Here is a 131,083-nt window from a genome sequence, read left to right on the forward strand (position 1 = left end):
ACTGGTGAAGTGGATTCCTGGTCACAGAAAACCCTAGGAGAGAGACCTGTGTTTTCGGGCTTACATACTGTGGTAATTAGCTGAATCTGCTAATGAGACTAATTTAAAAATGATTGCCAAGGCACCAACCAAGCACAGTTTACTACAGTTCTAAAATATGAATCTACAACAGCAACAAAAACTTGTGCTTAAAAATGTTTTAGGTCATATACGTACATGGTATATATTATTTCACTATTTCACATACAGTCAAACATGTCTATAGCGGCCACCCAAGGGAGACAAAAAGAGTGGCTGTTACAGACAGGTGGCCGCTATAGACAGGTCATCAAACTTTTGTGTGCATTGCCTACATGAACATGTATCATCGATGTATACATCTGTAAGTACGTACTTTCATCTACTAGATGTACATGTATGGTATATGCACACACATGTTTCATGCATTGAACAATGCCGGTGTTGATCAAATTGTTGCACAGTAGCATGTTTACGTATTTGTGAAGAAAGCTTAACACTAGTATTATGACTGAATGAGTGATGAAAGCAGCAGTGGCGATCACTGAATATTGCCAATGAATGGCTGGCATGGCTACAAAGCAGAAAAACATGCAGAATTATTGGCTCGACTATGGCTCCATTGGGCCTGTGGCTGCTATAGACAGGTTAAAATCAATTGTGGGGAAACAAAACTTGTGACACAGGGTCTTTAATGGGGCTTTTCTCTCAGGGGGATTTTTCAGTGGCCACTATAGACAGGTGGCTGCTATAGACAGGTGGCTGCTATGGACAGTGGCCACTAAAGGCAGGTTTGACTGTATGTAAATTAGCTCATAATGGTAATTCAATATATGAGACACTTGCATCATTCAAAATGAAAATTGCTGTTTTGAATGGATTCCTAGTTACAGAAAACCCATAAAAAGTTGTATTTCCACTGTTTTCAGGCTTCCTGTATTAAAATCAGCAATATATTACATATTTTACATATATGCTAATTACATAAATATGCTAATGAGGCTAATAAAAAAAGTTGCCAAAGGTTGCCAAGGTGGCAACCAAGCTAAATTTACTTCAAAACCCTTATAGAACATGAATCAACAACAAAAAAACCTTTTACTTAACAAGAGACCTGGGGGTCTCACGCTCACCTGAGTATCGCAAGTTCACCTTCAATGCATTTCAGCAGAAACTTGTGGTGGGGTTAGCTTTGAGAGCTAGGGGCATGGTGTCCATTTGCATATTCTATCACACTGGTAAAAATACAGGTCTGCCAAGTACATTCTGATTCTGCCATGAACAAACTTGAAACAACAGTCATCAATATACCGACTCATTGTATTAACTTAGCTCAATCACTTCTGGTTCTAGAGAAAATCTTTAAAGATTCCTTACTGGGGGTTGGTTGGGCCCTCCTGGGGGCCCCCAGGGTGGGGCATGGCGCCCATTTGATGGAATTGAGATTCTATCCCCCTAGGGATGCTACCTGTCAAGCTTGGTGAAAATTCATCACAGGGTTTTCAAGAAAAAGATGAAAATTTAAAATCTAGGCCCCAATTTAGGCCCCCCTGGGACCGCCAGGTAGGGCACGGTGCCCATATGATGGGAATGAGATTCTATACCCCTAGGGATGCTACCCGCCAAGTTTGGTGAAAATTCATCATGGAATTTTCAAGAAAAAGATGAAAATGTACAATTTGGGCCCCATTAGGACCCCTCCCCACCCCCTCCCCTGGGTCCCAAGGGGGGACACCCCTGATTCTGCGATGAACAATTTTGAAACAACAGTCATCAATATACTGACCCATTGTATTAACTTAGCTCAATCACTTCTGGTTCTAGAGAAAATCTTTAAAGATTCCTTAGTGGAGGGGGAGTTGGTTGGGCCCTCCTGGGGGCCCACAGGGTAGGGCATGGTGCCCATTTGATGGAATTGAGATTCTATCCCCCTAGGGATGCTACCTGCCACGCTTGGTGAAAATTCATCACGGGGTTTTCAAGAAAAAGATGAAAATGTACAATTTGGGCCCCATTAGGACCCCTCCCTACCCCCTCCCCTGGGTCCCAAGGGGGGCACCCCTGATTCTGCCATGAAGAACTCGAAACTACAGTCATCAAGGTACCAACTCATAGCATTAACTTCTGGATCTAGAGAAAAATATTTTTTAAGATTCCTTCATTTTGGGGGTTTGGGCCCGTCTGGGGCCCCCCAGGTGGGCTATGGTGCCCATTTTAAAAACATTGAGATCCTAACCCCCTAAGGATGCTACCTGCCAAGTTTGGTGAAATTCGGTCTTGGGGTTTTCAAGAAGATGAAAATGTAAAGAGTTTACGCACGCCGGACGACGCACGCCGCACGAAGAGCGATCGCAATAGCTAAAAACTTTTCCAGGTCTGAACAAGGAAAAGTAGAAATTATGCGGTGCGTAATATATGTCCCCGCCGGAAGTAGCATTTAGTAGCAAAATGTACAATATAGGTAAAAAGATCAAGGTCAAAGGAGTCAAAGGTCAAAATTCTACGTAGAAGTTTTGAAGCCCTCACCTAGTGCCATCACATAAAGCAAACGGAATCGAAATCGGGTTAGAAATGGCGAAGGAGTAGCATTTTGTAGCCAATGTACAATATAGGTAAAAAATCAAGGTCAAAGGTCAAAGAAGTCAAAGGTCAAAATTCTGTTTAGAGGTTTTGAAGCCCTCACCTAGTGCCATCACATAAAGCAAACGGAATCGAAATCGGGTTAGAAATGGCGAAGGAGTAGCATTTGGTAGCAAAATGTACAATACAGGTCAAAAATCAAGGTCAGAGGTCAAAGAAGTCCAAGGTCAAAATTCTGTGCAGAAGTTTTGAAGCCCTCACCTAGTGCCATCACTTAAAGCAAACGGAATTGAAATCGGGTTACAAATGGCGAAGGAGTAGCATTTTGTAGCAAAATGTACAATATAGGTCAAAAATCAAGGTCAAAGGTCAAAGAAGTCAAAGGTCAAAATTCTGTGTAGAAGTTTTGAAGCCCTCACCTAGTGCCATCACATAAAGCAAACGGAATCAAAATCGGGTTAGAAATGGCGAAGGAGTAGCATTTTGTAGGCAATGTACAATATAGGTCAAAAATCAAGGTCAAAGGTCAAAGAAGTCAAAGGTCAAAATTCTGTGTAGAAGTTTTGAAGCCCTCACCTAGTGCCATCATATAAAGCAAACGGAATCAAAATCGGGTTAGAAATGGCGAAGGAGTAGCATTTTGAAGCAAAATGTACAATATAGGTCAAAGGTCAAGGTCAAAGGTCACAACTGAAATTCTGTGTAGAAGTTTCAAAGCTCCCATGTAGTGCTATCATATAAAGCAAACAGAATCAAAATCGGGTTAGAAATGGCGAAGGAGTAGCATTTTGAAGCAAAATGTACAATATAGGTCAAAGGTCAAGGTCAAAGGTCACAACTGAAATTCTGTGAAGAAGTTTCAAAGCTCCCATGTAGTGCTATCATATAAAGCAAACAGAATCAAAATCGGGTTAGAAATGGCGAAGGAGTAGCATTTTGAACATTTTGATCACACACGGACGCACAGACGGACGCACAGACGGACAGACAGACGGACAGACGGACACACGGACACACACACGTACAGGGCCCGTTTCATAGTCCCCTGCTCGAACTCGTTCGGCGGGGACAAAAATTTCTACTCGACTAATATGCATTATTATAAAATGGGTTCAAGAATGTAGCCAATAGGAAGCGCTAAAATGAGACACACCTCCTTCCTTTACTTCAGTACAATTGCACTGCCTGTAATCCTATGGTAAATTGCCGATCGTCTGTGCGCGCGGCTCCTTTGAATTGCAGTGCCTGCAATGCTAAATATGCGAAGTCCAGAGGTTAGATATCGCGATATCGATAGCCCAGCGAAACGAACGAAAAATGGCTGCCTCCAGCTCGGATCCGTTGCAGGCGCAATTTGAACTATTAAATGACGAGGAATTGGATGAATTAATCAATGGAACTGATTCGGCGAGCACGAAGCGGTCTCTGAAATTCGGATGGCAAAGATTTGAGGCCTTTGTGAAATTTACCAAGACTTCATTGACTGATATTTCCTGTGAAAATTTGGATCACTAGCTACTGTCAAAATTTTACGCTGGGGCAAGGAAGGAGGATGGCACATCGTACAGCAAACGTAGTATTCAGTCAATCAGGTATGCAGTACAGTGTCACTATCTAGACGAACAAGATTTTGACATTTGTGACAAAAGCACATTTCCGAAAAGCAATAGGTCTAGAGTGTACAAGGCAGTTCTTGTAAAGCACAGTCCAAGAAGAGCGTAGAACTTCAAAGACATGATCTTTCTGATGCCAGTGTTACTACTGTTAGATCTACTACTGTTACTGGTGAAGAACATAATCGTCATGATCATGGAACAGAGTCAGAGGAAATGTCAATTTCTATTCAGAGTTCTCAGACGCAGAGTCAGGTTCAGGAGTATCGGTATCGAAGTGTCTCCATTTTACAAAACTCACCTCAAGTTCGCACTTCTAGTGCACCTCACTTCCATTTCCAGAACTGCGAGGTGCACTTCCACCATAAGTAAGGCAATTGGAACTTGTACATGAGTTGATGTTTGTATTAGTCTTCATTTCACTGTTCATCTTCAATTTGGTTGACGTTTACTTCACTTCGACGTTCACTTCACTTCGACGTTCACTTCACTTCGACGTCTTCACTTCACTACTTCTTCATCTTGAATTTGGTTGACGTTTACTTCACTTCGACGTTTACAGGTAAGTAAATAACTCATAGACCTATTTCATAAAACAAATGATGCACAGGATTATTTCGTGGTGTAAGTGAAGGTGTGGCGCACTCGAGAGTATTGACAATGGTGCAACATGCACAAGGCGCATTCACTAACGCACTCTTTCCTGTGCATCATTAGTATAATAGGGTACTAGGCATTGTGATTTTTGCATGTACTTTGAACACTAAAACAGGGTTATATTGTGGATCAAATGAAGGTTTGTTTTGATGATGGATTTGCCGGAATCATGAGACTACATGCTGTGTGTCTTTTCTTATTGCTGTTTTGTGTCTACACACGTGACGTAGCGTATGTGTAATTGTTGCCGTTGATTATCTGCGGGTTTGATTAACTGTGCATGATTTAGTGTAATGCCCATTATATTGGGCTTCATGTTGAGTGCTTTGCACGGGCCAATATCAGCCACCGCTTAAATGGGAGAAAAACTTGTCTCCCGACCCCTCCCGATTAGGGGTGAGCACTGTACTATTATTTTCCTGTGTTACGTGAAGTCATGTCTGGGATTATTAGAAAAGTTCTGGTGTACAGTACACTGAGCTGGTGTGTTGAAAATTTCATGCTATGTTCTGCCAGATCATCAACTGGCTTACATGTATGTTAATGCAAGTCAGATTTTCAGTTTTACATCCAGACACAAGTAACAGGAAAAGAGAAAGAAAATAGACACAAATTTATGTGGGTAGGTCACCTGCGCGTATCATCAAGTCATCAAACTGAAATCAGGTTCATTTTTTGTCAAATGGCACATTGTGCCTATAGAGGATTTACAACATTTGACCTTATGTCAGAGTGATTTCAAGATTTTGTTAATGATATGACTCCTCCACCATCAGAAAACGAGCTGCCTCGTAAGAGCTACAATGGGCCGCATGCATAAATGCTAGCAATTGCTTGTGCTGGCCTTTTGCTTGAATCTGTATGCATAAAATAAGCAAATGCTTGCGAGCAAAAGCTTTTGCTAGCAAGCACAAGCATTTGCTTGCTGCCAGTAAGATATTGCTTAGAGACCAAGGATTTGCTTATAAAGGTATGCATAAAAAGGACCTTTTGCTTGTTCTTGCTAGCAATAGCTAGTTTTATGCATTCAGCCCAGTGTAGTTTTAAAACTCTCTGTTTGACGCATAGAGAGAGAGAGGTAAAGTAGCAGCATGTGAGGCTTTCTGGCACATGGTTCTTGCCTTTCATTGTATGACATGCATCTACTTTGAACAGCACCATTTTTCATCATTTATGTTTGTCCATGGATGAATGCACTACCACAGGGATGCTGAATGCCATTACAAGATGAATCATTATGAATATTTAGAGGACACAAACTTTACCAAAGCTCCTTTCCATTTGTTAATTATTACCTAATGTATAATACACTGTACTTCAAAAGTGCAGTACATTGTAGGACTTTGGGAAAACCTGTATATAATGAAATACTGTCCTAAATGATGTAGAAATATTTCCACTTGACTGTGTTCACATGTCATATGCTGCTAACCACATCTCATGCCATCACTTACGCCATCATATCCGTAGAGGGTGGATGAGGGCCATCCATGCCATGACGGTGAAATGTTAACGTTGTCCGATTAATTCCAGGGCCGTGCATCATTGTAAATGACCTATTACTATCAGCTGCTCCAGGACTCCTCCGTGATGTAGCATTAGACGATGACATATTTGATGAAGAATTTGATGAACCCGATGCGCTCGATATACTTGATGTATGATGAGAAGAGTTCTGAGAGCTAGATGAGTTTGAAGCTGAGGATGGGCCACCACTGAGGGGTGATTGCGATGTTGATGAAGAAGACGATGATGGTGAACTGTGATTGCTTCTCCCCGAGGATCTATTCCCAGTGTCACTTAATTCATTCAGTAGCTATAATGCAAAAAAAAAAAAAGAAAGAAAGAAAAAGAAAAGAAAATCAGAAAATCAGATGTGGCAATTGAGTAAATGAAATCAAAGAAGCTCTGGTGTATTCTGTCTCTCACAGATATAGATTTTAGCCAGATGTTATGTTACAATGTACATGGTTTCGGTCCTGAACAATACAATTTCCAGGAAAACTGCTTGATTTACTCATGGTAATAGATTACATAAAATCTTACACATTCCTGATCATGCACACAAGCCAATTTGAAGGAAAATCAAATCCCTAATAAGGATATCAATTTATCAGTCCTATGTATGGTTAGTACAGAGCAGTAACAACACAATCAGGATATCTAGGTGGCAGACTAATCTAATAATCTTTTCCACTGAAAGTGAAATTTGTCAATAGTTAATTGACTGTCATAGTTTTGTTCTCCCTGTGCTGTTCTTGGTTAAACTTTACTTGCGCATAGTAAAGCTATAGAGTAATCTTCTCAGGTGATTTCCTTTCTAAAGTGTGCTCAAGACCTAAAAAATCCCAAACTACTGAGTCTGCTGCATTTATTGTACAGTTGTGTGAGCATACTGCCAAAATGCAGTATCTTTTCAATCTCATCCATCTCCAATATGAACTCTTGCAGCTTAAAACTTTACATAATTGGCTTATAATCACTACAGGGAAATTTCTGTATGTAAATCCTTGTCCAGTGTCTCTTGAATTACTCTCCTTCACAGGGGATGCTACTGTAACAGTCACAGCGGACAACTATAATTAACTCCCCCGAAACCCACAAAACGTTTTGAATTTTCAACCGTCATCGAGGCAGTGCGAATCGGGCGTTCTCATTTTCATCAAAATTTCACCTTCTCATATCTCCGCTATACATTGACCATAATCGCTCAAACTTTCAGTATCAATGCAAACTCATGATTTCTATCTACATATGAAAAATCACAAGAAACCATTGAGAACTTTTTAAGATATTCAACATTTCATGTTTCGCTGTCTCGCAAAACTACCGTCTGATTATTTCCAGACACATCTGGACGCACCACTTAATATTCATGAAATTTGACATACATATTCATAAGACATGTGCGGACGTTAATGTAGCCCTGTTCGCTTTGCCGAAGACCTATTTTTGAAGTTACAAGTGAAAATAAATGAGGTATCTTGTCAGAAATCTCGGAGCAGCAAACGAGAATAATGACGTCATATTCTAAGAAAAACTGATTTGCGCTTGCGCAATGAATGGACTTTCCCATGGTGCTTCGATCCAGCGAGCTGATTGGTCGATGCAATGCAGCGTACTGTTACTGTGCGATACGAGGTGGCTGCTGCGGATGCCTAGTACACTGCACATGCATGCTATGAAAGTGGGACGCGGGGTGTCGATAAGCAGTGTGCTGCATGCAGGAGACTCCGCCACCTCAAAAACAAGCACTTACGTTATCAGAACTGGCCTATTAAAAAGAATGTAGCAAATATTTGAATATCTATAAGCTATGATACCAGTTGCAAATTCATAACATTGGATTATTCGGACTTTACGCAGATTTTACTGCACTAGTAAGTAACATATTACAACTACGAATTCCCGGTATGAGTTACAATCAGAGTACAGCAGTGCCGTACGGCACTGAAGTACAGGTGACGTGAGAGCGACAAAGATGTGGGTACGTGGGACTGTACCATGTCTTCCCGTGTGCGAATGACTGTGAAATTTCGTGCTCGGAACGAAGGTAGAAAAAGTGCACCACTTTCGATTATTTCCAGACATATCCGGATGCATGACTTCTCGAATGTGATATTTTAGAGTTCCGGAAAGAAATACATACTTAGTAACATAGTTGAAAGTTTTTTGTTGTTCACGAAGTCGAAATGTGAAATTTTAGCAACGATTTCTGACAATTATTTTCCGTTTTAAGAGTGAAGTTATGCTCCATTTGGAATATTTTATCGTCGTTATTTAAAAAAGGTAACATAATGGCAGGTTAAAATGAGGTTTTTACTTTTCATAACCGTTTGGATTATCAAAAAATATGAATAAATAGTAAAGTTACAGCAGTTTTGCTGCAACATTTTCCTAGCGGTATTCGTGCGAAACGTGTTCATTCAAGAGGAAAGCGAGGTCAGGTCATAATGAAAACTGTGAGTTAATTGCACCCGTCCGCTGCGACTGTAAAAGTGGATATTTTTGCGGGGGTAATTTTTCGCTCTCGCTTAGGTAAGATGGATTTCGTGTGTTTTTCATTCGGCGGAATCAGGCCAGTTGCTAACTACTGGAATATCATGGCATGCAAAAATATTCGCGTGCTCTAATTATCACGCTAGCTTCTAGTTGCGCGAAATGCGCAAAAATTTCCACTTTTACAGTACTTCTTTACAAATAATCGCTTATTAGTCACAATAGTATAAGCACACAACCAAACATGCACACACAAGGAAGCAAAAATTACAAGAAAACTGGAATTATTGAAATTTTCATGTTGTATTACAGCTTAATGTAGTAACATGAGGAAGCTTGGCCTGCACAAAAAAAATCTACTTACTGGTAATTTTTGTTAGTGCTCTCGCATGTTCCCTCTTTTACACTGTTAAACAAAAATGTTGATTTTTCCCCCGAGGGCCTGTTTGAACTGATTTCATCAAAGTTTTAAACAGAGGTTTTCCACAGTCACATCAGAACTCCTGTTTGGTGATGCTTTTGGTGATGCTGCCCCTAATGTTCCACCTTTTACTGCATCAAAGGCAGCCACTTAAGTATGTTAAATGCAAATTTTTAGATTTATTTTTTTCAAAACTTGTATGGAGGTGCATCATAATGAAACTTCATAGACCCCTCATCGTTTTAATCAATGCTGCTCCATTGTTCCAACTTTTACTGGGTCAAAGGTCATATTTTGTTCAGTGTCTTGTGTGTGGTCTAAAGGCTGCATTTCTTGAAGGACTTTATTCAAATTAGATTTGGAGGTGTATTGTTTAAAAATCTAGCCACCTGCAACTTTTGGTGGTGACGCCCTGGCTTGTTCCATCTTTATATTAAAAAATGGCTAATTTATCTTTTTTCCTTAGGGTCTCCTTGTCTGCACTCTACTGGTCACAGTTCTAGACATATTTCGTTCAAATTTTGTGCAGTGTATCTTCATCAAATCTTGACTGCACTGGTTTTAGTTTTTTTTTTGTTGGTTATGCTGCCCCCAATGTTCTGCCTTTTATAGAGGCAGAGGCTGCCACCGTGTTAAATTTCTTGTGAGAATTCACACATCCACATTTCTTGATGAATTGCTTCAAAACTCATATGGACCTGCTTACCTGTTGAGGATCTTATGGACTGATTTTGCAACAACACGCATTTCCCATAGACACCTGCCCGAGTCTACTCGGGACTCATCCTCAATGGGTTGAAATTTAGACCCCCATAGTTTTTGAGCATGCTGTTCCCAATGTTCTTCCATTTATAGCAACAACATCAAGTCATATTTTGATGGGTGTATTGTGTGTGTCATACAGGTGGCTTTTCATGATGTATATCGTTGATAATTTGTACTTGGATGCATGATGGTCAAATCAATACTCCTTTTCATTTTTGTGATGCTGCTCTCACTGTTTTGTTTTTTGTTTTTTTCATAGGGTCAAAGGTCACAGTTAGGTTGCTGACTTGTGCACACTCTACTGGCAACACTTTTTTGACTTGTTTTTTTTTTTCTCTGGTATGTAGGTTTCTCATGGTATTCCCTAAGAGGAAACCAAAACCCAAATATGAATGTGGCTTGAGTGAAAGCAGCAATATTAAGCCCAATGCCCACTGTGCAACCTGAGCCTACAAGCTCCTGAGAGCTGAGGTGAGGGCGACCACAGCTCACACCTGATCACAACAGCTCGCCGCTGCAAAGGTGAGGTTGCTTGAGCTCTTAAAGTCTGGGACATCTTCAAAAAAAATGTTGCAACCTGCAGTTGTCTCACACCAACTCCCAATCAGGTCACACAGTGAGTAACCCCAGCTCGGCTTAGATCGCAAGCTGGGCAAGCTTGCAAGCATTCAATCCTACCTGTTTGTCCTTCCAGAAGGGTAGAAAACTGAGAGAATTTGTGGGAAAGTTGAGTTTCAAAGACAAATTCAAGTCCAGTTTACTTAAGTTAGTCAGATAAGAAAGAATTAAAATCTTACGAGTTGGCCTGTTACAGTGAATATCTGACCAAAATCAGAAGAAAAAAAATTAGGGAAATTATGACATCTTGAAGTTTCACTAATTTCTGCACAACAGTTCTCATAAAGTTGACATTTGGGTCATTCCATGGGGTTGGGTCTGCTCTAGATTTTCATGTTGTGCAGGGAATAAAAGTCATATTCTGAAAATTTTATCAAATAATTGCTTGTGGTTTGTGATTATTCTTGGAGAGAGATGTGTGAAGAATCATTTGATGAATAAAAAACAAGCCTGTGTACAAATTTATTTCGTCTGTGACTGTTTCACTGTTGATGTCTCATGTTTTTTTTGTGGTACCAGTTATGACAAAAATATATGCCATTTTCATGGCAATGTAATACAGAAATATACAACCTTTCAGCATTATGCCTATCATACTTAAGAGAGGCAAGATGACTTCTTCAAAGACTATAAGGCAAATAAACATGTGTCACAAAATAAGAACACCAGAGCATCTTGAAGCAACCTCATACCGATGTTACAAACGAAGTCCGCGGCGATTTGTCTTGTAACATCGGTATTGCATGGTTTTACATACACTTCTAATCATAATATCATCATGAACTTGATTTCTATACTTAGACTCATATTTTAGGAGTATTATTGTCCAAAAAATTAGCATCAAAATCTTCCAAATAAAAGAGAAAACACAGAACATATTACTGTACTTCCGTCTGAAGTCCGGCCTCTTCGTGTAACATCGGATAAGAAAGTCGCGTCTCGCGACAAAAAGAAGAGCTACTAACTTCAGCAATCGTATTTACGTCACTGGCAGTACTTCCCCAACGGCGGGAAGACCACTTACAGCCCGTTCACACCTACCTGGACGGCGCAAGACCCATTTTTCTGCTGATGTCCGTGTAGCATCGGTACGTGAATTTCGATGTTTCCGATCGGGAATTTCAATGTTTCCGATATCAATCAGTAAGCTTGTACGCTATTTTACGAAGTAAATGACTTTTGTCACATTTTGTAAACTGTATTGGAGGAAAAAAACGATATTGAAACCACTGTACTGGCCAAATATACGGTGGACGATGATGCTGTTAACACGCTGTAGTCCCACATACTGAGATATTTGTTACTTGTTCATGTTCGTAATTTTGATTGCCAAATTTCCCCTTTCATGCCCGTCTCTGCAAAAGGAGCATGTGTCCCTCTCTTACAAAACCGTACAAAAGTATGTCCAGTGTATCTTCAAGGCAATATAACATTATTTTACCTCCCGATTATTGTGAATTTTGGACCTTACTTTTGTCATTGGTATCTACCAAGTAGACGTGCTGAACGTTTGGAAGTTGGAATACGTAGACGTCCAGACTGCGTCTGAGCTAAAGAAAGAGTTTGCCCAATTTTGTTGTTGATATTTTGGGAATTAAGAACTGTTAAATTCTTTCTCTTGAACAGATTTACGATGTCAGTGTTTTCCTTTCAAGATTTCACTGACCTGTTAATAGTGTTAGATGGCTTTACGGTGCTCTGATGAAGCAGTCACATGCGTTCACTGTTTCCATTCCATGTTCACCCACTGTAAGTGTAAAGTCTCAGAAGCTATAATGCAGTTTCGTATTTATTTTGGGTAGGTAATTGGTAGGAAATAGTTCCATATGTACCCCAATCAAAATTGGCATATTATTGGTCTATCCTATCATCCTAAAAGAGGGCAACAATTTTGAATTTGATGGGGATTGAGGAAAAAAAAGGGGGCCTAGTATTTTGATTGAGGTCTATTTAGGACCGTAACCGTAAACCTAACCCTATCCCTAACCCTAGCTATGACACTGGGGGTAGCGCCCTGCCCTTGGCCTTGCTAGCTTACATCTGAAAACAATTTTTTTTTTAGCGTAGAATATGAAAATGATATTTTCCCATGTTTTACATGCTATATTATTATTATTATAAACATTACAGCTGTACATCATTGTAAGCGTAACCCATATTTTTTTTTTTTAATTTTGGTGGATGGTACACATGGAACTCTAGCCAATTGGTATGCAAGAGGTAGAAAGGTAAGCAAAATTGTCCAAATTATTTGTGACCCGCTACAACAAAATGGTCCTAAAGTCGGGCACGATCGAAGCCGTGAAAATCGAGTTTGAAGTCAGAGCATCAAATTTGGTCAAAACTTACGATTTTCTGAATTTGACATATTATTGGAGTCTGACATGTCTTCTATCATCTGTCAATATTTGAAGCAAAATGATGAAAGGAAAGACCAAAAAATAGCGTTTTTCTGGGCCATGTTTTTTGGCGTTTCAACGAAGCAGAAACTGGTTCGAACATTTGGATTGAGCGCCACACATAGGCTCCACCTCTAACAACGACCAGAGTGATCTCATTGGTCAGTTTGCTGCTTGCCGCTTACCGAAGCGTGAAGCTCGCACACTGCCCAGTGTCCACTGGAGCCGTATGCTGTCGGGTGTGCTATGCCCAGTCGCTTCTCCTGGCATTCTGGTCACTGATTGGTCGGTGAGGAGACCGCCGACGTTGTGTTTGAATGAGCATTTCGGGGGTTGCTAGGGCTTACCTTCTATTGTCCGGAGGTGAATACTGACTTGCGTGTCCCTTGATCGTGATTGCATCGCAAGGAGAACTTTTAGGGCGCTTTTCTCGAAACAGTGATTTCCCAGACGTCTCGACATGGCTCTCTTTTAAACATCGATATCTCCGCAGCCGATTATCTTTATAAGATGTGTTATATATCAATTTAAAGCAGAAAGATTAGGGAATTGTGTCATGTAATTTTCAAATAATCGACCTCGCCTGACTTTAGGATCATTTTGTTGTAGCGGGTCACATTTAATTCCATTCATATACACAGATACATCAACAGGAATATAAAGAGTACACAGACACAAATTTTCTGTTAATTCTTTTATTTTATTTCTCTTCACACCTTTTGTCCAGTTTGTCGATGAATCTGCCACGGCTCCTCCTCTGTCACCGCTACGTGATTAAACTACGTGAAAGAGTGAAAAGGGCACATCCACAGCACTCCACAAACAGAGAGAGGAAGCTGACAAAGCAACACCCAAGAAGAGCGAACAGAACAAACTAGACAAAAAGAAAACTGCACGGAGGGAAAATGGACATTGTAGAAAAGAGCAGAAATTAACTTCAAACAAATAACACGGAGAAGACAAGAAAACTTGTATGATTTCTCTTTATTAGTTTTCATAGTTGAGTTGACAGTTGATGTTGTTAGTCAGTGTATATAAGGTCAAATTGTGTAAGGCTCGACTTTCTTCTTCTTATTATTATTAAGTCTACCTTCTTTCATACCAGAGTTACAAAGAATTGAAGTCTGTGTAACATAGGTATTGTTCCAAAGGTATACAGCAGGTATAATTCCTATGAACTGTTACATTAGTGTTATTCGAGGGAACATACATAAAGTCTATGTGTGTAGGTTTTAACATCTGACACCAAAACAAAGGAAATCAGTTGATATGTCGTAATGTACCTATGTCACGAAGACATACTCTCCGTGTAACATAGGTAGTATACTGTGGACAAGGTTGTAGTACGAAAACCCCTAATGATAACAATAAAATCATGTTTTCACTTGAATGTCCATACAACTCACTTGCTTCGACTGTAGTTTTTTAAAGAATATTGTTATTGTGTCACTCTTGAGGAAAAAGTTAAAGCTTTGGTTAAAATTGTAAATGGTTTGTAGAAAAAACATGTTAATAAAAGTGTCTTGCTGTTGATATCAGAATGGACAATCTTACTAATAATGATCTCATGTGCCTGTCAGATAACATGTTGATGTGTTATGGTGGAAAAAAACTTGGATATGTTCATTGTTATCATTTCAGAACACAAAATTATTGAGGATGTCCAAAAATGAAGTCTATGTAACATAGGTATTTGTCATACCTGTTTACCCATGCTGACTGAAAGTGTGTTAAGTAATAAACAGATTTCTAGTGGAATGAGTTGAATGGGAGTAACAAATCAGGGGGAAAAAGAAAATTTCAATTTACCCAACTTGAATTTTCAACTTGCATGTCACAATTTCAGTCCCAACCCCATGGAATTACCCATTTATATGCAAATGAGTTGATGATGCCATCTACTTTCAATTTTTCATTGCTAGTGTACAAAAATAATGACACACATTCAATGTTTCTGTTCTTAAAGTGTAAAATATGATGTTATTCCCAGTTGAATAACTTGAATAATAATCAGTTAGACATATTATCGAATCCCAGGCAAAACTGCGCTTGAATGATAAACTGGAAATGTGAAAATCTATGAACAACTTATGTGGCAAATTGTGAAAAAAAAAAGGAATCATAACTTCACTACTTCCATATTCACACTGACTGTCAATGAACTGTTTCAAGAAAATATTAACTTTTAAGACATGTCATGAAATGTCATAACTTCTTTATTTTCATCAAATTTTGATCAAATTTCCATTGTTTTCGCTAGAAAAGTATTCCTTCCTTTCAGTCGAACTCTCAGCTGCACTGCTGGTAATTCCGCTTTAAAATCCACAAATCCTAAAACATCATATGTAAAATGACACCGTCTGTTCCAAAAAAAGGACAAGTCCATCTTCATTTGCATATAGTGGATTGAGTGGATGCAGCAATATTACTGGAGCACATCAGTGAAAGTTTGTGGAAAATCACACAATCCGTTCAAAAGTTATGAAATTTTAAATCCTTTGCGCAGTCACTACTGGAAGAGAAAGACTACTACAGTGTGTATTTCACGAAACTTTACAGTTAGTGGAAATTTGAGCAAAGAAAATGGGATTTCATCGGGATTCGAACCCGAGACCTCCAGATTACCAGATTAAATTTTGTAGTATGAAAAATACGCACATTTCCTTGACTTGTCACTGACGTATATATCAAGGTAATGCAGCTGTCATTTGTATGACGCACCTCTTGACCCCCGGGATAGGTGCGTCAAAGTACCAATGTGCGTCATACCTTTTAGGTACCATGACGTACCGTCCGTCACTGAAAGTGACACACCTCTATGAGACATTGACGCATTAACCATGCAAAATGGTGACGCACCTCTTTGTGAAAATGACTGACCCTTGACGCACATGTTATTCGCGGTACGTACCAGACTGGAATACTGCAGAGCTCTGAATGATCATAGAAAAGTGTGCGCTCACGCAATTCGCTGCCTGCGACCTGGGTACACCGAACGGAACTTCGCGCGCGTGAATCCCTGTCGCCTACGGACCCTGGATGTTTACATCGATCGCCGTGGTACTGTATCCCCATGTGTGGGCGGCTGGGCAGCGTGAGTATAGTAGCTTAGCGAAACACTGTAGCCAGCTGCCACTACACTACAGTACCCTATTTCATTTTGAGTCGGGGTAGAAGCGTTCCGTTGTGCAATGTCTGCTTCTTTTTCTCTTCTTCTTCATCCGCTTGTCCCTTGCCTCCCAAGTACGAAATGATTTTTAGAGTGTTGTGTGTGTTTTTTGTGACGTTATTGCATCATTTTTCTGCAAGGAAGAGGTGAGTTTCTGTTCGTGTATTGATGTGCACTGCAGTATGTGCAGGTGAAAATCGTTCGAACTTTCTTTCCCAAATATCGTGGAAACTTGATGTATTTCTATCTAGGCCTATCAAAGGAGATCTCATATAACAGAATACTTATAACAAACTATTTTCCGGTCAAAATGAATTGATTTCCTTTGTTTTGTATCATTTATTGACTTGATCCTAAGGATCTCGTCGCAATACCGAGTTTCCAATGTGTATTTATTTTCGTGTAGCTTTCGGTGCTGTAAACTTTTGCTAGGGCCTAAGCCTACTACTAAACTTACCGTTCTCCACTGTCGTTTCTCACACCTCGTTTGGTACGATTTCTTCCATTTTATATCACTTTATCCGTTCCCTTTATACTTTGAAGCATTTTACGTAAGTCTTTCAAGTGTCTCGCACTGCTATTTTCGTAACGGCGATTTCTCCGCTTTGCTGCAATACTTTTTCGAATCGAAGCCACGAAGTTTGATACCAGCCGCTTTGGTAATCATGTAGAAATGCACACCATGCACACCTACCATTTCCTTCCTTAATTTGTCAATGAAAACTTTTCGTGGCTATCAGAAATGTCAAGATGAACCATATCTGATGGTTTCATGAAATTTCATAGCCAATTACAGAAGAAAAGTAGCCAATTTTTACTCAAAAGTATGCCGATCGACGGCTGTATCAGCGTAGCATGATTGATGATCGATTATGTGGAAAAGCGATATAATGATGATGATCGATCGTTGTAGTCTGTGATACAGCCGCTTGTTTGGTGTTTAACCACAATAACTACGTCGGCTTAACAGTAAAAAGTTGAAGAAAGAAAGTGATCTCGATGCCTCTGTTTTTTGTTGTTTTAGTTAATTTTCTCCTGCGTGCTGCGTTTGACTGTATACAAACATTGTATCTGTCAACATATTTTGCTGACTGAATGATGGGAGAATAATATGTGTACAAAACAATAAAAGATAATAAAATGGACCTTACTACGAAACAAAAGCAAATATTGGGGTTGCAGTTCTTGTATACATAATTAATAAACTGAAATGGAAAAATGAATAGCATTACTATCATAAAAACAATAATTTATACTATAAATTGAACTTATCAATTAAAAACATAAATCTAATACCATCTACCATCGCCAGAAACAACATATCCCCTTCGAATTCAACTTCCTCCTCATCTTCTTTTCTCTCTCTTTCTCTCTCTCCCTCCTTCTAAAAGCCTTACTCTTTTCTTCCACTTTTCCTTCAACCTCATTCTTTTCCCTTCAACACTATTCAAATTAAATCATCAACTTTTGTCATGATAAAATAAATACTTGCCACAATTTCTAAAGAAAGGACGTCTAAATCCTGGTATGAATAATCTGTATCAATAATTTAAATAGTGATAATCATGATAGTGGCAATGAAAAGAATGAGAAAAAATATGAAAATGAAAGTAGATCTAGGGCCCACACGTATTGCACAAATCGTGTTAATATTGTTAGTAAGCGGCTAATGAGAGACTACCATAATCGATTATAATCGTTGACATCGTTCTCTGAGAAATCGATGCACTACTTAATACGTCAGAACTATGATCACTACCGACGTACTTTTCAACTCCGATTTCTCATTTTTCTTCCCTTTTTGGCTTTCTAATTCTATGAAAACTCTCTGATATGGTTCAATTTAGCATCTCCAAGAGCTGCACAAAATTTGATTGACAAACGGCGAAGCGAACGGTAGGTGTGCATTTCTACATGATTACCGCCGCGGTAGTGTGCTGTGTGTTGTCTTTTCTAAATATTTGTGTTGTTGGGAGGTGTTGATACTTTGTATTTGTTATTTATTTTCCTAGGTGTTTATCTCGAGGGAATATGCGTGTTTCTTAATATTGATAGGAAAAGGCTAAAATGGTCCGAGTGATATCTGATGGTGATGATGATAACTATGCTGGTGTAAAAAGACGGCTTACTGTGAATGCTGAGCGTACGTGCCGTTCGTTTTATTTCACTTTCCCTCTTATTCTTCTTTAGTAATTTCCCCCTTACTCTTCTTTTCCCTCCCAAGAATGATAAAAAAAGAAATTACATAATATACCTCACAACAAAAAAGAACCACGAGCTACCAACCTTCATAAAGTTCAATCTAAATGTTCAATATCAACAAAGAATAAGGGGAAAGCACAAATGACAATAAATTAGAGGGAAGAGATTGTGTTACACGCAGTCTCTTCGGCTCGAAGAAACTTGACACCCCACCCCTCTCCCCTTGTGGAAATTTCCACAAAAGCAGGTGCCACACCCAGGTGCGTGCCAGACGAAAGAATGCGCGCACTGGAATAAACAGCGTGTAAATATCCTGGAAATATCGATCGAAGAACCAGCTCATAAGTTGAATTAAAGAAATCATTGCACAGATATCGTGATTCTATAGCCTTTCTTTTGGCGCATAGTAGGAAACATCAAACAGTCGAATGTTAGTGTACTTGATCGAATATCTTATGTTCCCTGAACAATAAAAAAAAACTAGAAATGTCGCTACAGCGACTGGTTATACCCCCGCCAAACAACATTTCATAAGCTTTGGTCAAAAAACTGAGGAAGTAGTTAAATCCGCAAGATGTTTCCTTGATCTTCTGCCATTAATATGCCGTTACCATGGCAACGTACTTTCGGGTACTGTCGAAAAATGCGTCTTGCACATCTATAACCAAAGGCACACATCTGTACCAAATTTCATGGAAATTGGGCAAAAACTGAGGAAGTAGTTTGCAACACAAAATTTTCCATCATTTTGGCTCATAATTTGTGAGCTGTTACCATGGCAACATACTTTTTGTCACTGTCAAGAAATGTGTCATGCTGACCTATATCCTAAGACAAACATTCAATATGAATTCCATGAGAATTGGAAGAACACTGATGAAGCAGTTTTGCCATGAAGCATTTTGCCCTATATTTTACCAATAACATGCCGTTACCAAGGCAACGCACTTTTTGCCACTGCGGAAATATGTGTCTTGCACATTAACATATTCAGATGAACATCTGTACCTAATTTCATAAAAATTGATCAAAAACTGTGGGAGGAGTTCACGACGCAAGATTTGTACCCATTTTTGCCCATAATATGCCGTTACCATGGCAACATACTTTTGGGTACTGTCAAAAAATATGTCTTGCACATCTACAACCCAAGGCACACATCTGTGCCAAGTTTTATGGGAATCGGTTGAAAACTGAGGAAGTAGTTCGCGACGCAAGATTTGCAACGGACCGACCGCCCGACCGCCCGACCGTCCGCTGATTCCTATATAACCCCTTCAAACTTCGTTTGGCGGGGGTATAAAGATCGATTAATCAGTCAATAGAAAATGCAATCACAGAAATACTTAAAAGGTCTCGTATGCCGAGAGAAATTCACTACGAGTAGGTTCAATGAGATGCAGTCATCACCTGGTTAGACAGCAAAATCATGACAATTAATTTCAGTTCACGCTCATCATAACTGCTTATTACTTATCAAAGATTTGGCTGTAAACATTTGTTCGTAGGTGTTTTTTGTTTGTTTGTTTTGTATGTTTTTCCTCGTGAAAGACATAATGATTTCTTCGTATCGAACGTAGACTGCATGTTTACCGTTTATCCAAACAGTAGGCGCCTAGGCGTACTTTCTGAATATATTCAGAAATTTCTATCAACATTTTAAATATATTACAAGACTCCCAAATACCAGCTGAAACAATTACGAAATTGAATTTTTGAGATATGAACAACAACAAAAAATAAAAATGCGTAGGAAAAAACCACTTCAACTTTGAATGACTTCGAATTTCTCAAAACCGTTCCCTAGTTCATGGACATCCCATAGAAACGCGTGTTTTGGTATACACGTTGCTACGGCATGTCCTCGAACTACTGTATCTAGTTTCGCGAAACTACGGCCTGGCCACGGTAAATTTTTCCGTAACCTCCCGCCTCCCCTTCCCCGATTCGAAAACAGCTTGATTGAAGCCCCTGCCTATTTAAACACGAACCTTATTAAACCTTAAGTTAGGTACATGGTTTATATGGCTAGTGTTTAAATAGAATTTACTATTTTAAGTTAACATAGGTTTTAATAGACTCTCAGTAGTTCCATAATAGTTTGTATGTGTCGATCGGCAGGTTAAGGTTACGGAAAAAATAATTGCGGCCTGGCCTCTGCCATGCCTCGTCTTCTGTATACGTATGTACGCCTGTACTGTATATACAGGTATGTACCACATGGTCCACATCACGCACGTGGTTTTGCTGCAGATTCCAGGGTCGACGGTAGATGCTACACTACAGTGAATGCGATTGAAGGATAGCGAGCTTCACGATGCCGCGGGCTGTATGTGATGATTTTAATCACAAATCGTGTTTGGTAGTGTGGTTTTGGAGCAAATTTGTGCTCAAACTTTCTGAAAAGACCTTTAGTCTGACATCAGATAGAAAAAGAAGACATACGAGAATGAAGTGAGTATCAGTATGTTATAATAAAACTGAATGAAAATTGTGTCATTTTTGCGTTTTCGGGAGCCGGTGAATTCGGCCGGCTCGCGATCGCGAGTTTGTTTTATTCTGTTACTGAGGGATACCATGCAAGAAGCCTCGCAAAATTACATGACGGTCCTATTAACGAACCTTTTGACACACTCTGGTTAAATGACCGACTATGACGCACATAATGGGTCGGTATTGTGACGGACATTTTTCTCCCATGACGGTACCACGCGTCATCAAATTGGTGGTACTTGACGCTACCATGACGCACCTTTCCCGGGGGTCAAGAGGTGCGTCATACAAATGACAGCTGCATAATGGATATTCCCCCTGCCTTCTGAAAGAGGCAAGTCAAGCATTAATTATGCGAGAAAAGTGAAAATACATTGAATGTTTGTATATTTTCTTAACACGTTCTACGCATGTGACATCATAAGTTGTATAGCAGTCTTCTCATCCAGCAGTGATGAAGCAGAAACTTCAAAAATTCATAATTTTTTTTTTTTCAATGGATTGTCCGACTTTCCTCAAACTCTCACTGATGTGTTCTACTAATATTGCTGCAGTCACTCTATCCACATGTCTCTCATGCTGGGCTTGCTAGATCCTGAGCAAGAAGAGCTAACAGTACAGTGATACTGGGACCAATTAAAGACTTGCTTCACAATGTAGCGGCAGTCAGATACCTCAATAGGCCCAGAAAGGAGAAGTACATGTAGTGGGCTGATGAAGGCTCCAAGCTGTTTGGTAGGACTGCTAATTATTGGTTAATCTGCAGTGCAGAAAGCCTCAAAAAAATAAAATGAAAACTAGATATATCGCTACGGCGACTGATATGCCTCCGCCATAATGCATGGTTCTCCTAATAGGTCTATAGTACAATGTCTTGACAATGTGTGATGACAGTTTCACACAATTGGCAAAATATTAAAATGACAGGTTTGCCACAAATGTGCTGAATGTTCACTTTCCTAGAACTAGGTTCAATTGGATGAATGATTAAAATGTCAGAGTGCAGGTATTTGGGGAACTGATGATTTTTACTTGACTTTTGACCCTTTTATAAGTTTATGCATTGAGTAATTTTCAAGGTATTGAGAAAAAGTATAATAGAAAATTAAATGAAAAACATTGAAATTTAATTTGTATTTTATGAGTAATGGGAAGATAGAGAATTCAGCCATTGGCTGCGCGTTAGCCATTGGCTGAATTTGCGTAATATGAGAGGCCGTTCCGCGCGCAATCGCCATCTTTAAAAGCTGATGACTACTGTGAAAAAATATTTCGAGATAAAATAGATCTTGTATAAGCCACATTTAAAGCTGTTCAGAGTAAGGGAGGGAGCGGAGGGTGCTGAATTCTCTATCCTCCCATTACTCATAAAATACAAATTAAATTTCAATGTTTTTCATTTAATTTTCTATTTTATCTCGTAATGTACGGTAGAGAATTCAGCCATTGGCTGCGCGTTAGCCATTGGCTGAATTTGCGTAATATGAGACTTCAAAGATTTTCACAGTAGTCATTTTTCACAGAAATATATTGTCAGAGAAAGTTTTTGGGCAACTTTACCTACTATGTTTACAGGACTGAATCTTGTCCCTTCCTAGAGGTCTGTTGTCCCAGAACTGCTTGTCCAAAAGATGTTGCCTGGGATGCCGGTTTCAGGTAAAAATTCCTGAACGTGGATTCATTTTTCCACCCAGCATGCTTGAGAATGTCTGCTATTGGAAAATGATTCCTCTTGGCAGATGAGGTTGCCGCCGATCTCGTTGAATGTGCTTTGAAGAGATCGGTGTCGATACCTGATGCTTTCAACACAGTTTTTATCCATCGAGCGATGGTTTGCTTTGATGCCTTCCCATGAGGTTGCTTGTAGGTGACAACTAGTGCATTCACCTCCTTCCTCAATGTGCTTGTTCTGTTAATGTATTCTTTAACATAGTGTACAACGCAGAGTTTCTTATCCTCAGGAAAGGCTTTCAGTGTTACTTTCACTCCCACATTCCCAGGTTGACTCTGCTTTATCAAATCAGCCACTGCTATTTCCACACAATCTTTGGACGCCTTCACATTGTCAAGGGTTAGGTATGAAAGTGTTTGCACTCTTTGGGCAGAAGTCAACGCTAGTAAAAAACATACTTTGTGTGTCAGTTGACACAGCGAAATCTTATGAGCTGGAGTTACTTGTCTGAGGTAGCTCAGCACCTTGCCCACATCCCATATGAAGCTGTATCGCGGAGTGGGTGGTCGGAGATTAAAAATGCCCTTGAAGTACCGGCAAATCCAAGGATGTGTAGAAATGGTGTATTTCTCGTCTTGTAGAAGAACAACTGATGCTAGTGCGCTCCTTGATGTATTCAAGGTGCTGTAGCTTGCTCCATTTTTGTACATAGAATTAAAAAACGCAAACAAATTTCCCACCTTCGTATGGGTCAAACATAAGTGACGCTCATGACAAAACCTTTGCCACTTCCTAATATACACCATATACTGCTCCTTGGTGGATTTCCTCCAAGACGCTGCCATTATATCAGCAGTCTCCTCCGTCAGTCCTTGAGCTATGAAATGTTTGCTCCAACCCTGCAACATAAGAGGGAGAGATGTGTAAGTGGATGGGGTCTACCTGTAATGGGTTGAGTTAACAACTGGTGTTTTCGCAATACCCAGGGCTCCTCCAATAGCATGTTACGTAATACGGTATACCAGGGCTGTGTTGGCCAATTTGGCACTATCAAAATTCCCCTAGCGCCATCTTGTCTGATTTTTTGGAGACACTTTGCAACCAAGCTTAATGGGGGAAACGCATAATACTAGGGGTCCCCAGTCAATAGTGAATGCGTCTACTGCCCATGCCCCTGGATCTGGTCTCCAGGAGACGTATGTTGGGAGCTGGGCATTCAGTCTGGTGGCAAAAAGGTCTACGTTTGGTAACCCATACCTCTGCACTATCTCATTGAATATTGTCTTGTCTAGCATCCATTCTATATTGTCATTGAATTTCCTTGACATCGTATCAGCTTCTGTGTTCTTAGAGCCTGCTAAGTGAGATGCTGTTATCCAAATTTGTCGTCTACTGCACCAATCCCAAATTTGCAACGCCATTTCGTTACATGTTTCAGACTTGACGCCGCCCATGTTATTCAAGTATGTCACCGCTGTGGTGTTGTCTAATCTCAACAGTATATGTGCATCTCTGACATTTGAACAGAAGCTTTTGAGTCCCAAACCGGCTGCTAACATTTCCAGATAGTTTATTTCATTACCTGCTGCTCTTGCTAATTCTTGAGCATTCCATCTACCCCCTGTCTTGGATTGCAGGTCTGTGGCACCCCAACCTTGTCCACTAGCATCTGTTCTTATTTCTTTTGATACTTTCCCTGGGTACAGGGGTTTAGACACGAGATGTGCATGGGATGACCACCAAACTAGTTCCGCCTTGGCTCTATTTGATAGGCTCATATGTCTATCGAAATGTCCTTTCTGTTTTCTCAGGGCTCTGATTTTTTCCCCTTCCAGCTGCCTGTAATGCAAGGGGCCGTACTGAGATGCTGGTTTAGGCAGCCACAATCTTCCCAATGACTTTAGCTACCTCCCGGATACTAGGTTTGTTATTAGCAAGTAAGGATCGACATGCATCTTGAATGTCATTGCTTTTACTGGCTGGGAGGGTGATTCTTATTTCAGATGTATTTAAATGGAAACCCAGAAATTCAATCTCACGGGATGGTTCAAGTACCGATTTCTCTGAGTGAATAATGAACCTTAGACTAGTCAAAAGGTCAGTGGTGGCTTGCACTGCTGAGCGAGTGTCTGCTTTATTGTTCCCAATTATCAGTGTGTCGTCCAAGTACGACAAAACTGTGTGCCCCTGTTGTCTTAGTAAGGCAAGCACTGGTTTCAGTATTTTGGTGAACAGTCTTGGGGCGGAAGATAAGCCATTTGGCAAAGCTTTGAACTGCCACAATTGGTTTCTCCATACGAAGCGGAGATATTTACGAGAGTCGAAGTGAATGGGAATTGTGTAGTATGCATCATGGAGGTCTACTGAAGCCATATAACACCCTTTTGAGAGGAGTAGAATACCAGATTGAATATTATCCATTTTAAAGTGTTGGTACTGAACACTTTTGTTGAGTTCGGACAGGTCAAGAATTAATCGAACTCCTCCGTTCTTTTTTGGTCTCGTGAAAACCTCTGAAATAAATTCCCCTTCTTCATGGGCACATTTTTCAATGACCTGTTTTTCTTCCAGAATAAGAATCTCATGGTCAATCTTGGCTGTTTCTTCAGCATTCCGCTTGTAAGAACGCAGAGGATTTTCTCGAGAAGGGGGAAATTTTTCTGGGTCAAATTCTATTGTATAGCCTTGAACTGCTTGAATAATGTGTGAGTCTCTCGTGATATTTTCCCAAGCAGGGAAAAATGGCTTCAGACGACCTCCGACGATAGCTGGTGTTGTAACTAGATCGTTATCTATGTTGTGTTCATAGTCACCTACCTGTTCTATTTCCTCCCCTGGCTTTGGCTCTGCCTGTGGTAGGTTGGCTGCTTGGTGCCACCCTCCCTTGCTGCTGTCGGTGTGTAAGTGTGAGGAGGATCTCGAGGTCTCCCCCTCCAAGCCTTCCCTAAAAAAGGCTGTGCAGATGAACCGGCCATGGGGTTGGAATGTGATGTTCGGCGGTCATAACCCCTCCCCAACGGGCGGGTGAACCCAGTCGACGTGTATTGACGGCGAGATGTCACATCCGGTTTCTTGTACGGCTGGAACCGTGATTGCTCTCGTGTGAAGCGTGATTTCATCATGCCTGACATTGTTTTCCTTTGTTCTTGGATCTCTTTCACTTGACGCCCCAGGTCATCTCCAAACAAGTACTTTGTCACTTTGTGAGAGGGCTTGCACAGGTGGTGAAAATTTGAGTTCATGTCAGGCTTTATGCTGTCCTTTCTCATGCAGTTGAGGGAGAAGTTTGCATCGCAGAGAAAAGCCATAGCATCCTGCTGAGCTTCAGACAAAGTTGCTGGAAGGGTACGAGCAAACGCGTTTATCCCTTTCAAGAGGGATGATTGGATCATTTGTAGTTTCAGATCCCTGTGTCTCGTCCCCGTGGAGATGTTCTCCCAGATAGTGCTGTTCACTTTAGGGGTTTCTAGACATGTGCAGTTAGATGGGCAGGGGTAGCGAGTTGCTGCTTCGTCGAGAGATTTCTGGTCAAGTTTTTGTCCCATCATATACACAATGGTGTCCGCGACATCCTCATCTAGTGGTTCCCCTATCCCGGACGGAGCCACGAATTTCTGAGCCATTCGTGGTATCTTGAATTCTGGCCGTTTGTCTTTATCTGCCTCCTGTAGGCCTACGTCCGAAAACAAGCTGACCGCGTCATCGCGGTTTGCCGATAGGAAATCAGCCACGCTGAGATTATCCGCCAATTCTATGACGGGTGGTGAGCTGCTTCCCCTTTGTGTGTCGCAGTCGCCATATTCACTAAAACAATCCCGCGGCGTGTTGGCATGTTGTTCTCCATGATGAGGAGTGCTCAAAGTCTCGATCATTTTCTCGAACATTGACTCGAGTTTCCCAATGCGGGACATAACCTCCGTGCTATTTTCCGCTGTAGTCACAGTCGGGTTGGGAGCGGTAGCAGCTGGTGCAGGCGGGTTCGGCTGTGCCTTCCCCGAAGCCGCGGGGCGGGATGCCTTAGGCCTCCCGCCGCTAGACAGAGTTTTGCCTGCAGCCTTCTTCTTTGCTGCCGGAGCTGGGCTGGCCTTAGGCTCACACAGCTCGGTATCTTTTTTGGCTTTTGCCTTCTCCGATTTGTCAGCTGGTTCATCCATGCTGAGAACGATAATCACGCTTGTAAGAGAGCACAAATTCAGTTCCGTATTTCCGCAGATTTCGATGATATTTTCCGATTTTTCGGTCAGATAAAAATCGCTTCGCGATCGAACATTGCGCTGGAACGAAGATGGCGATTGCGCGCGGAACGGCCTCTCATATTACGCAAATTCAGCCAATGGCTAACGCGCAGCCAATGGCTGAATTCTCTACCGTACATTACGAGATAAAATTTCAGTATCAAATGGGAAAATAGCATTATCTAAACCTGGCCTTTGACCTTTGACCTCACAGTTCCAAAGAGAATCACTGTTAGGTTGAACATGCATAAATATGTAAGTTTCATGATGATACCTTGAGTTCCTTTTGAGATATGGAGGAAACAGTGCAATTCAACACTTTCACTTGACCTTTGACCTTTTGGCAAGAAACTTCCCACAGAATACATATCGAGTAATACATGCATACATCAAGTAAAAAAAAAAAAACCTTCACGCATTGCATAAATATAAGGAAAGTAGTGATATTTTGAGGAGTTGACCTTGACCTTTGACCCCCTGACCTTTGAACCATGACCCCCAACTTCCCTAGATAATCACTGCCCATTGGAACAAGCATATATACAAAGTTCCATGAAGATACCTTGAACCATTTGCGAGATACAGTGTATGGAGAAAAACATGAATTTTTCAACGTTTTTTTTCACAAAATAACCTGTGACCTTTGACCCCATGACCCTAAAATCCAAACAAAGTATTATCCCCCAGGATATACCCTCATACCAAGTTTGATGTAAAACCACCACATGGTTCTTGAGATATCGACAAAAACAAAACGGGACGGACGTACGTACGGACGACCCGAAAACATAATGCCTCCGGCCACTTTGTTGGCGGAGGCATAATAAATAAAAATGTTGCTGTGTTGACTGGTATGCCTCCGCCATAATGCATGGTTCTCACAGTAGGTCTATATAGTACATCTTGACAATGTGTGATGACAGTAAATCACATAACTGGCAAAATATCAAAATGACATGTTTGTTGATTTTTCACTTTCCTTGAACTACAGTGCCGACCTCGGGGAAACGTCACGCGGGCCCTTAGGGCAAATGCGGGGAAATGCGGGGGAAACTGGTACGGGCGTACCAGTTTATACGCGGGCATTTGGACGCGTACAGACGAAGCAAGTCGCCCGCACTTTCGCACTCGTCTAAACACCCGCATTTGCCCGAGCACTCCAGCACGGAATTAATGATATGAAAATCAAACTCTCCCATCATCCATCAGTTACATGAAGGAAATTAGCTGATATCGATCCGCGAAAATCTTTTGAAAATTATCAGTAATTTGCCGGATGTTTGCTTTTACGTTCGAAAGTAAATAACTATAACATTCAGCTCTGGAAGATGCTAAAGTAAATGTCGAATGATCCCTTTGACGTTCGGAAATAAATAACAATAATATTCAACTCCGTACGATGATAAAATAATGCCGGATGTTTGCTTTTACGTTCGCAAGTAAATAGCAATAACATTCATCTCCGGAAGATGCTAAAATAAATGTCAGATATTTGTTTTGACGTTCAGAAATGAATAACAATAATATTCAACTCCGTACGATGATAAAATTAATGTCGGATGTTTGCTTTTACGTTCGAAAGTAAATAGCAATAACATTCAGCTCCGGAAGATGCTAAAATGAATGTTGAATGATCCCTTTGACGTTCGGAAATGAATAACAATAATATTTAACTCCGTATGATGATTAAACAAATGTCGGATGTTTGCTTTTACTTTCGAAAGTAAATAGCAATAACATTTGGCTCCGGAAGATGCCAAAATAAATGTCAGATGATTGCTTTTACGTTTGGAAGTGAATAGCAGTAACAGTCTGCTCGATATGATGCTAAAATAAATGTCGGATATTTGCTATTACATTTCGAAATCAATAACAGTAACATTCAGCTGCGTTTGATGGTAAAGTAAATGTCTGATGTCTGCCTTGACGTTCAAAAATGAAAAACAGTAACATTCGGCTCCGTACGATGCTAAAATGATTGTCAGATGATTCATTTCACTTTCGGAAGTGGACAGCAGTATTAAACATTCAGCTCTGTACGACAATAAAATAAATGTCGGATGTTTGCTTTTAAATTTGGAAATGAACAACAGTAATGTTCTGCTCCGAACGATGCCAAAATAAATAACAGGTTGTCGCTTTTACATTTGAAAATGATCAACGGTATCAATCGGCTCAGTTAGATGCTAAAATAAAAAGCGGATGTTTGCTTTCACGTTCGAAAATGAACAAGGAAAAGTAGAAATTACGCGGTGCGTAATAAATGTCCCCGCCGGAAGTAGCATTTTGTAACAAAATGTGCAATATAGGTAAAAAATCAGGGTCAAAGGTCAAAGAAGTCAAAGGTCAAAATTCTGTGTATAAGTTTTGAAGCCTTCACCTAGTGCCATCACATAAAGCAAATGGAATCGAAATTGGGTTAGAAATGGCAAAGGAGTAGCATTTTGTAGCCAATGTACAATATAGGTCAAAAATCAAGGTCAAAGGTCAAAGAAGACAAAGGTCAAAATTCTGTGCAGAAGTTTTGAAGCCCTCACCTAGTGCTATCACATAAAGCAAACAGAATCGAAATCGGGTTAAAAATGGCGAAGAAGTAGCATTTTGTAGCAAAATGTACAATATAGGTCAAAAATCAAGGTCAAAGGTCAAAGAAGTCAAAGGGCAAAATTCTGTGTAGAAGTTTTGAAGCCCTCACCTAGTGCCATCATATCAAGCAAACAGAATCGAAATCGGGTTAGAAATGGCGAAGGAGTAGCATTTTGTAGCAAAATGTACAATATAGGTCAAAAAATCAAGGTCAAAGGTCAAAGAAGTCAAAGGTCAAAATTCTGTGTAGAAGTTTTGAAGCCCTCACCTAGTGCCATCACATAAAGCAAACAGAATCGAAATCGGGTAAGAAATGGCGAAGGAGTAGCATTTTGTAGCAAAATGTACAATACAGGTCAAAAATCAAGGTCAAAGGTCAAAGAAGTCAAAGGTCAAAATTCTGCGTAGAAGTTTTGAAGCCCTCACCTAGTGCCATCACATAAAGCAAACGGAATCGAAATCGGGTTACAAATGGCGAAGGAGTAGCATTTTGTAGCAAAATGTACAATATAGGTCAAAGGTCAAGGTCAAAGGTCACGACTGAAATTCTGTGTAGAAGTTTTGAAGCCCTCACCTAGTGCCATCACATAAAGCAAACGGAATCGAAATCGGGTTAGAAATGGCGAAGGAGTAGCATTTTGTAGCAAAATGTACAATATAGGTCAAAGGTCAAGGTCAAAGGTCACAACTGAAATTCTGTGTAGAAGATTCAAAGCTCCCATGTAGTGCTATCATATAAAGCAAACAGAATCAAAATTGGCTCATAAATGACAGAGAAGTAGCAAATTGAAGATTTTGATCACACACGGACGCACACACGGACGCACACACGGACGCACGGACGGACGGACGGACGGACACACGGACACACACACGTACGGAGCCCGTTTCATAGTCCCCTGCTCGAACTCGTTCGGCGGGGACAAAAAGGATAACACTCAGCTCCGTAAGATGCTAAAATGAATGTCGGTTGTTTGCTTTTACATTTGAAAGTGATTAACGGTAACATTCAGCTCCGTAAGGTGTTAAAATACTAGTAAATGTTGGATGATTGCTTTTACAATCAGAAATGAATACTGGTAGCTTTTGGCTCTTTACAATGCTAAAACAAATGTCAGATGTTTATAAATGTCTGCAAATGCTCCAACTTTCTCATTTCAAACGTAAGTTTTGACCACCTAAATAGGCATCAACTTTTATAATAATCTATAGGCCTGTTTGCTAAATCTAAGAACTCAGAATAACGGTAAGATGATTGAATTTTCTATTCATTTATTTTTGACATGGGTACCTGTGTCACTTCAGTAACACTCGATATTTATTTTTCTATGTTTGTAGGACCGATTTACTTTTTTCTCATGTTTTTCTTGATTCTTTTTTTTTTTTTCGGTCCACCAGATTTTTATTTCGGGCGACCAAAAAATAACAAGAGGGGCCCCCCAAGAGGGACATGGTGCCCATTTGAAGGAATTGAGATTCTATCCCCCTAGGGATGCTACCTGCTAAGTTTGGTCAAAATTCATCATGAGGTTTTCAAGAAGATGAACATGTACAAAGCAGGCTCCATTACAACTGTAGGACTTCTCCTCATCCCCTCTCCTGGGTCCCAAGGGGGGGGGGGGCACCCCTGATTCCGCCAACCCCATGAACAAACTTGAAAGTACAGCCATCAATGTATTAACTCATAGTATTATCTAAGCCCTATCACTTCTGGTTCTAGAGAAGATTTTAAAGATTCCTTGATTTAAGGGGGTTGGGCCCCCCCCCCCCCCCCCCCCAGGTGGGCCATGGTGCCCATTTGAACAAATTGAGATCCTATCCCCCTAGGGATGCTACCAACCAAGTTTGGTGAAAATCAGACATGGTGATCTCAAAGTGAAGATGAAAATGTACAATTTAGGCCCCATTAGGACCCCTCCCCACCCCCTCCCCTGGGTCCTAAGGGGGGCACCCCTGATTCCCCCATGAACAAACTTGAAACTACAGTCATCAAGGTACTTACTCATAGTATCAACTAAGCCCTATCACTTCTGGTTCTAGAGAAGAAGATTTTTAAAGATTCCTTAATTTTAGGGTGTTTGGGCCCCCCTGGGGCCCCCCAGGTGGGCCATGGTGCCCATTTGAACAAATTGAGATCCTATCCTCCTAGGGATGCTACCAGCCAAGTTTGGTGAAAATCGATCAAGGGGTTCTCAAGAAGAAGATGAAAATGTAACTAGAAATGTCGCTTTGGCGACTGGTATGCCTCCGCCATAATGCATGATTTTCCCAATAGGTCTAGATAGTACATGTGGACAATGTGTGATTACATTTTCACAAAATTGGCAAAATATTGAAATGACAAGTTTGTCACAAATGTGTTCAATGTTCACCTTCCTTGACCTAGGTTTAATTGGATGAATAGGATAGCATGTATCTAGGGATTTAAGGACTTTAACTTGACTTTGACCCATTCATACATTTAGGCATTTAGTACTTTTCAAGGTACAGGTGTGGAGAAAAAGTGCAATTTCTGAATTGGATAGTAAATTGTTACCATTTTCATCCGGCCCTTGACCCTAAAATTCATAAGATAATCACTTTCAGGTAGAACATGCATAATATGTACTAAGTTTCAAGATAACTTGAGCCACTTCCGAGATATGGAGGAAACAGTTAGTTCAGCACTTTCACTTGATCTTTGACCTTTTGACCTTTGAGGCAAAAAAAGAAGAAAAAAAAACTTTCCAGAGAATTTCTATTAGGTTATACATGCATACACCAAGTGCAAAAAAAAAATAACCCTGCTGGCATTGCATAAATATGAGGGAAATAGTAAAATTTTGAAGTGTTGCACTTGACCTTTGACCCCTGACCTTTGACCCCATGAACCCTACATTCTCTAGATAATCACTTCCAGTCAGTACATGTATATACTATGTTCCATGAAGATACCTTGAACAATTTTCCAAGGTACGGAGAAAAAAAAGAAGTTTTAATATTTTTACTTCACCTTTTGACCTTTGACCTTTGACCTCATGACCCAAATTTTCACCAGAGAATCTTGATTGGGTAATACATGTATACACTAAGTTTCAAGAAAATATCTTCAGGCATTCAATAGATATGGTGGAAATAGTGAAATTTTATGTATTTGACCCTGACCTTTTGACCTTTGACCTTTGACCTCATGACCCAAACTTTCACCAGAGAATCTTAATTGGGTAATACATGTATACACTAAGTTTCAAGAAAATATCTTCAGGCATTCAATAGATATGGTGGAAATAGTGAAATTTTATGTATTTGACCTTGACCTTTTGACCTTTGACCTTGAGCATGTGCACCCAAAAGTTGATAGGCACAACTTCACCCCCTAATACACATACATGCCAAGTTTCATTAGGATACCTCAACAGGTCTTGATAGTTACCTTGTCCACAAAATTTATTACGGACAGACGGAAGGACGGACGGACGGACAACCCGAAAACATAATGCCTCCAGCACCACTTCGTGGCGGAGGCATAAAAAGTTTACGGACGACGGACGACGGACGATGCACGACGGACGACGCACGACGAACGCCGGACGAAGAGCGATCGCACTAGCTCACTTGAGCCTTCGGCTCAGGTGAGCTAAAAATTAATGATTTTGGTGGCCCGATCGGGCCACCAAAAATAAAAGTTAGTGTGGAGCCCTGCTATATGTATAAGGAAGGGAATCGGTCGCGAATTAATAATTTTAGCAACCTTTAACATCGGCCGTAAATAAGATAATTTTGCTTGACATTTGACGTCGTGCGATACCAAGTTGATTGCATAAACCTTCGACACTTCGTTGCTGTTCAATTTTATTTGATCTCCGACATTATAGACGCTATACCTATTGGATTTAATTGTCCTCCGACATCGGTCGCTATCTAATTATTTTATCAACCTCGACGTCGGCTGCTGCTTTATAGTTTTCTCGATCACTGACATCGGACGCTATACTTATTGACCTAATCAACTTTGGACATTGGTCGCTACTTAATAATTTTATCAACCTTACACATTGGTGACTATTATTCCAAAGGTTCGTTATTCCAAAGGCTCTTTAGTCTGAAGATTCGTTATTCCAAAGGTACATTGTTCCATTAATTTCATTTTCGGATTAATGAATCTTTGGAATAACGAACCTTCGGAATAACGCCACAAATGTTCGGTTTAACGCACCTCTAGGTTTAGGGAATTTGTGTGTTTCGAATTAACGACACTTCGGAATTACGAACCTTCGGAATAACGAACATCACCCATCCGATTATCAACCTTCGACATCGGTCGCTACTTACTGATTTTATCAACCTTCGACGTCGACCGTAAATCACGTATTTGATTGACATTTTCGACCTCGATCGCTGCCCATTAGATTGACAAACCTTTGAAGTGTCGATCGCTGCCTATCTATTTACTGGTTCCCTGATATCTGACTTACTGAGTCACAAGTTACTGATTTAATCTACCTTCGACATCGGTCGGTCATTATATTGTAAGTGGCCACTTATTGTCTCGAGCTTGATATTTCCCAATGGCGTCCACGTCCAGAAAAAAAAATCTGAGTCTTAAAGGTCTAACGAGGCGTGAAAGTCCTCTGTGTGATGCTTTTAATTGTGTCATTCACAATAGTGTCACGGTCCCTAAGATGGATAAGAGAGGCGCGGATCTTCAGAAGCCACTTGGGTTGAAGTTTAATACCGTCTGTCTATTCTTAAAGTACCCGATTTATAGGGGAAAAAAAAGACAAAGAGACGGAGAAAACAAAGAAAACGTAGAAGAGAGAGAAGGGTATGGCAAAACCACCAGAGTGGCATTACGTAATCAACAAAGCTGCGTTTAGCTTTACTCGAGTCCCCGAGAAGTGTTGCTACACGTGCATGTATAATGTGTATCTTGGATACATGTACTGTAGGTGCCCTTCTCTCCTTTCATGATAAATTGTTTATACGTATCACATAACTATATCACTGCACGTTTAAGTCGCAATTTATCCAATCGGGGTTTCCCCCTCTTTAAGGAGTGCTTGCTTTCCAAGAAAAAAAAAAGAAGAATGAAATATGAGCAAAACTGAATGCAGTTTACGCAGCGGAATCGCGCTACATCAATAGCACTCCAAAATCTTCGAGTGATCCCGGAGGTCACTCCAAAATGAGTGAAATGAACATTTTCACTAAAAATTCACTCTTTTTTTTGTATCCACCCATTCAACTGTGAATATTTTCATTTTTTTTTTCATTTTTAGAGAGAGTGAGTAGGCCTACTGTGCATTGGAATACGAATCTCTGCTGTGCAGCGATACACTATTATAATGGCTGTAAAAATGTTCAGTTCCATGAGCAAAACACGTGCTTGCTCTGCCAGCAGTGAGTGCGCCATGTGGTTCCAACTCATCATGTGCGCCCAGCGTTTTTTTTGTTATGGTCAATGCACGACATGTGAATGCTTCGACTTGACGCCTGTGAGATTGACAGGTGCCGTTTACGAGAATAAAAACTGTCAGTAGTGACTATCAATCCCAAAATCAGTTGTTATTATAATCAGACTAATTACTTATCAGAGTTACATGTAGTTACGTGTATTTCGAATTACAATGCGCACAGCCCCTTTATCATCACACTTTTGATACAGTGGACAGAAGGCGGGTAAATTTCATTGCTCTCACGATTCGATACAATCATAGCTTTTAAAAGGTCCAATTAAAGATAATAAAAAGTTTTGATACCTCAAAAATTTCCCTGAATTTCTTTGTCTTGGTTTGTGTTTCATGTTAAAGTACGTTGTCTGTGAGAATTACTCGCCCCAAAGTGCTCTCATGTCTTAGTAATCATGCAATAATGGTTCCGTTCCAGAGCCGTCGCCGTACGGCATCGATAAATATTGTACGAAACCACTGACTGCGACCAGCAGCGTGCAGCCCATTGTACGCATAGCTAACTGCGACCAGCAGCCCCATACGCATAGCATAATGGGGCTTCGTATTGTAGCATTCAGGATCATGACAGAATTAGTATCGCGGGTAAATGGCAACTTAAAATCCAAAAATTTCTTCGATTTGAAGACTTAGCAATTAAGTTAAAGTATTGAAAACAGGCTTCGAACAACGTTTGGTTCTGCCAATAGTCCCTTTCTTTTCGAATTAATGACTGAATGTGACTCGGTCGAGAGGACCTTGGGAGAGCTACTACACTGACTACTACGGCCAGCGCATGCGCACACAAACATCTTATCCGTTGATGGATTTGAAATTTGTGCGCATGTGATGTGTTCGCATGCACTGGCTGTAGTATTCAGTGTATGGTAGCTCTCCCAAGGTCCTCTCGACCGAGTCACATTCAGTCATCAATTCGAACAGAAAGGGACTATAGGCAGAACCAAACGTTGCCCGAAGCCTGTTTTCAATACTTCACCTTAATTGGTAAGTCTTCAAATTGAAGAATTTTTGGGATTTTAAGTTGACATTTATCCTGCGATACTAAATCTGTCATGATCCTGAATGCTACAATGCGAAGCCCGATTACGCTATGTGTATGGGACTGCTGGTCTCTATGCGTATGGGGCTGCTGGTCGCAGTTAATTGCATGATTACTAAGACATGAGAGCACTTTGGGGCGAGTAAGTCTCACAGTGTTAGTTATATGAAAGGTACTTTAACCTGAAACACAAACTAAGACAAGGAAATTCAAGGAAACTTTTGAGGTACCAAAACTTTTTATCTTTAAACAAATCGGATATGAAATCACGGTTACAGATCGTTATTCCGAAGGTTCGTTAGTAAGGTTCTTTAGTCCGAAGGTTTGTTAATCCGAAAATGACATAGGGTTCGTTATTCCGAAGGATCATTTATCCTAAAATGAAACAAAGCTCAACTTATTCCGAAGGTTCGTTACGGACCCTATATCATTTTGGATCAACGAACCTGTGGGATAACGAACCCTATTTCATTTTCGGATTAACGAACCTTCGGAATAACGAACCCTATGTCATTTTCGGATGAACGAGCCTGCAGAATAGCGAACCCTATTTCATTTTCGGATTGACGAACCTTCGGAATAATGCCGCAAATGTTCAGATTAACGAACCTCTAGGTGAAGGGAATTTGTGTGTTTCGGATTAACGAACCTTCGGAATAACGAACAGCACCCGAAATCACACCATCTTTATCTTGTTAAGATATAAGACCAAAACTAGAAATGTCGCTAAGGCGACTGGTATGCCTCCGCCATAATGCATGATTCTCCTAATAGGTCTATAGTACATGTGGACAATGTGTGATTACATTTTCACAACATTGGCAAAATATTAAAATGACAAGTTTGTCACAAATGTGTTGAATGTTCACCTTCATTGACCTAGGTTTACTTGGATGAATAGGAGAGCATGTATTTGGAGATTTCAGAACTTTAACTTGACTTTGATATATTCATAAGTTTATGCACTGAGTAATTTTCAAGGTATGGAGAAAAAGTGCAATTTCTGTATTGAATAGTAAATTGTTGCCATTTTCATCTGGCCTTTGACCCTAAAATTCATATTAAGATAATCACTGTCAGGCAGAACATGCAAAAATATGTAATAAGTTTCAAGATAACTTGAACCCTTTCCTACAGTAGATATGGAGGAAACAGTTAGTTCAGCACTTTCACTTGATCTTTGACCTTTTGGGCAAAAAACAAAAAACAAAAAAAAATTAACAGATAATCTCCATTGGGTTATACATGCATACACCAAGTGTAAAAAGAAATAATCCTGCTGGCATTGCATAAATATGAGGGAAATAGTAAATTTTTGAAGTGTTGTCCTTGACCTTTGACCCCTGACCTTTGACCCCATGAACCCTAAATTCTCTAGATAATCACTGCCAGTCAGTACATGTGTATATGGGTAATTCCATGGGGTTGGGACTGAAATTGTGACATACAAGTTGAAAATTCAAGTTGGGTAAATTGAAATTTTCTTTTTTCCCCTGATTTGTTACTCCCATTCTTCAACTTATTCCACTAGAAATCTGTTTATTACTTCGCACACTTTCAGTCAGCATGGGTAAACAGGTATGACAAATACCTACGTTACATGGACTTCATTTTGTGACATCTTCAATAATTTTGTGTTCTGAAATGATAACAATGAACATATCCCTGTTTTTTTCCACCATAACACATCAACATGTTATCTGACAGGCACATGAGATCATTATTAGAAAGATTGTCCATTCTGATATCAACTGCAAGACACTTTTATTGACGTTTTTTCTACAAACCATTTACAATTTTAACCAAAGGTTTAACTTTTTCCTCAAGAGTGACAAAATAACAATATTCTTTAAAAAACTACAGTCGAAGCAAGTGAGTTGTATGGACATTCAAGTGAAAACATGATTTTATTGTTATCATCAGGGGTTTTCGTACTACAACCTTGTCCACAGTATACTACCTATGTTACACGGACAGTATGTCTTCGTAACATAGATACATTACGACATATCAACTGATTTCCTTTGTTGTGGTGTCAGATGTTAAAACCTACACACATAGACTTTATGTATGTTCCCATGAATAACACTAATGTAACAGTTCTTTGGAATTATACCTGCTGTATACCTTTGGAACAATACCAATGTTACACAGACTTCAATTCTTTGTAACTCTGGTATGAAAGAAGGTAGACTTAATAATAAGAAGAAGAATGATGTCGAGCCTTACACAATTTGACCTTATATACTCTGACGAACAACATCATCAACTTTCAACTCAACTATGAAAACTAATAAAGAGAAATCATATAAGTTTTCTTGTCTTCTCCATGTTCTTTGTTTGAAGTTAATTTCTGCTCTTTTCTACAATGTCCATTTTCCCTCCGTGCAGTTTTCTTTTTGTCTAGTTTGTTATGTTCGCTCTTCTTTGGTGTTGCTTTGTCAGCTTCCTCTCTCTGTTTGTGGAGTGCTGTGGCTGTGCCCTTTTCACTCTTTCACGTAGTTTAATCATGTAGCGGTGGCAGAGGAGGAGCCATGGCAGATTCATCGACAAACTGGACAAAAGGTGTGAAGAGAAATAAGATGAAAGAATTAACAGAAAATTTGTGTCTGTGTACTCTTTATATTCCTGTTGATGTATCTGTGTATATGAATGGAATTAAATAATTTGGACAATTTTGCTTACCTTTCTACCTCTTGTCATACCAGTTGGCAAGAGTTCCATGTGTACCATCCACCCAAAAAAAAAATATGGGTTACGCTTAAAATGATGTACAGCTGTAATGTTAATAATAATAATAACATAGCATGTAAAAAATCATTTTCATATTCTACGCTAATTTCTTTTTTTTTTTTTTTCAGATGTAAGCTAGCAAGGCCAAGGCCAGGGCGCTGCCCCCAGTGTCATAGCTAGGGTTAGGGATAGGGTTAGGTTTACGGTTACGGTCCTAAATAGACCTCAAACAAAATACTAGGCCCCCCTTTTTTTTTTACTCAATCCCCATCAAATTCAAAATGTTTGCCCTCTTTTAGGATGATAGGATAGACCAATAATATGCCAATTTTGATTGGGGTACATATGGAACTATTTCCTACCAATTACCCACCCAAAATGAATACGAAACTGGCATTTTAGCTTTGAGACTTTTCAGTGGGTGAATGTGGAATGGAAACAGTGAACCCATGTGAAATGTTACTGCTTCATCAGAGCACCGTAAAGCCATCTAACTGGTTAACACTATTAACAGGTCAGTGAAATCTTGAAAGGAAAACACTGACATTGTAAATCTGTTCAAGAGAAAGAATCTAGCAGCTCTTAATTCCCAAAATATCAACAACAAAATTGGGCAAACTCTTTCTTTAGCTCAGACGCAGTCTGGACGTCTACGTATTCCAACTTCATAGTACCGTACTAACGTTCAGCACATCTACTTGGTAGATACGAATGACATAAGTAAGGTCCAAAATTCACAAGAATCAGGAGGTAAAATAATGTTATATTGCCGTGAAGATACACTGGACATACTTCTGTACGGTTTTCTAAGAGAGGAACACATGCTCCTTTTGCAGAGACAAGCATAAAAGGGGAAATTTGGCGATCACAATTACGAACATGAACAAGTAACAAATATCTCAGTATGTGGGACTACAGCGTGTTAACGGCATCATCGTCACTGTATATTTGGCCAGTTCAGTGGTTTTAATATCGTTTTTTTCCTCCAATACAGTTTACAAAATGTGACAAAAGTTATTTACTTCGTAAAATAGCGTACAAGCTTACTGATTGACATCGGAAACATTGAAATTCCCGATCGGAAACATCCAAATTCATGTACCTATGTTACACGGACTGCAGCAGAAAAACGGGTCTTGCGCCGTCCAGGTAGATGTAAACGGGCTGTAAGTGGTCTTCCCGCCGTCGGGGAAGTACTGCCAGTGACGTAAATACGATTGCTGAAGTTAGTAGCTCTTCTTTTTGTCGCGAGACGCGACTTTCTTACCGATGTTACACGAAGAGGCCGGACTTCGGACGGAAGTACGGTAATATGTTCTGTGTTTTCTCTTTAATTTGGAGGATTTTGATGCTAATTTCTGGACAATAATACTCCTAAAATATGAGTCTAATTATAGAAATCTAGTTTCTGATCATATTATGACTATAAGTGTATATGTAAAACCATGCAATACCGATGTTACAACAAAAATCGCCGCGGACTTCGTTTGTAACATCGGTATGAGGTTGCTTCAAGATGCTCTGGTGTTCTTATTTTGTGACGCATGTTTATGTGCCTTATAGCGTTTGTAGAAGTCACCTTGCCTCTCTTAATTATGATAGGCATAATGCTGAAAGGTTGTATGTTTCTGTATTACATTGCCATGAAAATGGCATATATTTTTGTCACAACTGGTACCACAAAAAAACCATGAGACATCAACAATGAAACAGAGACAAAATAAATTTGTACACAGGCTTGTTTTTTTATTCATCAAATAATTCTTCACACATCTCTCTCCAAGAATAACCACAAACCACAAGCAATTATTTGATAAAATTTTCAGAATATGACTTTTATTCCCTGCACAACATGAAAATCTAGAGCAGACCCAACCCCATGGAATGACCCATATACTATGTTCCATGAAGATACCTTGAACAATTTCGAAGGTACAGAGAAACTAGAAATGTCGCTATGGCGACTGATGCCTCTGCCATAATGCATGATTCTCCTAATAGGTGTATGGTACAATGTCGTCACAATGTGTTATGACAGTTTCACAAAACTGACAAAATACTGAAATGACAGGTTTGTCAGAAATATCTTGAATGTTCACTTTCCTTGAACTAGGTTTGCTATAATTGTCTAAGAGTGCAGGTACCTGTATTTGAGGAATTGAGAATTTTTACTTGACTTCTGACCTACCCTTTTATAAGTTTATGCATTGAGTAATTTTCAAGGTATGAAGAAAGAGTGTAATTACAGTATAAAATATATATATAAGCATTTAAACCTGACCTTTGACCATTAACCTTTGACCTTCTGGCTGGACCATTTGGGAATACATATATATCAAGTTTTAGTTTTAAAAATAATAATGTAAGCATTGCATATAATAGTATATGAGGGAAATAGTAAAATTTTGAGGAGTTGACCTTGACCTTTGACCCCTGACTAGTGACCTATGACCCCTACATTCCCTAGAAAATCCCTGCCAGTCAGTACATGTGTATGTACCAAGTTCCATGAAGATACATTGAACCATTTGCAAGAAAAGTGAAATTGTAACATATGCACCTAACCTTTGACCTTTTGACCTTTGACCTTATGACATGAAACTCTCTCTGGAGAATCTTTCTGCAGTAGTACATGTCTACACTAAGTTTCAATATAATACTTTGAGCATTGCATGGATATGGGGGAAATAGCAACATTTTTAGCATTTGACCTTGACCTTATGACCTTTGACCTCTTGCCAATGTCACTAAAATCTACTCAACTAATTGCCCCATCATACATCATCCTTGGACCAAGTTTGGTGAAAGCTGCTTCATCCAGTTTTGAGTTATCATGTAAAGAGATAAATTTTAGGATTTGACCTGGATTTTTGACCTTTGACCTCCGTCCAATTTCACTCAAAAACTAATCAAGTAATTGTCCCATCATACATCATCCTCGGACAAAGTTTGGTGAAATTTGCTGAATCCAGTCTTGAGTTATCGCGGAAACAAGTACAATTTAATGATTTGACCTTGACCTTTGACCTTTGGCCGATTTCACCCAAAATCTAATCAATTAATTGCCCCATCATGCTTTACACTTGGACCAAGTTTGGTAAAATTCCAGTCAATATTACTCAAGTTATCGCGTAAACGAATGCAGACGGACGTACGTACGGACGGACGGACGGACAACCCGAAAACATAATGCCTCCGGCACCACTTCGTGGCGGAGGTATAAAAAGTTAAATTTTAATATTTTTACTTGACCTTTTGACCTTTGACCTCATGACCCCAAACTTTCACCAGAGAATCTTAATTGGGTAATACATGTATACACTAAGTTTCAAGAAAATATCTTCAGGCAATGCATAGATATGGAGGAAATAGTGAAATTGTATGTATTTGACCTTGACCTTTTGACCTTTGACCTTGAGCATGTGCACCCAAAAGTTGATAGGACATGTTAAGTTTCATTAGGATACCTCAACAGGTTTTTTAGTTACGCTTGCCACAAAATTCATTATGGACGGACGGACGGAAGGACGGACGGACGGACAACCCGAAAACATAATGCCTCCGGCACATCTTCGTGGGGGAGGCATAAAAAAAAAAAGGTCTTTGTGTGGCAGTGTCAAACATTCTTTACGAGATGAGATGCTGTTGCCCTGTATATTTCGTTGCTGTTCCCACGGCCCTCAGAAAGGGGGGGGGGTGGGTCATGAACTGGCGGTGTTTCTTTATTGCGTGAGTTCCTAGCTTGTATTTGACACTCACAGAATGCGCGTACAGTATGGTAGGCTACATACTCGTGCTCTTGTTGTTGCTGAACATTTTCCCCTTCACAGTGATTGTGTGGCATGACCGCTGAGTATGTTCAAATGGTGTTTGGTTTTGTTTAGTGTGTTGATTAATGTTACCATAATAGATGCACGTGTGCTATACAACGATCTGAGGTCTTTGCTCCGCGCTGCTTTCTTGTTTACAAACATTGAATCTTGGTGAACTTCACTATCGTCCCCACGCTAACATGTAAAAGAAGAAAACACTTTTGTTCTTGTTTATGCATACCAGTGAACAGAAAGTAGACCTGTAAACTGCCGCCAGGCCCTAGCCGTAGTTTGCACTTTGACGCGATTGTCACTGCTTGTCTACTATTCGAAGCGAAATGAAAATCAAACTAGAGATTTAGCACTGTAGTTACTTCGAGAATGCATACAAAACCAGTGGGGAAAATGAAAGTTATTTGGCTAAGCTCAGGCAGCGTTCTAACTGCCATATTTATAATGCAATTTGTGGTAGTACTTGTCAACGCTGTTTTTGGCTCAAACTTACGGAGTTACGGGATATAACCTATCAGAATCTTCATGTAGTATGTCATGATATGACATATTTTGTATTTGTCACGTAATAATTTGTCTCATTGTACTACTGTTTATTAGGTAGCTCATGTAAGAAATTGATGTTTTGGCAATGGTTACAAAAGAAGTGCAGCTTTAAAGACAAAAGCTTGCATCAAAATAACCATATAAGGAGATGTTGCGATGCACAATCAAAGTAAAAGAGAGTGATTTGGAATTAAATGTTTTAGGGATGAGTAAACCCTACATGACGTCAAAATGCGAGGAAAGGGTATCCCTGGTAGTATGCCTCATACTATCTGGTATGTGGACGTCATTCACGACGTCAAACACAAGTTTCTAGCTAGGTCAAAACAGGACCACTTCAAAGAATTTTGGTTTCCGTGGACAGGAAGTGATGACGTCAAGCAGAGGCTTGACCAATGCAAAATGAGATACTCAGGAAAGTTTTGACAGACAGAAAACGCCAACCAATAAGAAAAGGGGGCAGGACTTCTATGAAAACTTTCTAGGAAGTCACTTCATTTAATTAATTTTACATGGAGACCTATGGTCCAACAAATGTATAAATATGCAGTGTTTGGGCATAAAATTCAGATGCCACATAATTTGCGGAACACTCAGGACCAGGCTACGGTACTTCGAGATTGCGAAGTTAGAGAGTAGCAGAGTGTTATTTGGAATCAGTGTGATTCAGGGATTGTTGCATTTCGGCTTGGACAGCCTGACCGTCCAGAAGAGAATCTAGGAGGATTCGAGTTTAAACACCAACAACTGTTGTAAGTACACGATCATTTAATTCAAGCTGTTTATGCCTTGTAAGTTCCTATGTAATTCCCGATATTGCATTGTATGTGTGATGTTTGTATGTCAAACCGAATTTTAATTGCATTGTGAAAGAATGATCCATGGTGAAACAGTATTATGGAAATTATGTGGGGCTAATCAATGTTCATATGATGGAATATATAATTATATGTTTTGTTGAAGTTATATGAATAGAATCAGGAATAACTAAAGACCACAAATTATAAGGGAGGTATCATGTTATTAAATTAACAGGGTGTTTAGGGTTCCAGAGAGTGAGCCATGGTTTAGGAGTCCAGAGAGGACCACCGTTCAGGGTTCCGACAAGGACCAGAAGTTGGGAAGCCAACGACCAGAAAGGGGAGACGACCCGCTACTTCAGGCAGGGCATTGTCGACAACCTAGAACAACCAAGCACGGGAGCTTCTAGAATAAGCCAACGAGCAGAGCAACCAAGCTCAAGATCAAGTGGAATTGGATATCTGTATTCAAGTTTGTACTATGTTATTATTGTAAACGACCACAATTTGAGACCAGTATAATAAATCTTATTGCTTGTTACATTGTAAGAACACTGTGTGATTGGCTACTTCTTTCAAGGCACTGTAGTTGCACAAGTCAAAAGAGTTGATTGAGTGAATGGTCTGCTAGCAATCTGCTGCATTTAGAGAAAGTCAACCTTTGACTATAGAAAAGATCCCAGTCGCAGGGAGGACTTTCGTTCCCCAAATTCAGAGGAAAGTCCCCTGTGACATAGTATTTCTTGTGATTTTAGTGCAAGCTGGCAGTATTGCTTTTGAGACACTTCTATGGTCCATCAGCACCTGATTCTCTATATGTGACGATGTGCACGTGAAAAGCATTCAACCTTTCCCATGTTTTTGCTCAATTGCATTACAGGCGTATTAATTAACCACGTTCATGAAACAAAAAACCCTAACTTTAGTACTTTAATATATACTTCTGAAATGTGAGTTATAGGGATAGAAGCAACCGCTGAAAAAAATGTGAATCCGTATGATCGAGAATACAGTACACAATGTGAACAGTTACAGTTCGTTATTACAAAGGTTCATTATTCCGAAGGTTCGTTAATCCGAAAATATGAGGTTTGTTATTCTATTCATTAATAAAAAAATGAAATAAGGTTCGTTATGCGGAAGGTTCGTTAATCCGAAAATGAAACAAAGGTCCTTATTCCGAAGGTTCTTTATGATTTATTGAGAGAAATACTGATATCTCCTTATATTCTAGGCTTTATCAAAAAAATTTATGTAGGATGCTTTGCACAACGGACCTATTATGCATCACATGTGATATCTAAAACACCTTTTAAATCACTGCTCCCAAAGGTAAACATGACCTTTAACTTCTCAGATATTTTGTGTGTGTGTAAGGGGGGTTGTCTTCTTATTCTTCTTCTTTGTTAGAGTTTATCCTAGTTGATTTTTGTACAGTGTACCTCTTTCGGTGTTTCTACATTTTGAAGCTAAGTAATTTGTTCAAGCATTGTGTATGTCCTCGTAACCGTAATGTGTCATTTTGCGGCGATGAGTTGATTCTATAGTAGGCCCTATTATCGCTGTGAGATGTTACTTGTAATAACGTGTTGATAATTCTGATTTCTGTTTCTGAACGTAAGGAAAAGGACGGAATTATTATTTTGATAACCGATGTGGATGACTACCTTCTATAAGTGATTTTGGTGTGAAAAGAGAGTTTGCTCAAAGAAAAGCTTCTTTCAATTTCCCTCTTCTCATGAATGGTCAACGAAACAAAATACATCATACAATGCAACGTGACTCGCGTGCATTTAGCAAACGAAATGTCTAGACCTCCTTTAAGTTCAAATAAAATGCTCAAAACACAGAATACGAAAGCAGACAAACTAACAATTATGGAATTAATGACCGCAGACGTAACGTAGGAAAACCTGACACCCATGCTTGAAGAAATTTCCACAAAAGCAGAGCGCAAGATAAAAGAATGCATGCGCGTAGCCGCCATAGTCCTTTCAGGTCGTAAGCCTTGATATTGGGAAATCAGCAAATGTGATGCGCTCGGTCGAAATGCGTATGCCGCAGTAAACGAAATTTTAGGCATGCCTATACATCTGTATATACTTGAATTCTACATACTCTTATCTTTACAATGATGTAAAAAACGGTTACAGCTCGTTATTCCGAAGGCTCTTTATTCCAAGATTCGTTATTCCAAAGGTTCATTGTTCCGAATTTCATTTTCGGATTAACCAATCTTCGGAATAACGAACCTTCGGAATAATGCCATGAATTTTCGGATTAAGAACCCTTTTTCATTTTCGGATTAACGAACCTGTAGGTATAGGGAATTTGCGTGTTTTGGATTAACGACCCTTCGGAATAACGAACCTTCGGAATAGCGAACCTTCGGAATAACGAACAGCACCCGTATAGAACAACCCCTTTCCTCATCCCTAGAAATCATAAAAGAAAAGAAAATCGCTCTTAAAGCTCAGGTTTGTTCAAGCTCACAACCCGTCCCCTCCCCCCAAGATGCAACAGTCCTTAGCGACGGCATTAACGCTCCATTGCACACACATAAATGGCGACAGCTTGGGTGTGTGAGAACATTCATCCTTCAATGGATGCCCCTATGTTACTCAGGATTATCACTGACTCACTGACCCTCCTCTGCCTTTTGTCTATCCACCTCTCTGCTTTAATCCCCCTCCCTTTACCTGTTGGGCTCCTTGCCCACCCTCTTCTTTTGTTTTCTTTGTTCTGTGTCCCTAGCCTGTCCCTGACTGTTCGTGTTGTGTGAACTTCTTATAATGTGATTGCTTTCCCTGCCTGATTATCATTTTGCCTCTGACGAAGATTCTGCTGGGATCAAAAGCTCAGGCCCCTTTAGACTCCATTTTACTCCTTTGGCTCGCCACTGATATTCAATAAGCAGTTTTCAGCATTTTTTTTTTTTTTTTGCAACAGATAATTAGCCAGTCACAAGACACATATATCATTAACGATTCTAACCAATACCAAAATACGGTAGCCTGAAAGTAAACTTCGGTGTGTTTGTGTCTGTGCCGCTCTACGAATGAGTCGGTACGTGTTGTGTGTCGGCTGCGGTGTACTTTGAAACAACAGAAACAGAAAAAAGAAAGAGGCACGCAATGAAAAGCCTCATTTAGCGAGAAAGTTGATCGCTTCCATTTTCCTCCCATGTTGTTGTCAATGGAAGCTAAAGAGAATGCTTTTAGCAAGTACCAGTACCTAAAGAGGACCTTAGGAACCCGTTGTTTTGAATACTGTGCTCGGTACCAATTCAAAACGCAGTCGAAGTTATCAGAATGCCATCATAATAGAACTGATAGCTCTATAGAAAACTTGTTTAGGTCAGTAAAGGTTGCCGTAATGCAATCTTTGTGGAATTGTCTCATTACAACTTCTGAGCATTTTGAGAAAACGTGTAGAGTATTTTCGTTTTGCATATAAATGTTAAGAAATAGTTTGAACTATGAAAATAACTAGAAATGTCGCTATGGAGACTGATGCCTCCGCCATAATGCATGATTCTCCCAATAGGCGTAGAGTACAATGTCTTCACAATGTGTGATCCATGACAGTTTCACATAACTGGCAAAATATTGAAATGACAGGTTTGTCAGAAATGTCTTGAACTGGGTTTGCTATAATTTTCTAAGAGTGCAGGTACACATATTTGGGGAATTGAGAATTTTTACTTGAATTCTGACAGACCTTTTCATAAGTTTATGCATTGAGTAATTTCCAAGGTATGAAGAAAGAGTGTAATGACGGTACAAAATAGATTTTTTTTTTTTTTTTTTTTTTTTGGGGGGGGGAGCATTGAAACCTGGCCTTTGACCCTTAACCCTTGACCTTCTGGCTGGAAATTTCCCAGAGAATCTCCATTAGGTAATGCATGTATTAAGTTTTGAAACTAATAATGCAAGCATTGCATATACTAGTATATGAGGGAAATAGTAAAATTTTGAGAAGTTGACCTTGACCTTTGACCCCTGACTATTGACCCACGACCCCTAAATTCCCAGATAATCCCTGCCAGTCAGTACATGCGTATGTACCAAGTTCCACGAAGATACATTGACCCATTTGCGAGAAAAGTGATATTGCAACATTTTCACCTAACCTTTGACCTTTTGACTTTTGACCTTATGACATGAAACTCTCTCTGGAGAATCTTTACGCAGTAGTACATGTCCACACTAAGTTTCAAGAAAATACCTTTGGGCATTGCATAGATATGGGGGAAATTGCAACATTTGTAGTATTTGACCTTGACCTTTTGACCTTTGACCTCTTGCCAATGTCACTAAAATCTACTCAACTAATTGTCCCATCATGTATCATCCTTGGACCAAGTTTGGTGAAAGCTGCTTCATCCAGTTTTGAGTTATCACGTAAACAGATAAATTTTAGGATTTGACCTTGATCTTTGACCTTTGACCTCTGTCCAAATTTCACTGAAAAACTAATGAATTGTCCCATCATACATCATCCTCCAACAAAGTTTAGTGAAATTTGCTCCAACCAGTCTTGAGTTATCGCGTAAACGGATACAATTTCATTTGACCTTGAACTTTGACCTTTGACCTTTAGCCGATTGCACCCAAAATCTAATAAAATAATTGCCCCATCATACTTCATACTTGGACCAAGTTTGGTAAAATTCCAGTAAATATTACTCAAGTTATCGCGTAAACGAAAGCGGACGGACGGACGGACGGACGGACAACCCGAAAACATAATGCCTCCGGCACCACTTCGTGGCGGAGGCATAAAAAGGTATGGCTACTTCAACAATGTTGTATATAATAGTTCGATTAGCCGTGATGCATAAAGTGAATTCATGAATTCATCTGACTAATCTTTACCGAATTGATGATGACTTCTATAAGCCATCAATTAAGCTTTTATCAGATAGGTATCTCTGCAATCGTTGTCAAACTGCTTTGGAGTGATAAGACGCCAACTAACGAACAAAATGCCACATATAATCGCGCCATTTTCAAACATTTTTGTTAGCGTCACCCGACCAATTTTCAAGTGACGAATGTAACGCTATAAACATATTACTGTATAATAGCAGACTGCTTTACAATATATAAATATTACGATTAACTGTTGAATAAAAAATAAATAAAACGATGAGGCAAAGTTTAAGAAATGAATAAATGCAGATGATCATGTTCAATATCTAAAGCAAGATATTACAATCAGTCACACGGCGATGTATCATGCTTCATTTACATGTTATTTGATTTCTATAAGTTATACTATCTTTAAAATTGAAGTCCCCTTTCCTTCTTGATGAATTTGTTTTAGCCGGGTTTTCGTTAAAGGTTTACTTACAAGGAAACGCTATATAAAAACAACAAATGCTATACATCGACAGAATGACCTATACATACATGACACACTTCTGTACACTGTGATAAGGATCTGTTCTTTTTGAATGAACTTGGACTTGGTCTGAGGGGAAGATAAAAAATAAGTGTACCACGTGATCTGTTATATGAAGTATGGGTAATAACATTATTGCGAAAGGGTGTATTCCCGCCTTTTCTAGACAGGTAAAGGATGAAAACTTGGTACATGTATGCTATCATATAATAAAAGCCTGTAGCCAGAACTGATTTACGATATCTTCAACCTTTCAGAAAGTTCCAATTTTCAACTTAAATAGTAGTGATAGCTTGTAAGAGTAAATTAGCATCCCTCTGACTATTTTTAGTCAATATGCATGCTATTAAGCCAGCTGGACATTATCTAGAGCGATCAATGGGCGCGATTATCACCACGCGTGGTTAATCCAAACAATGCTCTGCCGGCTTCTTCGGTTTCAGTGTTGTTTTTTGTTTCTATTTCCCCCTTTTAAAAAGGAAGGTTCCTTAGTCCAGCCATTGTTTTCGCTTCCTGCTAAAGACATTGAACAGTTCAGCAAAGCGGAAGTATAGATCACTAAACGGCGACATAAACTCATGATGATAATAGGACTTAGATCAGAGCCAAAAGTGCGCTCCTTCATTACTCTAGAATGAGAAAAAATACCCTGTGTTCAAAGTTGGCTTGGGCAGGAAGCAGTTACCTTTATATACAAACATGAAGAATATTGTTTCATTGTCGGTGAGCTACAACGATCTCGCTAAGTAGGGAGGCAGAGATGCCAACCTTTGGAAGCACAAATCCGGACTCAGCAGCTCCAAAATCCATATTTTTCCACCAGAATCCGTAGTTTCTCCATCTCCCTCTTTTTGCTATTTGAATTAAACTCGTCGACTTATGAGGCCTACAGGCTCTAAACAAAACATTACGACACATGCCGAAGTATCGAGCTGGACACCAGCACGATAAAGAATCCAAACTACGCAATGTTCAGCGTTGATTGATTGCTTTCTCGCAATGCATACATGTGAAGTGCATGTATGTACCTCCAGAAACTTGCTGGGCTGTTTATGGAAGCTTCCACTATCTAGCAGGGGAGGGGGAATGCTTTCATCTTCTCAAGAAAGCTTCTGTGTGAGCGAATGCAAAACTCTCTTCGGTGTTTCCAACTATTGTTTACTATAAAACATAATCATGCGTTGTTTTCAGGCTTTTTCATTTTACTGGATTTTAAACATCAGTATTTTCCAAAGTATTCCAATTTCTTTTACCCTAACTGGAATCGGAAACTCTGCTATAACGATGATCGCAAAAATGCCGCGCTGTGTGTGGTTGCGCCAATGTGCAAACATGTGGTATCACTTTCAAGTTTAAAGGAAAGACCCATGTGCTCCTGCCTAAGAGGTTACTGCAAGTTCGATGGATCGAATGCGCCATAGCTGAGCTGAATGGCTTGTTTACGGTAAACATGGAGTTGACATTAGATACGAAAAAGTCATTACGTCTTTCACGAGGAAAAACATACAAAACAAACAAACAAAAAACACCTACGAACGAATGTTGATAGCCAAAACTTTGAAAAGTAATAAGCAGTTATGATGAGCGTGAACTGAAATTGTCATGATTTTGCTGTCTAACCAGGTGATGCCTGCATCTCATTGGACCTAATCGTAGTGAATTTGTCTGGGCATACGAGACCTTTTAAGTATTTCTGTGATTGCATTTTTAATTGACTGATTAATTGATATCCTTTTTTATTGTTCAGGGAACATAAGATATTCGATTAAGTACACTATATTCGGCTGTTTGATGTTTCCTACTATGCGCCAAAAGAAAGGCTATAGAATCACGATATCTTTGCAATGATTCCTTTACTTCAACTAATGAGCTGGTTCTTCGATCGATATTTCCAGGATATTTACACACTGTTTATTCCAGTGCGCGCATTCTTTCGTCTGGCACGCATCTGGGTGTGGCACCTGCTTTTGTGGAAATTTCCACAAGGGAGAGGGGTGGGTGTCAAGTTTCTTCGAGCCGAAGAGACTGCGTTTATTCAGTATTTCACAATCTCTTCGCACTAATTTATTGTCATTCGTGCTTTCCCCTTATTCTTTGCTGATATTCAACATTTAGATTTAACTTTACGAAGGTTGGTAGATGGATCTTTTTGTTGTGAGGTGTATGTAATTTCTTTTTTTATCATTCTTTGGAGGGGAAAGAAGAGTAAGGGGGAAAGAAGAATAAGAGGGAAAGTGAAATAAAACGAACGGCACGTACGCTCAGCATTCACAGTAAGACGTCTTTTTGTACCAGCATAGTTTTCATCATCACCATCAGACATCACTCAGATCATTTTAGCCTTTTCCTATTAACTTAAATGCATAGTCCCTCGAGATAAACACCGAGGAAAATAAATAAGTATAACAAATACAAAGTATCAACACCTCCCAACAACACAAATATTTAGAAAAGACAACACACGTCGCTTCGATTCGAAAAAGTATTGCAGGAAAGCGGAGAAATCGCCGTTACGAAAATAACAGTGCGAGACACTTGAAAGAATTACGTTTAAATATTTAAAAGCATAAAGGGAACGGATAAAGTGATATAAAATGGAAGAAATCGTACCAAACGACGTGTGAGAAACAACAGAAATAGAACAATAAGTTCTGTAGTAAGATTAGGCCCTAGCAAAAGTTTGCAGCACCGAAAGCTACGCGAAAATTAAATTTAATACACATTGGAAACTCGGTATTACGACGAGATCCTCGAGATCGTCAATAAACGATACAAAACAAGGGAAGTTAATTCATTTTGACCTGAAAATAGTTTGTTATAAGTATTCTGTTATATGAGATCTCCTTTTATAGGCCTAGAAATACATCGAGTTTCCACGATATTCGGGAAAGAAAGTTCGAACACTTTTCACCTGCACATACTGCAGTACACATCATCAATACAAGAACAGAAACTCACCTCTTCCTTGCAGAAAAATGATGCAATAACGTTACAAAAAACATACACAACACTCTAAAAATCATTTCGTACTTGGGAGGCAAGGGACAAGCGGATGAAGAAGAAGAGAAAAAGAAGCAGACATTGCACAACGGAACGCTTTCTACCCCGCCTCAAAACGAAATAGGGTACTGTAGTGGCAGCTGGCTACAGTGTGTAGCTACTGCAGTCACACTCCCCAGCCGGCCACACATGGGGATACCACGGCGATCCATGTAAACATCCAGGGTCCGTAGGCGGCAGGGATTCACGCGCGCGAAGTTCTGTTCGGTGTACACAGTACGCAAGCAGTGAATTGCGTGTGCGCACACTTTTCTATAATGGAAGCTACGAACACACACACGTCGAGTACACAGACACAGACACACACAAATGCGGGCAACCAGGCAACGCGGGCCGGCTGGAGAATGAAACATGTACAGTGTGTAGTCTGCTAGTATATTGCAATTGCAGGGATGATAACTTCGGGCGTCAGGGCTCGCTGCGCTGGGGCCGCTCGCGCTTCCGGCCCGGGGGCGCGCCGGGGAGAGGCGGGGAAGCCTACCGCATGGATGTAGCGCTTGCTGCATAGGCGATAGGGCATTATCGGAATTTCCAAAAACCGTAATTTTTAGGCGACATTCCGTACTCCCGTAATCGTGATCATTTCCCGTAACAATTACGGGAAATCCGTAATAGTTGGCATCTCTGGGGAGGACGAGTCAATCACTTCATAAGTGAGTGCATCAATTACCCGAGCAATATATTTCCAGTTTAGAAGTTGGCACATATATGTATATATACACACACACAGTATATGTTTATATATATATATATATAAATATATATAGATATAGATATATATATATACAGTACATGTATATATAGAAACTTTTTTTTTTTAAAATGTTATATAGGGGTCCTATATCTCGCAATCTAGTAACACTATTTCAATTTTCATAATTGATCTCGTCTCTATTATAACATGCAATATCGCTAATTTTTTATCTTTTGATCTGTAAGTGAAGAGTTTGTTTGCAAAAACCGAGAAGTCCATATTTGCCAAATGGAGATATTTGCGATGAAAGTTCAAGAAAAATAAGGAGAATAATAAGAAAATTTTTGCTTCTTTTGACCATAACTTCAAAAATATACCTTTATATGTAGTGAACATATATATCATTTAAAAGGTATTATTTTGTACTTTATGACAGAGATCGTACTTCAAAATCTTCAAAAATGGACTTATCGGTTTTTGCAAACAAACCCTTCAATTGTTCGATGTATTTTTATATTCAATGTATGACGGCGATAGATTATGTTCTCACTAGCTAATGTTTACAATGTGTGCTTGCTTATGAAGTTCTTGAAAGGAGTATAATGTCGGCGTTGGAATGTTGGAAATAATAATTTGTCCGTGTATTGAAAAAAATGAGGATTAGCGGACGATGAAAAAAGGTTTGAATCATGAATTGTCGGATAACGTCGACAGGTTGATGATATAAACATTAGCGTATCATGGGAAAGATTAAGTAATGATGAGCCAATGATATCGCAGGGCTCCACACTAACTTTTATTTTTTGACCACCAAAGTCATTGATTTCTTTCTTTTTTTTGTGGCCAAAAAAAATCAAGAAAAACATAGGAAAAACTAAATCGGTCCTACTAAAAACAATTATAAGCATTACTGAAGTGATAGAGGTACCCATGTCTAAAATAAATGAATAAAAAATTCAATCATCTTATCACCATTATTCTGAGTTCTAAGATTTAGCAAATAGGCTTATAGATAATTATAAAAGTTGATGCCTATTTAGGTGGTCATAGCTTACTTTTGAAATGAGAAAGTGGGAGCATTTGCAGATTGTTTGTTTTAGCATTGTAAAGAGCCGAAAGTTACCGCTATTCATTTCTGATTGTAAAAGCAATCATCCAAAATTTACTATAGTATGTTAGAACCTTACGAAGCCAAATATTACCATTTTCATTTTCAAATATAAAAGTAAACAAGAGACATTCATTTTAGCATCTTACAAAACTGAATGTTATCCTTATTGATTTCCGAACGTGAAAGCAAACATCCTCTATTTTTTTAAGCATCATACTGAGCCTATTTATACTGTTAATAATTTCCAAATGTGGAGGCAATAATCTGTTATTTATGTTAGCATCGTACGGAGCAGAACATTACAGTTATTCATTTCCAAATATAAAAGCAAACATCCGACATTTATTTCATCATCGTACGGAGCCGAATGTTACTGCTGTCCACTTGCGAAAGTGAAATGAGTCATCTAACAATTATTTTATCATATCGTACGGGGCCGAATGTTACTGTTTTCGCCGTTTTTGAACGTTAAGGCAGACATCAGACAGTTGATATGTTCTAACCATCAAACACAGCCGATTGTTACTGTTATTCATTTCGAAATGTAATAGCAAATACCGACATTTATTTTAGCATCGTAAGGAGCAGAATGTAACTGCTATTCACTTCCAAACGTAAAAGCAATCATGTGACATTGATTATTTTGGCATCTTCCGGAACCGAATGTTATTGCTATTTACTTTCGAAAGTAAATATCAATAAAAATAATATAAGCAAGTATCCGACATTTATTCAAACATCGTACAGAGTTGAATATTATTATTATTCATCTCCGAACGTCGAAGGGAGCTGAATGTTGTTGTTATATTTTGAACGTAAAAGCATATATCAGACATTTATTTTATTATCGTATATACGGAGTTATTTTTTGTTATTCATTTCCGAACGTCACAGCAAACATGCATTATTTATTTTAGCATCTTCCGGAGCTGAATGTTATTGCTATTTACTCTGGAACATAAAAGCAAACATCAGACATTTATGTTATTATCGTATATATGGAGTTGAATATAATTGTGTTCATTTCCAAACCATCGAACGCAGCTGAATGTAATACTGTTATTCATTTCGAAATTTAAAACCAAACATCCGACAGTTATTTTAGCATCTTATGGAGCAGAATATTACTGCTATTCACTTCCGAACGTAAAAGCAATCATCTGACATTTACTTTAGCATCTTCCGGAGCCGAATGCTATTGCTATTTACTTTTGGAAGTAAAAGCAATCATCCGTCATTTATTTCATTATCGTACGGACTTGAATATTATTGTTATTCATTTCCGAATGTCAAAGGGCTCATTTGACATTTACTTTAGCATCTTCGGGAGCTGAATGTTATTGCTATTTACTTCCGAACGTAACAGTCGCAGCGGACAACTATAATTAACTCCCCCGAAACCCTCGAAACGTTTTGAATTTTCAACCGTCATCGAGGCAGTGCGAATCCGGCGTTCTCATTTTCGCCAAAATTTCACCTTCTCATATCTCCGCTATACGTTGACCAAAATCGCTCAAACTTTCAGTATCAATGCAAAACTAGAAATGTCGCTACAGCGACTGGTTATACCCCCGCCCAACAACATTTCATAAGCTTTGGTCAAAACAACATTTCATAAGCTTTGGTCAAAAAACTGAGGAAGTAGTTAAATCCGCAAGATCTTTCCTTGATCTTCTGCCGTTAATATGCCGTTACCATGGCAACGTACTTTCGGGCACTGTCGAAAAATGCGTCTTGCACATCTACAACCAAAGGCACACATCTGTACCAAGTTTCATGGAAATTGGGCAAAAACTGAGGAAGTAGTTTGCAACACAAAATTTTCCATCATTTTGGCTCATAATATGTGAGCTGTTACCATGGCAACATACTTTTTGTCACTGTCAAGAAATGTGTCATGCTGACCTATATCCTAAGACAAACATTCAATATGAATTCCATGAGCATTGGAAGAACACTGATGAAGCAGTTTTGCCATGAAGCATTTTGCCCTATATTTTACCAATAACATGCCGTTATCATGGCAACGCACTTTTTGCCACTGCGGAAATATGTGTCTTGCACATTAACATATTCAGATGAATATCTGTACCTAATTTCATAAAAATTGATCAAAAACTGTGGGAGGAGTTCGCGACGCAAGATTTGTACCCATTTTTGCCCATAATATGCCGTTACCATGGCAACGTACTTTTGGGTACTGTCAAAAAATGCGTCTTGCACATCTACAACCCAAGGCACACATCTGTGCCAAGTTTTATGGGAATCGGTTGAAAACTGAGGAAGTAGTTTGCAACACAAAATTTTCCATCATTTTGGCTCATAATATGTGAGCTGTTACCATGGCAACATACTTTTTGTCACTGTCAAGAAATGTGTCATGCTGACCTATATCCTAAGACAAACATTCAATATGAATTCCATGAGAATTGGAAGAACACTGATGAAGCAGTTTTGCCATGAAGCATTTTGCCCTATATTTTACCAATAACATGCCATTACCATGGCAACGCACTTTTTGCCACTGCGGAAATATGTGTCTTGTACATTAACATATTCAGATGAACATCTGTACCTAATTTCATAAAAATTGATCAAAAACTGTGGGAGGAGTTCGGACGCAAGATTTGTACCCATTTTTGCCCATAATATGCCGTTACCATGGCAACGTACTTTTGGGTACTGTCAAAAAATATGTCTTGCACATCTACAACCCAAGGCACACATCTGTGCCAAGTTTTATGGGAATCGGTAGAAAACTGAGGAAGTAGTTCGCGACGCAAGATTTGCAACGGACCGACCGCCCGACCGACCGCCCGACCGCCCGACCGCCCGACCGTCCGCTATACAAATATACCAGGCCTGAGAGGCTCTGGTTGAAACTATGCGCATGAGGTGACTTCAGTAGCACTATTTTCTGAGGGGCGCAGCCCCGAAGAAAATAGTGCTACTGAAGTCACCGAAGGCACATAGTTTCAACCGGTGCCTCGAAAAATTGGCCTGGTATATTTGTTTTATATCCCTCCCAATGAATTTAATAGTATTCGACTGCTGGTATTCTGTAATTTACCTCTTTTTTAAGGGCATCTTGCTTTACTTTTCAAGAAGATTGACTAGTCATTCACGCTCGGGAAAGCAGCTCAGCAGGAGGGCAGCGTGTACGCGTACTATGAAGAGACAACTGTGCGCTCAGCCGCTGAAGTGTACTCGGTGCATTGCTGTACAACGTACTGGTAAACATGTGCAAACTGCAAACTCACTACGCGCTTCATACATGCAATACGCCTATCCGATCTGTCAACAAGTACGTTCGGTTGCCAGTGCGGTGATGTGCGTGCTCGAGCTGATCAACGATGTGACTGTGAGCTGCAGTTGATTGTGTTTTCTGTCGTCTTTCTACCTAGCTGTCATTTCGTACATGAATATGGACTATCATTTCCTGTTAAAATGCAAGTATACATTGTAAATTTGGGTAGCATTCAGTAACAGCGTATAAGGTTAGATTAGGCACTGGAAAAATTCTAGCAATTAAAGCATCGAGTGCCACTGTAAATTCGTGTGATTCGTACGGTGTTCTAACGTAAACAGTGAACAAGTTAGACTCTAACTTACTCGTTAGACACTCTAAAAAATAATTATTAGGAATGAGATTACGGGAAATAGGGCCTACTGTTAGACAGGTAGAACTAACGTATAGGCTTAACTAGCGCTAACGTTAGAGCAGGCCTACTATCTACTGCAGTTTCGTTTGTCAACATCTTTTGGGTGGGTCGCTCGAATTTAATAGTGAACTGCGAGACCAACTTTCAAACGGCGAAGCATGAACTCCCCAAAAACCTACGGTATGTCGAAGAACCCTAGCTTGCTTATTGTTGTCTAATTATAGATCTACGATATCGCCTACTCTGTTGTAACGTAGAATGAGGGCTTTATAAGAGTCTGAGTCTGAGTCTCTCCAACGTAACCCGTGTCGCATTGAGTGTATGCGTGCCTTGTGGTTCTCGCGAAGTGCAGTGATCTAAGGCGCCGCGATACCCATTCATTTGTACATGAAATCTCTCGCGAAGCGAAGGTGCTGCGATACCCATTCATTTACACGTGAAATATTTCGCGTCGCGACGCGAAGCAAAAAAGGCGCGAAAATCACCAGCGTGGTATAGTTTTTACCATTTCCCTAGGGAGTATAGTCTTTTTCGCGCACTTGTATGGTAGAATTATGTTTTGTTGTTTACAGTGCTCTCGACCAATCAGAGGACGAGATGCATTTTGTGAGGGATATAATGATTCCTATATACCCCCTTCAAACTTCGTTTGGCGCGGGTATAATCATGATTTCTATCAACATAAGAAAAATCACGAGAAACGATCGAGAACTTTTCAAGTTATACATTTCATGTTTCGCTGTCTCAGAAAACTACCGTCCGATTATTTCCAGACACATCTGGACGCACCACTTAATATTCATGAAACTTGACATACATATTCATAAGACATGTGCGGACGTCAATGTAGCCCTGTTCGCTTTGCCAAAGACCTATTTTTGAATTTACAAGTGAAAATAAATGAGGTATCTTGTCAGAAATCTCGGATTAGCAAACGAGAATAATGACGTCATATTCTAAGAAAACCTGATTTGCGCTTGCGCAATAAATGGACTTTCCCATGCTGCTTCGATCCACTGAGCTGATTAGTCGAATGCAATGCAGCGTACTGTTACTGTGCGATGGCGAGGTGGCTGCTGCGGATGCCTAGTACACTGCACATGCATGCTATGAGAGTGGTCGACGCGGGGTGTCGATAAGCACAATGTAGCAGTGCGCTGCAGGGGACTGCGCCACCTAAAAAACAAGCGACTTACGATATCAGAACTGGCCTATTAAAAAGAATGTAGCTAATATCTGAATATCTATCAGCTATGATACCAGTTGCAAATTCATGACATTGGATTATTCGGACTTAACACAGATTTTACTGCACTAGTAAGTAACATTACAACAACAAATTCCCGGTACGAGTTACGATCAGAGTACAGCAGTGCCGTACGGCACTGAAGTACAGGTGACGTGAGAGCGACAAAGATGTGGGTACGTGGGACTGTACCCTGTCTTCCCATGTGCTAGAAAAAGTGCACCACTTTCGATTATTTCCAGACATATCCGGACGCATGACTTCTCTAATGTGATATTTCAGAGTTCCGGAAAGAAATACATACTTAGTAACATACTTGAGAGTTTTTTGTTGTTCACGAAGTCAAAATGTGAAATTTTAGCACAATTTCTGACAATTATTTTCCGTTTTGAGAGTGAAGTTATGCTCCATTTTGGAATATTTTATCGTCGTTATTTAAAAAAGGTAACATAATGGCAGGTTAAAATGAGGTTTTTACTTTTCATAACTGTTCGGATTATCAAAAAATATGAATAAATAGTAAAGTTACAGCAGTTTTGCTGCGACACTTTCCTTGCGGTTTTCGTGCGAAACGTGTTCATTCAAGAGGAAAGCGAAGTCAGGTCAAAATGAAAACAGTGAGTTAATTGTACCCGTCCGCTGCGACTGGTAAAAGCAAATAACAGACATACATTGTATATTTTATCATCGTATATACGGAGTTGAATACTATTGTTATTCATTTGCGAACATCAACGGAATCATTAAACATTAATTTTACCATCGAACGCAGCTGAATGTTACTGTTATCAATTTCGAAATTTAAAAGCAAACATCCAACCGTTATTTTAGCATCGTATGGAGCAGAATATTACTGCTATTCACTTCCGAATGTAAAAGCAATCATCGGACATTTATTTTAGCATCTTCCAGAGCCGAATGCTATTGCTATTTACTTTTGAAAGTAAAAGCAATCGTCCGTCATTTATTTTATCGTACGGACTTGAATATTATTGTTATTCATTTCCGAACGTCAAAGGGATCACTCGACATTTAATTTAGCATCTTCGGGAGCTGAATGTTATTGCTATTTACTTTCGAACGTAAAAGCAAACATCAGACATACATTGTATATTTTATAATGGTATATACGGAGTTGAATATTATTGTAATTCATTTCCGAACATCAAAGCAATCATTGAACATTAATTTTACCATCGAACGCTGCTGAATGTTACTGTTATTCAATCTAAATTTAAAAGCAAACATTCAACCATTATTTCAGCATCGTATGGAGCAGAATATTACTGCTATTCACTTCCGAACGTAAAAGCAATCATCTGACATTTGTTCTAGCATCTTCCGGAGTTGAATGTTATTGATATTTACTTTCGAAAATAAAAAACAAACATCCGTCTTTTATTTTATCATCATACGGAGTTGAATATTTTTGTTATTCATTTCCGAACGTCAAAGGGATCATTCGACATTTACTCTGAAGCATCTTCCGGAGCTGAATGTTATTGCTATTTACTTTCAAACGTAGGGCAAACATCCGACATTTATCTTATCATCGTACGGAGTTGAATATTATTATCATTCACTTCCAAAGCAAACATTCGGTATTTATTCTAGTATCATACGGAGTCAAATGTTACCGTGATTCCTTTCCAAAATCAAAAGCAAACATGCGACATTTATTTTTGCGTCTTAGGAGCCGATTGTTACCGCTGTTCATTTTCAAAAGTAAAGGGAAACATCCGACTTTTTTTTTGTGGCCCTATCGGGCCACCATAATTTCACCAATGAAATTTGGGTGGCGCAGGTCGTTAAAAGTCGTGAATAGCAGACGCGGTGTCGGATCCACGAGGCTAGATGATCCTATCAAACCGATGTCGATTTGTTCTAATAATTATTGTGTGATGAACGCATGTGCACAACTTCCGCAGGTGTACTTCTTTAGAAAGAAACGAACAATCAAGGCAGTGGACATCAGAGTGTGATTAAATCAAAAAGAAGCCCCTGAAATCGGAATTTGATAAAAATGGGGATAGTCGAACTCCATGAAATGTATTTTGATTGAGCGGTAAAATAGAACTTGGTTAAAATATAACGGGAATGTGCCCTTGAATACCCTCGTCCACCCTCGTACAACCCGCGCCAATCGAGACGCAAATTCCCTGGGATGGATTTTCCGTGCGGGCGGATGGATTCGTCCACTGAACGCGTATACCCGGGGGATACGCGTGAGTGGCCTTGTCCAGATCTCGGAAAAGCGTGACGTTTCCCGCGGTCGACACTGTAGGTTTAATTGGATGAATGTCTATATTGTCAAAGAGAGCAGGTATTTGGGGATTTGAGGATTTTTTCTTGATTTTTGACCCTGTTATAAGTTTATACATTGAGTAATTTCGAAGATATGGAGAAAAAAGTGTAATTTTTGTATAGAATAGAAAAATTTTCAAAGATTTAACTCTGGTCTTTGACCCTTGAGCTTTGACCCTATGACCCTAAAATTCCCAAGAGAATCACTGTCATAACATATTCACTTGACCTTTCACCTTTGACCTCATAGCCCAAAACTCTCTCTAGATAATTTTTATTGGGCAATACATGTATACACTAAGCTTCAAGAAAATACCTTAAGGCATTCCATAGAAATGGGGGAAATAGTGAAATTTTGAGCATTTGACCTTGACCTTTGACCTTGAGCATGTGCACCCAGAAGTTGATAGCACAACTTCGCCCAGTCTTACACATACATGCCAAGTAATATCTCTAATAGGTTTTTAGTTATGCTGTCCACAAAATTTATTATGGACGGACGGAGGGATGGAAGGATGGAAGGACAGGCGGAATGACAGAAAGATGGACAACCCAAAAACATAATGCCTCTGGCGTCACTTCGTGGCGGAGGCATAAAAAAATTAAAAGCTGAAGATATATGCTAAACAAACAAATAAAACTAGAAAAGCACTCACAGAGTGCAGGGACCTCTGCCAAGCAGCTCATTTCCACCCATTATACATGCATGCTGAAAACCGCCCAATGTCCCAATATGGAAGCCTTTTGCTCTGTCATAAGCTTCCAGCCACGCGGCGCCTGGCCCGTGAGCACAGCACGCACTTTAGAGCCCGCAAGACATGCAAACCCCAAATACACAGAACTTGAATTCCCAGGTTCATTGACCCTAGATCTGCCAAAAGACCAAAAATACTTCAAAAATCCATAAAAATTTCTAGATCACCACCAAAATTGAATAATTTGTTTATTGTGTCATTATAAATTTTTCCTGCAAATTTCATTCAAATCCATTCTCAAATTTTTTTTTGTTATTTAGCAAACAGACAAACCAACGCCGATGATCACTCAACCTCCACCATTATTGACAAAGGTAATAAAGCGTGCCTGACCATTCCTTATGGATGAAAAACCACACAGGCAAAGTACTGCGCTCCCTCCTTAGACATGCACCAAGTTCGGTGTGCGAAAGAATACGCAATTTGCATATTCCTCGACCGTGCATGCATGTGCTGAAATGGGACAAAAGGCATTTCCATGGGAGGTTGCTGTGAGATCGCAAAGAGGTCACATGGTGGGCTTTGGCATTGAAGAGGTCGCACCAGCAGCGAGATCACGTTGACTTGCGGTAATCAGGTGCAAGCTCATGGTCACTTTCAACTCGCGCCAGATCGCAGGCTCAGGTCGCACAGTGGGCATTGGGCTTCAGTAGAACTCATCAGTGAAAGTTTAATGAAAATCGACAATTGATTCAAAAGTTATGAATTTTTGAAGTTTTGGTGTTGTTATCACTGGAAAAGAAGACTACTACACTTCATGATGTCATTATGGACAACACTTCAAAGAAAATATAAAGAAAATGAAACATATTTTCATCTTTGTAGCATAATGAAAGAGCACTTGACTTTGAATAGCTCTTTCAGAAAGCAGAGGGGAATAATATTTCCCTTAAAACATTTGTCAGAAAAAAGTCAATGGAATGTGTACTTTTCATGAATGACATTTTGTGGAATTCTCCTTATACTTTCTTTATATTACTGTCCATAAATTACACCATGAATTGTAGTTAGTCTTTTTATCTTGTGATGACAGCACCAAAACTATAAAAAAATTTATAACTTTTGAACAGATTGTCCAATTTTCCTCAAACTTTCACTGGTGTGTGTAGTAATATTACTGCTTTCACTCAATCCACATTTATTGGGATTAACCCATATAATTCAATGACCTGGGAGACACACTTCTGTTGCAAGGCAATGGATATTTCTGGTCACTACTGGAAACATCCACTTCAGTACTATGACAAGGGAGAGGTTTGTGGTTGCATCCTCTGTTACAAGCAACATTTACACATTTAAACTAGACGTGTCGCTATGTGACTGGTATGCCTCGGCCATAATGCATGGTTCTCACAATAGGTCTACAGTTCCTGTATGGTATGTCTTGACAATGTGTGACAACAGTTTCACATAACTGGCAAAAAATTTAAATGATATGTTCATCACAAATGTGTTGATTGTTCACTTTCCTTTATTGTTTTAGGAGAGCAGTATTTGGGGATTTGAGGTTTTTTACTTGACCTTTGCCACTTTTATTAGTTTATACAGTGGGTAATCTCCAAGGTATGGAGAAAAAGTGTAATTTCAGCATTAAATAGTAAAATTCTAGCATTTTAACCTGGTCTTTGACTCTTGACATTTGCCCCCATGGCCTTAAAATTCCCCAGAGAATCACTGTCAGGCAGTACATGCATAAATATGTACGAAGTTTGTACCGAGATTGTACTGAGTTGTTATATTGGAGTTTTCATTACAGGATATCCAGCACAAATCCTAGACAGCTTCTTTCAAAATAGTGATCCACTATCACATGCTATACTTGGATGTGCATATACAATCAGGCTCTGGCACATAATCACTTAATATGCAGTATACTATTCCTTGATTTCAATCTGATGCAGAGCTGAAGCATGAATTAGGCCTATCTATCACCTCCACACAATTTAAACATTCTATGAATGTACTCTTGCATGGCAATCTTCGGCATCAACCACAGAAAGGAGTAACGTCTTTGGTTCAAAGAGTTTGGCATGATTTGCACAAATGCAAAGCTTTAAATAGAAGTACAAAGGACATACAAGAAAAGTTTTACTGTCAGAACAATTCAAACATCACAAATTTGCAAACAGAACAAGCACTTTTAATCCCATTAATTTTTTGGTCAATTCTTTGTTCAGGTAATAAAATAAGCATATTAATGAGGTTGGTAACGGAAGGACATAAAATGTACAATTTCATCAACACACACAAACATTAGTCGTCACTTGATAGAAGTTCTCCCAATGCCAAATACCATTTGCTATCAACCATACCGTATTCGCCAGCGCTAAGCCTGTACACCAGCACAAGCAAATTACTGTCTTTCCAACTCAGAGAATCACCAGCCTAACCAACACACATAATCATTTATGGACTATGCAATGTGCCAAGGCGATATCAACCACTGAATTAGTCAGACAATGATACAGATGATGCTGTGATCTGCAGTCAAGTAGCGACATTTCTTTATTCCTCTACCTTCTTATCACTGTCATGGTGTCAATTCAACAGTTTAGTGTAGAAAAGAAAGCACAGCAAAACTGCAAGTTGATGAGCATAGCCACTGCGGCAATTCTCCCTATCACATATCTCTCCGAAACCTAAACGTGTGTGGCGCTCTAATTTTTTTACCCCTAATTCTTGGGATAAAAACTTCCAGTTCTGAATATAGATGTGTTAATGTACACTTTTATGCACATTGAAGGCTGAAGTACTAGTATTCATAGATCGTATCAAATTCTGTCTTATAATGAATAATAGTTATTTTCTAATCTGCAACTTTATGTTTGATAGATGGGATTCTTCTCGAAGCGGCCCAATGCAGGGCCAATGATGCCAAACGAGGAAATTATGGAAAATATCTATAGATGAAGGACATGATGTTGCTGAAGTTCAGTGGAGAGCATGGAAATATCTGCTTTGCAGGAAAGACCATTTCAGCCTGAAGTCAAACTCGCGTATTTGTTCGCGACAGAAACATTCTCCGAAATTGGTCATCAGGTCGATCCATGTTTGCTTGTGCATGACCAGTTCTGTGCGTTTTGAATGTACGATCAAAGATCCTACACTGCGTAGGTTCTTTGGTACGGTACAATCTTCCAGAACCGCAAAAACCAGAAGTACACGTCCCAGAAGTGATCGATCAGATATCGGTATCGCAAGGTGATATCACTTGATATCGGCTATAGAACCGCAAAAACTGGAAGTACACGTCCCAGAAGCGATCGATCAGATATCAGTATCGCAAGATGATATCGCTTGTTATAAAATGGGTTCAAGAATGTAGCCAATTGGAAGCGCTGAAATGAGTCACGTGTGCGTGCATTAATTTTTACTATCATGCACGGCCTTGCAAAAAAGCGTAAAGTCACTGACGTCACAATGTTTACACTAGCAGTGCGCACTTAATCAGTTGTTACAAGTGCGTCGCGCGCTACCATACGCGCTGTCAATCCTGTAAACAACTTCTCGTTCGGGTTGCCAGCCGGCCTTTCTTGTGCACAACAATCATGTGGCGTACGTATACGCTTATACATACAGTACTTACATGTGCGGGATTTCCGAGTGCGACATGCGTAAATGTTTGGGACGAACATCCTCGGACGTCTTGACCCACAAAGGTACGTGAAAAACGCTGACAAATGCTGTTAGTTTTCAAATTTTCGACCCATTTTATAAAACAAATGATGCACAGGATTATTTCGTGGCGTCAGTGGAGGCGTAGCTCACTCTCGGGTATTTACAATGTAGTGCAACATGCACTCGGCTTCGCCTCGTACATGTTTCACAATTGTAAATACCCTCGAGTGCACTATACGCCTACACTAACGCACTCTATCCTGTGCATCATTTGTATAATATCAGCTACATGCAATAGGGAGAATATTGCAATCCTGCCACCACACAATAGCACTATCTCTGCAATACTTGGCTATTGAATACACACGTACCGGTAGTTACAATGTGTAAGTGTGTGAGTGAATGAAGACACACCGGTACTAGGCAATTGAATAGTGCCTGTGAGTGTACACATGCTCAGTCATTCTTCACATTAGAGCCCTACACACAGAAATAGTCATTAACAAGGAAAAGTAGAAATTACGCGGTGCGTAATATATGTCCCCGCCGGAAGTAGCATTTAGTAGCAAAATGTACAAAATAGGTAAAAAAATCAAGGTCAAAGGTCAAAGAAGTCAAAGGTCAAAATTCTATGTAGAAGTTTTGAAGCCCTCACCTAGTGCCATCACTTAAAGCAAACGGAATTGAAATCGGGTTACAAATGGCAAAGGAGTAGCATTTTGTAGCCAATGTACAATATAGGTAAAAAAATCAAGGTCAAAGGTCAAAGAAGTCAAAGGTCAAAATTCTGTGTAGAAGTTTTGAAGCCCTCACCTAGTGCCATCACATAAAGCAAACGGAATCAAAATCGGGTTAGAAATGGCGAAGGAGTAGCATTTTGTAGGCAATGTACAATATAGGTAAAAAATCAAGGTCAAAGGTCAAAGAAGTCAAAGGTCAAAATTCTGTGTAGAAGTTTTGAAGCCCTCACCTAGTGCCATCACTTAAAGCAAACGGAATTGAAATCGGGTTAGAAATGGCAAAGGAGTAGCATTTTGTAGCCAATGTACAATATAGGTAAAAAAATCAAGGTCAAAGGTCAAAGAAGTCAAAGGTCAAAATTCTGTGTAAAAGTTTTGAAGCCCTCACCTAGTGCCATCACATAAAGCAAACGGAATCAAAATCGGGTTAGAAATGGCGAAGGAGTAGCATTTTGTAGGCAATTTTTCAATATAGGTAAAAAATCAAGGTCAGAGGTCAAAGAAGTCAAAGGTCAAAATTCTGTGTAGAAGTTTTGAAGCCCTCACCTAGTGCCATCACTTAAAGCAAACGGAATTGAAATCGGGTTACAAATGGCGAAGGAGTAGCATTTTGTAGCAAAATGTACAATATAGGTCAAAAATCAAGGTCAAAGGTCAAAGAAGTCAAAGGTCAAAATTCTGTGTAGAAGTTTTGAAGCCCTCACCTAGTGCCATCACTTAAAGCAAACGGAATTGAAATCGGGTTACAAATGGCGAAGGAGTAGCATTTTGTAGCAAAATGTACAATATAGGTAAAAAATCAAGGTCAAAGGTCAAAGAAGTCAAAGGTCAAAATTCTGTGTAGAAGTTTTGAAGCCCTCACCTAGTGCCATCATATAAAGCAAACGGAATCAAAATCGGGTTAGAAATGGCGAAGGAGTAGCATTTTGAAGCAAAATGTACAATATAGGTCAAAGGTCAAGGTCAAAGGTCACAATTGAAATTCTGTATAGCAGTTTCAAAGCTCCCATGTAGTGCTATCATATAAAGCAAACAGAATCAAAATCGGGTTAGAAATGGCGAAGGAGTAGCATTTTGAACATTTTGATCACACACGGACGCACACACGGACGGACACACGGACGGACGCACGGACGCACGGACAGACACACACACGTACGGAGCCCGTTTCATAGTCCCCTGCTCGAACTCGTTCGGCGGGGACAAAAATCCTGACACAAAGTTTGCATCAACTGGAAAAAAAAACAACTTAATATCAAACATAAATTATTGTTAGAAAGCCCACAGAAAGGCAGAAAATACCAAATTTCTTAGCAATATGATGTAGACAAGTTAAGGAGTTTTGATCAGAACAAAGCCCCTTTGATTTTTTTTTTTGTTTTTCGTCACCAAAGTCAGGATGCGGTGCTGAGGCCTTATCGCTGGCAAATACAGTATGTATGAAAATTCTGATGAATCAGAGGGTTAAGGAGTTAAATTTCATCCTTTAAAAAGTCATGCACATCCTCAAAGTGTTTTGCAAGGAGTACAAACCGATGATACTTACAGTTGAAACGAACAGTGTCTGCAAAGGGTCACTTTCAGAATCCACTGAACTGCGTCGCTCATCAGCAGAACGACTGAGAAGACAAAAGTATGTGATGAACCGATCAATATCTAATCATGAGACAAGCAGTTCACAAAATTTTTATGTATGACTGGTTGCGTATCTGGGTGACTGACATACACTAAAAGGAAACTAAGAATGATGTAATCTGCAATATATTATGTAAATATCCAAATTACAATAGTGCAGTGGGTTGTCATTTAAATTCTTGTGTGCCTTGTCTTTCTTGTCAATTATTTTAAACATTTTTCTTATCCAGCCCAAAACAACAAACACAGGAACAGGGGGCTGGGGATGACTTTCAAGTGAACTCAAAATAACTCAATCTTGATGCAATTTCCCTGTGGTGTGGAATGTCTGTGAGTTGTAACTGCCTCTTCTAAAACAATTTTTGTTTGTTATTTAATACATTTTGTATGATTGCATGTACACCCAATACAATGTACACCTGTATGGACAGCAAATCAGTCCTACATACCCCCCGTTAATATCACTGGGTATACTTTGTGCCCAATCTTCTTTTTTTTAGGGAATTTTAGATAAAATTATGAACTTAGTATAAGTTTTCCTTGGAATGAGCCAACCCTTTGAACCATTCTGAACAACAGTAATCTTTCCCTACATAGAAATCTAAACATAAGATGGCATCTTTAAAAAAAAAAAATTAATACCTTGCTCTTAGACCCTAAGTGTCACATGCACAGTTCAAGTAATTTTGTTTATCCCAACATGTAATGATGATTCCTTCCAAACATCAATGATAAAGGATTCATGAAAAGATGGGGAAAAAAATTCACCAATCTGTTCTCACCTACCATGCTAACCCCTCAGGACAAATCTGTCAGCAACAACATTGTCATCAACAAGTTTTAGAACTGTCATCTCCATTCTTCCTAGTTTTGTACCTACTTTTAACACTGTCCAGATATGGAAGGATTTTGCTACACTTCTTTTGAATTTGGGAGAGATTAAGTCTGAATGCAAACATTTCATAGCTTTGGGGCCCTGATCTCGTGTAACCACGACGGCCACCTGTACCACTTTAACAACTCAGTATCTCTAGCCTTATGATATCTGCCAAGTGTGGTTAAAATCATGTTGTGAGTTCATGATGAGATGCTAAAAATACAAAGTAGATAGAGTGCATGGATGATGCATATTGTACATACACCTTGGCTGATGGATAAAAACTCGTGCTCATCCTAATGAGTTGCTGGTGATCCATAGTATACCAATTGCATAATTGTATCATTTTATACTTCAACTGACTTATAATAATAATAATAATAATGGACATTTATATTGCGCAGCTACTATAATGATATACTCTACTGCGCATTACAAAATGACATGCATAAAAGAAATTCAAACAGAAAATATTTATGATTGTATTATGATTGTATGATATTTCCTGTATGTCACTACCCACTGTAAAAAATTATGCAATTCTGCTATCTTGCTGCAAATACCTATTCCTTTATTTTTCAATAAACCTTAGTAAATATTTTACCTTTACATTTACCATAACCATTAGCCATTACCATTACCATTACTAACTTTGACTCATCTGATTGTGAATGTGACTGGTCTGTACTGTCCTCTACATGTATCTGCTCGATGAATCCTCCATTACAATTAGGGCACAGATAATCCTGTAACAAAGAAAATAACATCATACAATAGAACAGCAAAGTATACACCAATTAGACACAGGGCGGGGGGGGGGGGGGGGGGGGGTGGAAAGGCTGTCCCCCTCCCACAATAGGGAGCTTTTGCATTTATTAGCTAGTGCAAACAGTGTCCATTCACACTTAGCAGCTGCAGCAATATGTAAATATTTTCATTTCCAGGATAAAACTGAAATTAAACAAGGAAAAGTAGAAATTACGCGGTGCGTAATATATGTCCCCGCCGGAAGTAGCATTTTGTAGCAAAATGTACAATACAGGTCACAAATCAAGGTCAAAGGTCAAAGGTCAAAGAAGTCAAAGGTCAAAATTCTGTGTAGAAAGTTTTGAAGCCCTCACCTGCTGCCATCACATAAAGCAAACGGAATCGAAATCGGGTTAGAAATGGCGAAGGAGTAGCATTTTGTAGCCATTTTACAATATAGGTCAAAAATCAAGGTCAAAGGTCAAAGAAATCAAAGGTCAAAATTCTGTGTAGAACTTTTGAAGCCCTCACCTAGTGCCATCACATAAAGCAAACGGAATCGAAATCGGGGAAGAAATGGCGAAGGAGTAGCATTTTGTAGCAAAATGTACAATACAGGTCAAAAATCAAGGTCAAAGGTCAAAGGTCAAATTTCTGTGTAGAACTTTTGAAGCCCTTACCTAGTGCCATCACATAAAGCAAACAGAATCGAAATCGGGTTAGAAATGGTGAAGGAGTAGCATTTTGTAGCAAAATGTACAATATAGGTCAAAAATCAAGGTCAAAGGTCAAAGAAATCAAAGGTCAAAATTCTGTGTAGAAGTTTTGAAGCCCTCACCTAGTGCCATCACATAAAGCAAACGGAATCGAAATCGGGTTAGAAATGGCGAAGGAGTAGCATTTTGTAGCCAATGTACAATATAGGTCAAAAATCAAGGTCAAAGGTCAAAGAAATCAAAGGTCAAAATTCTGTGTAGAACTTTTGAAGCCCTCACCTAATGCCATCACTTAAAGCAAACAGAATCGAAATCGGGTTAGAAATGGCGAAGGAGTAGCATTTTGTAGCAAAATGTACAATACAGGTCAAAAAATCAAGGTCAAAGGTCAAAGAAGTCAAAGGTCAAAATTCTGTGTAGAAGTTTTGAAGCCCTCAACTAGTGCCATCACATAAAGCAAACGGAATCGAAATCTGGTTAGAAATGGCGAAGGAGTAGCATTTTGTAGCCAATGTACAATATAGGTCAAAGGTCAAGGTCAAAGGTCACAACTGAAATTCTGTGTAGAAGTTTCAAAGCTCCCACATAGAGCTATCATATAAAGCAAACAATCAAAATTGGCTCATAAATGACAGAAAAGTAGCAAATTGAAGATTTTGATCACACACGGACGCACGGACGCACGGACACACGGACACACGGACGGACACACGGACGGACACACACACGTACGGAGCCCGTTTCATAGTCCCCTGCTCGAACTCGTTCGGCGGGGACAATAAAACTGAAATTAAAATTGTACATAAAAAGTAGAATAATAACAAGTAATAATAAAATGGTAGGGAGCTTTAATGTATCTCAGCTTAAAGTGCAATCTGATGCATAAAGTTGTGGACATTCAATTCACAATTAGCAGCAACAGGGAGGTACATGTAGGTAAGACATTTGAATATTTTCAATTCCAGTGAATAGAATGTTAACAATTGTAATTTATAAATTTCACTTCAAGTATTTTCTGTCTCGCTAATCATTACGAAGAACGCTGCCTGTGCGCATGCACTATTATATCACCGGCTCCATTTTCTTGGTACACATTCATGACCAACTAGCAGCACCCGTGGAAATCCACGGGTCAGAGGGCTTTTATTTTTTTCTATTTGATTTTCCACATTTTTATTGATGAAATGAAACAAAACACTTTCCCATTCCTTCATGAAATTGTGTTCCTCTCGTCTACCCGCCACGTAATTGCTTTTATCACAGAACTTGAGTTTGGAGGGGTTAGCAGCACCCGTTGAAATCCAACCGTAACTGTTTTCCCTCACCTCCCCACTCATGCACACACACACACACACACACACACACACACACGCACACAAGCACACACATACACACACACACACACACAAATATCCACCCCCGCATAAAATAAACAAAACCAAAAACCAAAATTGGGGGAAAACTACTAAAAACGCTTTGATATAACATTCCCAGAAAATTCTGCCAAAAGACTCTTCCTGTCGAAATGAGATTTTTACTTTGAAATTACCCTCCCCTCCCCCATCGCAGGCACCTGTGGAATTCCATGGCTCTCAGGGCCTTGTATGGTGTGTATTTGGGTTTTTTTTTTCATTGATATTTCTTTTCCTATGCATTAGAATAGAAAAAAATCAAATATTTTCACCTTTGTTTGCTCCCTCCTCTTTGCTTGTTTTTTCCACCCAACTTTGTTTGATGGATCATAGAACCATCCATATATCTGCTTCAGACTGTTCCTTTATCATTATCTCTCTTATTGTTATTGTGATTATTATCATTAAATATAAATCACCTTTACTGTTATCTGTTATCATTATCATTTGGGGAGGGGAGATCATAGTCATTGGGTGTTTGGACGCATTGACAAAGGTGAAAAAACGGGGAAGGAAAAAAGATAATTCGTCAAGGATTGTGAATATCTTTTTTTTTTTTTCATTCATGTTAAAGGTACTCTTCACTTGATGAGAGGCTCAAATAGCTTTTGATACATTTATTTGTAAACATTGAAAAAAAATCCACCCCTAATATAGTGCCTCTTCCGCCTAGGGGACTTTTTATCATGGGGGGGGGGGGGGTAGAGCCATCTAGAGTTTTGGACACAGTGATATATATATATATATATATATATATATGGTCAGTTTTACAGTAAAGGGTGTAACTTTGATGTGGCAAGGGTAAAAAATTAAAGTTAAATGTTTCCATTTTATCTTTGCCTTTATTCTATAAAGGAATGTCTATATTTTCAATATTTTGTCATTCCAGAGCTTAATTCTTAGGCTAAATATGAAAAATGAAGTGACTATTATGGAATTTGAGATAAATTTAGGTAAAAACAACATGAATGTTTTGGTCACCCACAGCAACCAAATGAACATAAATGGTGGATGTAATGCAACATTTCATTGTTGTGAACAAATATCAAAACACTTTTCCCCCAACAGATATTCACTCTTGCAATTATCTGGATGTGAACTTCAAATTCCAAGGTAAAAATGGTACCTGACAAACTATTTCTAAGTTAAAAGAATGTTCCACAAGCAAGAGCCACTCTAAACATAGCCCCAAATTATCTCAAATTGGCAACAAACATTTATCAATCCAAATCCCGAAAAAATTCGATTATTCTTAACAAAGTTGAAATTTTCAGACTTGTGTGTTTCGGAGGCTTCGGTTAACAAACTAGTGTGTTTCGGAGGCTTCAAAACTGTTAACACAAAGTTCTAGTCCTGTATTCACTTAAAATAATAAAACTACAGTAAGCAACTATCACAACATGCTAGAATAACAACAGGGCATCAATAAAATGTGAATAACAGTATACAGATGTACATTTTATGGCAGTCCATAATGTTAACTCTTCATACTTATTATCATTAGGAAATTGGCTTCCACAAAAGTGAATAACAATCTGTGTACACTTTGAGCGATGCTCAGTTCGAATTTATGACATTACATGTGGCAATATGATTCTACAGGAAACTGCAACAGTAGCAATAAAGGTAACACTGATTAGAAACATCTTTTTTTTGGCGGCTTGAAGTTAGCAGCAACACATGTTTCGGAGGCTTCATCATAACTGTTAACAAGCAAAAATGGTCCATTTTAATGTGGTATGAAGTACATTAATGCAGCTGATTGTTTCCAAATAACTAACAATGTTGTAACATGTAAAATAGTAGTGTATTCAGAAAAAAAGACTTTCCATCATATGTTAAGAGACAAAGAAAAGTATAACTAGACTTGGAATTTGTCAACACTGACAAATTAGGTGATCCGATTTTTTTTAATCGATGATTCGAGTGCTGATCGCAATATGCATGACCATACAGGCTTCATCTGTGTTTAATGACATTGACCGTGTGATGTTTTAATTCTCATTTAGAAAAGAGAGTCAGGTCTGCCATCTTTGGTACCAAATTCGGTATACACTATAACGAAGATACAGAATGAAACATTTATGACCTTTGACCCTAATTTACCTACCCAAGATGGTGTTCGATCAAGTAGTTGTTATCTTATAATAATGTACGTGACATGAACTAAACATGTGCAAAATATGGGGGTAATAGGGAATATCTTTCTTGAGTTATTGCAAAGAAAGTTGCAGAAAGAAAGAAACATGAAAATACATCGAAGCTAAGCTTTAATTTTAGCGAAGTTTTTCGACGTGATTTCGATGTCGTATGAAAAAGAGTGGGCAAAGAAACGATAGCGCAAAGTCTCAGCTACAACATATTAAAATCTGGGAGAAATTCACCGAAAGGTAAGTGAGATAGTGCTCGATAAAGACAATCATGTCAATTTTCACATCTAGACAAATTCCCTCCCATAGAGTTAACACGTCATAACGAAGATAGAGAAAAAAGTACACATGACCTTTGACCTCACTTTGCACAGACAAGATGGCATCTGACCAAAAAGTGGTTATCTTGTGAAATGATCCTTGTGACATGGTCTTTACGTGTACAAAATATGGGAAAGAAAAGACATGTATTCACCAAAATACAGGATGAAACGTTTATGACCTATGACCTTAATTTACATTCCCAAGATGGCGTCTGATGAAGTAGTTGTTATTTTGTGAAATAATGTACGTGACATGAACTAAATATGTGCAAAATATGGTGGTGATAGGGTATGTTTTTCGTGAGTTATTGCAAAGAAAGTTGCAGAAAGAAAGAAATATCTCAATACATCGAAGACCAGCTTTTAGATAATTTCAACGACTGTGCTTTGTGGTCTATAATTGACAAGTGCGAGAGAAAGCTAAAACAGAATGAAGTATATTTGACCTTTGACCTCACTTTGCACACCCAAGATGGCGTCTAAGCAAAAAGTGATTATTTTATGAAATGATTCTTGTAACATGGTCTTCGCGTGTGCAAAATATGAGAAAGATAGGACATGTATTCACCAAGATACAGGATGAAACATTTATGACCTTTGACCCTAATTTACATACCCAAGATGGTGTCCGATCAAGTAGTTGTTATTTTATGAAATAATGTACTTGACATGTACTAAACATGTGCAAAATATGGGATTGATAGCCATTGTTGTTGTTCATCTATTGCACAGAAAGTAGTAGAAAGACAGAAAAATAAAGAAAAAATTATGTTATTTTATAGAAATTTGAAGGAGAAGCATAAAAAAATCAGAAAAAGATAAAGTAAGGAAAGGGAGATTAAGATTAACTAAAGAAAAAGAAGAAAAAAAGTGTTTAAAAAATTTAAAAAAAAAATATTGGCAGGGGTGAGGCTCGAACCAGGGACCTTAGGATTACGAGTCGGATGCGCTACGCAATGACCTATTTCATTCTCCATAGGCCCTGTGTATTAAGCAAAATGACGCTGCATCGAAGCCTCGTGCCATTTTCAACCAAGTTTTTCGACGTGATGCCGACGTCGTATGAAAAAATGAAGGGCACACTTACGATAGCCCAAAGTCTCAGCTACAACATACTAAAATCTGGGAGAAATTCACCGAAGCATAAGTGAGCTAGTGCTCGAAAAAGAGAGTCATGTCAATTTTCACTGCCAGAAAAACTGCTCTCCCATAGAGATAACACGTAAACTGGTCAAATTTGACAATATTACTTTCAATCCAATTTTACGAAGTGATGCCGTCATCCAATCAAAATGTTGTAAGGATATGAATGAAAGATCATTCAATAAGCTACAACATACTGAAATCTGGGTGTAAATTGGCAAAGGATAAGTGAGATACGCTCGAGTGAACTTGAAATTTGATGATGTTATTTTGAAAATTTACTTTTTTTACTTTATTAAGAAATTTGATATCTTTTAATCATTTTGCCAGCATTGCCAACCCATGAAATAACATGTCCAACTCATCAGCTTTCAGAATATGTAAAGAAAATGGGGGGTTACCGTCCATCCTGACGAGTAAAATCGGATTTAAAATTGGCGTTTTTTTGGCATCGTTGCACTGTATATCGCCATTGACGCGCGCGCGGAATTTCAACTTTGACGGGCCCGTATGACGTCATATTGAGTCGGATTGACTTGAAACTTGGTAGAAATATTCCTTGACATTTCCGACATCCGATTCTTGTGAAAAAATTGAAAATTTCTATTTCATATTAGCTGTGCGTGCAAATATGTGCGCGCGCGTACGTCCATTTTTTTCAATTTTTCAAAAAATGCTCCAAATGGTCTGAAACGTGTGCAAAAAAAATTTGAGCTCGATTCGAGCATACAAATATTTCAACGCGCGCGTACGCGCGCTTTTTGAAATAAAAATGAATTTTGAAAATATGAGTAAAATCCGCTTGACTTGAAATATATGTGACGTAAATTTCATTGAAATATTCCATTTCATTAATGAGATATGCATGAAAATGTGTTTTCATATAATGACGTCATAGTGACGTCACGGTCGACTGATCACTATGATTTTACTTGCGCTGTCGTCTTTGCGACATGATACATATATGGTATAAGTTTGACATTGGTAGGCAATGCACTTTCTGAGCTAACCTCTGCACAACTTTTGTCCAGAAATAAAGAAAGAAAGAAAGAAAGAAAGAAAGAAAGAAAGAATCCGTACAGATACAATAGGTGATCCGAGAGGATTCTCGGATCACCTAATTCTAAATCTTTATTAAAGCTCAGTTGTATGTTTGCATGTGTATATAATCCATGACTGTGGCAGTGCAGAACATGAGTAGGCTACACACATGTACAGGTGTATGCATTTGTCAAACTTTTCACCATAATACAAAAAGAATTACTTTCAATAAGTTCGAACTGCAGCTAGACTTAATGCAAAGATTATGTTTGCTTGCTTTATTTGTATTTTATAAGGACAGTTTGTGGGATGTATATTAACATAAAACACCCATCATAATTGTAGATAAGTATGTGAAATCGATTTCAGCTGTTGATGAGAATGGGATAGAAAATAGACTACAGTATGCGATGGCATGGCGGTTAGAATGCAACATAGTGTTGTAAAATATAAAAAGGGGTAAAGGCGTTTAAACATTCTTTTGCATATGGACCATGCCTGATATCTTCATACGTAGCTATCAAATGCAATGATCATGGTCATAGAACAGCAATCTAAAACGCTGATTAGCCATTCCATGTAAGGGTCATCATCAAACTGAAAAAAATGGAGTTGGAATAATCATATGGGTTAAATTATCATGGAGATAGAAATTGAAATGGTCAAGATCCCATTCATCTTTTTAAATCGCCTGTTGAAAAGATACATACCCTAACCCATGACTGTGTATGAATTTTGAATTTAAAAAATGTTGACCAAATGTATAGTTCCCTATAGGATAGTTAGAATTTTGCTTTCTTTTTCTTTGGTATACAAGTCACCTGTTTCATATCATTTTCTCATATTTTTTTATGCTTCAAAGGCTTCTTTTTATAGTTATTGTATAAAATTCCAGTTTGTGTGACTCCTGTGACAGCTAGGAGGCCTGTTTTTTGAAGGTAACACATTGAGAAATTGCGAACAGAATTTTTACTGTTTCTAAAATGACAACCTTTTAGCAAAAGCAGATTTAAAAAGAGCAAATGTGATTAAATACCTAAGTTTGTTTTAGAATATAAACCCACAGACTACAGTTTTAACCCTTTGAATTTCAATATACACTTACATGTACGGGAGTTGTAACTTTTTCCAGAAAAGCCAGGACTAAACAGATTATAAAGATTTCAATCATTTCAATATTGTTCTTCATGAACATAACTTCTCCAGTCACCCCACCCATGTAAACTACATGTACCCCATGGCAACAGGCTGTTTATAAGTAGAGGAATATGTCATTTATTAACAATCCTATCCCAACCATTAGTGTCCATGTACTGCACCGAGAACTACATCCGCAAACATGTCATAGAGTCTCACACTGCTGTCACACAGGTCTGATAAGAGATGCTTCGTAACACAAGTTACATTTAGTTTACTCAAAAATAGTCAAGTGGTTACTGCCAGCATGACAAAATATGGAAAATAGAGCATAGCATCAAGATTGTGTTGCACCTAGCATGCATCAGATCTGACAATACATAATTGTACAGATTGATATGAAAACCTGTCTGAATGAAGAAATCAAATGTCAAAATTCCAAAACAATACCCTGTGATGCAAGTCACACCACAGAAATGATAATCTGCAGGATGTTAGCTATTTTCTATCCAATCACAAATTTATTGATTACTTTCCTCCAAACTAGAACTATCACTCATTGTGATTAATATACCCCCACCCACAACCGAGGGAATTAGCTCAACCAGGTATACATTTTTTTTTTTTTACTTTTTAATGAAAAAAATTACCATGGCAATGCACTGTTCAACAGTAAATAAATATATTGCTCACTGTTAGTCACATGTCCCACATCTCAAGTCAAGTGCTAAAAAACTGAGTGAGTAAGATAAATAAACTGAGATTTCTATGGTTTTTATTAAAAATTGTGTAACCATGGCAACACAATGTTGGACATTAAGAAAAAAATTCGTTTGCACAACTTTATATCATAGCCGTCACATGTGCCAAATTTAAAGCCAAATGCTACAAGGATGAGGGGCTTAGTTGAATTCACAATATTAGTGTATCATTTTCATTTAAAATATACTGTTACCATGACAACACATTTTCCACACTGACAAAAGTTTTTTTGCACATCTAGGTAATGTGGAGGTAACATACATGTGCCAAATTTGAAGCCAAAACGCCGTAAACAGAGAGAGTTAGGAGAATCAAAATGTTTGCATGATTTTCATTCAAAATGCACCGTTACCATGGCAGCACATTGTTCAACAATGATGAAATATGAAGTTTGCATATTTCTGTACTATTATGGTTGCATATGTGCCAAATTTCAAGCCAAATGCTCAAAGACTGAGGGAGTTACCTGTATCCACAATATTTTTGTATGATTTTCATTCAAACTATGCTGTTACCATGGCAACACAATGATCAACAATGACGAAAGGTCACTTTTGCACATCTACGTACCATAGTGGTCAGGTGTGCCAAATTTCAAGCGAAATGCTCAAAGACTGAGGGAGATGGCTGAATTCACATGCTTTTTGGTGAAAAAATGTTGTTACCATGGCAACGTATTGTGCAACAATGACAGATTAAGTTTGAACATCTACAATATGCTATAGTGCTCACATGTGCCAAATTTCAAGCCAAGTGCTCACATGTGCCAAATTTCAAGCCAAATGCTCAAAGACTGAGGGATTTAACTGAATCCACAATATTTCTGCATGATTTTCATTCAAAATATACTGTTACCATGGCAACACATTGATCAACAATGACAAAAGACTATGTATGCTCACCTACGTACTATAGTGGTCACATGTGCCAAATTTCAAGCTTTATGCTCAAAGACTGAGGTAGTTACCTGAATCCACAATATTTTTGTATGCATTTAAGTGAAATGATGCTGTTACCATGGCAACGCATTGTTCATCACTGACGAAAGATTAAGTTTGCACATCTATATGCTAAAGTGGTTGCATGTGCCAAATTTCAAGCCAAATGCTCAAAGAGTGAGGGAGTTAACTGAATCCACATTTTTGTATGATTTTCATTCAAAATATGCCGTTACCATGGCAACACATTGATCACCACTGATGAAAGATTACGTTTACACATCTAAGTACCACACTGGTCATGTGTGCCAAATTTCTAGCTAAATGCTTGAAGACTATTGAAGCTAGCTGAATCCACAATATTTTTGTATGTTTTTTCGTTTAAAAAAAGCTGCTACCATGGCAACGCATTGCTCACCACTGGCGAAAGATTAAATTTGCACATCTATATACTATAGTGGTCATGTGTGCCAAATTTCAAGTCAAATGCATTAAGACTGAGGGAGTTAACTGAATCCACAATACTTTCGTATGATTTTCATTCAAACTATGCTGTTACCATGGCAACACATTCATCAACAATGACGAAAGAGCCAGTATGCACATCTCCCTACCATAGTGGTCACATGTGCCAATTTTCAAGCCAAATGCTTGAAAACTGAAGGAGTTAGGCTAATCCACACATTTTTGTATGATTGGTAAAAAAAAACTACTGTTGCCACGGCAACAGATTTACTGACACATACATCAAAGGTGTTTTGCACAAATATGCATTACATTGATTGCATATCCCAAATTCAAACTGAATTTCTACAAAACTGAGAGAGTAGTGCAATCCACATTTTGTAAGATTTTTATAAAAATCTCCCGTTGCCATGGCAACGCATTATGAAATACTCAAGAAAAAGGTGTCTTGCACATCTGCCTGTGATAGCGGTCACACATGCCAAATTTGAAGTTAATTGCTGAAAAAATGAGAAAGTAGTTCGATCCACAAGTTTTTTTTTTGAAAATATGCCGTTGCCATGGCAACGCATTACGAAATACTAACGAAAAAGGTGTCTTGCACATCTACCTTTGATAGAGGTCACACATGCCAAATTTGGGGTCAATTGCTCAAAAAATGAGAGAGGAGTTTGATCCACAACATTTTCTAAGATTTTTTTAAAAATTTGCCGTTGCCATGGCAACTCATTTTGCAATACTAACGAAAAAGGTGTCTTGCACATCTACCTTTGATAGCGATCACACATGCCAAATTTGGGGTCAATTGCTCAAAAAATGAGAGAGGAGTTTGATCCACAACATTTTCTAAGATTTTTTAAAAATTTGCCGTTGCCATGGCAACTCATTTTGCAATACTAACGAAAAAGGTGTCTTGCACATCTACCTTTGATAGCGGTTACACATGCTAAATTGGGGGTTAATTGCTCAAAAAATGAGAGAGTAGTTTGATCCACAAGTTTTTACGAAAATATGCCGTTGCCATGGCAACGCATTATGCGATACTAACGAAAAAGGTGTCTTGCACATCTACCTTTGATAGTGGTCACACATGCCAAATTTGGGGTCAATTGCTCAAAAAATGAGAGAGGAGTTCGACCCACAAGATTTTGCAGCGGACCGACCGCCCGACCGCCCGACCGCCCGACCGCCCGCCCGCCCGCCCGCCCGACCGACCAACCGACCGACCGACCAACCGACCGACCAACCGACCGGCCACCCGACCTCAGAGTGATTCCTATATACCCCCCCTACACACTATGTGTGAGTGGGGGTATAATAAGTATTGGAGATGAAAGCCAAAGAACTTGTTAGGAAATGGAAAGCTGAAAAAGATTTTAGTATGGCAAAAACAAATGCCATGTGAGGAACAATGGAATGGATTTGTCAATATGTTAAAATGGACATGTAAAAGATTGTGTTTTGAAACTATTACACTCAGATGGAAGTGAGTCGAAAGTGTAAAAATCCAAAAAGTATTTTCCACCATTTGCTTTTGATCATGCATAAATGGTACAACCTTAAATTCAAAAGTAATATATTTCTTAGTTTTGTGTATGCTTCCCTCATGAATAACCATCTATTAAAATTCTTGAATCTTCAGGCCAGGAATTAAGAGTGTTCAGTTAAAAAAGAAAAAAAAATAATAATAATCAAGTAATTATTTGTCTTCATTTTTTAAGTCTGACCAGTCGAAAGAGTGATACAAAAATGTTATATAACACTTCATCTTCTCTCAAGAGTAAAAATGAGATATCCAACTTAATAAGAAAATTGATGTGTTCACAACTACCCGGTACTTGCTTTGTTGCACTACTGATGTAGGCATGCACACTAGCTGGAAGTCACTTTCATTTCTCACAATATCTAGCCTATTCCGTTGTTTCAAAAGGAAACCTACAAAATAAATGCTTTTCACACATTTAAACAATTATGTACACCTTGTTTGATGAACCAACAAGTCTCATGCAGTCCAAACAGTTATTTAATAGACTTAGAATGGATCGAAACATTCCATTTACATGCTGTTAACATAAAATGAAGCCTCCGAAACGTCTGGAAAATTCATTTGGTATGCCGTATGTTTTTATGAAAATCATGTATGTTATGTAGAAAGTGATGGGTAAATTGTGTCTTTTTTTGTTGATATACACTGTTTAAACATATTTGTGGGGAGACATCCTCATCTGCCAATATTTCATCGCCGAATGAAAAGGTGAGTTGATGTATGACACGTCTGTTCTGTTAAGGAAAAATAGGTAAATTGATAGTAAATCTATACTGGTCAGTAAACAAAGCAGCCAGAAAACTGAATGTGATAATATATCTTTAGATATGTCATAAATGATCATTGGGTGGGTGAACAATAAATCTAATTTGATTTTGTGAAGAGAAAATCACAAAAATGCAGTGTTAACATCCTTCTGAAGCCTCCGAAACCACTTTTTCTCTATAAAGTGTATTGGCTCATAAAATTATTGCAGTATCATAATGTTTTAATTATTTTCGTTGTCTGTCCATGGCTGTTGATGATTTCATGGCATAATTTGGGGCAGACACTCAAAGAATTTATCAGAAATGTGAAATTAGATGTTTTTGCTGTTTCGGAGGCTTCAATGTGTTTCGGAGGCTTCACGTGTTAACGGAAAATTTGTATTGTCTCCTATTTTCAGAGAGTTTGGCGGATCTTAACTATTTTGGGTTTATTAGGATAGGGCCCCATATCCTACATTTTGACATATAGATTGGGTCTCTTCTCTTATCTATATTTATATTATTTGACTAAACACTTTGTTTCGGAGGCTTCAAAACTGCTAACAGATATTTCACTCGATGAAGTAAAATCATCACAAAATTTCAAATAGCCCTAGAATCAAGTAAACTTTGATGTACGTCTAAAGTTTAGCTGTACCTTGATATTTTCAGCATAAAAGAAAGTAACCAAAACACATCCACTGTTCATTACTGTCCATCAAAGTTTGCTCATAATTGTTAACGGAAAATGAAACCTCCGAACCCTCAAATTTGAAGACATAGTATTCTAAAATACAGGGCCAGCTACCAACCAAACTAATTTGGTCATTTCAATTGACCATACAACTATGCTTTTAACATAAAAAATTAGATCTCTGCAGTTGCTGTAGAAAATTATTAACATTTAAAAAATGTCACATAAATTTCATTGCAACAAAATGGTCATTTTTAGGGTACATATGTGACTGTCAAAACAAAATGCATCAATACCTGGACCTGACTATGCTACCCAAGGTGGCTACTCATGAGGTGACTCATATGGGAAAAAAATCTTTGAGATCTGTAAATCTATGTGTTCAGGATGGGCCAAAAGGCTAAAAATTGAAAGTTACACCCTTTACCGTAAAACTGACCATATAATATATATATATATATATATATATATATATATATATATATATATATATATATATAATATATAGGGATGAATCAAGGGGGAATTTATAGTTAATTCGATAAGGATTGTAAATATCTTTTTTTCCATCAGGTAAAAGTTGCTCTACTCTTAACGAAACAGTTTTCTTTCAGACATATCCTGTGTAAACTGTCCAAAACTGATTCACTGCAATCACGTACAATGTATACGTGATCTTGTGCCGAGTAGGCCTAAGTCATGGAATTCTATACAGTAGTGTTATTGATGTTGCTGTTGTTGTGCTTTCCCATGAAAAGTACATTTGCTATAATTCCACTGCTCAGTTCTACCAATACAAAGAGAAAAATTGAGGGAGATAGTGGAGGAAGGGATCGAGAGCTATAGGCAAATTTCCAGAGAGCGTTATTTGCTTGGAATTTATTGTAACGTTTCAAGACACTTTCCTTCATCGTCACATTCCATTTACACAACCGACATGACTGTACAGCTCTATCCCCAACGCCTTTTTATTTTAGTTTTAGGAGTGTATATCTAGTCCATGCAAGCGAGTCATCGAGTCAACTCTCGTGAGTGTCATAACATGTACAAAAGACAAAAAACGTTAATGGCCAACACAACGATTTTTTAGGACATGCCCGTCACTTGAGCTAACATTACAACTTCTCAAATTTTATGAGGCAGCCCGTGGATCTGTTGAAGTTCGATGTAATTCCGACACTTGGATCCGCAATGCATGCATCAATTGGATTAGGATAGCGACATTCTGACCGGCTGCGATGCCCCAGGTTGCTCGAATGGACTTGTGTGTTATTTGGACCCCGTTTACAGTGCGAGGCTCGGCCGCGGCTCGGTCCAGCCCCGCTTCAGTGTAAACGCGCATAAGGCCAAATGCGGGGCCAAAATTGGCCTCGCATTTGGCCTCACTCTGGAGGTGGTCTCGGCCTTTTCTCAGTGTAAACGCAAACTGGGCCAAATGCGCGGCCAATTTTAGTCTGGCTTCCAAACCCTCTGCCTGTACTATTTCGCTATTCAGGATATTAACCCCCTCAACGTCGAAAACTAGTATAGTTTAAGGTGGTTTTGTGTTTCCTTCGGCAAAGGCGTTTGCCCGAACGGTGACTTCGTCGCCACGGAATTCAGTTGGCAAAGGGTCTGAAAACCAGACAATACCAAATTGCGTTTGATTACAAGCAGAGCGCCACTACGACAAAATATTGAAAGTTTTGAATCAAAAGCGCGGCCGAGCCCGGCAGTGTAAACGAACGAAATTGCGGGGCTCGGCCTCGCATTTGAGGCTGGGCTCGGCCCAGCCCCGCACTGTAAACGGGGTCTTGTATGCATTGATACAGCAGCGGCACATGCAATTCCTAAAATAGAAGGGTAACGACTGAGACGAACATGTCCAAGTAAAGTAGACATTTAGCCATCCTAAAGAGTCTGAGTACAATGACACCCGATTTGAGAGCAAACTCAATGACTTACCCAAGCTACACAGGATCCTGTAGTTGTGCAAAAATGCAATAAAATACTGAGTAGAGCAATCGGAGCTTTCATTTGAGCCGTCACATGATGAAATAGGCAAGCTCCCGTGTACACAATGTATTACCGTAGGCTGTGCGTACGCTCTCTGTGAGCAATAACCATAGCTGGGCGATCGTGTGTGTGTGCGACCTGAGCCTGCGAGCTGGCGCGAGCAGCTGTATAACATGCATACATCGTGTGCGTGTGTGCGTCAGGAGTCCAGCGCAATTGCTACATGTTGTTGTTTGTCTTTTGTTTGTCTTTGTTTTTTGTGCCACTCTCGACGTCGACATGGAGGAGGAGCAGGGCTGAAACCCGGCCTACCAAATAGAAGAGACCCTCCCGCTGCCGACGGCACCGGTCTGGGCGGCCCGAGCCGACGGCTTTGGAGGAGATAGCTCTACAAAAAACAGCTTTCTCGATTACTGTATTAGAAATTTAGCGCTATCTTTCACTGGGACCAATTTAAAGACTAGCTCCACAATGTAGACACAGTCAGATACCTCTATAGTCCCAGAAAGGGTTTGGGTTTCCTTTAAGAGTAACTGCAAAGTAAAGTGGGTGGTTGACTAATCTAAAGTTATCTTTCTTTTTTTCATGCACAAAATCATAATGTGAAAGTGATGGCATTGACTGCGCGATGCCCTTTATCTTACAAAGGGTAGACGCAGGTCAGTGCATCTGGTAGAAAACCGTATTGTGACTTGGTGTCTCGCGCACTAAAATATGCGCTTGTGACAAGAGTGATGTGCGTGCGCTTAGCAAATATTGCCAGTCAGTGACAGTGTGATAGTTTTTTTTAAACTATTTCCCTAGGGAAATATTTGGACAAGGATTTTCATGGTGGAAATATGTATTGTCACTTTCAATGCCCTCGTCCAATCAGAGGACAAGAAATAATTTGTGAGGGATATAATAACACTTATCCTGACATGAATGTGACGTACGTGCACGCATTTATACATTTTCTCCGTTCAATACTTTACTCTACAATCACTAATTTAATCACTCGCGAAACTGTCAGGAAGTCTCGTTTCACAAAAACTTAAGACTCGCTAACCAACAAATTATGTATCAATCACCGTCAGTAATAGACACATGCTAGCCAAGCTGGATACATGATTGTATTAAAGAGCACAAGTGCATGCTGCCACCCAGTTGAGTCGCCAGAAAGCATGCATGCAACCATGCAAGTTACGAGTGGAGACTCACCTCTCGATTTTAGTTACAGCAAAGTGACATCTTTAATAACATAAAACAAAGCACACAGCACTCCCCCAACATAATTGTTTTCAGGCTTATAGAAGTGGAGGAATAGGAGGATGTAGAATCTAGAAGCAAGGTGAGAAAAAGGCAAAAAGTGGATAAGGGCAGAGAGTAAGTATTGACTCGAAATGACACACAAACCGTCTTTAGATTCACTTGAATAAAACTGAGTGTGTACCCCATCGAAGAAGCACATGAACTTAGGCCTAGACTAGAGCATACAGGTAATCAATCACTTTCGGCCCGATTATCGGGCATCTCGTTTCATCAAGAATTCTTGACATGTCAAGCTTTGGTTACCTCTCGCCATGTGCCAGGTGTCTTTCAGAAGCCATAATATCTCGCAATAGCTTTCTGCATTAGTTCTGTTAATTTTCCCCAAACGTTAACTTGTATTAGCAATCAGTAATTTTATCGTTGAGACTGTTAATTTTCTGAACGTTCCACTGAAACGTTATGTGTTAATGGAACGTTAATGTAAATTAACACAATTCTTTTTTGTACTTATAATACTGTTGTTACCAAAAAGCTTGCACAATGAAATGTTTCAGATAGTGCATAGTTTTTGTTACTGCACACACATAAATTATCCTTCAAAGTATTACTTCCTTACCTTCAGGCATTAGAACCACTCAGTAGATCACAAAACAAAGTATGTACAATTTAAAGCTCAGGTGCACACACAGGAGTACTTTTAATGTGGCTGCACACATAATCATTGTACTAGAGCACCCTTACTGATTTTGTTGCAAACCCTACACAAGTGATCTATTCACAGAAACTCAAGCGTGCACGCATTGGCATTCATAATTGTTATTACATTGTGCTTCTGGTGCAAATGGGGAAGTTTGACACTTGAAAGGGGAATCCCCTGTCATTCTGGTCTTGTGAAATAGCAACTACCCTTCTGTATAATGTCAGCCTCATATCACACCAAATTAGGAAGCACAGAGAGTGGAGTCCATGTACCTGGTAGTGTTTTTGCTTCTGGGACAGCACAAACATGTACAAAAAATAAACGGCAAAGCTGTGTGTCACATATTGAACTGAAAAAAAAGAAAAGGTTCTTTTACAAGTTATCACAGTTTTGAATTTGAAGAGTTACTGTAAAACATGATATTTTTGTGTTAATAAAATGACATTTTTTTTTTTGCGGATTGGAGCCGATGGCCTTTTTCTCAGCATGAAATTTTCACGAGTTGTCTCTAGTCTAACATTCAATGGGTGTAGTGTAGACAAAAACTATCATGTGCATTTTAATTTTGCGAATCTTGGCTCTCGCGAACTAAAATTGCATAAACATTCCTCTTTTGACAGTATTGTGATATATTCCCTCATACAATAATGGCCATGTCATGCGAGTATTTCATGAATACATGCCCTATATTGTATGAGATATCAGGGAACATTTAATGATATTGATCCAGCATTTTATTCGAATTCATACTGGAAGATACAAATTTTACGTTTCTGCGAATACAGTACTCTCCGCGTAATTGGGTATCGCTTAAACGGGTACTCTGTTTAATTGGGTAGTAATGTAAAATCAGTTCCAATGCACATTAAAATTACCTGATAATCTGGTTGCCTCTCCGCATAAATGAGTAAATAATTTCTTGTAGTCTGATTTCTACCCACATTTTATTGCAGATATAACACTTTAAGAAATCATGAATGTCAAATTTTCCTTGGCTAATAATCGCATTCTCTGCTTAATTTGCAAAGAAGACCGATCATTTGGGGAGTGATTTAACATGAAAACACATGTACCAGTACCAACATGCCACACGTAAACGAACATTGCACATATAGCTGGCACTCACAATTGAATAGACAGACGGGAGTTGAACACACTTGTGCTCCTCCCTTGCTCTTCAACAACATTAACAATACGAGAAGTTTGCAACAAAAATCAGGCCACGCACCGCCTCCATAATTTTGCTTTTCCCCACTCACTTCTCGAAAAGTAACCCGACATTCTATGTGACTAGTGCACGCAAATAGACGTGTTCATTTCAGAAAACGCCTCTGTGTTAGTGAGGAGTCTATAGTCAAACGACAAAGTTTTCTGAAGACATATTTGTCCATAAAAAGAGGGTAAATTATTGCTCGTGACTGAGCAAGTGTAAGGTATGTATAATGTGCCGTGCAAGCACGCGTGTTAAGCATACAGTGAACAAGGTGTTTGGTGCAGTGTGTACAATGCATACATGTACATAAACATCGTGTGTGTCAATTCTCGCTATCGCCAATGACGTAAAAAGCACCCGGATGTTGATTTAAGCGTCATTTACGGTGCATTATGGGATAGTCCGGTAGCAAAGTCACTTCCGTTCGTACGCGCGTGATACGTGACTAACGCTATTTACACACACAACCGACTGTATTCTACGCGTACTTCCTGTTTTCTCGACTTGAATTACAGCTTTAATATGATTTGAAATTTCTCCATTCTTAAGAAATTGCTGTTAATACGACTATTGGTTGTTGCTGCGAAGCTGCCATGTGTTGTTCGAATGACAATAAATGAAAAAAATCTGCAGAAATAGGACCCTTACTGGCATGCGAGATGTGACGTGGCCACGTGGGTGAAGTTTGCGGGTGACTCCACAGCGCAGTACGTGCACGCGCGACTTACTAGTAGTGGTAGTAGCACTAGGTAGTAGTAGGCCTAGTGCCTACGTACATTGTACGTACTTACTTGGAAGAAGTTGCTTCGGAGACAGGATAAGTTCGAGATCACTATTCGTTCCCGATTGTGTTCGTGACATTTCGACAGAGAACAAATTTTAAAAAAAGATGGGCATTCCATGACGATATCCAGGTGGGTGAATATTTTCCAGCATATTTTCAGCATATGCAGCGATGACTGATCTGTGATGTGCACATCGATCGCATGATCAAGCAGTACGCTGTACCGGTATGTGTTAGCTTATGCGCTGCGTGCAGTGGTGTATGCTAATGCAAGGCCGGCCGCCAGCGGGGACTACAGTGTACGAGCATGACAGGCCTGGCCACTTGCTGGCTCGGGCGGTACAGCAGCCTACTGTACTAGTACCATAGAGATGTAGTGTGGTCGGCGCGGCGCTATAGGTAAGGTACACGTACGCGCACGCTAGCGTTATGCAAATTATGCCCCGCGCCGAAAGTGCCCTTGCTACCAAGTGCACTAAATCTTGACGAAAAAGCCACATCCGGGTACTTTTTACGTCATTGGCGATAGCGAGAATTATGAATGAGACGTGTTCTTCTGTTAATCAGGTACTCCGCTTAATCGGGTAAGAAACGCTCTACCCGAGCCTACCCGATCATGCGGAGAGTACTGTACTGGCATTTGACTACATGTACTTGCCCATGGCTCAGATCAAGGGTACACTGCACAATGTACAAAAGTGTGCTTCTGAAAATTCTAAATTAAACTAATGCAATGTGACCAGGACATGAAGTACCATTTTCACTTTTGCAGGCATATATTTATCTCTAGACAACGTTTCAGGTTCATTGCTCTGAATTTAGGTATTTTACAGCATTTCTATGGCTAAAAAATCCCCATTTTTCATGATTTTTTGTGTTACATGCAGAACATAGATTTTCTTGACACCTTAAAGGACATGTTCACCTTCATAGAACGTATGTGGGTTGAGTGAATGCAGCAATATTAGTAGAACACATCAGTGAGAGTTTGAGCAAAATCGGACAATCCGTTAAAAAGTTATGAATTTTTGAAGTTTCTGCTCAGTCACGGCTGGATGAAAAGACTACTATAGCTTGTAATGTCACATGAGTACAACGATATAAAGAAAGAATAAAGAAAATTCAACATATTTCCATTTTTCTCCCATAACAAACAAACACTCAACTTCTCTCTTTCAGAAGGCAGGGGGAATAATATTACCCTTAACATACGTCAGTAGCAAGTCGAAGAACTGAGCACTTTATTAAGTAAAGTAATAAGTAAAGTATTAAGTAAAGTTTTGTGAAATTCTCTTTTTATTTTCCTTTATAGTTGTACGCATGTGACATCATACACTGTAGTAGTCTTCTCTTCCAGCAGTGACTGCGCAGATACTTAAAATATTCGTAACTTTTGAACGGATTGTCCAATTTTCCTCAAACTTTCACTGATGTGTTCTACTAATATTGCTGCATTCTCTCAATCCTTATACGTGTACATATGAAGGTGGACTTGTAATTTTAATTTTTACTTTACATTTTGAAATATGAACTGATTTCAAACTTTCAATAAAAATTCAGTATCAAATTACAGAATTCTCATGTTGTTGATTTTTTACATCACTTCTGAATTCCCAACAGCCTTGAGGCAATTTGTATGTCACGTACATAACTTTTGGTGTCCACCAATTCTTTGCAGTTGCTAAGTGAAAAAACTTGTGGAAAACAGTACATATTCTTTATGATATTCCCATTCATATGTTTATGTGTACATACATAGTATCTTAACTTTAAATTGAATTCACTGCAACAGTAAGTGTGCTTTTCAATATTTTTACAGTTAATTGATATACTAAATTTTTCTGGTGTCCAGGGTTATGTACATAACAATTGTATATTATCATGTCAACATAATATTTTCTTACAAAAGGCAAATACCAGGCAGCTAATGCCTAAGTGCAAACAACGTATAACCTAAAGTATAAATTAAACCTATTGTGTTCTTCAAAATTGGTCTTGAAAGTGGACACTGAGTTATGTACATGACAGGTTATGTACGGAACACACCTTTCAATTCACTATGAAAATTACACATTATGAACTAGTTTCTGCATCGTAACAAGTTTTTATATCATAAAACTTACATATGAGTAAATTGGTGAGAAGCAGACTCCAATCTTTATAGCTAACTGACCCAATATGATGTAACGTACATAACATGGACACCGGTGTCCTCGTTATGTACATGTCACATGGTAAAATTTGGACTCTACAAGCATCTACAATTTGTTTAAAAGTGTTCATGTCATAAACAAGGCAATCGCCAAATTGTGTCTCGCCCATTCGCGTACGAGGAATTAATATTTTTTAATAACTCCCAGAAGTTAATTGACCTGCTTATAACCTTTGACCTTGTGGTGACCTTCAACACCCTAAGGGACATTTACCATCCAAGTTTGGTCACAAACGGACAAAGGGATCATAAGTAATGAGCCATGATCGAAACGCGCTATAAAAACTTAACATTGGGCCCTAAAAATTTGTTGACCCCTTTCTGTGACCTTTGACCTTCTGATGACCTTTAACTCCCCAAGGGACATCTACCGTCCAAGTTTGGTCGCAAACGGACATAGGGATCAAAAGTTATGAGCCACAATCAAAACGCGCTCTAAAAACATAACATTGGGCCCTAAAAGTTTGTTGACCCCTGTCTGTGACCTTTGACCTTGTGACGACCTTCACCTCCCCAAGGGACATCTTCCATCCAAGTTTGGTCACAAACGGACAAAGGGATCAAAAGTTATGAGCCATAAACAAAATGCGCCCTAAAAACTTAACATTGGGCCCTAAGAGTTCGTTGACCCCTGTCTGTAACCTTTGTCCTTGTGGTTACCTTCAACTTCCCAAGAGACACCTACCATCACCCAAGTTTGATTGCCATTGTAGTAACATGTGCTGAGTTACGTGTGATAAGAGAGTCTTGCAAGTAAACTTTAACGTATGACCTTAAATGACCTTTGACCTTATCATGTGACCTCTTATGGCACCATAACATGAAGGTACCCCCAGTGCATCCATCACCCAAGTTTGATTGCCATTGTAGCAACATGTGTCGAGTTACATGTGATAAGAGTCTTGCAAGTAAATTTTAACGTATGACCTCAAATGACCTTTGACCTTATCCTGTGACCTCCAACGGCACCATAACATGAAGGTACCCCCAGTGCATCTATGACCCAAGTTAGGTTGTAATCCAAGCAACTTATGTGAAGTTATTTGTCAAAAGAGAGTCTTGCAGGTAAACTTTAACATAGAAAAGAGAGTTTTGCACATACTCTTTGATATATGACCTCAAATGACCTTTGACATCATCACATGACCTCTGACAACACCATATCATGAAGATACCCCTAGTGCTTCTATCACCCAAGTGTGGCTGCCATTGCTGTAACAGTTGCCAAGTTATGCATCATATGAGAGTCTTGCAGGTAAACTTTAACATTTGTGACGGACGACGGACGGATGACGGACGACGGACGGACGCCATTTGGATCCCTTAGTCTCGCCTTCACCTCCGGTGGGCGAGACAAAAATAGATAACATTCATGATATGATTGGGTGTATTTGGCAGAAATGAAGTACATTAAGAGATAAGACCATAACATAGGACACCAAGTTACGTCCGCAACATTTGTTATGGACAACGTTTTTTGTTATTGATAGCTGGTTCAGAAGTTTACATAGAAAATATCACCCTCTGTGCCAGCATTGCCGTATACTGCTTCACTGAACAGCATGATATCATAATGTTTGGATCAAATTAAGAAATGACAAGAAAGTTTGTATGGTAGAACGTTAAGTGTTACGTACACAACTCGGTGTCCATATCAGGCCTCGAATTAACCGACGGCCACCGACGGCCATGGCCGTCGGTGCCCCTCTCGTTGGCCGCAATGCCTTTTGTTTTTTGATCAAAGTTACGGCCAAAAAAAAATGTGCTCTTTTTCTTGGGGCCGTGGTGCCCTTTTAGAATGAAAGTTATTATTTATGATGTATGATATGCCCTTTTTCAAAGTCTCTTTAATAAGCTTGAACAACTTTCCTGATCTCAAATATCATACCTTCAGTTCACTCGCGTCCCGATATATCTGATTCAAACTCAAAGTATCTTTCCGAGATTCGAGACGACGTGTACGTACATGTACGCCCGACCGGCTTTTACCGTCCCGACTGCATCCGCAGCGCAGCAGCCGCCAGTATGTACTAGCTAGGCAGCGCATATTCAGATAGAGTAGTAAAGAGTGAACTCCAAGTTCACCAAGAAAAAAGAAAAATCCCACGATGCCAAGGTGTGCCAGACTGGGGAATGGGGAGGGGTAGAGAGAGAGAGAGAGACCAATCAACAGAAGAAACCACGCGTATTATATACCTCATTTCTAGAATCCTCTCATCTGATTGGTTAAAAGGGGAGTCATGAAAATAACTGTGCCCTATTTTTGAGTTACTGTGACCGGGGCCCGGGCACAGTTAGTAAATAGGTTTTAGAGACAGTCGCGACCCCGTACACGTAGATCGCTCATATGTACGCACCAATGATACGACCGCCGCGCATTCAATCAGCGTGCTGTAAAAGAGACTAGCGGACTGGTTTGGAGACAATCGCAACCCCGTTTGTAGTACATGCACGTAACATACACTGTACACATCACTGTACGCACCAAAGATACGACCGCCGCGCTGTTGATCAGCATTGATTACGAGTGCTGTAAAAGAAACTAGAATCTATATTTTCGGTATCTATATTTCGGAATCTATATTTTCGGTATATAAAACAAATAATAACTGCTTGACATTCGGGTCACAGTTAAAATTATGGGCCCTCGGTGATGTGAAAACCGTAACCATAGTTACGGTTTTCACATCACCTTGGGCCCATAATTTTAACTGTGCCCTCATAAGCAGTCATTATTTGTATACTGGCGCATTCTTGGAGGTCATGAACTGTCTGTCACAGACTAATCATAGCAATCTACACGCGCGCGCAAATTCCTTGCCTTGTGGTTTTGCCAGCCAGCTGTCGGAATGTGCTTTGAAGTTTCATGGCAGCCTGGCCTGGCTGGCCTGAAAGGGTGTCGAGTTTCAATCAATACCTACTGTTGTTTTATTCCTGTTTAAAAAAAAAATGTCGTTCACCTGATAGAAACGCGGAGATCGGGAATGTGTTACAGCTGTAGAGAAGAGGTTTTTGTTGTGTGTTGCACTTTGTGTGTGTGTGTGTGTGTGTGTGTGTGTGTTTGTTTGTTTTTCTCGGTTTGTTTTTCTTCTTTCTTTTTTCATAAACACCAAACATGCCCTTTCCAATGTGGCCTTGGTGCCCCTCTGACTGACTTAAAGTGCCCTGGCCTCTTGGAAAAAGTGCCCTTTTCTAAATGGCCTTGCCCCTCCAAAATCCTATTTCGAGGCCTGCCATATATATTTCAGGAAACACCTCCAATGTTCATTCCAAAAAATCTTAATATTTTATCTGGTTGTGTTTCTTTTTGGGGCAAGTTTCACCACACATTGAAGTATATTTGCAAATGTGAATATAAAAGCAAGATAAAAGCATAAAGAGGACACCGAGTTATGTACTTAACACTTTCTGACCACCAAACATGGCTCGCTGATTGCCAGATGTATATAATATTATTTACTTATTTATATGTTTTATTTTCACAGGGTGGCTCCATCAGTGGGTTAAACACTGTTGTTCTTGGAGGCCCTGCATGAACACATACATACAAATAAACACATGATAATCATACAATACCAACATCAAAATCAAAATGTTTCATACTCTAGCACTTACAGTAAATATTTTTGCAATGTTTGGAGATTACAGAAATAATGTTACTGAAGTCTGTATGTTAGTTTCAAATTTTTCGTTCAAATGTAACATTTTTGGTCCCTTGATCTGAGCCATGCACATTTGCAAAATACACGTACATCCAGAATTTGAGGTCATGTTAACAAAAGTTTTGTATTGGGTTTCTGTAATTGAACTTTGAGGGCAAAATCTGCACATGGGACCTCAAGGATAAGGAACACTTTTGTTCATCTGATTTTGTTTTAAAACCCATGCCAATAGAATATATTGATGGCATGGCTACGATTCATCTGCTTGTGAATTTTCATAATACCTGTATTTCTAAGTTATTGTATCCAGTGAATCGATACTGTTAGGGGAAATTCAGGATGGAAGCGCTGCAGGGCACAGAGTTTAGCAGCCAGGCTTGTACAACTGATTGTACCATCTCATTCATCTCTTAGTGCTTTTGCACTGACAACAGAGGCAACACACAGGACAAAAACCCATCCAAAACATTTTTATTTTTGCCTCTTCCCCATGGTAATTCTGTTTTAGACTTTCATTTTTGCATAAAATGAGTAAGCATGAATTTTTGGTGTACACTTTGGAAGTCTGTAAATTGATGAGTTTCTTGATAACTAAACAAATGTGGCAGTTTGAAAAGACATCAAAGACATGTACAGTGCTCACCCAATAATTGAGAACCACTGCAACAGGAACCCCGCTAATGTGCAACAGAATTTAACACAACAAACTTTCTTCATGGAACCATAAACTGCTTTATGGGGACCTATTTTAGCCGAGTCACTCCACAGTTCATCATTAATTTCTTGTTCTATGATAAGTAAATCCTTAGAAATAATCACAGGGAGTTCATTTCCTTACCAGAAGGTTTTACTTTCTAACCATTCATGGATGCTTGCAGTCATATCAAGCATTGTCTGCTTAACTACTCGTGCACTTACATTGTACCACCCCTTCAATGCGAGTATGGAGAGTCACCTTCCCCACACGTGGCCCATACTCTCCCTCTTTGTGCATCTGTATCTGGAGTGTGTGTTTGTGGATGTGTGTGATATGCTTTGGCCGAGTTAATTGCACTGTATCTCCACACACGTCATAACCCTCAATAGATGAGATTGTCATCGAGTGGAAGGGGCACAGACGGGTGGAAAAACGTAGTTTCGTTTTTCAAATAAAAACGTGGGAAAAGAAATATAAATGATGATACAGGGGAAACTCGATATAACGAGATGGTCGGGACCGAGTCATTTTCCTCGTTATAGCCGATATCTCGTTATATCAGTAGGCATAAAAGAAAGCATAACATAAAGACATTAATTTGCACATGTGGGACTACCCATCATCTTTCAATCAATACTGATAACTTGGTAATGTGTGTGAGGGAATTACTCACCTTTTTGGGTAAGATGTTTTTCGCCAATGAAATCCAATATCAAGAATGTGTTTCTTATTAATTGTAGATGTTTGAATTTGTAAATTTATATAGCTTGCGATTGTGTCAAGATCGTATGTGGATTGGTATGTGGTTATGGTATGGGTGTGTGTTGTGTGTGGAAAGCTTGAATATGGTCTGCACAATGCTCTGTGTGTGTATGTGACACATTCTGTATTTATGTACATTATGACTGCGTGGGTGAAGATGGGAATTCCCTGCGTAGAAAGCCAATCACAGCATCAGATTGCCTCACACCTGCTAAACGTCATGATGATGTCATGTATACATACCGCTGTCCCACCACATTTTCTGCATGTATCAGTGCGCGCACACACACACATACACGTACAACATGCGGTGCTAGCTGGAGTGCACTGAAGAAAATATGTGTGTACAAGACAGTTTTTGGCGCATCGAGCTTTACAATTTCGGAACATAGCTTTACCCGAAGACATTTTGCTTTACCTCGCTATATCAGATTTGATTGGCTATGTTTTTCTTCGTTTGGAAATCACAAAACTTATCTCGTTATAGCAGATATTTCGTTATAGCCGATCTCGCTATAAGAGTAGCATTTTACATAGACTTGTGTGGAAGGAAATTTGGGACTGGGAAAGTTTCCTCGTAATAACCGATATCTCGTTATAGCAGTGTTCGTTATACCGAGTTTCCCCTGTATAACCAGTTTGCATCTTTTTAATGAACCGAAAAGGTGTATACATGTGTGTGTATGTGTCTGTAATGATCCATCAAACAAGTGTACCAACATTAGGAATGGACGACAACCCACTTGGATGGGATTGTCGCTGGGTGGGGAAAATCATTATTTATTTTTTTTATATAAAAAAGTGGTCAAAGAAATATTAATCATGACATAAGCCCCTCTTCAGCTTTCTAAAACCCCGGTCACACAGCCCTTTAACACGTCAAAAAGTGGTCTCCCATGAAGCAGACAATGTTGTTCGCGTTGATGTCGAGTTTAAGACAAACTACAGTCCATTTATAGACGTGGCAGGACGCGGGGAAAATCTGAACAGCGTCAAACGCGGTAAAAAATTTTGAACTTCTCAAAATTTTATTCCGTGGACAACCACGGGCGGCACACGTGGTAAAGACGTGCAACACACGTGAAACACACGTGATAATCCGTGTTCCGGCAGTGATTAAAACTTAGGGAGACACGTTGAAGACGCGAAAGTTTAGCGGTCTGTCACGGGCAGAGCACGGTCATCTGACGCGTGTTACGCGTTGGTATCACGGGAAATAGCATGTGTTTAGCGGCTTATCGCTGACAAATGTATTTTTCCGCGTACACACACGTGGCTGGACGTGGTTAGACGTGCTTAGGCAGTGCTTCAGCAGTGGAACAGCCGCCAACGGCCATACCCCATACAAAGCACGGCCAAACCAAAATTGACCAAAAAATTACCACTTACGACCACGTCCACCAGATTTTCATAACTTTTTGTACGTGATTTGGACGTGGAGTGCTGTGTGACCGAGGCTTCATTCAATGAAAAGAAAAGACGTTTGTGCGTGGGGGCCAGAGGAGATTTTTTTTCTTCACAGGTGTATGATTCATAATGCATGATGCGCATGACAAAAGAGCCAAACGTTTTTATATTCACCGAATTCTGTGTAACTGGGCTCTTCGGCTATCTTGTGCAGACTTTGATCATGCATAAATTATATATTCAGCGATTGCGCTGGACTCCTGCTTTCTCGATCGCCCAGCTATTCGCTTGCAGAGACAGAGGTACACTAAAGATGATAGGGTGAAGCGAAAACTCTTTCATCTTCGGTGGACACACACGCTCGACGTATACAGGTATCAGAGTGTGTGGCCTGCAGCTGTGTATGTATTGCGCCTGTATCGCAGATGATACACCATGGAACTTTGGGCACACTCTCTGCGTACTGGACTCTTTCGGCTATCGTGCGCAGTCACGTGTATATCCAGTGATTGCACTGGACTCTCCCTCGATCGCCCAGCAGATTGCTCGCAGAGACAGTGTATGTACACGATGTGTCGGGCATTGCGTAGTGGCCTGTATGATGTACAACGTATTGTGCCTGTGCCGCACACCATGGTAATACATGGGAGCTTACATGTTTTGCCAAAATGAAAGCTACGAATGCTGTACATTTTTGTCTTTTTGCACAAACTTACAGGATCCTGTGCAGAGAAAAGATTTATTCTATTTCATCAATAACAAGAGACCCGCGGGTCTAGCACTCACCTGAGTATTGCAAGTTTACCTTCCACGCAGTCACTAATCTAAATTACACACAGCTCTACCAAAATTTGACCAGGCATTCTCAAGTAGAAGATACAAATGTACAATTAGGGCCCAAATTCACCCCCTCCCACACTCATATTATAAATTTTAGCTCTATCACTTCTGGTTCAAGAGAAGAGCACTTTATTTTGAAGAATCCTTAATTTGGGGGGATTGGGGCCCCCCTGGTTGTGGGGTCTCCCTGGATGGAGCATGGTGCCCATTTTAACAAATTGAGATTGTAATCCCCTAGGGATACTACCTGCAAAGTTTGGTGAACATATATCATCATGAAGTTTTCAAGAAGAAGATGAAAATGTACAATTTAGGCCCCAATTTGAACCTCCCCTTTTGGGGGTTTGGGCCCCATGGGGGCCCGCTGGGTGGGGCATGGTGCCCTTTTTTAAAAATTTGAGATTCTAACCTCCTAGGGATGCTACCTGTCAAGTTTGGTAAAAATCAGTCTTGGGGTTTTCAAGAAGATGAAAATGTACAATTTAGGTCCCATTTGGACCTAACCACCCCCCCCCCCCCACCCCGGGCCCCAAGGGAGGCACCCATGGATCTGCCATGAACAAACTTGGAACTACAGTCATTAATGTACTAACTCATAGTATTAACTTAGCTCTATCACTTCTGGTTCTAGAGAAGAAGATTTTTAAAGATTCCTTAATTTTTTTTGGGGGGGGGGAGGGGGGGGGGGGGTTTGGGCCCCCTGGGGGGCCCCTGGGTGGGGCATGGTGCCCATTTAAACAAATTGAGATCCTAACCCCCTAGGGATGCTACCTGCCAAGTTTGGTGAAAATCGGTGTTGGGGTTTTCAAGAAGAAGATGAAAATGTAAAAAGTTTACACACGACGGACGATCGCAATAGCTCACTTGAGCGGTGAGCTAAAAATGTGGAAAATCAAATACTGTAAAAGTGGTTTCTTTCGCGGTGGTTTTATTTTCGCGCTTTTCGCGCTTTGAGGTTGAACCGCGAATTTTACATCAAGCGAAAATGTTTTGAACTCGTCGCTTGTACAACGCTTCATTATCGACCGCGAATTTAAACACACGCGAAAAAGTCCGCACTGATGGAAACTGCGAAAGTTTCTGTACGCGAAAGAAACCACTTTTACAGTACGAAAAAAAAAAAAGGGCCCTCAGACCCGTGGATTTCCACGGGTGCCAGTGCTGCCGGCCTATTAGTATTGGTGCAACCAGGAAATTTAGGTCACGTACATTGTACGTCACTAACTAGTACTAAGTATTTGTGTAACCCACACTTGTTTAATTTTCAGGTAGTGCATATAATATGGGAATCTTCATGGTTACAGTTCCGTCAAAAAGCATCCTCTCTGAAAAATGACATAAAATCTTTGCAACTGATTGACAAATTACCCTACATCAACGTAAATAAGCACTGAATTGATCAGTGTTTTAGTAGTAGCCATGATAAAAAATCATGGACGTACTAATACTCGAGCAGGATTCGAACCTACGACCTCCTGATCACCAGACAGGCGTCATCTCCACTAGACCACCGAGCTTTCGCCCGAAAGCAAGTGTTGGTTCTAATCCTTATAGCATGCAGCCGGTACTGCTTTGTTATTCAAATTCATGAATTTCTTCCGTCGAGATGTTTTCATTGCAACTGATTGACAAATTGCCCTACATCGACGTAAATAAGCACTGCATTGATCAGTGTTTTAGTAGTAGCCATAATAAAAAATCATGGACGTACATACTCGAGCGGGATTCGAACCTACGACCTCCTGATCACCCGACAGGCGTCATCTCCACTAGACCACCGAGCTTTCGCCCGAAAGCAAGTGTTGGTTCTCATCCTTATAGCATGCAGCGGGTATTTGTTATTCAAATTCATGAATTTCTTCCGTCGAGATGTTTTCATTGTGCAACTGATTGACAAAATTGCCCTACATCGACGTAAATAAGCACTGAATTGATCAGTGTTTTAGTAGTAGCCATGATAAAAAATCATGGGCGTACATACTCGAGCGGGATTCGAACCTACGACCTCCTGATCACCAGACAGGCGTCATCTGCACTAGACCACCGAGCTTTCACCCGAAAGCAAGTGTTGGTTCTCATCCTTATAGCATGCAGCGGGTATGGTAGGTGTTCAACACACCGACCGGGTCCATATCAACCGACCGCGCACTATAATGGCATTGTATGTACAGAAAGAAAATGTACGCATGGGAATACGCGCAATGGTGTTCGATTCTTCACTGGGCTACGCTACCGAGTAAAATGAGGCGAAAACAAATAAGTATTCCCTCTAAAAATCGAATAAGATTTATCGTGTAACTAGTCTACATACAACTAGGCCTACCTTTGCTGACTTGTTGTTAGATGTAGAGTATCCTTCCGTAATAAATTTGAAGATTTTGACCGCAAAATTGTCACCGCCGCTTGTACGATCGTGCACACACGTTACATACACATGACATAATTATTTTGTCGCCCGCTTCGACCGTATGAGTTGAAGCAGAAACGAGAAATGAATGTGAAAAAACAAACCGACTCATCTAATTTATTTCAATTACGATGAAAAGTTTCCTAATGAAAATCAATTCAAATTCATCAAACAGTCCTTCAAAAGTAATATCGAAGGATTCAAAATATATTCAAATATTATTGGGGAAAAAATGACGGCTAGAAAAAAACAGCGGCCTGTCAAAAAAACGCATTTAAGTGCCCTTTATACGTATTGTCAGGGTGGTCGGTTGAAATGAACAGGGCAACTGAGTGCGGAAAAAATGACAACCCACACGTTCGAAGCCGCCATCTAGAGCGCGTACCTCAGATCGCATTTTCAGTGCACGCTTGTGAATCCGGAGTATTTTCTCCACACGTGAGTAAAATTTCAGGCAAATTGTGAGATTTTTCACGTTTCTATTGATAAAAAAACGTTAACACTAGGTGGCCGGTATTATGAACACCCAACCATAGACTACTGCTTTGTTATTCAAATTCATGAATTTCTTCCGTCGAGATGTTTTCATTGCAACTGATTGACAAATTGCCCTACATCAACGTAAATAAGCACTGAATTGATCAGTGTTTTAGTAGTAGCCATGATAAAAAATCATGGGCGTACATACTCAAGCAGGATTCGAACCTACGACCTCCTGATCACTGGACAGGAGTCATCTCCACTGGCACTAGTCTAGACCACCGAGCTTTCGCCCGAAAGCAAGTGTTGGTTCTCATCCTTATAATTATGCAGCCGGTATTGCTTTGTTATTCAAATTCATGAATTTCTTCCGTCGAGATGTTTTCATTGCAACTGATTGACAAATTGTAAATTATGTTAACTGCCTAACAACAAAGTGTTAAAATTTACTGTAGTGTAGTGTTAGATCTAACGAACCGTTAACGTTTACTACATGTAGAATTGAGAAAGAATGCTACTGTTGCTGACAGTTTTGACCGAAACTCGGCGAAAGATCGGTCTGTATCTGAGGAGAGGAAGAGAACCATTAAAGTCAAAAAAATATTAAAATACCGTACTCCTTCGGGTTCGGACCGACGGATTTTTCTGTCTAACGTTACTGACCGTTGGAACGGGATTTTCGAACTTACCGGTAGAACGGGTCTGATCTCGGTTATACACTTATGACAAAAAAATGTCGGTTGGTCTCTAGAACTTGCTTCTGCCATCGTTCTCCATTAGACCATGAGACCACTTGTCTGGACCTGGTTCCGTAGTGTATACCGTATATCTGTATGCAGCAGCTACAGTAGTTATCAGAGCAGAGGGCCTTATCAGAGTACTTAGTAGTAGGCCTATAGAAGCTAGTATACAGCGCTAGGAGGGCTTACTAGTACCACTGCGCACTGGGGCTTATCCCCGGCCCCGCGATTTCGTGTAGTGCTCGCTCGCGCTCCTATCACTGGGCCTATGGGCGAAATACGAGCGCCATTGTGGTAACAAATTGATAGAGGGCGTACATTGTATACTAGTATCACTGACTAGTATTACGTGACTAATGTGCCGTATGGTACATGTACTAGTACTACGGCACTGGATGGAGTGACTTCTGTCTCCATTTCAGTTTCTCCCTTTTCGGGGGCGTACAGGGGAAGAGAAAGGATCTCGTTTAAACTTTTGTCATAAGGAAGTATTTGTCTAACCGTGAAATGCATCTGAAGAAATGCCATTTATTTTCCAATTTGTATTTCCACTAAGTTTGAGCGAACTATTAGTAATTCTATGGCATTATTATGCTCTACAGGCCACATTTCTTGTCCGGAGCAACCAAGTCTCACGCATTCTGCGTGAGACTCAAGCATTTAGAGGCCATCTCACGATCTCACGCATGACACCCATTTTTCTCACGCATCGGGCGAAGTCTGCAACTTGGGCCTATAATAATGAGCATAGCTCAAAACATTAAAGTGATAGTTGCAATTGAAGGTATATTTCCCTTTTGTCTTTCAAATATAAGTAAAAACTACTGATCGCACCATTAATAAGAGCTAAAAAATTGAAAAAAGCTCCCTACCGTGGGAGGCCACAGGGGGGGAAAACCCCTCCCACACCCTCGCTCGCGCGCACATTCGCATGCCGAGATGCCGAGTCATGAAAATCTCACTCATACATTTTTTTTTTTTTTTTTAACTTGGCATCCCTGCTTGTCGGATTTTATTCATATACTTGTAGAGGTTTGTGGGTGGGGGTGGGGGAGGGGGGGGGGGGGCGGCGGTTGGGTTATTCTAGGTAACAAAAGTTTCCATTGACAGCTCCCTCATTGTTCCGACTTTAAGGATGCCATGTCATAATTATTTCTTGGGTATATGTGCTATAGTGGAGGTCACATTTCTCATTTGACTTTTTAACATCATTAACTCTTTATGTGCCACGTTCGCACCTCCGACTCAGTCGACGGCGTGCCAACTTCGCATATATTCTGCTCAACAAACAAAGCCGCCAAGACCGATCGATAAACCGCTAATTACTGCTAATCCCGCGGCACAATGAAAGCGTTTCTCGTGCTTTTGGTCCTCTCATATACGGCTTGCATTCTATGTGGTGATCGACTATCAAGCGACGTTCCCAACTAGATTTACTCGTACATTCTATGTTTCTGTCACGGTTTTAATGTGCAAAAGTCATGCCTTTATAGTAATGTAGCAACTGGTCATTAAAAGAAAAAATTGAAAATAGAGTCGGCATACAATTTATATCGAAACAAAGCTTGGCATTCCTCTTTAACTTTGCCTACTATTACGCCCATCTTAACAGAAATTTGTAGAAGTTACCCGGTATACAAATTGGAAAAAAATAGAATTCTTTCTCAAAGCATGACTACCTTCGTGTCTCAGAATAACGTGGCACACAGGGGGTTTCCACCATGGCACATAAAGAGTTAAATGTGTTTTTGATGATATTTGCCCCTACATTATGCAGAGCTACCAAGTCTCACGCATTCTGCGTGAGACTCAAGCATTTAGGGGCCATCTCACGATCTCACGCATGGCACCCATTTTTCTCACCCATCGGGCCAAGTCTGCAACTTGGGCCAATAATAATGAGCATAGCTCAAAAGATTAAAGTGATAGTTGCAAATGAAGGTTTTATTTCCCTTTTGTCTTCCAAAATAAGTAAAAAAAAATAGTCACTTAATATGCACCTGATCGCACCATTCAGAGCTAGCAATTGAAAAAGCTCCCTACCGTGGGAGGCCGTAGGGGGGAAAAAACCCCTCCCACACCCTCGCCCGCGCACACGTTCGCATGCCGAGATGCCGAGTCATGAAAATCTCACTCATAAAAAATTTTTGAACTTGGCATCCCTGCATAATTATGGGAAATTAAACATTCAAGGGTTATAAAGCTTCTCAAAGGGACACTTTTGAAAATCATGCCATTTGGAGTTTAAAAAAAAAAATCTTGCAGTGTTGATCAGTTCTTCATAAGATGAATACATAGATGCAGCTAGGCAGTAATCCTTGATTATTAAGGGGTGTCATCATCACCTTATTGTCTACAAAGTACTTTAAAAGACTTTGTTTTGTCAAACAGACTAACTTTATGAATTTTGACCTGTTTCAGTGGTAGCCAAAACAAAGAAATACATTAAAATAACACAGTCATTCAAAGTTGTGTGATACTGATGACTGCTATATACGAAGATCTAGTATATACTACAATAAGAAAACAAATTGTAGCCAAGCAGAGGTGGGGGGGGGGGTAGAGGAGAAGGGTGGGGGGAAGGAAGGAGAAGGGGGAGGGAGGAAGAGATCTGACACAATAGATCAACATAAACCAGCAGAGCTTGTATGGGATGAATACTTCCCATATTGTGTGCATTGCAGGCATCCTCTATAGGGCTCACACCCATAAATATTTCCCCATAGGGATGTGTGTTAAAAATCAAATTTCAAAAAATTCTGTAAAATAGCTGGGAGAAATTAGGTATTTCAGCTTCACTAACCTGGATAAGTGAGATATACCCTTTCATCCTTCAAATTTTCAGGGTGGATTCTTCAGTCCAAATTCTGTCTGGCAGGGGTCTGCAAAGCCAGACTACAAGTTCTTGTCACTCAAAAAATCACCTATTTTCCGTACACGTATACCCAATGAAATATAGTCCCCTCAAATTCCATCAGAAAAGCTTTCATCTTCCAACCAAAATGCAGTTTGTAGAGGAATTCATACTCAATATCTACAGCTATTCAGTTTTTTTGCCAAACTACATCATTGATTTTTAATCAATTTTTTCCTTCATTTATTTTGATATCTTTTACGAATTTGTGAAGGTGTCTGGGACATTCCATTGTATTTACGGGTGTGAGCCCTATACTACATGTAACCTCATTTCTCATGGGATTTTATTCAGACTAGAGGGGTGATCACACATCGCCGGTTGGCGGTTGGCGGTTGGCGGTTCAGGGCGGTTCTCAATCCGCCGTGAACCGTGTCCCAACGATGGCGGAAAGCACTTCAACGCGATGTGACTACGTTCTCAACATGTTTTTGAGCACTGAGCAAACGCGGATTGACGCGGTAGTAACACGGATCTCCCCGGAAGGTGGAGGAGTCCATACCAAGCCCATGTAGTTGGATGCAATCAGAGCCCTTTCACTCGTTTTCAATGGTTATAACAAGGAGCGTTTTGCTTTTGTTAGGTAAACACAATTTAAAAGAAATTATGAAACGTTGTAACCCCCTGTGTATTTACAGATTGACATAAGTGATGCAACAAGCAATTATCTTCAAGTTTCAACGTGCTTTTTTCTTTCTCTCTTTTAATTTTTAAAATATCTGTATCAACTGTTATTAAAAAGACAAACATGTGAAAGCAGAATCCAACATAGTTTCCAAAGTTCCCTGTTCATTTGCAGGTTTATATATCAAGTGATGTACAAGTACTTGTTTGTTTCAACATCTCTTTTTTTTTTTACTCTTTCTTAATTAAGTTTTCACATATTTCGCGTGTTGAATTTAAGATCATATTGCTTGTTTATCCATGTTTTCACAAAATTGCTCCTTCTTACCTTTCAGAGCTCCTTGTGAAATATGAGCCTAAATAATGAGAGTTCTTAAATCGTCAGGGGAATCTGTATGTGATACCCTCCATTACAACAAACTACTATGGCAAACGTAGTTTATGCCGCCCCAGAACTGTGGAACAGCATCCCAAGTGATATAAAAAAAAAATGCAAGTTGCCATCAATAAGTGCAAAATATTTTAAAAAAATTATCTGTTAAAATAGTAACATAGTGATTGTAGATGATGATTTATGCAGCATGTTACTGTTTCTGGAATTACCTTTTCCTCTTTATCTTTTTGTTCCCCCTCTAAAGCGCATAGAGACTTTGCCTAAGGTATTATGCGCTATATAAGAACGGTAATGATAACAATATAATAATACAGTGTAATATCTCTAACAAAAGTCAATAAAAAGACATATTCTCTCTAAAAAAGATCGAGTGAAAATATTCACTCCTAAAAGAATGAATACAAAAAAGAGTGAATTTAGAGTGAAATTGGAGTGAATTTTGAGTGAAAATGTTCATTTTCACTCGTTTTAGAGTGACCTCAGGGATCACTCCAAAATCTTCGAGTGATCCCTGAGGTCACTCCAAAATGAGTGAAAATGAACATTTTCACTCAAAATTCACTCCAATTTCACTCTAAATTCACTCTTTTTTGTATTCACTCTTTTAAGAGTGAATATTTTCACTCGATCTTTTTTAGAGAGTGTATGTACATTATACATTATCAAAGAAGAATACAGTATATGACTTTGTGCGTAGTTCCCTCTTTATTTACAGGTTCACTTATTATAATGGTGGGTTTTTTTTTCTTCAAATTTCAACATCGCTTTTCCCTCTATATACTCTCAGTAAGTTTCAACATAAATTATCTGTATCAACATGAGGTCTTACAAAAAGGCATATATAATCACGAAAGCAGAACCCGACATATTGGGCCGGATGCATAAAACAAGCAATTGCTTGTAAGCATTAATTGCTTCAAGCAAAAGCGCAAGCTCGTCTAGCAAAAGGTCTAGCTCAAGCAATTGCTTAAATCCATATGCATAATCTTTTGCTTGTGCCCATACCTTTTGCTTGTCCCGCACAAGCAAATGCTTGCGTTTTCAACAAAAGGGACGTCGCCCCTGTGCGAACACAAGAACAAAGGCGAGTGTGACAGCATGTATTTGAAAGGGCGTGTGTGTGCGGAAACATTTCCTGACATAGCAATAGAGCTATGAAATGGTACTCATAATGCGCACACAGACGCACACACACATCCATGGGCGTCACCAGAGGGGGGGGGGGGGGGGGGGGTGCGTACGCACCCCCCTTCAGATCCTTAAAAAAATTGAAAAAAAAAATAAAAAATAAAAAAAAACTTCAGTCTGCGAGCGACCTCAACGCCGGACGCTAAATAATTATTCTTTTCTATTTTTTTATTAATATTTTGCACCAGGAACAAAAAAAAAGCAACAAGAACAAAAAAAAAAAAAAAAAAAATCGTGGGCAAAAACAATTCGCACCCCTGGTTCTGGCAGCACTGATTTTATACATATCTACTAATATTCTATAAGTGTTTACTATTTATCGACCGTACTGTACATCCGTACGATACGGAGCACGTACACGTTTGCATGTACGTGTGCTACTTAGGTATGTAGGGTCTATGTACGTTACTTCTGACCAATCCATATTGCCAGCCCAAGAGCGAGCCTTAGCCTCATTAAAAAAAATGGAGGGGCAAGCATATCATTTTGCCCACCCCCCCCCTCCATAATTCCAGAGACGAGAAGCTTTTCTTACTTTTTTTTTGACAGAAAAACAAAAAGTTACCCCCATAAAAATATTGGAAGGGCAAGCATATTTTGATTTTGCCCCCCATAATCAATAATTCCCGAAATGAGAAGATTTTCTTGCTTTTGAAAGAAAACAAAAATGTTGCCCCCATAAAAATATTGGAAGGCAAGCGCACCATTTGCCCCACCCCACATAATCATAATTCCCGCGATGAAAAGATTTTCTTGCTTTTTTGTTATAGAAATCTGTCTAATTATTTCACCCAAAAGCAGTGGCGTAACTACGGAGGGGGGGGGGGTGCCCCCCCCCCCCCCCCCATCCGCTGGTTAAAAAAAAAAAAGATTTACCAAAATTGTAATTCAAGGGTTAGTAAACTGCTTTTGAATGAAAGGGTGATCAAGAAATAAGATATTTTTCTATGATTTCTTTTAATCATGATTAAATAGGTATATAGTGTAAAAAACATTGTTCAAAAAGCCCGGACGCGACAAAAGATTGTGATTCAGCGTGATTCCTGGTTGGCATTCTGCATATACCGGTAAGCAGGATGTGCGCAGTGTACTCAGAACATCCGAACGGCAAAGAGAGTCGCTACAATGTTGTGCAATGTGATGTAGAATGTACACCTTTGGACCTTACGCTTCGTTGTATCAAAGCTAGATCATTGATTTGCAGTGTTGCTTTACATACTTAGTCTATATAAAAATGTCTTGCATTGCCAATAAAAAGACTTGACCTGGGCTAATTCCTAACTTTTCCGTGTATATAATATACACACACAAACAAGCACGCACATAAGGGATGCTCTAAAGTGCAGATTTTGGACATCCTTCCCCCGCTTGGTCACTTCGACGCCACCTCGCTGGTCATACCTCCCCTAGTCATGAACATAAACCGACACCCTTGACTACCAGTGGCAGATCCAGGGGGAGGGGCGCGCCGGGCGTCCCCCCCCCCCCCTCTTTATTTCCAAAGCGAAAAAATATAGCTTCAAACGGCAGTTTTTGGACTGTAAAAATATGTCAAAATTTTCAAGCTCGCTCGCTCCACTCGCTCGCATTTAGTCGTAATGCCATTCTCCTGAAGTTGCTGCCAGTAATTGCCAGCAGTTTCGCCCGGTGCGCCCACCCCCCCCCCCCCTTAATTTCCACAGCGAAAAAATATAGCTACAAACGGCAGTTTGGGGACTGTAAAATGTCACAATTTTCAAGCTCGCTCGCTCCGCTCGCTCGCATTTAAATTCTCCTGATATTGCTGCCAGTAATTGCCAGCAGTTGCGCCCGGTGCGCCCCGCTTAATTTCGAAAGCAAAAAAGATATAGCTTCAAACGGCAGTTTTGGGACTGTAAAATGTCAAAATTTTCAAGCTCGCTCTCTTCGCTCGCTCGCATTTAATCGTTATGCCATTCTCCTGATGTTGCTGCCAGCAATTGCCAGCAGTTCCGCCCGGTGCCCCCCCCTTAATTTCCAAAGCGAAAAAATATGGCTAAGAACGGCAGTTTTTGGACTGTAAAATGTGAAATTTTCAAGCTCGCTCGTTCCGCTCGCTCGCATGTAATCGTTATGCTCTCCTGATATTGCTGCCAGTAATTGCCAGCAGTTGCGCCCGATGCGCCCCCCTTAAATTCCAAAGCGAAAAAATATAGCTGCAAACGGCAGGTTTTTTTTTACTGTAAAATGTCAAAATTTTCAAGCTCGCTCGCTCCGCTCGCTCGCATTTAATTGTTATGCAATTCTCCTGATATTGCTGCCAGTAATTGCCGGCAGTTGCGCCCGGTGCGCCCCCCCCCCCCTTCCTTTATTTCCAAAGCGAAAAAATATGGCTCCAAATGGCAGTTTTTGGACTGTAAAATTATTATTATTATTATTATTATTACTATTATTTATAGTGCGCTTTTCCCACAAGGCCCAAAGCGCTTACAATCAATTCAAAACATGTACGACAGTATGTATAATTGGATAAATGTTATATATACACAGCTACGAACTAGTTGCTACTGAAAAGATGTGTTTTCAAGGCTTTTTTAAAATGTCAAAATTTTCAAGCTCGCTCTCCGTACTTGCTCGCTCGCATTTAATTGTTATGCCATTCACCTGATGTTGCTGCCAGTAATTGCAAGCAGTTGCGCCCGGTGCGCCCCCCCCCCCTAATTTCCAAAGCAAAAAAAAAAATATGGCTACAAACGGCGGTTTTTGGACTGTAAAGTGTCAAAATTTTCAAGCTCGCTCGCTCCGCTCGCTCCGCTCGCTCGCATGTAGTCGTTACTAGTATGCCATTCTCCTGATATTGCTGCCAGTAATTTGTCGTTTCACACCGTCATTCCATAATCCATTTATAGGGGGACAACCCCCTCCCACAACCTCCCCCTTGCTCGTTGCGCTTGCTCGGGCTCGGTCGCGTTCATGACATCAGTGTAAGAATTACTAGAAGTTTATTTAAATTATACCATTTATAGGCAAATTGTTCAATAACAATTTACTTCAAAAGTACTGATACCTTAAACAAGTGGGACCGTTTCAAGTTGATAAAACACGCAAAAAACTTGCATCAAATTGCACTATTTACAACATCAAAGTGCAAAAAGTGCTCACCGTGGGAGGGGGACACTCCCTCCCGTATCCTCGCCCTCGCTCACTCCTCTCGCTCTTGCTTGGCCGCTTTCATGATATTCAGTGAAAATATTAAAACAGGAAGTTTATTTGGATGATACTATTTTATACGCAAATTGTTCAATAATAATCTACATCAAAATATACTGCTACCTTAAACAAGTAGGACCTGTTTCAAGTCGATAAAACAAGCAAAACATGTATCAAATTGCACCATTTACAACATCAAAATGCAATTTCAGTTCTAACCGCGGGAGGGGGTTGGCCCCCTCCCACACCCTCCCCCCTGGCTCGCTCCGCTTGCTCGGGCTCGGTCGCGTTCATGACATCAGTGCAAGAATCAATACAAGAAGTTTATTGAAATGATATAGTTTATAGACAAATTGTTCCACAGGAATTTCCATCAAAATGTACTGCTACCGTATTACAAGTGGGACTGTTTCAAGTCGATAAAAACACGCAAAAAGCCTGCATCAAATTGCACCATTAACATCAAAATGCAAAAAGTTCTCACCGTGGGAGGAGGGGGAGGGGGGTGGGGGGGGGGGACAACAGGCACTTCCACACCCTCCCCCCCCCCCTTGCTCGCTCCCTCGCATACTAACACCCCACCCCACCCCCCCCCCCCCCCCCCCCCAAAGATGAAATCTTAGCTACGCCGGTGCCCTTTCCCCGCTTGGTTTCCCTCAAAAAACAATATAAGTCTAGGGATTGAGAGCTTCCTATATTCCAAATGTCTGTCCAAAAAAATCTCGTTACATTTAGTGTCAAAACGCACCCCCCTTGAAAAAAAGCTGGTGACGCCCCTGCGACATCTGTCAGTTTTATAACAATGTATACAATTAACTAATATCAGATTTTTATACTGTCACAAATATATCTTTCTCTTGATATCTATAACAATATAGACGACGTGCAGTTTGTCTTGTCCAAAAGAAACTCTGCCAAAAACCAAAAGACATCATAAAAGGCAGAAAACAGCCAGACTCAACCCATTGCAGCAGGTTGCTTGTCCTACGGTGCGAGAGTGCGAAGTGAAGTGTGTGTCGTACGTACAGTGTGCAGCGCAAGTGTCCAAATTTCCCGCGGTACATACGACCAGCACACAGGGCGCATTCATGTGCAACTCAACCCCTGGAAAATGACTAATAATAAACGCAGTTTCTAGTTTCTTACGAAAACAGCAAGCCTTCTCTGCAACGCTCTTGCGTTTGAATACAGCGTTGCGCGTTATTTGATGGACTTCATTTGATTTTTAGAGTTGCGTTTAAACGCAATTGAGTTTTTAAAAAAAGTTCCCTACCATTTTCTAGTTTTGTATGGTTATCAAACGCAAGTCTTTTTAGCGTTCCGTGTGATATGATGGACTTCCAATTGCATTTGACTTTTAGAGTTGCGTTCAATTTTTAATTATTCGTACGAAATAAAAAATAATGCAAGACTTTTCAACAATAACGCACCTCCGTAGATGTTAAGAGATGCTTTTAAACGCAGTTTCTAGTTTCTTACAAAAACTGCAAGTCTTCTCGTCTGCAACGCTCTTGCGTTTGAATACTTTATTTGATTTTTAGAGTTACTTTGTTTGATTTTTAGAGTTGCGTTTAAACGCAATTGAGTTTCAGGTTCGTACAACTCTTTTCTAGTTTCATATGATTATCGAACGCAAACCTTTTCAGCAACGCACTTACGTTTATGTGCAAAGTTGCTCGTGACTTGATACACCTGCATTTGATTTTTAGTTGCATTTAATTACATGTAGTTGCATTTTAATTAATTTTCTAAAAACGGGCCCAGGTTTCTAACCGCTTCGGAATAATTAACGTTAGAATATTCGTATTTCTTATTTCATGTTCTGATAATGATTCTCTACTAAGACCTATAGGTGTACAAAATTTGTGCGTTTTGAGAATAACGACAAGGAGAAGAGGGGGAAAGTGAACTGCTTTGGGTACTACATGTAATTCTCCAATGTAAATGAGTGTATGCCCTTTCTATTCCGGCGTAAGACAATGGACGGATGGCGCGAACGCTACCGCGCTGTACACTAGCGAATTACCGAGTAGAAATGCTGCGAATCGGAGCGGGAAAACAATTCTTTTTCATATAATGGCGATAAGATACTGAGCGAAAAAATTATGTCGACTTAGACGAGGGAATTAACACGTATTTCCGCTCAGTTGGCACTCAAAAACCAGGTCGACTCACGCGAGTTGTCGACTTATAAATGTCGACTAAGACGAAGAAATTTTCAAGGAGTAACAAAGGCAAAAATCGGGACTTTTTTATCGTGTCGACTTAAGCGAGTTGTCGACTTATGCGATGTCGACTTAAGCGAGGTTTACTGTATTTGAATATTCTGCTAGACTATATACTGCATTATATGAGGTAAAAATCCTTATCCACTGGATTGTAGTAGGGTTTCTCTCTTTCTACTTGCATTCAACCAAGGAGATCACAAGACCTATTTCATAATTCAAAAATATCAACAATGTGAGACTCCAAATAAAACAGAATAAAAAAGTCACTTCATGGGCACTTTGGATTTTAATTAAAAAAAAAAATCAATTTTGTTTTGCGACTGATTTGTACAGAAATACACCATCACCACATGACAATATGCTTTGTGAGGTTGCAAGGCTTATAAGCAACAATGATAATATCAACCTCTTGGCTACAATCAATTTATGTTATCATCACATTTTCCTTCAGCATGCTATGAATCTGGTCTCCATTTCTAGCTCATTCCTAGTTTGACGGGAGTAATTTTAAATTCCACACGTTGGATTTTTCCTACCAACACATCTGTCTCTTGAATACATGAATAAAACAAAATAATGCAGACTCATTCATGAATTTTTTTTTTGAATCATTCCTTAAATAATAAATACACAAATACATGAAACATTTCATTTACATATTACCTATGGTTGCACAAACTGCATTATAATACATATCATATCCTATGTACAAACAGTGACATTAACAACACACAGATAGAACTCAATATAATTATACCACAGCCTTCAGACCAAACTGGGTTATCATCGTTTCTCTTGGACCCCGTTTACAGTGTGAGGCTCGGCCGCGGCTCTGCCACTGCTCGGCCCAGCCCCGCTTCAGTGTAAATGCACAAAAGGCCAAATGCGAGGCCAAAATTGGCCTCGCATTTGGCCTCACTCTGGAGGTGGTCTCGGCCGCGGCTGAGCCCGGCCTTTTCTCAGTGTAAACGTAAACTGGGCCAAATGCGCGGCCAATTTTAGTCTGGCTTCCAAACCCTCTGCTCGACTATTTCGCTGTTCAGGATATTAACCCCCTCAACGTCGAAAACTAGTATAGTTTAAGGTGGTTTTGTCCTGCAAAGGATTTTTTCCTACGGCAAAGGCGTTTGGTCGAACGGCGACTTCGTCGCCACAGAATTCATTTGGCAAAGGGTCTGAAAACCAGACAATACCAAATTGCATTTGTTTACAAGCAGAGCGCACGACAACATATTGAAAGGTTTGAATCAAAAGCGCGGCCGAGCCCGGCAGTGTAAACGGACAAAATTGCGGGGCCTGGCCTCGCAATTGAGGCTGGGCTCGGCCGCGGCTCGGCTCAGCCCCGCACTGTAAACGGGGTCCTATTCTGTTAAGTGACATATCGAGGTGAACCCAACTGCAATATTGCTGTCAGGGTGTGCCTCTATTTTTGTTTTTGTTTTTCCCCTTAACATACTAATACACTTCATGCACTAATGAGCCATTCTAACCACCATTACCTCATTTGATGACACCTTAACGGGATGGTATAGTTGTGGTTGAGACGAGGATTCTGGTTTTAACATTTTGCGAAAAAAAGAGGGTCCCACCTTTGATTGGGACCATTTTGTTTTCCTTTGTTTTTTGGATATCTCAGCCATTCCAAAACCGATTTTCATCAAATAAACTTTTAATTCCGCTCAGAGTTGTATGGTCTTAAACGTTTCCTGTAAGTGGTTTCTAATTATCTTGCAAAAAGTTAAAATCTGAATCCTCATCTCAACCAGAACTAAACCATCCCTTTAACATTTGCAAATAGCTCTACAGATGTGGTTGTATTAAAAATGCACATTTCCATGACACTGCCAACTTCCAGGAAATAAGTTCGCAGAATGCAATAAAAGCAATCAGAAAAACTGTGACATGCTTCAAATGCATACCCTTTCGCTGATCTCAATTTTTAGGACAGTAAGACTTGTAATACATAGAATCACAGCAAATCACTGTTCACAAGATTTTGCTTTACATTTCTATATGTGAAATAATGAGCACAAGGGCCAAGTGTTGATTCACATGTAATTTGCATACCAGTGAAACGAAATATACATATGACAAATGGACAAATGTAAATTACACTCTTTAAAAAGCCCTCTGAAGATATATGACATACTCTAATGTAATTGGATAGACTTTCTTTAACCCCCCATTGTTTGGTTGAAAAAGATGATCAGTGAAATATCTCTGGGTGGATTTCATTTCACATGCACTCTGACAATATGACACATTTTTATACTCAAGCCCCCGTAACATTTACTGTAGTTTTCATATAGGGAGCACATTACTTGAGTGCCATATAAATCCTTAGAATTGTTGCAATGTGGCTGCAAAGAAAGAAGGAAAAAAACATCTATACAACATGGTCGGCGGAACCATGGGGCCGTGGGGGCTCGGGTCCCCACACTTTTTGTGCAACGTACAAAGGAATACACAAGGTGTCATCACTCATCACTTTGGGCCCCCACACTTTTTAACCCGGAAGTACGTAAGTGGCACTAAATAGAAATAGAGATCTTGAAGTGTGAGCGCGGTAAGGTTATGTTTTTCCACTGAAGACCTTTATTTTTTTGCTGGTCAGCTGAAAACCCGGAAATGGAAGGGGAGAGATGAGGTGAGGACCTTTTTTTTTTTTTCTTGTTAGCTCATGAAACCAGGAAGTGGGCCCCCACACTTTTGAAAACGCTCCGCCGGCCCTGTACAAGTCATGCAAGATATAACTTCAAAAACAAATGTGAATGATAAGTAAACCTTGTAACAATTACAGCATATTTATGAAATGTTTACAGTCATCTTTTTGTCTGAAGGCGAGGCAATGTCATATGAGTGTATGGTAAATAAAGTGCATTGGCAGATATTCATTTCACTGTCATTACAGCATCAAAGCATTAAACTAACTATGGAAAGAGTGTCTAAACAATGCACATGGACATCTAAGTACAAATGATAAAAATACAAATTTATGTGATTGTGCATAACCCTTTAAAAAAAAAAAAACAAAACAAAACAAAACAAAAAACCCTGGAGGCAATGCATATGTCTTCACAAGAAAAATACTATGCCAATCTGACCAGGTAGAAACTAATTACAGTAATTCGTTTTAGCTTATCTGCACAGCATTTGATGTATTTGGAATAAAAAAGAAAAAAAATGGGGGACTCCTGTTTGTCTTCAGATTCTGCAGTATCTTCTCTTTCCCCACTCACATGTAGGCTCTGCATCACAGAAGCAATATAGCAAACTTTAATACAGTAACAATCAAAATGAAAAATAAAGAGTACATCCAATATTGAAACATAAAGTACACAGTGAATTCCTGTGGAAGACCAGTCATAAGTTAGTAAAGCGAAGTTGAAGGCAAGTGTGACCGTGAGTGTATCACTACCTAAATGTTAGAAACAAACATAAAATCAATAGCCTTCCTGATAATCAACATAATATGAAGCACATACACTACAGGTATAAAGTGCAATATGTACAACTAAACATAGCTTATCTAGGGAACATTTTTAATATGTTATTTTGTTTTAATAATGTACAAAGCATTTGCTCGCTTCACTACCACTTGTAGATAAAATCACCATTATACAACAAACACACACACACACACACACACACACACACAACTAGACAGACATCTACATAAACCACAGTGGCGGATCCAGACGGGGCGCAACCGTTGCACCCCCTTTATTTTTTTGTTAAAAACAATAGAAATAAAAAGAAAAACATGAAATGAAACCCAGAAGTGGCACCAGAAATATTAGTTGAATTCCTGGATCCACCCCTGAACCATGTGTCCATATGAAGGAGTCTTTCTGACATGCCTTCCAGTTTGGTAGAGGGTCATTTGCTACAAGTGCTATTCTCAAACATGGCCTCAATCTCAGTATCCAGTAGCATTTTGATAATAACATGTTCACTCACACTTCACACACTGTTCATGCAGAACAGGTAAACAGTTTTTGGTACTAGCAAAGTCATTGCACAGACAGTGCTATACACACTGTAGCTGCATTAATTTTGTATAAGTATAACAATATCCTGAATATCAACTTTGTGACATGGAAGAGCACTGTTTTAATAATGTGTTCTGACAACATGAGAGTGGTGAAGCTCTTTATGAATGGAAGTAATAAGAATATTCCAAAATGCACTAAAAAATGCATGTCTTGGATATAGACTAGTAGACAAGCACTATTGATAGGCGTTGATAGGGGTCAATAGGTGCACAGGTTGGATATTTTTGTATAGATCTTTGTGTGTACCAATTCCAACTGGAGTATACACATGTGCATGATGGCTTGGCCAGCTGTAGCTACGTACATTGCACTCACCTGTTGCTCACAAGCCATGCGTGCTATCAGTTTTATTACTGTATACTGGACATTGGATATATATTGGACATAGTTGCACATGTACCGGTATATGGAAGCACAAAACCTGAAAGGATGTTGAAAACCCCACTGGATTTTGTTAGACATGACACATACAGTAATATGCAATCCTTGGTACTGAGACAAGATGCAATGTATGCAGTATGCATCCTGCATTCATGTTCATGACTGCTCTGCAAGGTTTTGATAATCTCATAACACCTGCAATAAGCGGACACACACACACACAAGGAAAACATACGTAAACACATGAAAAGAGCAATAATGGCATTCATTTGGGATTGAACTCTGTATTAAGGTGCTGGGTATAAAATCAATTATTTCTGTAACTTAAGGAGGAAAGTGACAAATAATGAGGAGCATATTTGAGGTAACTCTCAGGTGCTCTCCCATGTCACAAAGTAAATTCTTAGGGTATTGATGCACATGAAAGCCTTTCACCTTTGTCTTGGTCTCATTGACAGCAATGCAAGTCAATCAGCATAGTAATTCATCAGGTCAAATGTAAATCTAATATAACTTGTCATAACTTTCTTCTTACAACACCATTTCAGTGCAATGTAATGCTGAAGCTGTGAGTGTGTGTGTGTGTGTGTGTGTGTGTGTGTGTGCGTGTGTGTATGTGTGTGTGTGTGTGTGTATGTGGATATGTTTGTTGGCATGAAGCAATCTGGCAGTCAACACTAGAGGTGGGAAGATCTTTGATTTTATGCAAATTTGATGACAGTTGACACAACTTCCTTGTTCAAGTATCATTAAATTAGAGCAATGTTTCACTCTTTTAACTTTTTGGCTCAGTTAAACTAACACACATATTGACTAATCATTAAAGAAACTGATATGGTAAAAGTACTACTGTGGCTATATATACAGTGACAAAAAAAAAAGGAACAAGTGACAAACAAGGAGCAAGAATGAACTGTGTGCTAGATAATATTCTGAGTGCAATTTTCATATATGTGACCGAGCATTACAAAACCGACAAAAAAGTTGCACACCCTAATTTTATGTAAGGACTCAAAAAAGGTCTGAAGGGTCAACCTAGTTAAACTTTAGCTTTTTACATTTTCTGAAAGAGCAATTCTTCTACACAATCCTAGTGTTTGGGATCATAAACGAATGGAAGGTTGTGTTTTTTGCAGTTTGTCTACAGCAGTTGTTTTGTAGAATTGTGTGGTTAGGTAAGTCTTATGGGCGTCTTATCATTTCTAAAAAAAACCCAAAAAACAAACAAACAAACAAACAAAAAACAGACAATCAAACAAACAAACAAACAAACAAACCTACAACCTTTACACACTCTTTACTTTCGTCTCAATAATTTTTAAAAGATGATGTCACTTCTTTGAAAGTTAGGTTTAGTCATGTGTCGAATGTGCTTCTTTAGTGTGTGAAATTTCAGCTTAATCCAGAAATCCCTTCATTGTGGTTGCTTCGGAGTTTTATATCCTGTCTTCTGTCCCATTCATTGCACAGAGCACAGCTTGGTGAGTGAAAGTGCTTGAATAGACCACAAACTTCAAAGTCTTTTATTCTCAATAAACACTTTTCTAGAATGTGTACACTTGTCCATTATTTAGATAGGTTGGGAAAGCCCATTTGCATTGAGCTATATATAATTATAAAACTTAGAGCCTGCTCTTTCAGAATGTATGTCTGGTGATTTTTGTGTGTGTGTGTGTGTGTGTGTGTGTGTGTGTGTGTGTGTGTGTGTGTGTGTGTGTGTGTGTGTGTGTGTGTGTGTGTGTGTGTGTGTGTGTGTGTGTTAGTTTTGATGCAGGGTCACATACCCTTATAAAAATCTTAGGTTGCGGCAAGCTTGCAGCAAGCTTGCGGTAAGCTTGCGGCAACCTTAATTAGCTTGTATTAAAGAGTGCAAGCTTGCGCATGCTTATTGCCATCTTACTGCAAGCATGATACAAACTTGGCATCCCCTGGTAAGCTTGCTGCAAGCTTGCGGTAAGCTTGCAGCAACTTACCATTAGCTTGTGGACGATTGCAAGGTCGCAGATATGATTGCAAAAATAATCGCAAGCTTGCAGATTGTGTCGCAAGCTTGCAGATAAGTTTGCAAGACCATATGAAAGCTGTGCAAGCTTATGACAAGCTTGCGGTGAGACAACTAACAGCTCTGCAAGCTGGCCGTAAGCTTGCAAGTAATGCAGAAATCTCCGCAAGCTTACCACAAGCTTGCAGGCCATTATCAGAATTTCTGTGAGCTTGTCGCAAGCTTGCAGGTTGTTAAAGAAAACTCCTCAAGCTTACTTAAGCTTGTGAACTGTGATCAAAATCTTTGCATGCTTGCTGCAAGCTTGCGGGTTAGAACTTCGCAAGCATGCAAAATGCAGTCAAAATCTTCGTGAGCTTGGCCCAAGCTAAAGCTTGTGGGTAAATTGTTAGAGCAAATTCTGCAACCTTACCGCAAGCTTACTGCAACTGTATGGCCACAATCAAAATCTTTGCAAGCTTGTCGCAAGCTTATAGGTTAATTGATAGAGAAAATTGCCTGGTGCCCTCTCAGTTACAAAAAAGAAAGTTACTTTGTTCACTCTGAAATTCAAAATGGCAGTTTGACTGTTTCTGTGTGCAGCTTAGATTTAAGGACAATAATTCTGTTAAAGGTATGAAATTGATTAATACTATTATAACTAACTGCATGCATTAACATGCTGAATAACTTCACCATATTTTCATTCCCCATAAACCTCAATAATCTACACATTTTAACAAAGTAATCATAGTAACTTCCCCTAAATGTGCAATACAGTCCCACCCATTGTAATTTGTGTGTGTATTAACAGGTATTTTTATTGTTACATATAAATCAATACCGGTACATTCTGCATACCTCTTTTTTTTTTAATAGTAAAATATATGAATGTATAACAGATTTGAGTGTATTATTTATACTTCATCCTTTTTTTTTAATGTTTCACTTTTGTGCAAATTTCAATTAAATTTCCTAATTGTATCCCCCGAACAGAGTTCGGAGGATACTATGGATTTGGCCTTGTTGCACCGCTGCGTCCGCTGCATCCGCGTCCGCCACAGAGATTTTCTTGTGAGAGCGCTCTACTGGCTGCAGTTCTTCGTAGATCATCTTCAAATTTGGCATGAAGGTGTATTATGGTACAACAAAGATGTCTGTTGTTTCTGGTGATGGCGCCCTCGCTTGTTCTGTCTTTATACATGAAAATAAGGTCAATTTAACAGGGTCTGCTTGTGTGTGCAACGTACGCTGGCCTTGTTTCTTGACCGATTTTTTTTTTCAAATTTGGTAGGCCTATGTATTAATGTATCATAGTCAAATCTATACACCTACGTGTATACCTATTGATAATGCTGCCCTCACTGTTCCACCTTTTACAGGGTCAAAGGTCACCCTGATCATGTCAAAATTTGCAAATGTGCTTATATATGCAATAACTTGATTGTTACTCAACGGATTTTATTCAGACTTGCTAAGGAGGTGTATGGGTGGTCATTCTACATGAAGGACACAACAGTTTGTGGTGATGGCGCCCTCAGTGTTCCGACTTGGGTGCCATGTCACATTTCTTGTGTGTGCTCTATCAGCCACATTTCTTATTAGATTTTCTTCAAATTTGGCAAAAAGGTGCATCATAGTGAAATCAAGGTGCCTATTGTTTTTGGTGGTGGTGCCCTCGCTTGTTCCGTCTTTATACATGAAAAGGTAAATTCAACAGGGTCTGCTTGTGTGTGTGATGCTGGCCTTGTTTCTCGACCGATTTTTTTCAAATTTGGTATGTAAAGGTATCATAGTCAAATCTATACACCTATACCTACAGTGTATTGATAATGCTGCCCTCACTGTTCTAGCTTTTACAGGTTCAAAGGTCACCCTGACCATGTCAAAATTTGCAAAAATGCTTAAATATTTATGCAATGACTTGATCGTTACTCACTGGATTTTACTCAGACTTGCTATTTTAAAGGAGGTGCGGGTGGTCAATCTACATTGTACATGAAGGACACATAACAGTTTGTGGTGACAGCGCCTTCAGTGTTCCAACTTGGAGGCCATGTCACATATCTTGTATATGCTCTATTCGTAAGCTATTTAGAAGCGACATTTCTTGTCAGATTTTATTCAGGCTTGCTATGGAGGTTTTGTGGGGGGTTATTCTAGGTACCGGTAACAAAAGTTTTCATTGACAGCGTCCTCATTGTTCCAACTTTTAAGGATATGTCATATTTCTTGTATGTGCTGTGTGGTACTACATGTAACCTCAATTCTTATGGGATTTAATTATTCAGACTTGCTAAGGATCGGTAAACAAATGATCATTGTACATGTACATGTAGGACACAACAGCTTGTGGTGGTGGTGCCCTCAGTGCTCCAACTTAGATGCCAGTCACATTTCTTGTGCATGCTCTATCAGCCACATTTCTTGTTGAATTTTGTTCAAACTTGCTATTGAGGTTTATGGGGAGTTATTCTAGGTAACAAAAATGTTCATTGCCAGTGCTCTCATTGTTCAAACTTTTATAGGATGACATGTTATATTCCTTGTATGTGCTATATACCAGCCTCATTTCTTGTCAGATTTTATTGTATCCTGCGACAGTTGCCATATTATACAACATTCTGGCCTAAAGTAATCCAGATGGGGAATGGGAGATTGGTTCAGGGGATACAATGTATGTGAAGAGTTGTTCGCAAAAACCGATAAGTCCATATTTACCAAATGGAGATATTTGCGATTAAAGGTCAACAAAAATAAAGAGAATAATAAGGAAATTTTTGCTTCTTTTGACCGTAACTTCAAAAATGTACCTTTATATGTAAGGACCAATATATCATTTTAAGGGTATAATTTGTACTTTATAACAGAAACCGTACTTCAAAATCTTCAAAAATGGACTTATCGGTTTTTGCGAACAAACTCTTCAAGTGCTCGAACGGGTCTCCTGTGCGAGCGCTCTATAGTAATCAAATTTCTTAATTTCTTAAAAAAACTAAGCTTGCAAAGGCTTGCGACAAGCTTAGCAGCAAGCATTCCGCGAACTGGTGGCATAGCACACAAGGTTGCAAACTCCCTGCAAGCTTGCAGGTCAGCTAGCCCTGCAAGGTTGCCAGAAGTCAATACACAAGGCTGCAAATTTCAAGGTCAGCTACCAGTAGCCCTGCAAGGTTGCGGCAAGCTAATATGCAAGGTTTCAAACTTTGTGCCAGCTTGCAGGTCAGCTAGCCCTGCAAGGTTGCAGCAAGCTAGCATGTTAGGTTGCGGCTGCTCATTTGAATATTTGGAACCCTGCAAGCTTGCCGCAAGCTTGCCACAGGCTGGCCCGCAAGCTTGCAGTGAGCTGGCCGGCAAGCTTGCGGCAAGCTAAAAACTTTGTGCAAGCTTGCAGGTATGTGAGCTAGCCCTGCAAGGTTGCAGCAAGCTAGTATGCAAATTTTCGGCAGCTCATTTAAATATTTGGAACCCTGCAAGCTTGCTGCAAGCTTGCCGCAAGCTTGCCGCAAGCTTGCCAAGATCTGGCCCGCAAGCTTGTGGCAAGCTAATCCGCAAGCTTGCGGCAAGCTTGCGAGGCATGCTTTACAGATTTGTATAAGGGTATGCACTCCACTGAAACTATGACACCACAGTTGCCATTTATCACAGGCTGCAATGGACAATCAGACAAAATATGCCATAAATCTTGCTAGATACAACATATAAAGTTACCATTGCTTATATGCATGGATAAATGTGCAATGAGGGCTTCACTTTCATTTTGTACAGCAATTCGTTGGAGCTATAAGAATGCTTAAATTGTGGCATTGTGGCATATCATACCATCATAATACACCAGTTAACTGTATGACATACCTCATGATACTGAAAAATGGGTGCATCACTTGTTCAATGTGCATCAGATTTTCATATACCATGATGCACTACTGCGTCATGCATACGACAGACATTCCCCTACCATGACAGTATCCTTAATCAATTTTGTGGAACACCATTTTTTTTTACAAACTATTCCTGTCCTAGCGATGGATGAACCACCAGCAAACCTAACCCAGAGAATAGGAAACCAGACATGCTGCATGCCACTCATGATGCATATCTCCCAGGGGTCATTATCTCTGCCATACAACTGACTTGTGCATAAGGCCAAAAAAAAAAAAAAATGTTTGTTTGCCCTTAATTGTCAAAACCCAAGAGGGTCGGTAGGTCTTTTTTTTTCCTTTCTTTTTTTAACCCTTTTTACCCATGTAATTTTGTAACATCTCGTACACTCATCCTTCTGGCAATACTTCGAGTTCTAGTTCAACTTTGTACAGGATGTGGTGCAAGTTTAATGCACTCAAAACTCCAAGGAATTCATTCAAATTTACATCTTGCCAGGGCCCGGTAGGCGAGGTAGAAACACTCACTGACAAGGTACTTCTAATGTCCATCTTTGGGTGCGTTTATCAACTCTTTTTCTCGGCAGAAACAGGTTTTCCAAACAGCTTTCAAGGAATTTTTACGAGTTGATAAACGCAAAGCTGTTTTGATTATGGGGTTTGGAAAGCCTATTCGAAAGCCGCAAATTTGTGCTTTCAGAAACAGGTTTCCGAATTCTAGAAGCCCTTTGAAGCAAGATAAACTCAAAGCTCTTTTGAAACGGCTTTGTACTGCGGTTACAGTATATGACCCCTTCTCCTCAAATTGCGCAATGCAACTGCGAAGTGACAAGGCCAGTTTTCGTGTTCGCGATGAGTTGATAAACACAACTATTTTGAAAGCCGTTTCTAAAGGTCTTTGGAAACGGCTTTTGAAAGCCGTTTCAAACAGGGGAAAGATGATAAATGCAGCCTTTGAAATGCAGCCTTTGTTAAATTTTGCAAACGGCTCCAAAAAAGTACCTTCCAGTGAGATGCTGGCAACTGAACTCCAAACAGTTTTGGTGCCATGACAGCTGGTAAATGGATGCTGCAAAAGTAGCCATCTTGGCAGTCGTGCTGCACTGCGCCGCGGTCGGTACGTATACGGTACCTAACTAGCTAGCGCACTACCTATGCACGTGAGCCAAAAAGGTAAAGTAGCTAGCATGCAATGCATGCTATAATTAGTAGCCTGCGGCCCCGCTGACCCGAACACGATTACGACGGGTTAATGAGATGAAAAAACATTTTTAGACCTTTTTGTCACTCTTTCTTTAGCTTAAAATGGATAATTTTGGGTTTAAAACCATTCACAAATTTGCAGAAGATGAAATTTGTGGAAAAAAATAAACTTGAAAGAGCAAAAAAAAAAACAACAACAACAACAACCCGAAATTTCTGTGATTTTCGGTCGGTCGCGAAGGGCAAACAAACCACTTTTTTGGGGGGGCCTAATGTCCATATGTGACCCTGCACCTCAAAACAAACAAAAAGTCACCAGACATTAATTTTTAGTTAAGACCATATTCTGAAAGAGCAGACTTTAAGCTTTAAAATGATGTATAACTCAAATCAAATGGACTCTCCTAACCTATCTAAATATTGGAAAGAGAGAACAAACTCAGGAAAAGCGTGAACTGAGAAAAGAGGCTCTGAATTACAGTGTCTATTCAAGCGCTTAATTTTTACCAAACCGCGCTGGCTGTGCGATGAATGGGACAAAAAACAGGAAGTAAACCACCAGAGTAACAACAATGAAGGGATTATAAGATTAAACTGAAATTAAGCATGCCTCATTAACACATTCTGTCCATAATTAATGCTAACTTTCAAAGCAGTAGCACTACCCTTTCTAAAGTTATTAGAGTTCAAAGTGAAGAGTGTGGACAAGGTTTTTCAGAAACGAAAAAGGGATTCTAAAGACACACCTCATCAACTATCTACCAAAAATGTTCGAGATAAACTGATAAAAAAAACCACACTTTCCTGCCCGTTTTATGATACCAAATTTTAGCATAATGTAAAAGAAGACCCGCTCTTTCAGAAAATATGAAAAAGTCAAGTTCGGCTAGGTTGACCCATTTCACTTATTTTCAGTCCTAGCGCAAAATTAGTGTGTGCGACTTTATGTTCGTTTTGAGGTGCACGGTCACATATGATGTCTTTACAGACATGAAACTAAGATTTAAAAAAAAAAAGGCAATACTGATGATTAATATGTAATACATGGATTATTTGGACTCACAGTTTCGATTTATATGTTTGTTTCTCTTGTTAATTGTAAAGCGCTTAAAACATTTTGGTCAGAGGCGCTATATATATTTGTCATATCATTATTATTACCATCATTAAAGTCCATTTCAATCTCATACATATGCATTACATCAGTCAACAATCTGTCTTCATGTCCATCAATAAATGCATTGAATTTACATGTTGTGTGTTATTCCAATGAAAACAATAAATTTGCTTTATAGCAGCCTAGCATAGCAGACTTCAATCCCTGGTTGTAATATCTGGTGATGTTTCAAGGCCAAAAAGGCAGAACAAGTAATATTTACAAATTATGCCAGCAGAAAAAGTAATATTTACAAATTATGTCATAATCCCGGCCAATTTCCAAGGTCTCAGATAACCTGTACTACTAAAATGCAGCACAAAGTACACTCGGTAATGTTGGTTTGAACTCACTAATACACATTGTACCTTGTGGCATCACAGAGCTATAAAGTGTCATGTGTGCATGCAACTCAATTACACAATGTTTGAAGTAAATTTGGCAGAACACAGCATATCTTAAAAATATTACCGGTAATCTTTAATGTCAATAGCAATACTGCCCTTTGCACCTTTGGTGCACAGATGCAAAAGGAAGGGAATATACTATCAAAACAAATTTTTCAACTCTGTGTCTTATCTGATCCATAATCAGCACATGAGGTTCCGTCAGTGGCATTGGCCAGGAAAGAATTGCCATTGATAATCACTGGAATATGGGTGACATTGCCTTCTGTATGTCTTGATGCTTTGAGGCAAGTAAAAACCAGCTTATTTGCATATGCTGTGGAAGTTTATTTTTAAGAATACTTCACAAGTATGTATGTCCTCTGTGAGGCTGCAAGCAAATTGTGCGGACGAATCAATAAGCAGACCAGTTTTAAGTGATGCCCAACTGAAATTGGCAGTAGTGCCTGACAACTTACGTTTACAAGAAAGCAACTGAAAATAACATCACAAACGAAAGCTTGTGTTCTCAATCGAAACACAGTCATCATGTCTTCAAACCCATCTGATTTGAAATATGCAGTGGAAGGAGCCATGTTAAAGTCTACATCAAATAATGCAATTCATAATTTCCCCTCAAACAAAATATCACTTCCCACATAACAATTATGTAACTTTCATCTTTTCACCATCTCTTCTTTTCAGTGGATAGCATGCCCCATTACAGACATTGCCCACTTTCAGTAATACTTCAAATTAGTGAAAAGACAGAATTTCAGTAAATTAGTCACCATCTCATACACAAACAACCATTATTTACATTTTCTGATAATCATTACAAAGGTTCTTCTGCCGTGCACTACATGCTGAATCATTTACCTAATTATGGCATTAGGACAGTACACTACATGTGACTCTATCCTTAAAGGGGATGGCTAGTAACTGATCAGTGGGAATCAGTGGGAATGCTGGAGGATGATTGTTCCAATCCTTATGGGATTCATTTAAGAGTACATTATATATCTATTGTTCTGTGAAAATTATTTGCTTCAGAATGGTCTCATATTCAAGTAATGTGCAGTTTAATGTTTCCAGGTTAGCGTCCCTGGTCAGTGACGGTGGATTAATCTGCACATTACTTGAATATGAGACTGTTCTGAAGCAAATAATTTTCACACAACAGTAGAAATATAATGTACTCTTAAAAGGGCATTGTACCGGTTTTTTATTTTTTTATATGTTGTTCTTTTAATTCTAAAAGACCCAGCGGTGCAAACAGAATCAAAATTTCATGACGATTTAGTCCGTAATTTCATGTTGAAAATGGAAATTTTTTGGCGAGAATTATGCTAATGAGCTGACGAGCCCGGATGTCGTGATGTCACAGGTGCCAAATGTTTCACTGATTACAAGCCCTCGCATACGCGTGCGTTAAATCGTGCCGAGTAGCAGACGACGCTTAGGCCCAATTTAGCTAGCAGGCGGCACTTGTGTACTGTCCTATCCATGCAGCCGTCTCAAATTTCGCTGAACCAAATCGCACCAAAATTACAGGAAATACTTCTAAGCATATTTCAAAATACCGTATTATATTTGAACGAAATCGGTAATCGAGCAGTATCAATATTGACGTCGAATTTCAAGTTGTCACTAAAAAAAACCTCACACTTCGCGAGAGATCTTGGTAAACGCGATATGCACAATCTAGAACTGAAGTTAGCCGACTAGTGCTGTGCGAACGGGGAATTTAAGCGGGAACTAAATTAAAAAATGTCATGATTTTAGCGATTTGTGTGATTTACGAACTTTATTTTTCATTCAACTTAGCTAAAATAATTTATAAATTGATTTCTTGCTCCCGATTACTTGAAAGATTTGTCTCATGATATTAGATGGCTAACTTCAGTCTGTGCGTGCGCAGGCAAGTAGGGCTACTACGCTGCGATCACTCTTGTTTAGTCGTACAGAGCAGATTGTTTTTAGCGACGACAGGAAAGTCGACAACTTCACTTACGCTTCTCAACTTGCGATTTGGTTCCAATTAGCGTGAGCAAGTGGACATGAGTCATAAAATACTTCTTGTGATTTTGGTGCAATTTGGTTGGGTGAATTTTGAGATATCTACATGGATACGGAAGTACTCTAGCACTATGCCTACACCAGCGCTTGGATCGCGAAGCGGTGTCACTGTTTGTATCTACGTGGTCGGGCCACTCTTCCGAGGTATGGGTCCTACTAACTAAAACTAGATCTAAGTTAGTCCTTGGTGTTAATACGACCACCATGAGATTTATCTCGACCACAAAAACATTGAAAATCCATAAAGCAGATACCTTACCTGCAAAATTCAGCACAGAAACAACAGGGCCTGCAGCACAAGGGCCTCTAGCGGCAACGCTAGACCTTGGAGTCTGGACTTTCGTCTGGACTTTCTTCAAGTTCTGGCAGCAGGGCCATTCGGGGTATGTATTGCATACGAGACGTTTACGCTGTGCCTATTATTAGCACTGTGCACGTACAGCTAGCTGTCGACGGAGCGGCGAGTAGAGTCTTCTCGGTCCTTGACTGCTCACTAGTCCTAGTCCTAGTTCTAGTCTAGAGTCTATATGTACTGAGTGCCGTTTTCTTCTAACTAGGCGTAAACCGTGATTGCCGTTGACTATTTTTTGGATTTAGATTTTAAGAATCACTCAGTCCTCATCTTCGTTAGATAGTTTGAACTGTGATGTCGAACCATTATCGCTCATCATCAATGCATACTAGTAGTGCAACGTTACTTACACACAGTTTTCTATGGGCAGCACGTTCGGACAATGATGCCAATTTCATTTTGCATATCTGGAATATTCCCCACAAATTTGATCTAAATAAAAAGCTTTTGAAGAGATTCCTTTTAAAAATTAATAAATATTGTTTAACATGTTTATTTCAGCTCCATATTGCAATTTTACTAAAGAACAGTTTTTGCAGTACTTCGTGTGAGATTTCATCAGTAAATTGACATGTGTAGAACCTTTCTAGTTCGTTTTGCTAAATTCGGAGGTTGGCACCTGTGACGTATGCCAAATTGTGTGGATCGTTCCTTGGCTTGCTCGTTTTCATTTTTTTCAAAAAATCATTACAGGCTTATCCTGGGTTTTAGAATCCTCTCTTTCCAGTTGTAGGCATCAAAAAATGTAGATTAGAATTATCAGACAAGTAGAAAATGTCAGTACAGGTTTCTTTTAAATGAATCCCACAAGGATTGGAACAATCATCCTCCAGCATTCCAACTGATTCCCACTGATCAGTTACTAGCCATTCCCTTTAAACTAAGAATGAAGCATTTTTCGACAGGGGTGCATTGCCACCAGTCATGAGAGACAGTATACAATATACCTGGGTAACGGTCTGCATGGCTTGCACTGTTTTAATGCAAATATCTGAGAGTAAATAGCTGTTACACATTACATGTCTTTATACTAACCCACTCCTCTTACAAGGGATGTGGTGTGCTTCAATGGGAACCTCAGTCCATCATTTAAAAAAAAAAAAAAAAATCTTACCACAGTTGATAGGAAAATGTATTGACTGTGTACTGGAATATATGCATATGAAAGTATCAATTTGCTTGCGAGATTCTGAAAATAATTCTGAATTTCATCACACTATAATACTACGAGAGAATGACTTTTAAAAAGCGAGTGTCAAATTATCTCATCTTGAGGCTCTAATACTGGAGTATGGTTTCATTCTTTGATTTGATAGTGAATAGCTGTCATAGCAATTAAATACCCACAGAGGTCTGTGAAGACACATAAATAGAATGGACAGGTCATCCTATATTTATCACAAAATTTCCATGGATAAAATTTGATAAGCATTTCAGAAGAAAGCTATAAAGTATTTATACTTCAGTTCATCTTGAGTAAGTACAATATATATGTGACTGTATAGACATCTTGTACAAAATGATTACAGCACTTGCAATGTGTTACCAACCCAGTTGCAACTGATTTCAAAAGAAACCACCAAAACAGACCCTAAATATACAGAACAAAACAAAATATAAACAAGTACACAGAAAAAGGGGGATTTTACCTAAATAATGTTTCTAGATCATTTTGTGTGGAGGCCCAAAGTGGTTGTGAATAATGTACAGTATCAAGTTAGACACCCCCCTAATGTTGATTTATAGTCACTAGGTATAAAACCAGTTGGTCTAATTCCCAGATCATCTAACACCAATACAGCTAAATCCACTTGGTCTACCTGGTATTGTCGATTTGGTCTAATGGCCATTTGGTCTACTCTGCATTTGGTCTTACCCAATTTGGCTAACTGTCATTCCATCTAATGACCGAATGATCTACTTGCCAGTTGCCACCTCATTCCCGCTCCCCCCGCTCCCCCCCCCCCCCACCCACATTTTGTGATACCATTTGATTTATTACCAGTTTGTCCAACTCTCAGCTTAGTCTATTTTTGATTTGGTCTATGGGCAGTTCATTTATTTAATCTAAATTTCACAAGGTTTAATATTCAATTGATCCATTTCCATTTTGTGTAATTCCACTAGATCTTGTTTCCATCTTGTGTAGAAGTTAATTTGTCGCACTGTCATTTTGTCTAAATTCTCAAACACTGTTTCGGCTAATGACAATTTAGTCTGATTCTCATTTGGTCTAAATACCAATGGGACTACCCACTTCATCTATAAGTTGCAAGTTCTAAGCAGATTCAAAATCTGAGCAAGCGTGACTCATTAGTTTTGCAACACAGGCCCACTTTTTTGCATAGTACATAGGAATACATAGATAGGGTCTAACCACTTGGTGCCCATACTTTTTTCTTTTTTTTTATCCTGGAAGTGGCACCAGAAAAAAAAAAAAGTCATTTGTTTTGCTTGCGAGTCGATGTGAATTGGAAGCCCATTGTAAGTTGTACTAGAGGTTTTTTTTTCCTTTTTGCCAGCCGATGAAAACTGGAAGTGGTAGAAGTGCGGGAAAAGCTTCTTTTTTTTTTTTTTGTGTTTGTTTTTTTTGCTTGTTAGCCGATGAAACTCAGAAGTGGCACCAAAAAATGACAAACCTGCTCCCCCCCCCCCCCCCACTTTGAAAAAGGTAGCGCCGGCCATGCAACATGCATTTTCTTCATATGATACAGGGTAGATGCATGCAGATTGTAAGTCACAGAGAGGATACAGATCTAAAACCTCCATCTCACTAGATGACCATTCTACTACAATTTCCAAAAATTGACAAAGCATGACATATCATGACTTGATCATTTCAAATCTCTCTATTGTATCTTGAGAAATCTAAGAAGCATCATTGCTTGCCAACATCTTCCTAGTCACCACTTAATTCTGGAGTTTTTTTTTGGAGAAATTTTTGGAGTGTAGACAGCATCACAAGTGCTTCATGAGTACACTAAAAGCACTATAATATTTCAAGCCCTAAAGTGGTAGCGATGCCTACAGCATAACTCAGTTAAAGGACATATGTAATGCAACATACTCTGGCTTGTATTACATAGTTCTAGACCTAAAAGGAGGTCTGAAAAAAAAATATGGGCAAAAATACACACAGTAGTAATTTTAGGCACGTTTTCTGATGCTAGACCTTGAGATTCAGCCAGTTTATTCCCTGCCT

General features: G+C 39.4%; 3 protein-coding genes and 1 non-coding gene across 4 annotated transcripts; all 4 read right to left on the bottom strand.

Moving 5' to 3' along the window:
* Positions 1 to 2,260: 2,260 nt before the first annotated feature.
* LOC139710467 (uncharacterized) lies at positions 2,261 to 102,088 on the bottom strand. Its single transcript, XM_071622381.1, has 4 exons — positions 101,844 to 102,088; positions 69,576 to 69,670; positions 67,959 to 68,031; positions 2,261 to 6,684 (listed from the first exon to the last, which is right to left on the bottom strand). The coding sequence occupies exons 1-4, from the start codon at positions 101,919 to 101,921 to the stop codon at positions 6,319 to 6,321; spliced, it is 612 nt and encodes a 203-aa protein (XP_071478482.1). The 5' UTR covers positions 101,922 to 102,088; the 3' UTR covers positions 2,261 to 6,318.
* Positions 22,067 to 25,423, bottom strand: LOC139710465 (uncharacterized). The gene has a single exon (XM_071622380.1). It carries the CDS (start codon positions 23,512 to 23,514, stop codon positions 22,504 to 22,506), a length of 1,011 nt encoding a protein of 336 aa, XP_071478481.1. The 5' UTR covers positions 23,515 to 25,423; the 3' UTR covers positions 22,067 to 22,503.
* On the bottom strand, positions 23,435 to 31,162 carry LOC139710463 (uncharacterized). Its single transcript, XM_071622376.1, has 2 exons — positions 25,424 to 31,162; positions 23,435 to 23,505 (listed from the first exon to the last, which is right to left on the bottom strand). The coding sequence occupies exon 1, from the start codon at positions 26,758 to 26,760 to the stop codon at positions 25,429 to 25,431; it is 1,332 nt and encodes a 443-aa protein (XP_071478477.1). The 5' UTR covers positions 26,761 to 31,162; the 3' UTR covers positions 23,435 to 23,505; positions 25,424 to 25,428.
* On the bottom strand, positions 99,712 to 99,784 carry Trnat-ggu (transfer RNA threonine (anticodon GGU)). Its single transcript has one exon. It is a non-coding gene; the product is annotated as a tRNA-Thr (tRNA).
* Positions 102,089 to 131,083: the final 28,995 nt, after the last annotated feature.

This window comes from Diadema antillarum, unplaced genomic scaffold (genome assembly GCF_040938485.1).
Source record: "Diadema antillarum isolate AM-2024a unplaced genomic scaffold, OU_Dant_1.0 seq00001535_RagTag, whole genome shotgun sequence".
Lineage (NCBI taxonomy): Eukaryota > Metazoa > Echinodermata > Echinoidea > Diadematoida > Diadematidae > Diadema > Diadema antillarum.

Bases quoted from the DNA above. Each gene is read 5' to 3' on its own strand.
- LOC139710467 (XM_071622381.1), bottom strand. From the start codon at position 101,921: ATGGCAGAAGCAAGTTCTAGAGACCAACCGACATTTTTTTGTCATAAG. The intron at 69,671-101,843 runs GTAAGTTCGAAA...TCTTTGTTACAG, and splicing joins AGATCAGACCCGTTCTACCG to GATTATCTGTGCCCTAATTG. The intron at 6,685-67,958 runs GTAAGTATCATC...TTTGCATTATAG, and splicing joins AGACACTGTTCGTTTCAACT to CTACTGAATGAATTAAGTGA.
- LOC139710465 (XM_071622380.1), bottom strand. From the start codon at position 23,514: ATGTTGCAGGGTTGGAGCAAACATTTCATAGCTCAAGGACTGACGGAG.
- LOC139710463 (XM_071622376.1), bottom strand. From the start codon at position 26,760: ATGGATGAACCAGCTGACAAATCGGAGAAGGCAAAAGCCAAAAAAGAT.